The 140923-nt window shown below is 51.3% G+C and overlaps 2 protein-coding genes and 3 long non-coding RNA genes across 10 annotated transcripts in view; 2 read left to right on the top strand and 3 right to left on the bottom strand.

The window, feature by feature from the left end:
- LOC132656788 (uncharacterized) overlaps positions 1 to 2316 on the bottom strand; it is a 4638-nt gene extending 2322 nt beyond the window's left edge. The window contains exons 1-3 of one of the 3 annotated variants that reach the window (XR_009594498.1): positions 1915 to 2316; positions 1439 to 1758; positions 1 to 1301 (exon numbers count right to left, since the gene is read on the bottom strand). The exon at positions 1 to 1301 is cut by the window's left edge and continues 891 nt beyond it. This is a non-coding gene — a long non-coding RNA (uncharacterized LOC132656788). Of the gene's footprint in view, positions 1759 to 1914 lie in introns of all 3 variants that reach the window. The other 2 variants (XR_009594499.1, XR_009594497.1) reach the window with 2 other exon arrangements.
- A 103-nt stretch (positions 2317 to 2419) lies between these two features.
- LOC132656790 (uncharacterized) lies at positions 2420 to 5245 on the top strand. Of its 2 annotated transcripts, XR_009594501.1 has the most exons (3): positions 2420 to 2555; positions 2677 to 3009; positions 5060 to 5245. It is a non-coding gene; the product is annotated as an uncharacterized LOC132656790 (long non-coding RNA). The 2 variants fall into 2 exon arrangements; XR_009594500.1 differs by having other exon boundaries at positions 2426 to 3009.
- A 16985-nt stretch (positions 5246 to 22230) lies between these two features.
- Positions 22231 to 26320, bottom strand: LOC132657009 (uncharacterized). Its single transcript, XR_009594852.1, has 3 exons — positions 26195 to 26320; positions 23936 to 24079; positions 22231 to 22558 (listed from the first exon to the last, which is right to left on the bottom strand). It is a non-coding gene; the product is annotated as an uncharacterized LOC132657009 (long non-coding RNA).
- Positions 26321 to 70447: 44127 nt separating this feature from the next.
- Rab4a (RAB4A, member RAS oncogene family) lies at positions 70448 to 95627 on the top strand. Its single transcript, XM_021650119.2, has 8 exons — positions 70448 to 70636; positions 86920 to 87000; positions 88895 to 89009; positions 90578 to 90640; positions 91963 to 92117; positions 93434 to 93529; positions 94494 to 94626; positions 95104 to 95627. The coding sequence occupies exons 1-7, from the start codon at positions 70606 to 70608 to the stop codon at positions 94607 to 94609; spliced, it is 657 nt and encodes a 218-aa protein (XP_021505794.1). The 5' UTR covers positions 70448 to 70605; the 3' UTR covers positions 94610 to 94626; positions 95104 to 95627.
- A 1195-nt stretch (positions 95628 to 96822) lies between these two features.
- Ccsap (centriole, cilia and spindle associated protein) lies at positions 96823 to 116321 on the bottom strand. 3 transcript variants are annotated; one of them, XR_009594496.1, is made up of 5 exons: positions 116189 to 116321; positions 115546 to 115933; positions 104758 to 105026; positions 101825 to 102637; positions 96823 to 98666 (listed from the first exon to the last, which is right to left on the bottom strand). XR_009594496.1 is itself a non-coding variant. In XM_021650122.2 (4 exons), the coding sequence occupies exons 2-4, from the start codon at positions 115832 to 115834 to the stop codon at positions 102461 to 102463; spliced, it is 735 nt and encodes a 244-aa protein (XP_021505797.1). In that variant the 5' UTR covers positions 115835 to 115933; positions 116189 to 116321; the 3' UTR covers positions 100383 to 102460. The 3 variants fall into 3 exon arrangements, 2 of the variants coding, with proteins under 2 accessions (XP_021505797.1, XP_021505796.1); XM_021650122.2 differs by lacking the exon at positions 96823 to 98666 and having other exon boundaries at positions 100383 to 102637; XM_021650121.2 differs by lacking the exons at positions 96823 to 98666; positions 116189 to 116321 and having other exon boundaries at positions 100383 to 102637; positions 115546 to 115966.
- Positions 116322 to 140923: the final 24602 nt, after the last annotated feature.

Genomic DNA, 140923 nt, shown 5'->3' with positions numbered 1-140923 from the left:
CCAGCCTCACCACTCTTCACTGCTCAGGGCACAGGAGGGCTGCGGCATTCCAGCCTCGAGCCAACCCACTTGACTGTAACAAAACCTACTTCATTCTTCTAACAAGTGTCCGCTGTGGCGGGTCTTACTCTAGGAAAGTCAAAGGAAACTAACGATACGTGTGATTAAATGCAATCCCAGTGCCGTTCTCTGGTGTACTAAAATGTGAGCTCTGGGGCTGGAAGGTGGCATCCGTCCAGCTCGGTGGGAGCCGGGGATGCTGGCAAGCAACTTAATCCTGCGTCTGCCTCTGTCTCCCCATTAGTGAAACGAGGATAATAATAGATACTGACCTAATCCTCTCTGGGAACCAGGCACGGTTCCAACACTTAAGTCCCACACGTTTCATTGTCACGCTTGTCCTCTGGGAAGAGGGGGAAGTCCTTGAAGAGCTGTCGCTGAGTGTGCCGGGTAGGTTGGGGCAGTGACAGGATGGTTGGATATGCTCAGGGCTCCAGGCACAGGGCACTTCCTGCTGGTTGGGTCCCCGTGCTGGCTGATAAGGACAGGTGAGCAACAGCTGGCATGCGACAGGTGGGTAGCAGGATGAGACAGGAGCTGTCCTCCATTGTCAGCAAGACCCAGACGGCAAAGCATGAGAACACAGGAAGTAAGACACCATTAGCCCATCAGGTAACTGGAGAGGTTTTTTGGTTTTGCTTTGTTTTGTTTTTTGCTTTTTTGTCTCTGGTGTCAGGTCTTTGCTGGAATATTGTGGGGATGATTCTAAGTCTGCTTCCCCAAATGAGGCTGACAGGATGTTGCCGAGCTTCTGTGAGACGCAGCTGAAAGTGCAGATGGTGAGGCCCCATCTCAGACACAATGGCCTCTCTGAGAACGGTCTGGAGTGTACACTGGAGCAGTTCCCTGCCTACCTTCCCTCAGATGTGCTGAGAACTGCTGCCCCTCAAGTCTCGTCCTGCCTGGTGATGACGCAGGCACCCTCCCCGCCTGGCTCACCTTAGCGCTGAGGGGACTCGAAAGGATCAGAACACCAAAGGCTTCCTACCTCTGTGATGGTAAAAGGAGGAGAGCTTGACCCAGCTGAAGTCCTGGGAAACCAAGGCAGGAAAGAAAGCACAAGCCACTGAGCGAGGGCAGTGGAAACATTTCAGCAGGGACCACGTCTGCCCCGGCTTCCCCAGCTGTCCTGCCTGCCCACGTCTGAGATTCACGCTAATGCCAAGTTCCAACCTCAGGAAGGCCAGCAGAGCTTTCGATCCTTGAGAAAACTCTCAGTTGGAATCAGCAGTCCTCAGAGCCTGTGGAAGGAAAGAGGAGTATGGCCACTGAGCCAGGCTGGATAAAAGTGTGGGCCACAGGACCCGAGGATTCACGCTGTGCTCTCTGGCCTGGGCACATGCCATTGTGAGGCTGGACACATGGTGTGGGTAGTCACCTGGAGAGAAGTCCGAGGGAGACCAGGGGAGCACGAGCTGAGAGGTTGTCAGTCCCAAATCTGTAGGCCCAGTGGGGCTTTCAGACGGGAGCTCCTTGGGAGGGCTTGCTGTTTATGACAGACGTCTTTAAGAAAGGTGACCCACTGCTTCAAAGATGAAAGCCCCTTTTCTCCTTCAGAGGTCCCAGTGGAGAAACCTGTGTCCATGTGATCTGGAATTAGACTGTCTGCAGGGTTTCTGGATTTTGTCTCTTCTGGGATCCCAAGTGGCTGGTCCTTGTGACTTTGTTACCTCGGGGGGAGGGTCGGGTCTCTGCCATCTGTAACCCAGAGAACAGACCACTGAACCACCTGCTGTGCTTAGCAAGAAGATGCCAAGTGCCCATGAGCCCCCAAACACAGCACTGGCTTTCGCTGTGCCTTGACTTCCCTTCGAAACCTTCAAGGACAGACCATGATAGCTTTGAGACTCGTACCTGGTGCCTTTGAATGGAAGTCCAGCCTGTCGTGGTGTGGAGCACGGGCTGTGATCCCCTGTCCAGCATGTTCTCCTGGCCTGGATAGCCTCATTTCTGGAGGCAGGTCACAAGGTACCTTCCTCGCCTGGTGCTGTAGGGTCTCTAGAAAGCCAAAACAGCAAAAGGCGTCCCATCTCTCTATCCTTTCCCAAGTGGCAGCTTTGAGACAAGACTCCTGGGTCTATGAAAGCAAAATTAGGAAAAGTGGAGGAAAAGGCAGACAGACAGACAGACCTCTGCTACCTCAACAGAACCAGAACATCATGTCAGCCTGCCCAGCTCTCTGCCATCTTAACCCCAAACTTTCGTGCTAAGGTCAGCGTTCAGCTCCGTTTAAGCTCCCCTGCTTCTCTTAAGAACAAACGAGGGCTTTGCTCCGGCTTTTGTTTAGACAGCTGCATGGCTGGACCTGTGAACTGGGTGGCACAGAACAGCACGCTCCTCCCTGGCTGCTGATAAGTACAGTGGGAACCAGCACAGGACAGACTGGTGGAGTAGCTCTGTCGTGCCGGCTTCTGTCCGCTGAGGAGGGAGAGGCAGGGCATGGAGGAGAAAGTCCAGAATCCTGCTTGTTGGGGGAAGGCCACCAGGGAGAGCAGGTGACGGCAAGTCTGGCACCCAAGTCCTCAGATGAGGCCAGGGAGGGTCCAGGGCTGGCTGGGAGAGGAGAGGCATCCGAGATTTTCCCCCTTGTGTGGTGTCTTTTGTCTTTTTCTCCAGTCATTGTCCTTGGAAAAAAGTCACACACACTCATACACACATAAAAGATGCAGCGAGAGTGACAAATGATGGTGAGATTGCTACATGTTTCACGCTCTTCCAAAGATCTACTTCAAGATTTCCTCATGAAAACTTAAAGCTAAGAGACCGAATGGCTCGAAGGAGGACAGCCAGCACCAGGATTGAGCCTGGCAGCTGGCTGGGCCTACCATTCATGCGAGTCCTCTGCCGACATGGCCCTGCGTATTCTTCGCACAGGCTCTGTCTAATTGAACCGGAAACTCTGTGAAGGATGCTGTCTATCTGGACGCTGCAGACTTTGTTCCACAGGAGGTACCACTGTTTGGGCAGGGGCAGCTGAGGGAAATGAGAGCTGAGGGCTGCTGGCATCGGACAGTGTGCTAAGCTGCAGAGCGGGGAGATGCAAAGCCGCTGGCACTGTTCAAAGGAGCGAGGTCCTTCCTCGGGGTCTCGGAGTCACTGTGCGGGAGCAGAGACACAGCTTGGGCAGGGCTTCTCATGCGGTAGTGCCTACCAGCACCAGCCCATGGCGTGCCTGGATTGCTCTCACTTACAGACAGAGTTTTATGATGCTGCTAAGTCAAGGGCAGACTGCACCTGCCAAGTAAATACTGGAATGAGGCGTTCCTCTCCAGCCCGACTGGCACCTACCACGAGGCCACGAGATCCTCCATGCTGAAGGGCTGGGCTTGGAGCAGAGCAGACCAAGAGTCAGTGAGGGCCAGGGGGTGAGGGGGACTCAGTTTTCATCAAATTAAACTGTTTGTCCCTGGGGTAGGATGAAGCAGGGCTAAGGCTGAAAAGGAGGGACTCCTCAAGATGTTCCTGCTGTCTTCCGGGTCTCTCAGCTCCTGAGGCATGGGATGCCTGGGCTGGGAAGGACCCGGGAGAAAGCTGCAGTAGGCCCCTTCGGGATCTCCAGCCTTGGCAGCCACAGTCATGGACCTGGCACCTGGGACTGGAGAGGGTTGGGAGGATCCCCCTCCCCCCAGATTGAGGGGAATGGACCGAGCTTTCTGGTTCCTGGATTTGGGTAGTTTCCTGTCTTTGTGCAGTGGCACATGTCTTGCCAAAACTCACTTGTGGAAATCCTACTCTGAAGCAATAGTGTCAGGAGGTGGGGTGCTGGGGTGAAGAGGTAGGTGACCCCAGAGAGCAGCTACCTCCTCATCAATAGCCAGAACTGACTTTCAGCAGACATTGGTTCACCAGGGCCCTTGCCTCCCGGACCAAAGGCAACATAGTCTGTCTATCAACTACCAAGCCTTGGGCTTCTTGTTGTGGCAGCACCCAATGGTTGAAGGTGGCTTGGCAAGTAGACGCCAGCTTCTCCCTGGGACCCTGAACTATCCCCCTGGTGTGACTGTCTTCCTCATCCTATAAGGGTGTCATAAGGGACAAGAGGGAATCAGCGTTCTTTTTTTTTTTTTAAAGATTTATTTATCTTATTTATATGAGTGTTCTATCTGCATTTACACCTGCCAGAAGAGGGAATCAGTTCACATTATAGATGGTTGTGAGCCACCATGTGGTTTCTGGGAATTGAACTCATGACCTTTGGAAGAGCAAACAGTGCTCTTAACCACTGAGCCATCTCACCAGCCCCGGAATCAGTGTTCTTTACTTGACTTACTTACTTTGAAGGCTCAATCGCTATAAATTGTGTTCCATCCTAAATCCTGGGGTTACCTATACAAGCACGTATGCTGTGGAGAACGCAGCCAACTCACAATAAGCTACCTCTCCAGGCTTGTGTGCTTATCATGGACAAGGGCTCCTACTTTCCCAAAGAACAGTCCCTTGCAGGATGCTCTCCTGTCTGGTGTGGACACGGGGCAGGGGGGGGTGCCTCCCTCCTTCCCTGCAGGCAGGGTGCTCAGGAAGCTCTCTGGAGCTCTTCCCCTCAGAGTCCACAGAACCACCTTGGAGAGGGCTATTGGCCATTTACTTTTCAGTTCTCAGAGGTTTGGTGTCCTGAGTGAGGTGCTCTTCTGGGGGACGATGGCCGCAGGCTGGTCAGGAGAAAACAGAGGTGTCCTTGTCCTGACAAGGCTCTAGCTCTTTCCTCAGTTGTAGCCCCTTTTGAAGCTCACGAGCAGAGGAAAGCAGCGCTGCAGTACTGCAGCACAGAGGGCATGGAAGTGACCGCAGGACAGAGAAAGCCCTCCTTACCCCAGCAGAGCTAAGGAGCGTCCTGTCAGGAGTCACCTGCCACCTCATCCTCCACGTGAGACCATGAGGCCGGGAAGGTGTGCTCTGCCCGGGCTGAGGAGGCAGCATGCTGTCTTTCAAGCATGTTCGTGGCTCTGGAAGGGCTCCGGCAAGCAGACTCTCTTAAATACAGACTATTCTTCCTTTGCAGAACCACTCGATTCCAGACTCCGGGCAGTCCTGCAACCTCCGCCTTCACAAAGGCTGAGATCAGGAACAGAGGACCACACCCATCAGGAAAAAAAAGCCTCAAAGACTGGGAAACAGCTACTGTGTGCAGCTTTTTAAAAAGTTTATTTTTATTTCATTTTTAAAATATATATTTACTTTTCTTTTATGTGTATGTGTGAGTGTCTGCATGCGTGTGTACGTGTGCCGCATTCACAGCTGGTGCCTGATAGGGTCACGAGAAGAACTGGAATTACATAGGCAGTTCTTAGGTCACCTAAGACATCACTCTGAATGACCCTTGGCTCTCAGAGGCTTTGGGGAACCCTCTGTTTAGAGGTGTTGAGTGATGGGGTGTGAAGTTGCAGGGATTCCAGGGGGCTGAGACAGCTGATGTCACTGCCGCTGGACACTCATTTTCGGAGGCGCCCAAAGGGAGGTGGCCTGGTGCTGTGGGGCAAGCTGCTCCGCATTCCAGAACCCTTGCATGATTCCCACTCTGGAATTCCTGCTCGGCTACTGAGCTAAAACAATCGCAGCACAGACCCAGGGGCTATCACCAGTCTGTGCCACAGAGCCCACCCAGGGCTGGAGAGAGCGCAGGCACGAAGCAGGCCAGAGCTACGGACTCGGGCCGTGAGTCCTGAACAGGAATGGTGTTCTCCTTTCAAAGGAGGCCCCACAAGCTGATCTTAGAAGGGTGGTTGGGGTTGGGGGCAGGGGCAGATGACAGACCCTTGTTCCTGGAGCACCTCTATCTATGTCCAAAGGACTTTGCCTTTGAGACCTGCAGAAATCCTACTCACTCTTTTTTAAGTGTGTGGACTCTCTTTTTATAGATTCTGGTGCCAAAAGCCTCTTCACAACCTGCTTTATTTCTTCAGACACAGCAAGAGCTGTTGCTGGATCATCTTTGTCGACACTAATATTTAACCATGCATAGTAGCTCTGGCTGTTTCTGTGGTTGTTGTGTGTGTGTTGCCTTAATTGACTGGTTATTTTCACTCTTTTACATGGGTGCCCTTTGCTCATAGTCGAGTAGTCAAGTAACATTGATTCACAAAGCCATTCGGGGTGGATTCCCTAGGCTCTAGGCCTCACCTGTCTGGGCAATTCAGGACACACCCGCTTCTGGCTTTCCTGTGTTCCCCAGGCCAAGGCGATGTGTTTTGATGGGTGAGTCGGCTGGCAGACACAGCTTCTTAAGGACTGGGGACCACTGTGATGCAGGCGTCTCCGGGGCCCTCGCTTGGGTCAGTGCAGATCCTGACTTCCAGCCTTGGTGCCTGCTGTGCCTAGCCTGGCAGAGGTCTTGGCAGCCAGGCCAGCTCTCTCTGAAGCACCAGTTTCCTTTCTGTGTCTTCAACTTTTTGCTTTTGTGAAGGAGACGTTCTGTGTGTTTAATCTAGAACTTTAACAGTTTTTATGATGATGGCAGGGGCAGGAAGGGGAGGGCAAACAACTCGCCTAAAACTTTCTGAAGGAAAACTCTCACCTTGTCATGACTGACATTCCCCTACCTCATGGAGTGTACTCACAGTTCCCAAGGCCCTCACATGGACAAGAACTGGCAGTGGAGAAAAAGACGGCGCAGAGAACAAGGAGTATGACCTCATACGACAGGCGACAAGACAGGGCTCAGTGATCAGCTGTCCTCACTGACTGGCCTCCTGCTGTCACATGCTGTCCCCTGCTTACGACTTGGGTCCTGTGACACTGGTGTCAATTACAGGCTTGTGTCATTCAACAACAGTGGGAATTTCTGAGATACTCATCACCGCATGACTCCCTGGAGAGCCTCACACACCTGGCAGGCAGGTAGACGGTTAGCCAGGCCTCTGAGTACATCAGGAGGCCTGGGAAGAAGTCCCAGACTGCTCCTGCTGTGGCCCGGCAGCCTGTCTCCAGGAAGCTTGTCTTTCTATGCTGGAGTTTGAGCTCACGATGGCAAGAACAGTACTGCAGAACAGGGCAGCTGTCTGCCCTGGCTGTCAGGGAAAGGTGCCCAGGCTGGTGGGGAGGGTGGTGCCCAGGAGGCAGGCTCGCTCACAGAGGCGTCCCCACCAGTCGAGCAGTGTACGGCTCTGTGATGCTTGCGCGGCAGCTTCACTGAGCTATGGAGACCTGAGCTCCGCCATGACCCCGAGGCCATGACCACACTGTTGAAGGGAGTTTGTTCTCCCACAAAGGCCACTTCTCCCAGAAGACTGCAAAGCTCTTCTCTGGGTAGCATTTGGCCTCTCTGGGACGTGACAGGTTAGCTGAGCACCGTTGCACACTCCCTGTCATATTGATTTCCCAGAGTGTTGCTGTGCTGTCGCACTGATAGCACAGGTAGTACTGTTCGCTTTCCTGTCTCTGACGGTGGGGATTACAGTGGAGCACCAGCCTGTGGGGGACTCCAGGGATGGGGAACCTCGAGGACTTTGCGGACAGACCATCCCACTCTCCCTCCATCTTTGTCTGCTGCCCCGCCCGCTTCTCCCCAAGCAGAGCAGAGTCTGGTCTTCCGGCTGGACTCCCAGGACACAGGCGGCACCCATGCTGCTCCCAGAGGCTTGTGGGTAAAGGGCTAAGTTAGGGTCCCCATGCTGTGGGAAGGGAACACTGGTCTGTGACGATTCTACAAAAACCTGAACAAGTTTGAGAATACAGTAGGCTCCTCGTTCCCTGCTGAGGCCATTGTCCAATTCTGTTTCACCTTTTCAGAGAAAGCCTTTATTCTTATAAGTTTTAGATATATTTATTGTTATTATTAATGTGTGTGTGTGTCATGTGTGTCTGTGTGTGTGTGTGTGTATGTTCAGGCGTGCGGGCATGCAATGCCATGTCCCCAGCCACCTGTGAGAATGAGCAGCAGGAAACACAGCTAGCCAGGACCGATGTCTGGCCGGAGCAGGTCCAGGTGGAAGCAGGGGTCAGCCGGGGTCAGTCAGCTGGGGTCAGCCGGGGAAGCCGAGTGTTTGTTCCCAATCAGCAGAGGGAGGGAAGGACAGGGCAGACAGACATGTCTCATGCATTTAAGATGTCCCAGACGGTACCTGGAGCGGCCTCATCCCCAAGTTCCTCCGGGCACTGTCACCTCCAGACATTCCAAGCATCTCGTTTCAAGCTGTTTTCACCATGTGGAGCCAGCTCCCTCACCTAAAAGGAATGTGGGTCTGCCCTTCTCAGGCTTTCCTTGTGTGGGCTGAGCTGTGGAAGGGGAAGCACACCTCCACGGGCATTGTGTCGGGCTCTGATGGAACCCTCCAAAGGCCACAGCGAGCCAGCGCAAAGGGAAGGAGAGCCAAGGCCCGCATCCTCCCGCACAGCCACCTGGGGCATGACGGGCCAGGCTCCTCGGTGTGTTTGGGGGGGAGAGAGAAAGGATAAGTGGGCGCGCTCTCACCCCAGCCCCCAGCTAGCTGTCAGCCTTGCCGGGCAGCCCCAAGAGCCCACACCAGCATCTGTAGATGCTGAGGCCTGCCAGTGTCCTCCCAGGGCCAGGCCGGGGCAGGGAGTGTGCCCGAAGACAAGGCAGAGACAGACAGCCTGCAGGGAACCCCAGCCTTGAGACAAGACCCTTCCCGTGGCTGCTGAGACCCTGACGGAGCAGAGGAGCGAAGAGGCCTTGCTGGCCCGGGCTACACAGCTCCACATTCAGCTGTGATCTTAAATCATTCACACCGCTCTTGATTGTGTTCGACTCATGTGTAGTGTGTAGGGGGTTAAGACGAAGAATTTGTTAAATGTGAACATTTAAAACACATGATAATTTCCATCAATCTGTCTCGGAAGGGTGTGTGTGCATGCAAGTTTTCGTGTGTGTGTGTGTGTGTGTGTGTGAGTTGGGAGGTCACTGAAAGCATCTGTGTGGCAATCAGAAGACAACCTTCCAAAACAGAACCCTTCCTTCCACCGTGGCGTCCAAGGGCCATATGCAAGCTGCTAGGCTTGCAAGGCAAGAGCCTGTTTACATGGATCCACCTCCCCGGCTCTCCTTCTAAGCGGCAATACCCTTTAGCAGTGTCCACGCATGGCCCGTGCAATGTCCATTCTCCACGGCAAGTGTGTCATTGTTCCACCGTGAGCATGCAGTTCAGTCCTCACACATGTTCCCAGACAGCAGTGCCTGCCTGGCCTGCCCACACCCTGCCCAGGGCCCTGCCCACACCCTGCCCAGGGCCCTGCCCACACCCTGCCCAGGCCCCTTCTTCCTCCGAGTGTGCTTTCAGCCCCGCTTCCACGCCATGAGCCCAGCTTCACGAGGATGAAGCCTTTCGGTGTTCCCACGTGTGGCTGGTACGCTCCGCTCATCTGTGTCTCCATGTTACAACCTGTCCACAACCACGTAGGGACCACTGAGCGAACCTAGCACAGTTCATTCATTTGTTCTGCCTCGGGGGCCATCCAGGCCTTACCTGGGTTTGAGCTACAAAATGTTAACAGGAAGCCGTTTGCTGTGAGCATGAGGCAGGGTAGGCAGATCTGGAAACAGCTGGGGGTGTGAGCGAGTCAGGCTCTTGGCCGTCCAGTGGGGCTGACACAGACACCCCAGCAGTGGCGGGCTGAGTCTTGACCCTGCCACCTCGCTGGCCTGGTTCTTGCTCCTTTCCCCACTGCTGACCAGGCAGCTCGCCGCGACCCTGATCCGGCCGTTCATCAGCGGTTTGAGCAGATGCTTCCAGAGGCCGCAAGGCTGTCTGTCCTTCTGATGTCTGTCTGTGGGAGTTATTTGAGTCCTCTGTTACTGCATCAGACATCTCCCACTCCTGGTGGTGGTGGCTTTAGATGAGCAGAAATTATAAATTTTAATACTGCCTGGTGTGTCCGTCCGCTGAGCCCGCCTCGGCCATGTGGAGTGCTCCCCAGCAGCATGCCCTGTGACCCCGAGTCTCCACCTTCACCTTTGCCCTCCCATCCACGGAGGCTGCACTCTGTGACTGACGAAGGCCTAGACTTTTCGTGTGCGTGAGGAGTGGGAGAGCACCTGTGGTCCCAGCCCCATCACAGAAGACAGGCAAGGTTGGTGCCATCCTGGAGGCCAGGGCTAGCCTCACAGCCCTCTCTGAAACCAGTCTCTTTGAGCCTGGGAGGATTTCTCAGTGATTTAGGAACATGCACTGTTGCTTCAGAAGATCCAAGCTCAGTTCCTCACCCACGCAGGCTCACAGTCACCTGGGATTCCGGCTCCAGGGCCCGGAACTGTTTTCTAGCTTTGGCAGGCACATATACATGACACACAGAGACAACACAGACTGGTAAAATAATAATAAAAATAAACACCTAAAATTATTGTTTTTATTATTTAATTTGGTTGTGAGCGCAGCCTTTGATGGCTGAGCCATCCCTCTAGCCCTCTTTTCATTATTTATAATTTCACTATCTTCTGGATACCCAACAGACTCAGCATTACATCCCTTAAAGAACTCTTTTCCGTCCACATACTCAGCTGTCTGAAAGCCCTGATCGCCCAGTGAAGGTGTTCCAACTTGTCTGTACGCTTTTCTTACCAATTCTTGTTCTATGTTTGTGTATAACGTGTAGAATCAGTGTGTCAGTTCCTACGAGAAACCCTAGTGGGTGACTGCTTAGCGGCTCATTAAACCTGCCCAAATCATTTTGGAGGAAGCAGCAACTGACCCATAAATACATAGGGATTTCTTCTACTTATTTAAGTTTTCAGTATCTCAGGAATGTTTTATAGATTCCTGCTAGATTTTCAACACATCTTGTTTGACTTATTCTTAGCCGTTTGAGCTAAATAAAATTGCTTTGGGGGCAGCAAGATAGCTCAGCAAATAAAAGTGCTTGCCTAAGTGAGTCTAACAACCGGGGTTCAGTCCTGGGAACTCTGGAGGAAGAGGCCCGACGACTGAAAGTCACCCTCTGACCTCCACACACCGCAGACAAAACAATAAAAAAAAATTTAATTGAAAGAGAAATTGCTTTTAACTTCACTTAATAGTTGCTTGTTGATGTTACGTAAAAAAAAAACAGCCATCCTTGTGTCCGTTTTCTTTTAGCTATGAAGACATGGTTTATTCACATCAGAGTCCAGTGGAGATATGTAATGTGAAAATCAGTATGTTTACAAGTGTGGTATGAACTGTGACAGAGAAGGAAAGAGGGACTAGCCATCTCTAGCAGGGGATGGGGAATGGCACACCTGAAGTCATGTCTCTAGAGCCCATGTGGGGTGGCACACACTTTAACCCCATTGCTAGGACAGGCGATAAGACACAGACAGACACAGTACTTTGGCCAGCCAGCCTAACAGAAGTAATGACCTACGGGTTCAAAGAGACCCTGCCTCAGAGACAGCCAGCCCAGGAGCTGTGGAGGTGAGGTGAGGGGGGTGTGGAGTGGGGGTTACAGCAATAAAGAAAGGTGGAGAGCGGGGAGGAAAAGAGCAGTCTGACCCCCAGTCACAGGCACACCTGAATAGGTAGCATCCCAGTGAGCTCATCCTCCTCTGCTTGGAAGCAAAGAGGGAATTTGTAGCTTGCGATTGGGAGAATAAAGAAAAACACTTTATGTCTCCCTCCGTCTCAGAACCCAGCAAAGCCAGTCTTCCTCGCAAATAACTAGTCATCTTACTTTGGAAGTAAATCACTAAACAGACACATTTTATACTTTTTAACTAAACAGATACATTTTATACTTTTTACAAGTATCAGAATTAGTAGCTTTAGTGTATTTATATTTTATTCTGTTCTCCTTAAAGTAGTTCTTTTAAAATGTATACTTCACAATAATTTCATCTGTGTGAAATACAAAATTACCCATTAAAGGCGAGCTGTGGTGATGGAGGCATTTCATCTCATTGCTGTGCAGGCAGAGGCAGGCAGAGCTTTGCCAGTTGGAGGCCAGTCCATTCTATGGAGAGTTCCTGGCCAGCCAGGGCTACACAGTGAGACCCCGTGCCGGCAGGTCCACAGCATTCTCCAGCTGAGACTAGGATTCTGAGTCTCTAAAAGGGGGAGCCTCTCTCATCACTTGGACTTCACAGAGCCTGAGGCAGTTCAGTCTGTTCCATCCAACGGCCTTGGAGGAGGACGCCGGTTCTTGGTAGAGCACACTTCACGAGAGCTCCATCTAGAATCCACAGCTGATCTTTCACTTTCCAGACAGGGAGTATGAGAGACACCTGAAGCATCCGTGCTTATGTCGCGGGTGAGAGTGTCATGGGAGCTGCAGTGTTGAGCTGCTGTCTTCCGTATCTTAACTTTGCAGCTAGAAGCCTTGGTAAATCAATGAATTAATTCCCATAGCTGATCACATTTTGATTGATATGGATTGTGTGTGTGTGTGTGTGTGTGTGTGTGTGTGTGTGTGTAAGAGAGGGAGAGACTTGGGAATTACATTACAGTACTTTCATTCATCCCCTAGTAACTCTTACACAGTTCTATTTTTTTTTTTAATGTGATTTGTTTCAATGGCTAGGAGTTTTTAACAGATCTGTCTCATTCTCAACTTCAGAGAGAAATCACTTTTGAGACTTAAAACGTGGTTTGCTATATATTTAAAGAATCTGTGTGTGTGTGTGTGTGTGTGTGTGTGTGTGTGTGCGCCCACGCATGTGTGCAATGTGATGTGTGTGTGATGGGGGGGGTGGTCATGGAGACAGAAATGGGCAAGAGGTCCCCTGAAGTCACAGGCAGTTGTGAGCCAATTGACACAGGTGCTGGGGAACCGAACTCAGGACCTCTAGAAGAGGATAAAGTGCTCTCAACAGCTTGAGTCACTTCATCCCTGCTGCAGTTTTAACACCATAAAGTTCCGTTGGAGCTTGAGTTCTTCTTAAAATTGAAAGGATTTCATGGAACCCTTGGCTTCTGCTGAGATGATTTTACCATTTATCCCCTCTGATAAGGCCCGGTGTGACGCTATGTTTGCAATTGTCCCGTGGGAAGGTCTGGCCTTATCTTGCTCCCTTCCCCAGCTAGAGCTAGCATCCACCTCCTTGGGTCTGCGGAGAGGTTTGGAATCCTCAGATGTCTGCCATCCTTCCTTCGTACAGCCCGGGAAGGTCGCCTCCACTGCTCAGGGTGAGAAGGTTCAGGGCTAACCTGCCTTGTGTTTGGGATCAACACCCTACCCTTCAACTCAGCTGCTGTGGTTTGGGGCCCAAGATGTGCAAAACTCCTGCACAGAAAACTGAAAACCATTCCTGAGAGAAGGAAAAAAACAAAAAACAAAAAAACAAAAAAAGAGGTAGCTGGGCCCAGTGGCGCATGCCTGTAATGCCAGCACTCTGGGAGACAGGGGCAGGTAGATCTCTGTGAGTTCGAGGCCAGCCTGGTCTACAAAGAGAGTCCAGGAAAAACCAAAACCAAACCAAACCAAACCAACCAACCAACCAAACAAACAACGTAATTAAATAGGAAAGCATGTCATATTCACGAATTTACACAATAATGCTTGTGGTCATCCCTTTCTCCCTAATGGCTAGAACTCGCTGGTCTTTCTCCTAAGAGAAGCACCACTTGGCACTTTCTCCCTCCACAGGTCCCTGACACCAGCCTTTGTGTCCCTGTGTTGAATGAGCCCTGCTGAACACCTGAGCTCAGCACAGCGGGCTAGGTCCTGTGAGAGCTGAGTCCTACGGGAGGGCGTGGCCTGTGGAGGGCGTGGCCTGTGGGAGGTGTGTCTATGGAAGGCTGTGCCCACAAATACAGGCACTCCACTGATTTTCTTTGCCCTCCTGCATATTCTTTCATTGTTGTTTGCTTTTGTTTTTTGAGACAGGGTTTCTCTGTGTAGCCCTGGCTGTCCTGAACTAGCCTTGTAGACCAGGCTGGCCTCGCACTCACAGAGATCCGCCTGCCTCTGCCTCCCCGAGTGCTGGGATCACAGGGGTGCGCCACACCCCGGCTCTCCTGCATATTCTTACTGCGTGGATACTGCTCTTTGCCTCTGATCATGCTTCCTCACCATCCACAGCCGCCCGCCCTCTCTGCAGTGAGGCTTGTTGGCTGTGTGCTGCAGGCTTTGCCTGGAGGCTGGGGCACAGGCGGCAGTTGGAGGTCAGCTGCAGAGGTAGCCTGTGCCTCATGGCTCTGCAACATGGAGCCTGTGGGTGGTGGGGCAGAGGCCTCGTGGGAGGGTCTGAGAGTTGAAAGAGCTAGGGTTAGGGCAAGGCAGCAACTGGCCATTGTTTGAACCCAGATTTCCACTGAAGGGTGAGTTTTAGAATAGAATGAGTACCCATGCCACAGAAGAGGAGGCTTTGGTGGCCAAATGGAGGAGACCAGGGTTTTGCTCTGTTTTTAAATTAATAAACGAATACTTTGAATTTTTAACACAGGTTCTCACATAGCTCAGGATGGCTTGCAACTTGCTGTGTTACCAAAGAAGACTTTGAACTTTTGATCCTCCTGCTTCCGTCTCCTGAGGGCTGAAGTTACAGGCATGCAGCATCATGCCCCAGCAAGAACAGAGCTACAGAAAGAAAAATGAAAACAATGAACAAAAAGCCAAGTGGTCATTTCGAAGGTGCATTCCTCCGAAGGTGCGCTCAGGGAGACCTGACAATAGAAAGCCGAGCAGCATCGGATTTCTTTAGGTTACCTCCTGCGCTCGGCATCAGGAGGAGCCGGCTTGAGCCGCTTGCCAACTGGAGCTGGCCTGCATGTGAAACTTGGCTGCTGTTCCTCATTTCTCCTGTTTTCTTGGAAGGTCCAACCACAGCTCATGTTCTGTTTGGTGACGTGGAACTTTGGCACGGGTGACGCTGTTTTTATCTCAGTCAAAACCCCTGCATGGGCCTGGGAGGGCCACTCCTACAGATCAATGCTCCCAGGGCACTCTACCTAACAGCCTGCTGTGACTCCCAGCAACCTGCAGCTTCATTTGCTAAGCCCTGAACTCCACGGTCTCCTCCCCCCACGTGCCACCTCCCCAGCCATCTTTGCTCTGGTCCTTGAGCTCACAAGGCCACCCACACCACCTGGGTAAGGATAACTATGTCTCACTCCACTGGATAACCTGCAGGGCAGATGTTATGCCCACTTATGCTCAGGGGAGTTGCTCACTGGTTGGGCAACCACCAACCAGTTGGTGGACACCCACCTCTGTGTGCCCAGCAGCATGCGTTGGTACAAATATTCCGGAAATATCACACCTCTTAAGATTAGCTTTTGAAAAACAAAATAATAATAATAAAAAGTGATGTGATATGTTTTTAATTCAAATACCTGTTTGAAAGGATCTGTTTTGGCCATGACGCAGCCTGGACCAGACGTGGTAGGGAGGAGACCGCCTCCTTGTGTCTACACACTGATCTGGGTTCTGGGTTCAGGCAAGCCTCACCTCTGTGGTGAACCACTGGGCTCCAAGATCTAGGAGTGTCGGGTGGAGCTGAGGACCGAGGACACCAGGGAGCTCAAGACAGAGATGACAGGGGAGGTGAAACTGGCCACTCTGGCTCCGCAAGGGTCAGGAGTTCAGCCACTGGGAAACACTTCCATGGTAAGAGGAGAGAAAGGAAAAAACTCTGTCCTCCCACCCTGCCAGGGACAGGCCTCCATCCATGAACTGGGATGGAGAGAACCCCAAGCTCAGTGTGCAAGGACCAGGTACTCAGCACTCAGCCACCAGAGCCATTGTCTGTTCCCGTGTCCTGGACACAGTGCCCTGGGATACATTAGCTCTCTATGGGCACCATAGCTAGACAGAATACAGACACAAGGACACACGTGATCACTGTCAGCCTGGACAGCACGACCCACCAGACACATGGGCACCCATGGAAGAAAGAAAGCCTCGGCCCAACACAGAGCTCATCAGAGAATTCTTACAAGAGGCAGACTGACCTGAGGCGTCTGGCTTGAGATGTCTGAGAGCTGGGTAGGCAGGATGAGCAGAAGCAGGCACCGAGGAGGGCGTCCCTCTCAGCTCCAGACTCAGAGCTTCAGCCTCATCTAAAGCCACAGACAAGTTTTGTGCCTCATGTGGTGGAGGCTGAAGTCAGAGGGAGAGGCATCCCAGCGCTGGCACCTCCCAAGGCCCCTCCTGGGCTTGCAGATGCTGTTCCCTTCACCTCCTGACAAGATGGGCCCCATGTGTGTCTGTGCCCTGGTCCTCTCATATAAGGAACCCAGGTCCATCAGGACAGACACACTAGCAGCATCACTCTAACTTGATCACCTCATCACAGACCTCGATAGTCACACCCTTCTGAGGTGCATGCTGGGGTGCTGAAGCCCCTGTGTTTGGGATCCAGCCAGGTTGGGTCTGGGGGACCCAGCAGGGCCTCTGGACTCTGGCAAGGAGTTGGGATTTTATTGGCTGGTGGAGGATCTCGTACAGGAAATCTGTGCAGTCAGACTTAGACTTTCAAGACCATCTGTAGGATGAGAGACAGAATAAGGACACATTGCAGGTGGGCTGTAAGAGGTAAAGCTGATAGCGTGTGACCGGGGAGCTTGGTGTTCTCTCTCCCCCCTCCCCCTCATCTCCTTCCCCCTCCTCCCCCTCCCCCTCTCCGTCTCCCCCTCTTTCCCTCCCCCTCCTCTCCCTCTCCCTCCTCCCTCTTTTCTCCCCTCTACCCCCATGTGTGTACTTGAGTATGTGAGTATTACCCATCAAGCAATGGACCTATACGTCATTGGATGGCTGCTTTCTGACAGGCCCCTCCATTTTAGCCCGAGACTACTCCTGGGACCTCTCAGTGCCATCCCAAAGCTTGGACACCGGAGCAGGGGACAGTGGTACGCAGAGAGCCTAGCAAAGCCAGATCCACAAAGACATGGCGGCCACACCACAGGTTGGTGGCAAAGCCAGCTGGGGCTTCCTAAACTTTACCAGTCTTCGGGAAAGAAGAAAGCCACAGCTTGCCCCTCGCCCCTCTTCATGGCCTCCCTCATTCACACTCTCTCCACACTTGGCCCAGACCCTGAGGGTTGCAGGATGTGTGGCAGGAAGTGACACCAGCTGTGCTGACAGAAGCAAGAAGAGGGTGCCTTCCAGAAGCATGCCCTGGGCAGGCCTGGCAAGAACACGCCACACAGGGCATAGTTCAAAGAACTTAGACCCTACAAGCCCTGTGGGAACTGTGGCGCTCAAGTCTTCTCGGCAACTATGAGGAACACCCAAGGAGGGAAGAGGCATTGTCAGAACAGGGACAACTTCCTGCCTCCTCATCCCAGGCTGAGGGACAAAGCTCCCGTCCTGGGTGGGGGAGCAGCCGAGCCGCCCCGGTTTGCATTTGCTCCGGTAGGGAAAATTGTATCCTCGGTGCTCCTCGATAAAGGTGTGAGGTGGCTCAGCGACTCCTGCTCCTCAGGAGCTGGATTCCCAACATGGGAAAACTCACGTGTGTGTGTGTGTACATTTGTGAGGGGATGCATACATGTTCACATGTGTGTGGTTACATGAGGGGCACATGTGCACCTGCATGAGGAAGCTGTAGAGTGCCTTTGTGTGTCTTCCTCAAACATTCCCTTTTCATTTTCTGAATCAGGGCATCGTGCTGAACCCAGACTCACTGGCTTGGATAGTCTGGCTAGCCAGTTGTCCTGGGCTTCTGCTTTGGAACATCCTGGTGGTTACACCGTGACTATGCCAACCACCACCAAGTTTGCCCCTGCAATGGGTAGACCTCATAGCAGGTGAGTTATGTCTCATAAAGCTATTTTAAGACATAGGGAGAGGGTCCAATCAAAGTCCAAAGAAAGAAAGGTGGTTCTTCCTTTGGGTTTTGGTTGGTTTTTGTAAACTTCGCACAAACCTATACCTACCTGGGAAGAGAAACCTCAAATGAGAAAATGCCCCAATTACATTGTAGGCAAGTCTGTAGGGCATTTTTTTGATTGGTGTGGGGATGCACAGGCCTCTGTGGGCAGTGCCACCCTGGGCAGCTTTCCTGAGGGGTGTGTGGAAGCGGGCTGAGCGAGCCAATGAGCAGCGTTCCGCCATGGCTTCCTCTTCAGTTCCTGCCTCCGGTTCCTGCCATGGCTTCCCTCAACCGACTGTGCCCGGGGTACATTGGCCGGATATGGCCTTCCTCCACAGGCTGATTTGGGTCAGTGTTTTATGACAGCACTAGACACCTAAGGCAGGTGCGCATGCGCGCACACAAACACAAACACACACACACACACACACACACACACACACACACGCACGTCATGCCTTCCCTCGGAGAGAACTTTACCCCTCTTTGTCACACACTCTGAAACCAACAGAAATTTGCTTGAAGGCGATGACCTTGGGGACCCACGGGGTCATCAGCCAAGCATTAGCCACAGCACGATTCCCCTGGCATTCTTACATGGGCACGCTGAGTTTTCTCTTCAGTTCTCTCTCTCTCTCTCTCTCTCTCTCTCTCTCTCCCACCGCCCTCTTTCTATTTTTATCTCAAGCACATAGTTAACTATTAATTCTCGCTAAGTACTTCCGAACATAAGGCTCCACAGGCTTGCCTTGATGAGCAGAGATTCAATTAAGAGCAGCATTCATGTAAAGGAAATATTTTCTTTTCCTCCTCTAGAACCTGATCAAAAAGAACCTTCCGGAAAACTTCTGCAGTGGTTTTCCTTGGTTAGGCATCTCAACTGCTGTCTTTCCTTCGTCCTCACAACAGCCTTACTCATGTTGTACACTCAGGAGCTGAGTCCTCTTCTCCACCCCAGCCTCCTCCCCAAGGTAATAGCAAGAACTTCTGTGCTCTGCGCTAAGATACTAGCATTTTATTGATTATACTATAGCATAGTTCTGAGCTCAAATTCATTCTGTATCAAAAGAAAATCTTCACGGCCCTTGGTGTACGGCTATAAACTATCCAGCACAAGTTTTATTTCCTGGTTTCGTTAAACCTTCTCATGAGAGTGATTTTCACTTCACTGGGATCATTGATGTCCCTTCCAGTGGTGGCAGGGCTTCGGAACCCACCTGATGTACCAGGGCTTGCTGTGAGGTGCTGTGCCTCAGAGACCAGGGGGCAGGTGCCTCCGGGTGGGACAGAAAAGCCAGCGCTTCGGCCTGCTCTGTAGCCGTCGCAGCGGGAGCTCTGATTTGCGTGGTTGGGCAGGACCTCCTGGAGCCCTGTGATGCTGTGAGGGGCCCTGGAGAGACCCCACAGCAACACACTGAGTAGCAGCTTCAGCATCTCCCCTGTCAACCGCCTGGCACACAGCATCAGAGGGTCTCTGGTCCTGGCACCCAGCCAGTGGAGTTCAAAAGGGAGGTTCAGGCACGCTGAGTCAGAGCCCAGCCATCCTTGCTCTGACCTTCCAAATTCCTGAGGCACATGAACCCATGAGGTCAACAAAGCGGCCATTGTGCTAGCTGCTGAGAATGGAGGGGTTTGCTGGGCAGAAACAGGGCACTGGGTAAGGGCTGCCTCAGTGCAGTGTGGATCAAATGATGCGGGTGACCTTGTTCGCAGGCCAGTGACTGCCCCAGGGGACCATCACGGTCCAAGTGAAAACATGGCCTTCCAAATAGTATTCAGGCTCATGAGTCCCATGAAAAAGACCTTAGCTTCCCCCTGAAGTTAGTTGTGTGTGTGTGTGTGTGAGTGTGTGTGTGTGTGCGCGCGCACGCGAGCCTTTTATCTCACATTACTCACTGAAGCTCTTCCATTTGTTTCTGACTAGATTTTCGGCTCTTGGAAGCCAAAGCACCTCTTAGTTATGGTGTCCTCCAAAGATGGGTGTAGTTCCAGGAGAACCTGGCCCCCTGGCTCCTCCCAGGCCCCCCAGGCTCTGGTCAGTGGGACTCTGGGCCTTGACTACCTAGTTTGGCCACTTCACTCACTCCTTCTGACCTGGGAAACTCTGCCTGGGGGTTCAAGATGTGCTGGACAGAGCCCAAATAGGTCAGGAGACTTATCCCGGGCTCCCAGCTCCCAACAGAGTCTAACCTTCTTTACCTAGGACCAAAGTCACGGAGACTCATTTTAGCCCAAGAACCAGCGCTGGGCCATCCCGGGGCAGCTCCAAGGTTCCAGTTGACGTGACAGCAGAAAAAGCTTTCAAACCGATTCATAGCAAACGAAGGCACAGTGTCCCTACCCGCTGTGAGCTCCTCTGGGGAAAGCGGTAATAACAGTGATTACTTCCTGCCTGGATCGCTGCGATGTCCTCCCTAGCTGGTCCTCCTACTTCTATTTTTGTGCTTTTAAAAGGCAGTCTTCACCCAGCAGCTTGGGCAATCTTTTTAATATGCAAATCAGGCTACGGTCCCTCTGTTTAAAACTCTCTCCAGTGACTTCACCCCATGGTTAAAGCCCTAAACAGCAGCAGCTCACGCCCGCATGGGCCTGTGCCACCCAGCTCAGCCCACCGAGCTGCCCTCTGCCCTTCCCCCTCCTGGCACACAGCTTCCTGTCAGTCCTTCGACCTCACCAAGACCGTCCCATCCCCAAGACACCCAGCCTCAGTTCACCACACTGCTTGTCACCCGCTTCTCATCCCCCCCCACACACAAAGCAGCCACCACAGTAGGCCCTCAGCAAGCATTTGTGGAAGAGTGGATAAATGAATGAGCAGTGCGCCCTCAGAGAAGAGGGTCATGGCAGGGTTCTGTAGGTCTGACACCACGCCGTGTTCCCTGGGCAGGAAGTTCCCCACGGACTGAGACACAGCTGAGTGTCTGTGGCTTTCAGCCCTCTGGGGCCCTTGGCCATGATGTCAAGGAGTACATCATCATTGTGACTGCCTGGCCCAGATCACTGTTTCAAGATGCCTGTCTTCTCTGAGGACGTCAGTAGAGAGAGTCACTAACGGCCCAGGAGGCAATGCTGCAGAGGGCCGATGTTGGGGGCCTCCTGCTGCAGCTGGTCCCAGGCCAACACCACAGCCCGGGATCCCAGAAGTGGCAGAGCCCTGTAAGGAGCTCAGACCCCACAGTTGCTGCAGACACCGCTCCCAGGGCCCCCCTCCCCTCCACCAGCCCGAATGGCAAAAGTGGAGCAGGAGGCCGTGGGCCCTGGCTCTGGTCATCTGCACCCCCTCTGCCCTTCTGTTCTTTGCCGGCTGAGGGGGCTGAGAAAGGTAATGTCCACAAGAGCCTGCAGATACTCAGGACTAGAAGGAGCAGCTGATGGATAGTGAGGTTGAAGGAGCAGTTCTCGTTGTCCTTGTCCCCAAGAGTCTAGACACGGCAGGACCGTGGGTGTTGAAGGGGGAACCAGCCGCAGCACCCTGCTTAGCCTTGTTCCGAAGATCCTTCTGCAGCTCTTTGCTTCCCTACTTGATGCCTTCCCCCCCCCCCCCGCCTCAGATGCTGCAATCAAAGTTTCAGGGGCCTTTCCACAGGAACCCCGGAATCCCTTTTCATGTTTTTATCTAGAGTGGGATGTCAAAACAGGTGGCCACCTGGACACAAATGATAAAAAGAAAAGAAAGAAAGAACTGAGGAGGAAGCAGGAAGCTTTCTGTTTCCTGGAGACTCCAGGAGCCGGAACAAGAAGAGTCGCTTCGTCCACAGCTTCCTTGCCAAACTTGCTCTGCTCAGCCCAACACCGGGCCGGCGGGCGGGTGGGCGGGCGGGCTGGTGAGGGCATGATGTGGCACCCACAGGCTTTCCCACAGCAGGTAAGCTGTGGATTTTTATCTCTGCCCACGCCTGTCAACAAAGTAAGGTTTTAAAAATGAAATGAAAGTGGTGGTGAGTGATTGATGGGGCTATCTGAAAGTAAGCCCTTCTCTTTATAAACACCGAATAAAGCCTAAAGAAATCATGTCTTCCTCCCTGGGGGTTATTAGCCTGCCTGGCTGGCCCCTGTTCTATGTTCTAGAACAGTGATTCTCAACCTCCTGATACTGTGACCCTGTAATGCAGGCCCTCAGGTTGCAGTGACACCACCCCCCCGCAAAACCATAAAGTTATTTCATTGCTGCTTAAGGCTGAGATTTTGCTGCTGTTAACAAATATGATATAAATATCTGAGATGCTGGCTATCTGGTCCACAAAAGGAGTCCCAGCCCACAGGCTGAGAACCACCACTCTAGGTTCTTAGCAAGGTTCCTGGGAGGTGGCCGGTACAGCCTGTGGCTCACCCCTCCCCTCCTTCACCAGGAGAGACCAAACCACTAGGTCCACACTTCCTGGCCGGACTCTGACCCTCATTGGGGTTGGCATATGCTAAAGGGAATAGGAAGCAAGAGGAACCACAGGTCAGATCTCGGGGAAAAAAAGATGAATACTCTCAATTCAGGCACGCTTCTCACTCGTGGTTTAATGCTGTGTGTGCGCTGCGTGTGCTCAGCTGGAGCCCGTTATCCCTCTACGTTTTAAACACCCAGTAGATGGCTTCCTGTGGCAGTCCTCTTATAACCGGCTTCCCAATTAAAATCGCGTCTGGTCACTTAGTTTTGTCAGTGTAGTCTGTCTGTAGAATGACACACATTTAATTCAAAGCTTTCTAAGATCCCGGCCAGTAAGATGGTTCAGCAGCAACAGTTGCCTGAATCCTCTTCCTAAGACTCACACAGTGGAGGGAGAACTGACTCGTGCCGGCTGTGCGCTGATCCTCACACACACGTGCTCACTGAATGAATAAATAAATAAATAAATAAATGTAATTAAAAGTGCAAACCTGTTTTCCTGTGTATACCTCAGGGTACAACCTGATGCTTGACTCGCTTATTTTCATCTTCATTTGTGCAGTAAAGTGACTGCTGGTGTCAGGCAAACCCACTTGTCCTTTACCTGTGAGTGATAAGATCACTAAGGATCGCTCCCATGAGTCTTCGGTCTACAGGATCATTAACTCCAGGCCCAAGGCTGCGCTGAGTCAGCTTATCCTACCTGGCTGCAACTTTGTACGCTTTGAACTACGTCTTCTCCTTTTTCCTCACACTCTAACAAAGTGTGAATGAGATGTTTTATGTTCCTAGTTTTATAGTAAGTCTTCCTGACTTGGTGTGGATATTATTCCTATGGCACATGCCAGTACAGAGCAGCCAATGTTCAAACTCACTGCAGCCTGGTGATCTGGTAGTCTTACACTGGACTCAGTCCTGCAAAGCTTTTCCTTTGATAAATCCACCAGAATTTGTACCAAGGCAAAAAAATATATAAACAGACGGATGGATGGATGGATGGACAGACAGATAAATAAATGAAGTGCCAACATTGAAGAGGTTTCTTTGTTCTTACTACAGAATCTCTGAATGGCATCAGTGAGTGCCCAGGCCAATGTGACAGGCATTGAATGAATATAATAGAAATGAATTATGCTTATAAGCCAGAAAATACACAACAAAATGAAAATAGTTGGACTAAGTGATTGGCTAAGCAATCGTTTTATGCTGTATAAAAGTTTCACAATAATGGAGGGTTCTTTTAAAGATTTATTTTATATATGTGTGCATGTGAGGATGTGTTTTTACGTGTGTAAGAGCCCTCAGATTCCAGAATAAGCAGAGCAGATCCCCTTAGCTGGAGTTTTAGCTGAGTCACCTGACGGTGCTGGGAACCAAGTCCTCTGAATGAGCAATAAGTGCTCTAAAAAGCCATCTCTCCACCTATGAAAGGTAGTTTTAAATTTTCTCACCTCTGAGGAGGGCAATGGATTGGTTCGTTTTATCTTCCAGTAACTCAGCAGAAACCCACTGAGCAGGAGTTCTCCAGCCTGCAAAGGAGGGGTGCTAGGAGAGATGAAGAGTCACCTCACACTCACCAGTTTGGGGGTTTCTAGACTATTGCCTGCTTAGCAACCCTGCACTCCTCCCCAGACCCCTCACTTCTAGAGGATTTTTGTCAGCTAGTCAACTCCTGGACCCAAAGCGGGCCGATTACAGCCAGAACACCATAACTCCCTTGAAGGGAACATTGTCATGGCCTCTCAGCAGGCAGAGGGCAAGTCAGACAACCTCTACTCGCCCCCATCCTCCCCACGCCTCACCCACCCTGCCCCACCTACCAGGAACCTGCTGGGACCTTCTTCTGCATCTGTCCCCAGACCTTGGATCTCCATGGAGCAAGACACTCTCAGCTCCCAAGAGGACCTTTCCATGAGGTGGTCTCACAGCCACGTCGTCCTGTAGCTATCAGCATTCTTGAAAGGCTGAGGGACAGAGGGAGAAGGGACCTGGGGAGGGGGTAGCCAGGCTTGCAGCTTGTCCCATCCTGGAGGATAAGATCACCCCCTAGCTCTCAGCTCTGCCAGAAGGGGAGTTCCCAGCATCAAGGGTAAACCCAGAGAGAGGCCAGGGGCAGACCGGCAGGTACACAGACAGCTCCAGTCATGAGAGGAAGCTCCCCCAGGAGATCTAAAGTGTCGCAGAGACGGGTCTGTAGATGACTGTCCCTCCAGACACAGAAGCGTGTGGTACCAATGACAGCATCAGCTCGGCTCAAGAGAGCCTCACTGTGAGCTTGGCTCTGCGGCTCCCACACAGCTGGGACTTGGGGGACTTTTCAGCCTTGCATGCCTCTTCTCTTCTCTGAGGTGAAGAGACTGTGACAATGTGGAACAGAGAGAAGGCAGGTGGCCTTGATCAGAAAGAGCCATGCTGTGCCACTCCCATCCCCACTGGCACTCTATCTGAGGAGGAGAGACAGGTACAGAAGTGGAAGGCACAGGGCTGATGCAAGCAGCAGTAGCCTGCATGACTGCCCAGGTTTAACTCAGACTGGCTTTGGTCAGGCCTGACCCCTCGTCCTGCAGTGGGGCACACCAACAAGTGTTACCCATGAGCATTCAAGTCTACGCTGAGCTAAATGGAACATGAGGTCAGAGGCAGCTGACAGCATAGCCATGAAGACCCTCACCCTCTGGCGTGCCCACCCTCCCTCCTGGGACTCGGCAATTTGGCCAGAGAAGCGTCAGCCATATATTGCTTTGAGGAGAGTGGGCAACTTTGGCCTATTTTGTTGTCTCTTAGAAGAATCCACAGCTAGATGAGGTGGTGCACGCCTTTAATCCTAGCTCTTGGGAGGCAGAGGCAGGTGGATCTCTGTGAGTTTGAGGATAGATAGGACTACATAGAGAGACCCTGTCTCCAAAACAGGAAAGAAACAAAGAAAGAATTCATTTACCACCTGCAAGCAAATTTACCTTCATGGTGGGGACGTTTATGAGCCAAGCGTAAGGCAGGCTGGTATGGAAAGCATGGTACTTATCTTCAGAACCCAAGAGCTGGGCAGGTGTTGATCCTGCCTTGAGGGATAGTTGCTTTCAAGTGCAAACCCGTCAAAGGAAAGCTGACGGGCCCTAATGAGGACGAGAGGGGTTCTTCTTCAGGCCATTCTCCCAAGGGCAGCCATGTCAGGCACAGTCACACAGCCCCCAAAAAAGCCAAAGCTGGAGCCCCACCCTTGGATTCCAGGCCTTTCCCTCAGCGCCATGTTGTGTAGAAGGCCTTGGCCAAAGCATGCATGGTTCAGATCATCCTGCAGACTGCTGGGGCTTAGAGCGTGCCCAGTGAGGGACTTACGATGGACTCACATGCGTCTGCTCATCCCCCGCCTCATCCCTGAAGCCCCACAGATCCTCCACACACTCACTGAGAGCGCCCAGCACTCTGATCCAACACTCACCCGAAAGGCCCTGCCACTGCCGCCCTGGGGCCCCCAAATAAGGATCCAGAGAGCAAACTGCAGCACGTATCCTCATGGCAAGGTGGCTGGACCCTGCGGACGCTCACAGGATCCAAGAGGCACCTGGACAAGCCAAGCATGGTGGTGCATGTGCCTTTAACCCCAGCAGCTGGGAGGCAGAGGTAGGCCAATCTCCATAAGCTCTAGGCCAGCCTGGTCTACATAGTGAGTTCCAAAACAGCCAGTAGAGGTCCTGTCTCATAGATAGATAGATAGATAGATAGATAGATAGATAGATAGATAGATAGATAGATAAGATTTTAAAGTGCAGAATGAGTGGTGTCACAACACAGCCCAAGTGCAGTATCTACAACTTGTTCTCAAGATTGAGAGTGTCTCAGAGCCCCAAACGCTGCATCCCACGGGCTCCTGCACTGTGGGCTCTCAGGCTTAGGTTCCTTCAGCAGAGACGGGGCACCAGTCAGATGTGCGCCCTGGGTGCGCACAGCCTAGGAGGGCAGACCCCACAGTGGGACAGGCTCGTATCAGTCCTGCTTTGGGTGACCGTATGGCCCGGGCCGGACCTGGGACATGGCTGTGACATCTGCTTGGGTTGGGGGTGGCGTTGGAGATCTGTTACCTTCTCAGCCCAGGTTGCCTCTCCCCAGCTGTCACTGCTGTTGTGTTTGAGCAGAGGAACAGAAGGCAGCAGCCAAGACCTAGGGATGCTAACTAGGACCAGCCGGCGTGGCTGGAGGTCCCCGAGGGAGCTGCCGGAGCCCTAGGCTGGCTGACCGCATCTTTGGCAAGAGTCAAAACTGGGCTTCGCTTCCTCTCTGGTCTGCCAGCTTGTGCTCCTGGCCGGGTCAGCCCTGGAGCCAAGACAAACACTGCATGAGCTCCCAGGCCCAAGGCTGAAGCTCAGATGCGCAATCTGAACTGTGGGTTTCGGATCCTACGGGGGGGGGGGAGAGCGGGGAGCATGAAATTGTGAAACAAAAAACAACGTTAACTGGAACCACTTCAGAGGTTACTTTAAGTTGTTCAGCTCCAAATGTTGCTAATGGTGAAACCGAGGTTTCAATGGGCCCTCAGGGAGAGATAGAGAAGGAAGAGAGGGATTTCCAGAAGAGGATGAGGAGCTTGGGGCTTGCACAGTACATTCACATGTTAAGAAGCCAAAAAAAAAAAAAAAAGAATACATTCCTATAACTCAGCGTTCTTGCTCAGACCTCGAGTAGAAGGTTGACCTTGACCTAGCGCTCAGCCCAGGGGAGGGTGAGCTGTGACCTTGACAGCGCTCTCTCTCGTAGCTGCACGGGACAATTTGAAGGCAGATGCATGCGCTATGGAGGAAGGATGGGAGAGTGTGAAGACACTCGGTAAGCAAGGACAGCAAACCCAGTTGCCCCCAAAGAGGTGGCCCATGAGAGCCAGCAGGCCAGCCGGAGGCACCAGAGTCCCTGACTTCGGGGGGTTGTCATGTCTTTGCTTTACTGTGGGCTTCTCCGACTAGGGAGGCAGTCGCTGTGGTGCAGGCTTTGGGGCCAGAGACAAGCATGAGAGCCAGGGGGCGAATGGGCTGTAGAGCCTGGAGACTGCGTGCCTTCAGCTCTCCAGCTGCTGTAAGCATGCTAACCACACACAGGCAGCCCCTGCCTCCTCTCAGGGACTCAGTGCTTGACAGCTGGGCATCTTCCGAAGCGGCTGCTGCAGTGAACATCATCAGTGAACACTGATGCGCAGAACAGGGCAGACTGCCTTCGGGAAGCCAAACGGAATGATCCTGATTCGGGGAGGAACACGGGCTTGATTCCGGAAACGCTGAGCTTCAACTGTCAAGTGCAGAAAGCACCGGTGGCTCAATCAGCTGCAGCCATCCAGACTCTAGAAAGAGAGACTGGGCATAATGAAATAGTCCCGTCATCCCAGCACTAAGAAAGCTGGGGCAGGGAGGCTTCAAGCTTACCACCAGCCTGGGCTACATAGTAAGACCTCATTCCCAAATACTAATGCTTACTGCTTTGATGAATCACCCACCTGTCCTCATTCCCCTGGTGTGATTATAGATGCCTTCAGAGACCCCGAGTTTACTTAGACAGACACAGGAAGCACCATGACACACTTCTGAGATGCAGGTGGGGCCAGAGAAGGCTGGGAGGGTGCTCACTCTCAGAGAGGTCCGACCACACCACTTGGAGTGAGACTCAGCAGGAGTCTCACCCAGGGGCGTGCTTGGGCCCAGAGATGTCCATGGGAATAACCTTCCTCAAGCAGACAGCTTCTCCAAGTGGGCCTTTCCAGACTGCATTTGAAGTGGATCTTGGCCTGGAAGGGGATCCCCGAGCTCTTCTCTGTGAAAAGCTTGCATGATGCTCTTCCGTGAGCACTTACGCGGATGATGAACTCGTGGACCCTGATGAGCTGTCTGGCGACAGCTCAAGTGTTTCTGCTGAAGACCGTTTGCTCATCCCAGAGTTCTCAGATTAGTCAATTGCATGAGTAGCTACCAGGAAGCAGCTGCTAAGTGCTGCTACCGCCATTCTACGGCACACAGACGGTTTCACCCTTAGGAAACGCATTTCTGGGGCCTGGAGGTGGCTCAGTGGGTAAGGGCGCTTGTTGCTAAGACTATCACCTAAATTTGATCCCTGCAACCCACAGGATGAAAAGTCCTGCAGGATGACCTCTGAACTCCAGACATGCACCATGGAGCAAACACAAAATAGAGAATTTTTTTTAAATTAAGGAATACATTTCTCTAACTCAGCATTCTTGCTCAAATGTCAAGTGGAAGGTTGATGGTGACATGAATTCATTCATTCTACATGTGACCTGTGACCGAGGAGCCCCTGTGTGTGGCAGGGCTGAGGGCTCAACAGTGAATACTCACACAGCCTCTACCCTGGGGAGGAGAGAGGTCCCAGGCCCAGCTTGGTCACAGCCACCTGCGGGCCATAGGTGAGGAGGCCATGCCTGTAAGAGCAGCAGCGCTACCCCACAAATCCCTGCCACGTGTCACATGACCACAGGCAGCACTTACCGGAAACTTAGGAAGGGTTTCAAGCTGGTACGGGCAGGAATGCCCCGGCCTCAGCCCTCCTGTGCCATCTGTCCTCCCTCAGGGCCTGGACACCCTAAGCAGCTTCTTCAGACTCTACCTACAATCAGTGAATGTGGATGAGGAGAGTACCACACAGCAAGGCTGGCCAGGGCTAATGCCCAAGTGAAGCAGAGCCAAGGCAAACATAGGGTCTCCTGCTACCAGGCTCAGCAGTAGGTAGAGCCCCACCGACAGGGTCTGTGGGTGTCATGGGGGGCCCTAAAGATCTTCCTCACAGACTCTTCTTCCTCCTGGTGTTGGTTTTCTAGCCCACACCCCAACCCCATGTCCTGGAAGGTGTTCTGTTCATACCAATGATTTGTCTCTCTTCCAAGAAGAGATCCTCATCCTTCCTCACCTGTTTGCCACGCTGAGGTGGGGGCCTGCTCCCTACTAGAACAGGAGAATGTGGTGAGAAAGAAACTCTGGCCAAGCTACCTCTGGAACCGTGTTGAGCCCACGGAGGCGGGGGATGGGGTGAAATAGGCTGGTCGCCAACAGAGAGATGCTGCAGAAGTGCGGATACACTGTGTCTGCTTCTATTGAGTCTGGCTCCAGTCAGCACACTCCTCCTTTTCCATCATCTGCGCCATCCGAGTGAGTCCCTGCTGGCCTTTGTAAGGATGTGTCCTGCCTGTGGCCTTTCGCTCATCCTGTGACCATCCGATTTATGAAGGGCAGGCTACCCGGTTCCACCTGCTCCTCCTGCTCACACCCCCGCCCCCACCCCGGGGTGGTTCCGAGCACTCTGGCCTGATGTCCTCATTCAGACTCCAGACTCCCCATGGTGTCTCACTGCTCTCTTCCCTCTTCCCCAGGGTCCCTTCCACCAGCTAGTGCTGTGGCCCTGGGACCTCCGAGTCCACATCAGGACAGACCCACAGATGAAAATCTGAAGTATAGTTAAGACAAGGACGGGCTGGAGTTAGTCCCAGATACTGAGAGCTCAAAGCCATAGAAAACCCCTGTGCTCAGCAGAGGGTGTCCGCCCACACCCTGGGAGGAGAGGATTTGAAACAAGGAGCAGAGGGAGGAGCCAGGACAAGTGTGAGCACCAGCGGAACTTGTGGCTTCTATGGAAATATCAGGGGGGCAGGTGGGGTGGTTTCCAGGGCTATCTCCAGACTCCAAGGCAGGTGGCAGGGGCCAGGGCAGAGCCTGAGAAGCTGCTGCTGCTGCTGCTGCTGCTGCTGCTGCTGCTGCTGCTGCTGCTGCTGCTGCTGCTGCTGCTGGTGTGTGTGTGTGTGTGCACGTGTGTGTGCTCTGGACTGGCTGTTTAGGTAAGGAACATGTTGTAAAGCCGTTTGGCTACTGTTGTTCCTTGGGCTCAGTTAGGCCTAGATGAAAACAGTGGAAGACTCGGCTCCTGAGCTTAGGTGCTGCTTCCTCTCAGGGAGCTGTCCCCTTTTCCCCTGCTCTGGGGGCTCAGCGCCTGGGGAGACAAGCTCTGGTGTCTTCAGAGCTCAGGACCCAGCTAGAAAGCCACAGCCTTCCGCAGGCCCTATCTAAGCCAGCCCTCTTCTTTTTCATAGCTTATCCCGGCCCTATTGGTGTTTCTCTGTTGTCCTTGAGAGTCCCATCCTATTCAGCGCTCCTCTTGGTCCATGCTGCTCTTTGGGATCATCTTCCCATTGGCCAAACCCTCTCAGACACAAGAGACCCAGCACTAGACGCCTCTTCACCTCCCCAAACCCTGAACCCCCACACCGCTCTTCACCCCACGTCTCACGTCCATCTATACCCCCAACACACACTGATTCACCATTCACTCCACACCCACTCCACTCCCCCACATCCCTCACACCCTCCGCCTGGTCAGGAAACCCATCCTCACGCCAACCAGGCCCCCACGTTCCACCCAGGAGCAGGAGGAGCAGGGCCTTTGGGGGGCCTTTGAGAGGAAAGGGCTCCCAGTCCCTCAGGCCGTTCAGAGTGTTCTGATCTTTCTCTGGAGAACTGCACCGAGAATAGACCGAAACCAGTTAAAAGAGGAAGGAAGAGCTGCCTTCCATCCAGCCACAGACAGGCAAGGTTTCCTGACTAGAAACCGGCCACGCCCCCCTCTTGCAGGAAGCCAGGGGAAAAGAAGGTGCCTGCTGGCCACCCCCCATCCATACCAGAACTGTCCTGGGTAGATGGGTTACCAGTGGATTCTGTTCTGGGAGCTGGGCTGCAGAAAGAGCCCAACAAAAGTTCACTGAGGCTTTCAGAGCTTGGAAGGAACAACGGGGATGGCTGGGTTGCCCCAGGACAGGCTCCCCTCTGTCTTTTGGTTACCCTCGGCTCCTGGGGAAGCCATTTTAAAATGTATTATGAGTTGCCCAAATGCCAGGTAGTGCCACAGATGTGTGACCTCCATGTACCTGAGAAGCAAACAATCATTAGGATTAGCCTGGCCAGACCTCACAGAGGCCAAAGGGCTAGGATTTCAGAGCTCGTGTGTGAGTGTCTGTGTGTGTGTGTGTGTGTGTGTGTGTGTGTGTGTGTGTGTGTGTATGACATTGAGTTTGGGTCCACAGCCACGGACTAGCAGATTCCTGCTTCCTCCAGAACACGGGCCTTTTCTTCCAAGGCCTTCAGTCAGCTGATGAGCCCTCCCAGCCATCCTACGGGACTCAGGGGGTTCTCTGCACTACCCAAACTCTGCTAATTTCATTGTCAGAGGCAGCTATGTAATAGGGTGTGGCCAAACATCTGGAGTTGGAGACCAGCAAGGGGACACTTGCTTCAGCCTCACCTAGAGCCTCATATGACCATCTAAGTGGGAGCTGGGCCCTGCTGAGGATGTGAAGATCTGGGAGCCAGACCAGAACCACAGAATGCATTCCCAGGTGGTGAGTGACCGCTCAGGCAGCAGCACAGGAGTCTGTTAAGTCACTGATGAAATAGTACTAAACTCACTATATTTTTCTTGTCTCCAGGCACCCAAAAGGGAAAACGTGAAGAAAAGCAACAGGCTCAAGGCTGCAGCCTGGGGTTCAGCATTAGGTGTGGCCTCTGGGCCCCAGGCACCACAAACTCCCCGAGAGGGCAGGATGAAGCTCTTCAGCCCAGATAGGATGAGTCTATTGTCTTCCAAGATGGGCTGTCAGATCAGAGTTGGTGCCTGCAGCTTGAAGTCCTGCTGAAAAATCCTCTGTGTGGGAAAACTGTTCCCACCGTCTCCCTGTGAACCAGAAAGGCGTGGAGTAAGGCACAACCCAGCTGAAGGCCGAAGGAGAGGCCCAGGGTCTAGGACTTTCCTGGCCAAGTCCCAAGGCCCGTGTTGGTCCCCTGCTGATGAATCTCCTCCATCTAGGTGATCCCCTCAAAGACTGTGCTTACCCTGACCCGGGCTTTCTGGCCCGAGGGAGATACAGAAAGTCTGATCCTGGGCCCGTGTCTCTGGCTTCTATGTGAAGACAGAAAGAAGACATGGGGTGGCTGAGGCCCCACAGGGCTCGTTTCCCTGGGAGGACAGTGGGGCAGGCGATCCCAGGAGGCATTGAGAGAGGAGCATTCAGGCACTGATACCTCCTTTGTTGGTAAGGGTGGGTACAGGAGGAAAGCATGGGGCAGATACTGGAAAGAGTGTGGTAGGGCAGACGGATGAGCAGAGGGACAGGAACAGCCAGCGCAGGAGCAGCAAACAGAAGGTGCCAGGGCCCAGGTCCCCTTTGAAGGACTCAGCTCTGCCCTTTTTTTTTCTTTTTCTTTTTCTTTCTTTTCTTTTTTTTTTTTTTGTGCCACTCAAATTTGCAGTGTGTGAAAAGATTTTTGTTTCTTCCCAAATGTTGATTCTAATTTTGAAATCTCTCTAACAAGACATTAAACTACAGAGAAGGAGAACACACAGACCGCTCCCCAAGTAGCAGCTTTCAAAGCAGCCCCCCACATGGTCTGTGGTATGTTGTTCTAAAAGTGGGTGCCGGGTGGATGGGAGCCGCCTCAGCTGTGGAGGGTGACACCCCGCTTCCACTGCCCCCACTCTTTATGCGTTTAGTGTCTTCTCCTGGGCATCTATGTTGTCTGAGACCAGGAGGAAGCCAGACAGCAGTGTCAGACAGCAGGACCAAGTGAGTTCTCTCCTTTGCTGACGCACGTACAAATCCCTGAACCCACACCTGAGCAGCTCGGCAAGGAATCCACCAACTGACCCCGTCACTGTGGGTTACAGCGGCCTTTCTGCAGGGCAGGCGGCGGCCAGGAAGCAGAGCGAGCGCAGCAAAGCGGGGCAGGCCATCGGTGCCTGTCGATTAAGAGCCGCCTTTGGATTTGGCCAGGATTTCTTGGATAAGACACCAAGTGCACAAGCAACAGAAGCAAAAATAGACAAACTTAGCAGCTGTGAAGCTGTCAAGAGCAAAAAGACAGCCTGTGGAGAGAGAGGAAAGATGGCTAACCGCGAAGTTGATAAAGTGTTAATTCTCAAAGCGAATTAGAAACAACCATGCCAAGGGGCCACAGGCCACCTCCAGCGGCCTGGGGAGTTCTGTCCGGGACCCCTGCTGAGCTAGGATCCCCGACTCCACTGCAGAAAAGAAGTTGAGATGCAGAGTTGGAGTTTATGAAGAGGAGTTAACTTAGATTGAAGCTGGGCAGGTGTGGAGTGAGGGTGAGACGGTGAGAGAAAGGGTCACACATACATACCCAAGCAATGGAGTGGCTTCCGAGACCTGAACCTCCAATGGCCACATAAAGGATTTTGGTAGCTTCTGAAGGCGCTTCTCAGAAAGTCGCTAAGGAACTTGAACAGACTGTGGAGCTGCACTGGACAGGATTGCAGGCGAAAAGGTAAAATCCTAGGTCACAGGATTATGTTCTCGTGGGGGCTGAAGGGAGGCTCGGACGTTAAGAGGACTCAAGTTCAGATCCCAGGACCCATGCCAGGGACTGACCACTGCCTGCAACTCCAGGGCAGCTGGCCCAGTGCACACAGACACGCACCCCCGTGCACATAATTGAAAAAATAATTTTAATATAAAAATAAAATTGTATTAAAATAATTTTAATATAAAAATTAAAACATGATCCAGCAACCCTGATTCAAGACATGTGCCCAAAGAATTGCAATCACGGTCTCCAGGGGCATCATCACGTGCCCAGCAGTGAGCATCACAGCGACACCTGCAGCCATAGCCCACACAGTGGGGTGGTACCAGCCTTAAACAAAGGATAATTTGTCACATGCAGCAAGGTGGGGACAAACCTGGAGGCAAGACAGCCACACAAGACAGTTCCTCCGGGTGGAAAGACAGGGCTCGTTGGGTTAAGGTACTAAGCAGAGCCAGAACCCCAGGAGCCACACGGTAGGGCTCTTATATCTATATGCCCACTCCACACTGCCCAGCTTAACCTGGTACCTGCAGAGGCCAGCGAACTGCTTCGGGTCCCCTGGAACTGGAGTTACGGATGGCTGTGGGCCGGTGTGTGGGTGCTGGGAACCCAGCCTGGACCCTCTGCATGAACCACACGTGCTCTTCACCACTGAGCCATCTCTCGAGCTTTTGCTGTCATTTTTTAAACTTGTAGTAAAAACACGTCCAGTAGACGATGGTTTAACAAAAGTCTGGACGACGAATCAGGACCATGTCTTGCCTACCTCCAGATGTGTCTTTCGGAGCACAGACCCGAAAGCCAGCAAGAGAACGGAAACAGAAGTGTGGGTAGGACCTGGACTAGCTGGGGCAAACATTAAGATTCCGCTTAAAAACTGTTCTTTTTATTTTTGTTTCATTCATTTGAAGAACTTGGCAACTTTATTATTTCACTTATGTGTAATCAGTGTAGGTGCATGTGTGTGCATGCAGGTGCCGTGTGCGTGTGTGCGTGTGTGTGTGTGTGTGTGTGTGCACGCATGGAATGCAGAGGTCAGTCTCAGCTGTCATTTTTCAAGTGCTGTTCATAGTTTTGGTTGGTTTGGTTTTTAAAAGACAGGGACTCACTATGTAGACCTTGGCTAGCTGGGAGCTCACTCTATAGTCCAGGTTGACCATGAACTCATAGAGATTCACCTGCCTCAGCCTCCTGAGTGCTGAGATTAAGGGCATCCGCCACTGTGCCTACCTTTTAATTTTTTAATGCAGGTCTGGGGATCAGGCTTTTGTCCTCATGCTTGCATGGCAAACGCACTGGCCTTATGAGCCATTTCCCAAGTTCTCACTGATTTTAAATAAAAGTCCGTGCCACATCTGTGAGGTAAGCATGGCGCAGGGCTCTTCACTCCTGTCTATCTTCATGCTCTGGAAGCCGGCTTGTCTTTGTGATTGTTGGAGTTGGTTCTGGGTTTATTTATGCCATGGGCAAAAATAATTCTGCTAGGAGACACAGCCTAGCTCTGGAATGTCTTGAGAGAAAAGAGCAGACTACAGGCTGGGCCTCGGAAGCCCGAATGGACCCTTCTCCTGCCGGCCTCAGGATGCCAGATCTGAGGGAGAGATAACAGTGGGGTACAGGCTGCCTTTTCTGGAGCCAAGTCTGAGATGACAGTCTGAGCCAGATCAGATCTACCCGACTCTGTGAATTGCAGCTTCCTGAAGAATCTCCTGAGAGAGGTAACCCCAGAGCCTAGGGTACAATTTAGGAGGGAGGGGGGGGGTCCAGGGATCACCAGTCACTGGCCTCTTCTTCCTCCTTGGTACCCCGCAGCAGAGCCCGAATGCAGAACTACTGGCCTATCTGTGTGGGTCAGCCCTGCTGTGACACCTGTGCGCCTGTGATCAGCTCCCTCCACAGATGACCCTGACTCCCGGAATCTGACCCCCACCTTCAGCTTCTGCACTAGACCTTGGCTCAGGAGACCAAACACAGGAAGCCCGATAGCTTGCCCTGGGGACTGGAGAAGCCATGACAGCCGGGTTTCCCCCTTCAGAGGCAAAGAGGGCTGTTCCTTCCTCCATGCCCCTCTGCACACAGGAGGGATCATTCCAATTCTTTTGGCGTCTCTAGTCACAACCCACTGTGCTCCTCAGGCCCCTGCCAGTTGGAGTGGGGACTGGGCACTCCGAAGCATGGAGTGAACAAGCCAGCCCAGGCTTTGTCCTGTGCCTCCTCTAGGAAGAGTAACACAGAGGAACCATTCCTGTCCCAGGACCCCAAACTCAGAAAAGGATCAGAACAGCTAGAGAAGAGTATGGGATGTCAATCAGCACAAAAGCAAAGCAATTAGGAGACGGCTGCTTAGCAAAAATGCACAGTAAGCAAGGTGGGAGAGGTCACGGGGGCATGGCCGTCCTGGCTGGCAGTCACTAGAGGAGAGACCTGAGATAGTTGAAGGGCCAGCTGCAGGGGTCAGGTGTGGCCAGTGATCAGGCCTAGGGCTAGCGGTGCTGCCTCGACGCTCTAGAGAGACACAGAGGTGCAGACGACACAGCCTAGAGGGGAGCCATCACCTCAGACACCAACGAAAAGGTTTATTGGGCCCCGTTGACCTCCTGTGGGGCTGTGGGGGCTGTGGCCGAGCAGGGTGTGGTGGAAGATGCCCCGGCAGCCTCTGCGGTGTTGCGGCTTCTCCCCAGCGGAAAGCCACACGTCCAGTCTGCCGAGGGCTCCTTCCCCCGTGGTGGCTGTCACCTGGCACACGCCAGGCCCCGCTTCCCTTCATTGTCACTGGAACCTCAAGCAGCTGTTTTTCATTACTATCCTTTAATTGGGTTACCCGGAAAGGATCTTTGGCACACCAAGGGCTGCTAAATTTCTACAACCTGTACATTTTCAAGCCTCTATCTTTTCTTCATTAAGTCAGACTTAGAAGTCCTGATGACCACGGAAGCCAGAACCAGTGAGGGCCTGGGATGTCTCCCCACTACAGGCTTGCTCCACTCGGCTCTGCTGCCATTATTGTGTGGTGACGTCAGAGAGCCAGCGCTGATGAGCCCTGACAGCAGCGCTTCCGGAATGGGGCGAATCCTTGCTTTTGGGATGAGCTGTTAAAGCATGGCCTCTCCCCACGTTGGTGAGCCTGGCTCCTTCAGGTGTGCATGGACCTCCACATTGCCTGAGACTCTGAGGCACAGCCCTGGGTCCTTGCCTCTTGGTGGGATGCTGTCGTGTCTGCTCTCTGGTCCACTACAAAAGCTGCCCCTCCCTGGACCAAGCCACAGGGTCCCCCATTTAACCAGACAGACAGGGGTGCTGCATGAATGAGAAGCTTGTCTTGCTTACGTTTCTATTGCTGTGACAAGATCCATGGCCGAGGGAACTGACAGAAGAAAGCGTTTGTTTGGAGCTCATAGTTTCAGAGGGTTAGAGTCCACGTGCTGGAGGGCCCCGCTGCTGAAGGTTGCAGCCTCCATGAGCTCGGTGCAAGATGGAGGGCTCCGTTCCCTGAGCGGGCTTCCCTGCTCTCTCCCTGTCCTTGTTTGGAGGCTGTCCCTGAGCTCGATGCCTGCTTACCATAGGCGGAGCTCTGACACAGCTTCCTGCAGAATGCTCCCTGCCGCTGTACATAGGACAATTAGGTAGTGAATGAAGCACACTGTGTGCCCCTTTCAGAGTTCCTCCCGGCCACTTCCCTTTTCCTGTACACCCCCCACCCCGGAATGAAGTTGATCTGCTTCCCTGCTGCTGGTCCAGATGTCCGCTGCCTTCCAAGCCCTGCTCCCCACCTCCGCTTCTCCTGCCCTCGTGGGCTGGTGGCTAACAGCCCCGAGGGAAGAGGACACTCGCATACATGGTCATCACGGCAGTGAGCATGAAGCAGGGATCGTGACAGCAGGCGGGAGCTGTGCGTGGGCCCTGGGGCAGTAGCTGAGAGCGTATGTACTTTGTTTTCTCCCCCAAGACAGGGTCTCATGTGTAGCCCTGGCTGTCCTGGAACTAACTCTGTTGACCAGACGGGCCTCAGCGTCTCGGAGATCTGCCCGCCTCTGCCTCCCAAGGGCTGAGATTAAAGGTGTGCACCGCCACACCCGGCAAGAGACCTAGCCTTTGAGACAAACCGTGAGGCAGGGAGTGCTAACTGGGAACGGTGGAGTATTTTCAGACCTTAAAGCCCAACCCCCAGGAACACACCTCCTCCAGCAAGGCCACACCCTTAACCTTCCCAAACCGTTCCATCAGCTGGGGACATAAGCTTTCAAACACAGGAGCCTCCAGGAGCCATTCTCATCCAAACCAACACAAACACACACACACACACACACACACACACACACACCCGCACGCACGCACGCACGCACAGAGGTAAGCAAATCAGCTATCCATTTGTCTGTTAGAACAATAGATGACTTTCAAAAATCTTTAAAAAGTGGGACAGCTGGGCTGGAAACATGTCTCAGAGCTTAAGAGCGTGGGCTGCTCTTCCAGAGGTCCTGAGTTCAATTCCCAGCACCCACATGGTGGCTCCCAATCATCTGTAACGAGGTCTGGTGCCCTCTTCTGGAGTGTACATGCAGGCAGAACACTGTATACACAATAAATAAATCTTAAAAAAAAAAAAAGCGGGCTAGCTATGGGATCCCTGTGCTCTCTGCAAAGCCTCTTTGGACAGCCTATTTTCTGGCAGTTTCCATTCTGAGCTCCAGCCACTAGGGGAACCATGATGTCAGCTGCCCACTTGTGGCTTAGACCAAGAAAGCCTTGGAGTTGTTCACAAACAGCTGTGCTACAGGGACCCCAGGTGGTTGGTACCCCCTTTGTAATGGCTGTGTCCCCAGACAGTCATGTCCTGGGGACTAGGATCCTGGAGTGTGAATTCTGGGGGACATGATTCAGCTCAAGCTAGATGTTGCAGCAAGCTGCCCCGGTGATTAGAGCTCACTGCTGTGTGTCAGGAACTGGCCCACACTGCTGCCCACACTCCTGGTGGTGGGCACCGATGCTGGACAAGCAGGCCCGGACTCTGGCTCTGCCTCTTGCTTGGGGTAGATGCTTTGTGAGCCTTGCCCTTCCAGAGCCCCTGCTTCTTTGTGGAGTCACCGCGGCCTTGCCCTGGGGTGGGTTTGCCAGCAGCTGTCCTTGCCCTGGGGTGGTTCTCCATCTGAGATTTTCATCTAAGGCCTCTAAAGGCTGGACCTTTATCTACACCCTGCAGAGCAGCTGCATGGCCTCCAGCCACTGTGACCTTGGGTCCCTCTTGCTCCCCCGGCACAGAACTCTGGCTTCACTCTGCCACCGTCCCGTCACCCCAGGCTTCACCATCCATCGCTGCTGGCTGTGTCCCCCAGGAAAGGACAGATAGCTCGGGGCCTGCTGGTGATCTTGCTGCAGAGCTGGACATCCTGGGTCCATTCCATCTGTGTCCTTGAGCTAAGCACCTCTTAACAGAGGCCTAAGAACACAGGAGGCCCACAAGTCATCTGTGATCACAGGATTCTGGGTCATGCTCTGTGAGGAGCAGGGACCCCCATTTCCCAACACACAAGGAAATCTTTCCACAATCAGGAGAACAGTCTTAGGGTTCCTGTTGCGATAAAACACCATTGACCAAAATCAACTCAGAAACTCAGGGCAGGATGCAGGGGCCTGGAGGAGTGCAGCCTACTGGGTTGCTCTCTGTAGCTTGCTCACTCTGAATTCTTTTTGTTTATTTTGTTTTTAAGATTTCTTTATTATGTATACAATGTTCTGTCTGCATGTACACCTGCAGGCCAAAAGAGGGCACCAGATCTCACTATAGATGGTTATGAGCCACCATGTGGTTGCTGGGGATTGAACTCAGGACCTTTGGAAGAGCAGACAGTGCTCTTAACCTTTGAGCCATCTCTCCAGCCCCCATCCTGAATTCTTATAGCACCTAGGACCAGCAGCCCAGGGGTGGCAGTGCCCTGGGTACCCACAGTGAACTGAGACCTCCCACATCAATCACCAATCAAGAAAATGCATACAAGCTTGCCTTTTCTGGTGGGACCATTTTTCTCAGTTGACTTCCCAAACGACTCTAACTTGGACAGAGAGACAGTTACAGGAGAATGTACCTCAGCCCCCACAGGTACAAAGCTGCACAGAGAGCTTGCTGCACATCTTGGCCCCAGGCCAGAGGCTGGGCCTGTGAGTCCTTTTATCACAGGGCTCTGCCCTACCCCTGTGCATCCCACACTGCTGAAGATCAGCCCGGCTGGAGTTTCCGGCACTGCAGTTACCTCCCACTGCTTCCAGGACAGGCCAGCAGCTGAATCCAGTAAACAGAAACCTAAGAGCTAGCTGGGACAGCCCCGGAGCTGGTGGTAGCCAGTGCCGGGACACAGCAGGCAGGACAGGCTTCCTGGGACAAGGCCAAAGCCCTTCAAAGAGACTCGGTTCTTAGCACATCTGCCTGAGGTGATCGGCCTCCAGGGGCACAGTTGCTCATCTGACTTGGCGTGGAAACTGTTGTTTCTTTTCCCAATTGCGGGAAATCCCAAACCGGATTTGCCCACTCTGTTTGCACAAGACAGAGCCACCTTCTCCAGAAGGGCTGTGGGCTGCATCCATGCAGAGTGAGAACCTGCTGCAGCTGGCACCTGACCCAGCTGCCGTTTCCTTCTGGTTCGGCCACTGAGTCTCTGTGAAGGAGAGCTAAGAAGGGGCTTTCTGAGGAGAAACGCTACAAGGTAGAAGGTGAGGGAGGGACTGAGGACCAAGTTCCAAACTGGAGACCCAGGGACTGCCAGTGAGGGGGTACGGGGGGGGCACTGACCACTCTGGCGTGAAAAACGTGGTACAAACCAAATAGCATCTGTAGACTGGAGGACTCCCCCAGGTGGGGTGTGCCACGGAGCCCTGGCCTGCCACACACCCCAACACACACAGTGTACTCCATCTGCCTCTCCTCACAGTCTGAGCTGCACACACACACACACACACACATACACACACACACACACACACACACGGCATTCATTGTACGCTATGTGGCCTGCAGGTGACCATCAAGGACCTTGTCCCTGGGTCTGCACTGAAGGGCAGGATCCCACATTGACACGGCAGGAAGCGATCAAGCCTCACTGTGCCACACACTGCAGCTTCCGGCCTGCGCTGGGGTGGGGGTGGGGGGAGTCTCTGTCGCTTGGGGGCCACCAGCAGCGATCCCAGCCACACTACCCACTGTGAGTGGCACCATCCAGCATCAGCCACCACTGATGCTGAGGTGTGAGGTGAGTTGCCACAGAATGACGTCAGGAGACACAAGTGTAGCTCACACTGGGGAAGCATCTAACATGGCCACAGTGATTCCCAGATGTTCTGTTAGAGGACACTTTTCTAACAGAGCCACAGGTCACCCGAAGCAGGGAGTCCATCCTTTCTTCCAGAGACGCCGCGTCTGGGGCCGCTCGCAGCTAGGTCATCCCCCAAAGGTCGCCAGCCAGAGGGGACATCGTCTTCCTACCTTGACTGAGGAGGGGTCCTCGTTGTGAGTGTTTCCTGAGCTGTCGACTTTAGAACCTCGTGTTCATGATCAGTGTTTATGTGTCTGTCTGTACACGTGCAGGTGTGTGTGCACGTGTGTGCAGGCGTGAGGTGGGGCCAGGTGTGGGTGCGTGGTGGCCAGAGGACAATGTTCGCTGATCTTCCTCAGCCGTCAAGCACCTTGTTTCCTTCAGAAAGGGTCCCTCACCAGCCTGGAATGTGGCAACTGGTCTAAAATGGCTCACAAGGGAGCCCCCAAATTCTCCTCTCTCCACAGCGCTAGGATTACACACCCATGCCACCACCCCAGCTTTTTTATTTTTTTTAATGTGGATTCTGGGGATTGAATTACTCACTGAGCATTTTCCTCCCTCCCCATTCCCCCTCACCCCAGAATTCCATGCTGGTCACAGTCCACATTTCATTAGTGGGGGGTGTCTCCCAAAATGCCCACTTGCTCCTCACATGACTCCTGAGCAGGCACTGGAAATGCCCAGGCCCAGGAGGCTAAGGGCAGAGAGAGAACCAAGGGCATGCTGAGGCCAGAGCAGGCCGCTGGGTCTTCAGAGCCCCCAGCCCGTGCGGCCCAGCCCTGAAGACGCAGGCAGTGGTCACAGGGAAATGCCAACCCCACAGAGTCCGCTGCCACATTCACTGGTCAGCAGGGTGGCCTCGGCACGTGAGGCCTGCCACGGCCAGAAATGTTCTGAGGACACAGTTCCGAACGATTGCCCAGGAGGCAGACAGGCACAAGAAGGCCTCAGGACAACACGGCCTTGGGGTCTTCAGGCGCGGAGACTGCAGGTTTGGAAGGCGTGAGCCATTGGGAGTGCTCGCATTCTCACAGCAGTGAGACATTCTACGAGGTGAAAATTAGAGGCCTGTCAATCAGACCCTGAGCGGCCTAGGGAATTACCTGCCGGAAGCAGGTGATGAAGAGTGGGTGAAAAGTTCACAGGTCTTCTCATCCCCAGCCCACCCACTGACAGGAGGTGCATAGGGTGTCTGTGCCAAGGGATGCTTCCGTATGTGTGTTAATGTGTGCCAGCGTGCGGTGTGCTCATACACGCGCGTATTTGGTTCATTGGGAGTGTGCTTTCTTCAGAATGTTTCATGAAATGTATGTGTGTCTATGCGTGTGCATTTTATGTGTTCGTGCGTTGGTAGGTGTTGGAGTATGCCTGTGTTTTTATGTAGACACTCATATGTGTGTGATTGTGTTGCTGTGTGTGTATATATGCATGTGTGTATGTGTGTATGTTTGTGTGGCGATAGTGTGAGTTGGCTAGTGTGTGTTCGTTTTGTGTGATGATAGTGTGAGTTGGCTAGTTACCTGAAAGGAGGGAGCCTCAGTCGAGAAAATGCCTCCTGAGTAAGACAGTGTGTATTCACGTGTGGGTGTGGTCCTTGGCCTCCCCTTCTGCTGCAGCCTAGATGATCCGGAGTCATAGGACTGCTAGGCAGGGCAGGCCAGCAGCCTCCTCAGGCCCGGGTGCCCTCACTATCAACCAGGAAGCGGCTTCCTTTAAACTCTGATGCAGCCTGGGAAATGCTTGTGTACACAGGAGGCCAGGCAGGGTCACCCGAGATAGAGTGCTCTGTAGCCGTGGACTCCAGTCCTTCTGCTCCTCAGAGGCAAGCTCCTGGCTCCGGGAGCTTCTGCCCCTACCACACCAGCTCCATTCAGTGCTCCTGCCCTTGGCCCTGGCACTGTACGGTGCCGAGCAGTCTGGCGCTGTGGAGGTCCTGCATCAGCTGCCGGTTTCATCCAGGAGCTGGAGAGGACAGAGCCGCACTGATGGGAGCAGCTTGGTCTGATGCTCACCTGATGGGTGGCTTGGTCTGATGCTCACCCTGCCCTGTGTCTGACACTCTGCTGGGCCGCAGGGCCACCGTTGGTGATGAGGTCGCCCGCCTCCACTGCAGGCGTGGTCGGTGAGCACACTGGAATGGGGCTGTGCTCTATGGCTAAGCTCTTAGGCATGGACTGAATGTCTCTCTTCCATAGCCCTTCTGTCTGTGAGTGTCTCAGGCTGGACCTGGTAACCCAGCACCTGCTTAGTGTGTGCTCACTCCAGCTGCCCCGTGGCAGTTGATTGGCTGGCTGGCCAGACCAAGCTTTGGCTACCCGGAGGGAGGGCTGAGTCAACATGAGGCCTTGGTTCTGTGACGGCAGGAGCCAGTCACTCCTTTTTCCCCCAGCAGCCTCTATCACAACCTCCCGCCACAGGCTCTCTCTGGGACTCGGACTGAGACAGCCCTCGTGTGGCTCCTCTCAGGGAGTGGCTAGCCTGCCCTACACTCAGGATGACCAGCTTCCCAGAACAGGGGACTTTCAGCTAAAACCAGGACAAGCTGATCACCTGCCCACAAGGCCTCATCCCTCCATTAAGGGGCCTCCAGTCTCAGAGATGAAACCCAGAGGTAGAATGCGTGAGGACCAGCCAGGTCTAAGGGAGAAAGCGGAACTTCCAGGCTTCTCTCAGCTATCATAGGCATCAGCCCAGAGCTCAGTCCTTGGGCACAGAGCCTACGCCTCTCCAGAACAGCCAGATCTGTGCCCCATCATACAAACGCCAGGGCTCCCAGAGACGCCTGAAGTGGCCTGTCCTTCTGCTGTCCAGGCAGGAGCCCAGGGATGATGAGGAGACAGGAGTGGTTTGCTATGACCATGTGAACAACCTTCACACTTTTATTCTTGCTGTGTCCTTCAGTCCAACAGGCAGACAGAAGGGCTGGGGTACAGCGCTGCGGAGCCTCGGCTCTTTGGTTTGGTGTGACCAGAGGGCAGGTGAAGTCGTAAACACATCTGAAACTCGGGGGGCTCCTACACACCTCTGGTGGCTCAGTTTCCCCTCCATCCCAGCCCCATGCCAGGAGGCCCCACATCCATGCAGTGAGCCTCCGACACAGGGAATAGATGGGGGTGGGGAGAAGGAGGTACCCAGGTGCCCCAGGGGTGCCTCCCCCACCCTCCCAGTTCTATCAAGCCACATCTGGTGTCATTGTGCTGTGAGCAGGCTGTGACTTCAGCAGAAGGCAGAGTGGGCTCCTTACAAGGTGAGGAGTTCTGGCAGCTGGAAGAAGCTGGAACAGCTGCATCCACGCCAGGCTGCTTTCTGCTTTCTGGCAGCTGGAAGAAGCTGAAGCATCCACGCCAGGCTGCTTTCTGCTGCTTTCAGGTGACCGTTTGCACAGCGCAAAGCCGCCAGCCAGGCGGAGGATGGAGCCCTGTGGAGAACAGCGGCTAGCTCGCGCCCTCTCCTGGCTGCTTCCAGAACGCCGCCGCCACAAAAGCTGTAGCTGCATTCTGCCTCCAAGCTGGAGCAGTGTGATGCAGAGGCCGGAGGGGTGGGGCGGTGGGAGGTGGGGGTGCCTCAAAGCCGGGCTCCTAGAAACCGAATTCCAGCTGCAAGAAATCTCAGCAGCAGGCTGGGTGCCTGAGCTCAAAGTTCACCGAAGAGGCAGGCAATGAGGCCTGTCCTTGACCAAGATGAGAACAGCAGGCTGTGAGTGCATAGAGAATGCTGATAAAGGGGCTGGGAAAACAGCTCCTTAGTAAAGAGCTGGTGAGCTCCAGGTGTCATGAGAGGCTTTCAAAACACAAGATGCAGAGCAATAGAGAAGGACACCGGAAGCTGACACAGTCTGGCCTGCACGCGCAAGTTTCTACATGTGAACATGAGTCTGCACGCACATACTCAAACATGTACACACACCTACCACACACACTCGAAGGAAGGCAATGATAATACTGAAGCAGCCAGCTGTGGTAACGTCCACCCTATGCACTTGGGGGGCGAAGGTAGGTCAATCAAGAATTCAAAATCAGCCTTGGACCTTATCTCAAAACAAAAGGATAATATGTGAGCCGCACAAGATGCAGTGTGGCACCTTTGCTGACTCTTCTGCTCCTTGGAGGAACGCTGAAGTGATATTTAGTTTGTCAGCCACAGAAAATGGGTCTAGACATGTAAAGGGACTTGAACGTGGCAGCACAGCTGGGAAGCGTAGGAGACAGGTTACATAATGTAAGGAGTGACAGGGCATGATCTAAAGAGTGTCCAGGAGGCCCAGGGTCCATCTTTAGCCCTGCTCCCCTGGAAACCAAAACAAACAGCATGAATCAAGAGGTTAAAGCTGCTTCACCTTGCTTCACCACAGGAAGCTAGCTGTTGCCCTCCTTGGTGGAATGTCTATTCCGGCAGCAGGACCACCCTGCCCTGAGCCAAGCCATCATGAGGCATGGCGCAGCGGGATCCTGGGCAGTTTCACATTAACTTGTCTTTCAGGTTTTGAAAGGAATGTGGCCTTTCCAAGGACAAGGAGGGAAGTTGGCAGAGGTGTAGAGACACCTGAGCCATACTCCAGGTCCTGAGACCAAGAGCTCATGTTTCCTCGCTCCATTCTCCCCTGCATGGTGCTCTGCCCTGCCTGTCTGGCCAGAGAGGCATCCAGCCCAGGGTAAAAGCCACCTTGACTGACTTCAGGAGACTGGCTCTTCCCCAAACACACAGGCTGCTCTGGGGAACCAAGGAGACAGAAGTCACCAAGTGAGTCCTGGTGGCTGAGCAGTGCTTGTTGCCCTGTCAAAGAGCATCAAAGACACTCTGGGACCTTGTCTCCACTCCACCCTGAGGGAGAAGCTGATGGATGGGGGTCGCAGCAGAAAGCAGCTGAAGCAAATGAGTTTGAACCTTGAAACTAAAACCCTGGCATGTCGGGCCAGCATACCTACCTTCCAAGGAAGGACCTTGGCTCTGAAAGTACCCAACCAAAGTCAAGAGCCAAGCTAAGCTGGCACAAGCTAGAGCCCAGTATGCCAGGGACATTCTGTTAACAAAGCACAAAGAGCAGAGGAGGAGCAAGCCGTCCCGTCTCTGCGCAGGCCAAGCCTGGCTGTGTTTACCCAGCATGACAGAGTGCGCTCTGTTGAAAGCTCCTTGGTGGCCCCACTGCCAAAGTCAAATCCTCAAACCCTAGTCTCAGATTGCTGTGCAAAGCAAGCGCCCCACAGCATCGCTGGAAGAAGCCTGCAGTGAGATCCTAAAGCTCAGCTCCTGAGCTGAGGTGGCTCAGAAATGGCCACCTCATGGCTCACCTCTTCTCACACTCTGGACCTGTAAGAAGGGTGTTGCAGGGTCCCACTGAGGCTGGCCAAAGAAGGCCTCTTGGGGACAGAATAGCACCAAGCATCTACATCCTCCTACTCAAGCGTTCAGAGCCTCCCATCGTCAGCTGGGTACTCTGCAGCCCTGGGCAGCTACACGAGCACTCAGAGCCTCAGCTTCCCCGGCATTGCCACTTCCTGCTGCTCAGCATGATGGTTTACAGGCTGGTGACTTCCATCAACCTAGAAAACATCCCAGCCAGGCTGAGGCAGGAAGCTTATTTTGAGTTCAAGACAACCTAGGCTGCATAGTAAGTAAGACTTTGTCAAAACTTAAAAAGAGAGAAGGGAGGAAAGGAGTGAGTAAGTGAAGGAAGAAAGTAGCTCAGGGGCAAAGTGCTTGCCTGGCATGCACAAGGCCCTGGGCCCAATCTCTAGCACTGGAAGGAAGGAAAGAAGGAAGAAGGAAGGGATGAAGCTGACACCTGCTTCAGACAGAGTAAATGCAAAGCCACTCAAGAGCCAAATCCATCCATCCATCCATCCATCCATCCATCCATCCATCTATACATCTATACATACATATATACATACATATATCCAATAACATCTTCTAGCTATTTCTATCTATCTATCTATCTATCTACCTACCTATTTTTGTTTTTATTTTTTGAGACAGGGTTTCTCTTCGTAGCCCAGGCTGTTCTTAAACATGCTCTGTAGACCAAGCTGGCCTTGAACTCACAGAGATCCTGAGTGCTGAGATTAAAGGCATGCACCATCACTGCCCTGCTGCCAACTTCCTCAAATGAATTCTGTTCCCACTGAAACCAGCTGGTCAAATCCAGCAGGAATTGTCTAGTGGCCCAGGCCTCTGTGTTCTCTTATTTTTACCCCATCTTTGCATATCAGATCAACCCTTGAATGCTCATGCTAAGAAAAGGAAATAAAAGGCCGCACTCCCAAAAGCTGATTACGCTGAGGAGCAAGGGTGGTTGCAGCCAAGAGTGCAAGAAGCAATACAGGGCAACGCGGAAAACAGACGGCAAACAGAAGCGCAGCCAGTGAGGAACTGAAGGGCTTCAGGATGCGAGTGACAGGTGTAGTGAGAACATTGGGATTTGGTTTCTTTAAAAACACAGAAACGTAAGACCGTATCTTCATTTTAATCCCAGGTGTGGGATATGGGGCTGCTTCACAGCAGCTGACTATGGTTTGCTTGTGCTCTAGCAGAGGCGTGGCTTTGCCAGCTGCAGATAGTTTCCGTGATTGTGTGGCACCTGGAATTCTGGGAACTTTCCAGAGGGTATATAAATGCTAGGCACCCAAGAGGTGGGGTCCATGGTTGTTGGTCATGGGGGGGGGGAGTTGTGGTTTGTTAGTAGTCATGCTCAAAGAAGGAAGAAGAAGAAAATCAGATTCAGGGATCTCTCTCCTCTATCCTTCTTTCTCTCCTATCTAGTGATAGGGTGTGTACTGGGGGGAGAGAGGGTGGGGAAAAAAAGAACCCACAAAGTAGCAGAGACCAGCACAGACAAGGAAGGACTTCAGGTGATTGTTTTCCAAGAAGAGCTGCACCCAGAGTCGAGGTGAGCAAGTTCTGTTTCCATTTACACTCCACTGTGTCTTGGGCTTTGGGATTGTACTGGAAGTCAGCTCTGAGTTATCTTGGCTTTTCTACAGACATGTAAAGTGTCTGGGCCTGCCCTGCATGGCCTTGTCCGTTCTGAGGATGTGACATTTAGCTGTGACAAGAAAGAACAGATACATATGGCACAAGTGAGCTTGGAGTTAGAAGGCAGCAGTAGCTGGGGAGTGGAGCTGCTGCTGCTGCTGCTGCTGCTGCTGCTGATAGCAGTGGTAGGGATGGTGGAGGCGGAGGCGGTGATGATGGTGGAGGTGGTGGAGGTGGAGGTGGTGATGATGGCAGAGGCGGTGATGATAGTGGAGGTGGTGGAGGTGGTGGAGGTGGTGGAGGTGGTGGAGGTGGTGGAGGTGGTGGAGGTGGTGGTTGTGTTGACAGTATGCTGGTGATGCTGGAAGAGAAGTAACAAACTGCATATGGCCTGGCATCCCACAGTTGTAATCCTGAAACAAAGAAGATAATAACAGAGCAAAAGAGATATCTGGGAGGGGATAGCACCAAACATAGATTTTTCTAAGTTTCTAAAAATGCCTCAGAAGTTCAAAGACTGACTCTGAAGAGCAGCACACTGGCACATCTCGAAGTCAATTCTCTACAAACTCAAAAACACAGCAGGAAGTCTTAAAGGCAGCCCAAAATAAGAACAGCTTATGTGGGGTTCAAAGCTTCCGTGACTTGGTTGGCTCCCCAACAGAAGCCAAGGACAGCAGCAGCAGGCAGCATGGGATGAAACACCTGCTGGCCTAGAATCTTATGTCAGGAAATAACACCTGTCAAAGTTGAACGAAAAATAAGGTTTTCAAACAAGCAAGGGCTAAGGCCCGTGCTGCCGGCGCCTGGCTCTACAGGAATGCCGGCCAGTGTCTTGGGGAGAAAGGAAACGGTGAAGAAGGCAGGAAGGCAGGCATGGAGGGGAATGTGTGGGGAGGTTTTGGAAACCTTGTGCTCCAGAAGTGACTTTTAAAAGCAGGGATGGCTGGTCCCTTCTCTGCTTTGAACACAGGAAGGTTTTTGAAGTGTGTGTTTGTTGCTTTGGTGCTCCCACGATGGAAGTGAGTGATTGCGACACACAAACTCTGTGCCCTACCCCCCAAGGTCTGGAATGTCAGGGAACTCACGCCACTGCTGTTCTAAATCAAACTGTGGAGCTCCCGTCACATACGGCAAGTTTTCCAGGCCTCAAATCTGCCTCCACCTCCCAAGTACCGGGATCCTGTGCCTGCACCTTCACGCCAGTTTCTTTGGGATCAAACCCATAGCTTTGCATGCTGGGCACACGCTCTACCAATGGAGTGACCGCCACAGCCCAGAAAGAGAAGCTGGATTTCCAATCGTGTTTCTGCTGTGCAGTTTGGGGTACATTTACATAAAGCTTCCTGTGTTAGCAGAGTTCCAGGGGCTTTGTCTGTTTTACTTGTTTAAACAGAACAAATAGGCCCAGTGAGATGGCCCAGTCCACTCTCTGTCTCTCTCTCCGTGTCCATGTCTGACTCTAGCTCTTTCCCTGCTTTCCCCACCATTTACTAGGCTACAAAAGAAGCTTTAGCAGCGCCATGCATCTGGCAGCTCCGGAAGCCAGACGTCCTCGATGACGTGAAGGCGCAATGCAGACCTTCTGAAGCTCGGGGGGGGGGACCTCCTGACTCCAGGAGCAGCTGGACTCCTCACACCCTTTTGCTTATAGATGCATCATTCCAAGCTCTGACCTGTTGTCTTGGTTTCCCTCACTCTGTGTGCCTCTTCCTAGAGCCCTGGCTGTCCTGGACTCGCTTTGTAGACCAGGCTGGCCTCGAACTCACAGAGATCCGCCTGCCTCTGCCTCCCAGAGTGCTGGGATCACAGGCACACACTACCGCATCTGGCTGTAAGAGGAGAGCCTCTTCTTAAAACACAAGGAACACGGGATTCAAGAGCCACCCTGAGGACCATGCCTTCCTTTCTCTTTACAGTATATGTGTAAGAGTGTGTTCACATGTGCACACATGGTGCATGTGGAAGTTAGAGGAAAATTTGCAGGGCTCAGTGAGGGCCTTCCTGCGGTTGGGTCCCAGGGCTTGAACTCGGGCTGTCAGGCTTGCAGCCAAGCGTATCCCCAAAAAGGGTGAGCTATCCCCAGAGCCCCAGTCTTTTCTCTTGTTCTGCGGTGGTGCATGTGAGCCCTTTGACTGTATGTAGGTATGTGTGGGTTGATGTATGCATGTATTCCTCTGTAACTGAAGTTGAAGTGACAGAGGTTGGAAGCTGCAGTGCAAGTGTTGGGAACAGAACCCGTGTCCTCACCCAGAACAGCAAATGTTCTTAGAGCCATCACTCTAGCTTCTCTTACGAAATAGCATCTGCAAAGATGGTTTTTCCAGGTCAGCCGCATCTTCAAGGTACACAGTTCAACCCACAGCACCTTCAAGACCTCACCCTCCCTTCTGTCAGCAGGTGGCGGCTGCAGCTCGCCCTGGCTCTGCCGGGAGCTAGCCTCTGCGTGTGTCAGCCACCAGGGGGCACTGCAGGACCAGAGCTGATGCCCAGCGCTAAGTTAATTGCCTTTCCACTGCAGGGGAATTGTTCCTAAATGAAGGTCTTTGCAGCTGATGAGGCTGGGAGATGGAGACAGTCCTGGCTTCTCAGCCACAGGTTCTACGCAGCACTACAAGTCACTGATGAGTGTCGCTGCTATGAGAGATAGCCTGGCCCAGAGCTCTCTAGAATTTAAGGGTCGGTGATGGAGGAATTAGGGCTCCCCAGCAGCTCTGAGACTGGGGGATGAGGCGTCCATTTGGCAGTGAGTTATAATAGACAGCCAGTCTGAAGCTGGAGATCCAACCTCATCCCTGGGGGGGGCATCTTCCAGGTAAGCCAGGCTTCAGGAAGGACATCGAGGTGGACAGGCCCCTGACAGTCCCACCACTGGGCTCCTTCCTGGTCCCTCCAGCCTTCCTTTGACATCAACATGCAGCAAGCTTCACAGAGCCTCCAAGTCTTCAAATCTTCCACAAGCCAATTCCCGGACATCTTAGACTCAGTGGGGAACAACATGCCCCCCTTTCCTGGGGGAAATAGAACGTCCTCTCAGTCCTCTCTGTCAGTAGGGGTAGAGGGAAACACACAGATGGGGACAAGCATGGTGGGGAGGGTACACACAGAGACAGAGGCACAGAGAGACTGTGAGTATGTGTGTGTGTGTGTTTCTCTCTCTCTCTCTCTCTCTCTCTCTCTCTCTCTCTGTCTCTTTAACACACACAGGGGGGGCCTCAGACGGGCCTGTTGACTGCCTCAGTGGGAATCTCTGTCCTGAGATTTAACGCTTGGCTGGACTTGAACAAGCCCAGGCTCCTGGGCCAAGCCTCCGTCGTGGTTCACACACCACCTCTCCCTGCTTAGGGCGGTGACCGACCAACCGACCGACCGACCGACCACACTCTCTAGTTTAGCTCATTGATGCCACAAATGCTAGCTTGGGACTTAAGCTGGGCCTGGGGCGTGTGCTAGAGGAGTCAGGAACAAGAACACAGAACAGCCCTGGCCTCGGGGCCTGCACCTAGCTAGGATCAGGCTACAACCTCTCTGACAGAACAGAGCAGGCTTGTCCAGGAGGAGAGAGCTGAAGAGGGGGAGGAGGTGGGGAGATTATGCCTGTGAGGAAATCAGCTATCTCGGTGGCCAAGACAAGGTCAAGAAGAGCTCCCAGCCAAACCCTGGGGACCGCAGGGAGAGCAGAAGGGAGGGTGCTGGATAGTGCACAGCCCTTCTGCCTGCATCCTGCAGCTGCTCTGGGTGAAAGAGGAAGCCGTGAGGAAAGGAATCCCTTCCCTCTCAAGGAGGCTGCCAACACAAAATCCAGAAGGTATAGTTTGAGCATTAGAATGTCTGCATTTCTAATCACGCCTTCTTCTCAGTGACTCACCCGGGACCTCCTTGAGGAGTGTCCTCACTGCAGGGACGCACAGCTGTGGCTGGAGCAGCGCGCATCGGCCCGGCCTCCCGCTCTGCTCTTCACACTGTAAATCAGTGCCCCAGCAGCAGGACCGCTCCCTGGGCCACTCAGGCCTGGCCGGGGGTGCTAGACCTGAACCCAGCAGAGGCCAGGGCTCCCCGGAGATGATCGGCAGCTCAGAACCTCCTGTCGAGGGGACATGGCTGCTCAGCAGCCTGCAGAGACCATCAGACATTCAGCTTCCTGTGGTGTGCCGGTAGCCAACCCTTGAGTTTCCCTAGAAACACATGCCAGGCTTTTCTTCAAAATGACAGCACTGTCAGTGACAGTGGCTCATGCCTGTAATCACAGAACTTGGGCGACTCTAGACCAACCTAGTCTACATGGCAAGATCCTGTCTAAAAGAAACACAAGCAAGGGCTGGAGATAGATCTCGCTGGTAGAGCACTGGTTTAATATGCTCAAGGCCCCATGTTCAGTCCTGGCACCACCAAAACTGACCCAAAGCAAAAGTCATTGCACCGTGTGTAAGCAAGCCATGTAGTACAATTACAGGTGGTCAGTGCAGAAACCTGCATTGTAGTTAAGTTCAAAAATTCAGGTGCGCCTGGTGCGGTGGCACACGCCTGTAATCCAGCACTCAGGAGGCAGAGGCAGGCCTGTGAGTTCCAGGCCAGCCTCGTCTATATAGTGAGTCCAGGACAGCCAAGGCTATGCAGAGAAACCCTGTCTCAAAAACTTAGACGCCATATCCAAGCCATCCAGACACCGTGCCACTGGGTTAGAGGTGGGGCTTCATCTGCAGCAGATGAAAGACATCAGTGTGACGTTGGTGACTAAGTGATAGAGGTGTGTGTGCCAATGGGAGATTTCCCGTCAGTTAGAGGCTGTGTGGAACCCCAGCCTCTTCTGCCTCCCCAAGACGCTCTATCGTGAACTTCTCCATTTCTTTTGAATTCACTCACTCCTACGCACTCAGCCTACTCTGCTATTTTCCCACTAAGATGTGAACGTAACAGTAGCTGCTCTGGGCAGAGCTTACTGAACTGTGTTGTCCAGAAACAAAGACACCCCAGGAATGAGTGCTTCCTGGGTCCTGTCCCGAATAAAGGGGACAGAGAACTGGTGGCATCATCTTTCAGCCTCGGTTTGAGGGACCGTGGGGTCCACTCTGAAGTTCAGATCTGTGATTCAGATCTGCAGAGCATAGCAGTGATGGGAAGCGCTTCTTCACTGTGGTCCTCAGCTCACATCCCGGAGTCCTAACCCCCAGTACCCCAGGCCAGGGCCACCCTGGGAAATGGGGATTTTACAGGTACAATAACTGAGATGAAATTATGATGCTGGGCACTCATCCATATGACTGACATCTGTGCAACAGGGAATGTCAGGAGCTGGGGAGAGAGCCCAGTCCGCTAAATGCTTCAAGCATGACGACCTGAGTTCAAGCCTCAGAACCCATAGGTAAAGGATGGCCATGGAGACCCATGCTTGTCATCCAGCACTGGGAAGGCAGAGACAAAATCCTTGGGGCTCGCTGGCCAGACAGTGTGGCTTACTTGGCAAGTTCAAGACCAGCTGGAGACCCTGTCTCCAACACCAACACACCCCAAGGTAGACAGCATTCTGAGGCTCAATGGCCAGGCCTCCAGGATGGCTCAGCAGGTAAAGGCATCAGCCACTAGGTCTGACAACATGAGTTTGATCCACAGGAGAAAACTGACTTCCTGCAGGTTGTCCTGTGACCTCCACACGAGCACCATAATGTGTGAGCATCCCCACAGATACACACACATGCACACAAATAAATAATGTAACTTAGAGCTGCCAGGCATGGTGGCCAGGCCTTTGCCTCGCACTCAGGACACAGAGGAAGGCGGGTCTCTATGGGTTAAAGGCCAGCCTGGTCCACACAGTTAGTTCCAGGACAGCCAAGGCTACATAGACCCTTTCTCCAACAAAGAAACAACCCCTGAGGAATGACAACCAAAGTTGTCCTCTGGCCGACACGTGAGAGCCCACACACAAGCGTATCCGAGCATACGGGAAGACACGCACTCACAAGGGCTCACCTAGTCACACACAGTAAGCATGTCGTGAGGAAGGGGGCAATTGTCCCCCTGTGGGAAGCGCCGCACGCAGCAGCAATGCCTCAGAATCCAGGAGAGGACGGAGCTCTGGCAGTGCTGGAAAAACAAAACACCGGCCCTGTAATACCTGACCTCGGATCGGGCCCTCACCTCCATATGTGACAATATGATGGTGTATATCTGAAGGCGTGGTGCTCTGCGAGGGCAGCAGAACAGACCAGCACTGAAGAGCACCTCGCTGTTTTTCAGGGTGTCTCAGCTGGCACCCCACTTGTTCAGCGGAGGAGGCGAAATCTGAACGACTCCAACCAGATCCTTCTGCAGTCATGAAGCCCCAGGTTTGACTGAAGGAATTTCATGGTTCTCCATGCTGGTGCATGGAAAAGGCACTGGCTGCTGTCTGCGCCCAAATAAAGATGATCAATGGAACATGCTCAGTTGCTGAGGGAGACAGGGCCCAAGGCCAGAGGAGCCCTCCTGCCAGGCATTTCTGGCAAGACCTTGTATTGAGAGAGAGAGGCCCAGCATGGTGTTAAACATTATACCTCTCCAATACTCAGGAGATAGAAGCTGAAGGGCCAGGAGTTCAGGCCAGCCTGGGCTACATAGTGAGACCCTGTCTCCAATCACAATATATATATAATATATTATATATATTATAATTTATATAATATATAAATATAAATATGTATAAATATATATATTGTAAGACCTGGGGTCTCACAGCTCAGGAGTTCAATCGTGCCCTTCCCAGAAACTCCCCCAGACCAAGACTCGTTGCAAAAGCAAGAGGTTTATTAACCATTGTACAACGGGGTCACCCCTGCCGGTCAGCAAAGAGTGGCACCGGGAGACAAAGGCCTTTAGGTTTTTAAAAGAAAAATTGCGGGAAATTTGAAGTTGCAGTTTTGGCAATTTAGGATTGGATGAGGAAGTTATAAAGTAAGATAATTGGTTACTCTTATGTGCTCAAGCTTGGCCAGTCCTGTCAAGTGTGGATGCAGCTGCAATTGAAGGGGGGGGTGGTTAGCTCATCCTTGAAGATTAGGGGCTACAGACTTTTGGTTGGAGGTCAAAAGCTAATCAGAAGAAGTCTAGGTTCGTTGCTAAGAAACGCTGTCTCAAGGACAGGGGTCTGGTCCTTCTTTTGCTGAGTGAAGGTCATTGCTTGCTTGCCCTTTTTTTATATCTGTCCTCACAGATAGGGTCACATTCCTTCACTCTCTGGAAAGGTACTAAGAAGGCAGCCTGATTTGCTGGGTAGGTCTCTGGGGGGCTCACTGGCTAGCTATCTCACTTAACAGACAAGTCTCAGGCCAGAGAGAAACTCCCAAAGAATGAAAGAGGCTTTAGCTTAACCTGGACCTAAAACTCAAAACTATAGGCTTTAGAAGACATATAGGTTACAAAGTTAGTCTAACCCTTTCAATATATATAAAAGAGCTCAGTATTAGAGTGCATTCAATCCCCAGGACCAAAGGAAGGAGCTCTAGTCCCACTATTTATGTCTCCATACCTCACAAGTCAAGCATGCTGTGCTGAATAGAAGGCTCTCGGAGTGTGGTGGGGCAGGGCATTCTTTCAAAGTGGCTTAGCTGCATTTCAGAAGAGGGCTCAAGTACTTCACATGACCTCTAGGCAAACTGTGTCTGACACTCGGCGACCAATCACCTGCCGTGTGAAGCGGGAGTGGGAGAACACTACCCGCAAGGAAGAGAAATGTCTGCTACAAGGAATGACCTCACAAATCACTCACATGACAAAACTCAGCAGAAAAGATTAGTACCATCCTCGGAACGATGGTCCAGGCTTGGGAGATGGCTCAGGCAGGAAAGCGCCTGCCTGGTGAGTACAAGGACTTGAGGGTGAACACCAGAACCCACAGTAAACAAACAGACAAGCCCAGGCTTGTTGGCACATGCTTGTAATTCTAATTTTGGGGAGAAGGCAGCCTGATTTGCTGGGTAGGTCTCTGGGGGGCTCACTGGCTAGCTATCTCACTTAACAGACAAGTCTCAGGCCAGAGAGAAACTCCCAAAGAATGAAATCTAACATTTCTCTCTGGCCTCTACATGCACAGGAACAGAATTTCACACACACACACGTACAAATACAGACACAAAATAAAGACTGCAGTCAAGAAGCTGGAGAGGTGGGAACTGATGCCATCACCGAGCTGGCAGTGTCACACTCTGGGGACAAGAGCTGCAAGCTCCCCACGTGGGCTGGGGCAGGCGGGCACCAGTGGGGTCCACAGCAAAAGAGAGGCCGCCAAAAGACTCCTGAACTTAGAGTCACATAGATGAGGAAATACACAAGATGAGACAGCGAAAGGATTCAGGTGAGATTTAAATCCAGGCATCCTAACAAGCTGCAAAGGACAGGAAGGGGTGAAAACATCTGAAAAGACAATGGTGGAAAAAATTCCAAGTCAGATTAAGAACTCTGAACGTGAGAACAAAGAAGCCCTAATAAACTGAAGCACAAGAACAGTGGCGGCATCAGGATCAAGTTGCTTAGAAGCCGAGAAAGGGATGAAGTCATGAAAAGCTGAGCTAATCCGTCACTTGGAGTAAAGAAACGAAGGTAAGGGTGGCATGGTCAGCCCACAGGAACCAAATGTGCGGAGAGGTAGGCTATGGGGACCTGCTGGCCTCTCGGTGAGCTGGCGCTTCGGGGCAAGCTGTGCTGGACAGCCTCAGAGCGCCCTGTATTTGTTTTTAGCTAAGCCTGTGTGCTGGCCGAGCGAGCCGGGAGACGGGACTAGGCCACCCCACCCCAGGGTGGGCCTTAGCTGATTAGCATAATGAGCCCTTTCTCTTCTCCTTCTCCATCTTTATCACCCACAACGCTTGCTCAGAAGGCATCTTGGGGGAGTCGGTTCTCTCCGTCCACCAAGCAGGGCGCCTTTACCCACTGAGCCATCACGCTGGCCCACAAATGTCTTTTCTTATTGTAAAAACTATTAAAAAAAAAAAAACAGTCTAAACCTAGTATGGTAAAGAATGCCTACAATCCCAGGACTTGGGAGGTGGAATCTTGAAGAACGAGAGTTCAAGGTCATCCTCAGCTATACAGCAGGTAAGGCCAGGCTGGACTGCCTGAGAACATACATTCATACAGCATGTTGAACACTGGCCAGAGAAAGAAAGTAGACTGGGATGTGGCCTGGCACGCATGGGTCAGCGCTTGGGAGGCAGAAGCGGAAAAAATCAGAAATTCAAGGCCAGTGAGTTTGAGGCCAGCCTGGGCTACGTGGGACCCTGTCTCGAGAAAGAAAAGAAAGGACTTAAGCTCTTTTGTTGTTGCTGTTTTGATTATTTGAACTGTGTCGTTCCGTAGTGTGGGCTGTCCTGGAGCTGCAGTGACCCTGCCTTGGCCTCCTGAGCGCCGGGGGTTAGAGGTGTGCACCACCACACCTGTCTAAGAAATTGCTTTTTTGGAAGCAGGATAGGAAAAGAGCAAAGCTCAGGGGATGTGGGCAGGGAAGCTCCTCATCTTTTAATCTGACTGCACAGTCTGTATGCCCAGAGTTTAAAAAAAAAAAACAACACACAAGACTGCCCACGGTAAGTGAGTCCTGTTCACTTAGGGCCAGAAGTGACCTTTGAACTCAGCCTACCAGCACTCCCCTCTTCTCCCTACACCCAAACAATGGGAGTCCTAAGCCCTTCTCCAGTCAGTCAGCAAAGGGAATCCTTTAAGCAAACAGCTAAGCCAGCTCCTTTGCTCTTACCTAATCTTTAAATGCTACCTAATTTTTAAACCTTGCTTATTTTTTTAACCTAGTTGTACATTATGTCTTGTGAGCAAAGCAACTCTAAATCCACAAGTGCGCATATGTAGATACTGTTAGATACTGTTAAGACTCTCTGGGGACTTTCACAGCGTTTGTACTTGAAACTAAAGCATGTACTGCCTTTTTCTACCTAATAAACTCTCTCAACTCCTTATTCTCCTGCTTGACTGTCTAAAGTGCTAGAATCAAGCCTGGAACTCCTCTGCGTCCAATCCAGGCCTGCTGCATGGGAGTGGAGGCTCAGGCGACGGTTGTCACCCAAGCTGTGTCTCCACCCCAGAGGCCAGTCACCGAAGGACACAAACTGTCCAGTGTCACTTTTGTGAGGCTCCTAGGGTACCCAGGTTTGCTCAACAGAAAGCAATTGATGGTGGCAGACGCTGGAGGACAGGGACAAAGGCTTTGTGAGACAGTTCCAGCATCATGAGTTTAGGTGGTCGAGGCATAACTTTTATAAGTATATTTTGACACACACACAGAGGGAGAGAGAGAGAGAGAGGAGAGGAGGACACACACACACAGAGGGAGAGAGAGGAGAGAAGAGGAGGACACACACACACAGAGGGGGAGAGAGAGGAGAGGAGGACTGGCTGCTTACTGCAGACTTTGATAAGGCAGGAGACACACTACATAGCCAGGACCACAGCGTGCAGATTGAGGTGTAAGACCTGCAGTCTCACTGCTCAGGAGCTCAGGATCGGTGTGATCCCAGGAACACTCACAGACCACAACTCGATGCAAAAGCAAGAGGTTTATTCCAATCACAATGGGGGTCACCCCTCCAAAGACAGGAGATGACCCTGAACATGCAAAGCACAGGGGTTTTGTACCTGAAAATCAGACCACTTTTGCTCTATACATTGATTGGTCAGCAAGAATAGCATGAAGATAGTTTACAGCTGGTTGTAGATTTTTCTCAGAACAGTCCACCCGCCCTTCAAGAGCTCTCTGCACCTGGCTTCAATTCAAATAATCACAGTTGTTTTTCTCATTCTGGGGTGGTCCCTCGGAGGCTGGCTGAGCTGGTGATCGTGTAAGGCTCTTACACCACAGGAAGTGTGTGCAACAGCGCTGGGAGTGGAGGGTGATAGCGAGACCTGTGCTGGCATCCCTAAAGCCGCCAGTCAGTGAACCTCACAAGACATCACCATAGAGAAGCAACAGAAGCCACCCAGCTCACAGGACACAGGTGTGTCAGCCGAGCCCGGTAAAAAGCTGTGCGAGCACAGGCTTACACAAATGCAAACTGTTCAGAGTGTTAATTCCCAGCACCCATCATACTTTAATAAAGTTGTTCTAGAAAAGCAGAATGAAGCCCCTGGTGGGACAGCTCCAGTGTGGCCGGAACCGCTTCCCACGCACCCTCTCTCTCCCCTGGGGACTCAGTATCTCATTTCATGTCTGTCCTCTTAGAGTTAGCTATCCTCACGAGATTGCTCTGGCCCGTTAATTCCGGGGCACATCCTCCCGGTGATACCCACTGAGGAATCTCCTTCGCCTGATGTGGACGTGTGTTCAGGCACACCCGCTCAGCTTGAGGCTACATGGGCCACAGTGAACCACGCTGCACAGAGGCCGAGCAGGAACTGGACTTCTCTGGGGGAAGCACGGATGCCCTGGATGGCTCATCCACCCCGGTTCGGGCCAAGCAGTCTCCGGAGAGCAGGTGTGCCTCAGAGGCTTTGGGCCTTTTTGTGTGTTTGTTTTGGTGCTCAAAGGCTGTCCTCCAAGGTATCTTCCATCTTGATGACATCATTTAATCACTCATTCATTCATTCATTCAGGATCAATTCCACCTGCCTGAGTTTTAGCTAAATTTACATTTCAGCCTTCCACCTGTAGTTGCAAAGTCAGGCTCCTCCTTGAGGTAGCACCCAGAAATGGTTGGCTTGTGCTCAATTCCCGCTATGCCAGGCCACATGCTATGGAAAACCATCACCAGCCCTGGTCCCAAGGACCCATGTCACCAAGTCCTAAGCCTCAAACCATCGTCTTCAAATATGAGATTCTGTCACACAATCTGGCATAGCCTAGAAGCAGAAACAAAGTACCAGTTGTGTGGTGGACATTCAGACCGGTAAAGGAGCAGGATTCTGATTTCCTGGGGAAATCCTTTCCCTCCTCCTTCCCTTAGGTTTCCCCATGCCTGGACCTACTTTTAGTGTGCCACAAACCTCCTCAGACAGGAAAGATGATGATTAAAGAGAAATGTGAGCTAATGTGTTGGTAAAATTCCCCTGCACAACTTGCATGTCTCAGAGTCAGTGTGGCCTCTAGGAGAACCAGGCAAAGTTCTCATCCCACTGCCCCCAAACTGCTGAGAGCCAAAGGCCCCTCTCACTGCACAGGAGTCCGGCTCCACCGAAACTCGGCTGTTTCCTGTCCAGTTCTCAGGCGGATTTAACTGGTGAGAATGAAAGGGTTAGGCTAACTTTATAACCTATATGTCTTCTAAAGCCTATAGTTTTGAGTTTTAGGTCCAGGTTAAGCTAAAGCCTCTTAGTACCTTTCCAGAGAGTGAAGAAATGTGACCCTATCCGTGAGGACAGATATAAAAAAAGGGCAAGCAAGCAATGACCTTCACTCAGCAAAAGAAGGACCAGACCCTTGTCCTTGAGATAGCGTTTCTTAGCAACGAACCTAGACTTCTTCTGATTAGCTTTTGACCTCCAGCCAGGAGCCCGCAGCCCTAATTTTCAAGGATGAGCTAACCACCCCCCCTTCAATTACAGCTGCATCCATACTTGGCAGGACTGGCCAAGCTTGAACACCTAAGACTAACCAATTATCTTACTTTATAGCTTCCTCATCCAATCCTAAATTGCCAAAACTAAAACTTCAAATCTCCCGCAATTTTTCTTTTAAAAACCTAAAGGCCTTTGTCTCCCGGTGCCACTCTTTGCTGACCAGCAGGGGTGACCCCGTTGTACAATGGTTAATAAACCTCTTGCTTTTGCAACGAGTCTTGGTCTGGGGGAGTTTCTGGGAAGGGCGCGATTGAACTCCTGAGCTGTGAGACCCCAGGTCTTACATTTTTGGTGCGTTTGGCCGGGAAAGGGCGTGCCCCTTCCCCAACCCTCATCAGACTGAACTCGGAGGTCGAGCTCGGAACAGGTTAGTCTGTTTCTGTCTTACCAATCTGTTTCTTGTCAGAGATGGCTGCCATGAGGCAGCCTCTCAATTAGATTTCTGTGGTACCAATCTGTTTCAGTTTAGGCGCCTATCTGGACCTGTTTGGTCATCTGATCAGTCATTGCGATTGACAGACGTGTCAGAATATCGCTTGACTGGGAACTGGGGACGCCCCAAGTTTCCATTTGGGAGGTTGGATCTGAGACGGTCCTCCTCCTGTCTGATTTTCGTAGAGAACGACCGCCACCAGGCAGCCGTTCTATCAGAGCACTGTGGTACCACTCACAAGGGCGTCCTTGTTTGATTACTTGCCTGATTCTTTGTGTTTCTGTTGTTGTTGCCTCTCTGACTCTTTTGACAGGGAAATGGTCTAGCTTGAGAGCATCTGTAGAAGGGGTTCGAGTCCCCTGAGTGGTTTGAGGCCACTCGCCTGGAACAGTTTCATTAAGGCAGACAGACATGTCATTAATGCCAAGTCCATGGGACATCCTGTAGGACACTCAGCTTGCCCCTTTCTGTGAACAGGGAGGAGCAGAGAGATTCTGCTCCCCCAGCAATTTAAATCCTGTGTTTCTCATGTATGTATGTATTTTTCTGTGTCTGTTTCTTTGTAGACTTGGACTGATAAAAATTTGGACAGAGGATAATTAAAATTAGAACTTGGCCCAGGAGTGCACATGGCTGCATGGCAGGACACCAAGTAGTGTGCTCTCCCTCCCGAGGGAGCCAAGGAGGGAGTGCTTTCGGGTGGCTGGGGAGACGTGTGGAGCTGGGGCTGGAGCTTGGGCAGGCGGTGCTCAGGCACTTGAGCTTCTGTGGAATAACAATGCACACCCAGCAGGGCATGGGCTTGATGTGGCCCCCTGTTGCGACGGACAGCCAAAGAGCACGGGGGAGGGGAGAGGCCCATCCAGGAAGCAGGTTCAGGACCTGCGGGGGAGGTAAGCTACAGTAGAGCTCACAAGGGAGCCAAGGGAGCAGGCAAGGCTCATGGGCTTGCTGGGTGGAAGTCCTTAGACATGGCTAGGCGGGGATTGGCACCATAGCTGCTCCATGATAGGAGCTGCTCTGGCTGCCGAGAGTGAGGAAAAACTTCTCCCCCTTGCCTTCATGCCAGCTTAGCAGGGAAGTGAGCAGCAAGAGCTCACCACGCCCTCTTGCTCCTCTCTTCCCTCCTCCCACCTAGGGGGCTTGCAACTTACAGATCAAACAGTAATTTAGAAAAAAATAAACTGCACTTGCTGTAATGTTTAGAATTACAGCTGAGTCTGTCTGTTTAAATATATGGCCATTATACCATTGTTTTCAACTGGTCTTCAATGGTAGATATGATAAAAAAAAATAATTGGGTATGTTTTAAGGTTAAATTCAAATTCTTGTTTTAAACACGTATATGTGCCTATGTGTTTGTAGGGTCTATAAATGCATATGTTTAAATAACAACAATGTAAATTGCCACATGGTGTGGCTCAGGAAAAGAACAAAGGTTGCAAAATCTCTGAGTCAAAATGATTTTATTTCCTTTTAGGATAAGAAGAAAGTCTTATTCTAAGTTGATATTGGTTCTGAAGATTGGGTTGTTTTCACTGATAAATTTTGGTCTTAAAATCTGGTTTCGACTTTTAAAATTATGGTTATGCTTTGTAAATTCACTCCTAAAAAAGATACTTTGCTTTGATATTGCAGAGACGAGTTTTAAAAATTGTTTAGATGTTTAAGAGGATAAAACATTTACAGTTTATCAGATTTTTTAAGCAATAACTCTTGGGCAGTCCAACAACGAACTTAAAACAGTTTCCCAACCCTTGGGAAAAAAAAAATTAATGGGAGTTTTTCTGTTGTCTAAAAAGAAAGAGAGAGTGAGCAAGAGATATTAAAAAAAATAGCTTGTCTAAAACAAAAATGTCGGTTAAGCCAGAAAAAGAAAGCTAGGAACCTGAAGGTATATAGGATGTTGCAGAAGGTTAGTGGTTGTATTATATAAAGCCTGAGAGTTAATATGATTTAAAAAAAAAAAAAACAAACTGTATTTAAATATGTTATAATTCATTTAAAAGGCTGGTGATTCTTCATTACAAAATGTTTTTTTATGCTCTTTTAAGGGGAAAAAATTCTGGCTGATAGGTTTGGTATGGCTAAAATAATTCATACAGTTTAAAAGTGTTCTGTACTGTTCTGTTATGTAGTTGGTTCTAAAACTTATTTGATCACTATGTTAAAACTTTTGGTTGTGGGGGATTATGGATGCTCCACAGTGTTTGCTGTATCATCAACAGCACCTAATGGCTATTTTTGGTATTGTCAGTCACAGCCTGTGCTAACACATGGCTAGCTGCCATGATGGTTCAGGAATAGAGAGCACATGAAGCTGTAGTTTTGCTGCCATATTTGTTTAGGACTTCCAGCTGAGTTCAGTTACACGTGGCCAGCCGCCATGCTGGTTCAGAGATAAAGAGGGTAGAGACATGAGTTTACCACCATTTTGTTTAGGTCTCTCAGTTATGTTCAGTCCTCTGATTAGTGTTAAGTGCAAAGCTTTTTACTGTTCAATTTTAATACAAAGTGGTAGGATCAGCAAGATTTGCTAGCCCCTCTATAAACTGTATCTGATTAAAATGTTTGCTTTAATTTTAGTTCAGAAAGAGCAGACTTAAAGCTATGCTAACGACTGCAGTTGGTTAAGATGTTGAGCTCTACCTAGTGTCTTTGTATAGGGTTTTTTTTAAGGTTAAGCCTAGGATGGGTAACTATAAAGTTTGCCTATTTGTTTTAAAATATATAGTTCTAAAACATGCATCTCAAAAATATGCTAAAACTAGATTAAATAGCATTCTGTTTTATAGGACACAGTTTAAAACAGATGATAAAAACAAAGAGTAACTCAGATATGCTGGCCCTCAAGCTTATCAGAGATCTGATGAATATGGCATTTTAACATATGTAAGTTTATTGTGACAGAAAGTCCCAAAATCCTGGCAGTAGCTCCCCAAGGTCTCCGAGAAAATTTGGACAACGACAGATGACTGCAAGTCTGGATTGTGGTATGCTAACCACTGGGCAATACTGCCCCAACTGGCCCACTGCTAGGGCCCAGCCTAAACTGTGGACAAAGCAGGGGACACCTGAAGAGCCATTGTCTCACATTGTGAGAGGCAAGGTGAGGTCAATCTCTCCTGTTCCTCTTTCCACAGCAGCAGTTTCTCATCCTCTATGCCTGATGGCTGGACTGCCTCTGCTCAGAAAGCCAGGAGACCACAGGAGCAAGGGACACTGCCTAGGTGATGAACTAACTAGTCATCTCTGTCATTTTGATCGATACATTTACTTAGCTCATAATTTATCCTTCTCAGGTCTCTGATCACATTGACAGCTAGGCTGAAAGGCTAGGCTTAGTTAACAGTAACTTGGCAGTTAAAGAGCAGACAGTTAGGTTCACTATCAGCTCATTGGACAGTTCATTAGTTAGTTAAAACTACTGGGTACTATATCTTTTGTATAAAAAAAAAACAGGTTTGCCCTGCTCACAGGCTTTACATCAGTTGCCAATGTCTTATATTAATAGTTAAATAAAAAAAATATAAGGTTTATATAGGGTCTGAGGATATAGGAGTTCAGGTTATAAAAATCTAAAAAATGTTGGTCTACATACTGATCAAAGTGTCAATTTAATGGACGTCAGGTTAACACTTAAGTAAAAAAAAAAGTACAAGCAGTTTCTCACGCAGGCAATTTTACTTAGCCAAAATATAGGAGGGTTTACTCAAGGTTGCACAGAGCCTGCTGTCTGGTTACTATGGTTGCACGGAGTTTCTCAGGGTCAGAGCAGTCCATTGTAAGACCACCAAGGTCAGTCTGTGAGAGACTGGACTTTAAAAAATAGCCAAGAAGCTGAGTTCCGCTGCTCAGATGCCGTTAACTCCAAAAAGGCTGCCACATGGACACACTTAAGTTGTTTATAAAAGATATAAAACAAACAGCTGACTGGTACCCATTCTGTTGGATATAGTTTTTATCTGTTACTCTCAAAATGTTGCTGTATTAGATTTGCTGATATGTTACTTTTCTGAGTTTCCTTTTGTGTACCAAAAATTTATATGAGTTTATAAAAATCAAAAGGTCATAAGACCTAGATCTGGCATAGCTCAAATGGATCCCAGAAGAGTTTTTCCCTGGTGTTGGGATTCCTCACTTTTTCCATTTAACAGACAATTCTTTTTTTTTTTAAGATTTTATTTATTTTATGTATATGAGTGTTCTATCTGCATTTACACCTGCCAGAGGAGGGAATCAGTTCACATTATAGATGGTTGTGAGCCACCATGTGGTTGCTGGGAATTGAAATCATGACCTTTGGAAGAGCAGACAGTGCTCTTAACCACTGAGCCATCTCTCCAGCCCCTAACAGACAAATCTTAACTTCTGTCTCTAGTCTGAATTTGTCTCAGCAGATTTTCACCTGGTTGACTCTGGGCTGCAAACTGAAATCTGGACTTGTTGGAAGCTGACATGACTGCTCCCTGTCTCTTCAATTGGATCAACTAACCAGAGACTGTTAAGGACTGCCTCATTGACCAGCCTTTGACTGGCTCCTAGTAATCTTTACCCATGTACTCTCCCCAACTTTTGACCAGCATTTCAGCCTCTTTTAAACTGAGATTTCAACGATCCATCATCAGCATGAAGAAATTCCAGAAGATGGATCATCGGCCCATTGTCCCATTCTACAGGCTGAAATGTTGAGTCAAAAAAAAATTCTTAAGATAAAATTCTCACTCTGCAGCTGCTTCATGATTGAAGCAGTTACAAGGAGAAGGGGGAAATGAAAGGGTTAGGCTAACTTTGTAACCTATATGTCTTCTAAAGCCTATAGTTTTGAGTTTTAGGTCCAGGTTAAGCTAAAGCCTCTTAGTACCTTTCCAGAGAGTGAAGAAATGTGACCCTATATAAAAAAAGGGCAAGCAAGCAATGACCTTCACTCAGCAAAAGAAGGACCAGACCCTTGTCCTTGAGATAGCGTTTCTTAGCAACGAACCTAGACTTCTTCTGATTAGCTTTTGACCTCCAGCCAAGAGCCCGCAGCCCTAATTTTCAAGGATGAGCTAACCACCCCCCCCCTTCAATTGCAGCTGCATCCATACTTGGCAGGACTGGCCAAGCTTGAACACCTAAGACTAACCAATTATCTTACTTTATAGCTTCCTCATCCAATCCTAAATTGCCAAAACCAAAACTTCAAATCTCCCGCAATTTTTCTTTTAAAAACCTAAAGGCCTTTGTCTCCCGGTGCCACTCTTTGCTGACCAGCAGGGGTGACCCCGTTGTACAATGGTTAATAAACCTCTTGCTTTTGCAACGAGTCTTGGTCTGGGGGAGTTTCTGGGAAGGGCGCGATTGAACTCCTGAGCTGTGAGACCCCAGGTCTTACAAGAACAGAGGGCTCTCTCTGGTTTTGCCTTACTTTCCTGCTAAACAACATCCTTTCCCGGAGTCTCTCAGCCTTCACTTTTCCCAAAGCAGAAAAATATGGCTTTTGAGGGGAGCAACCATTTTACAAACACACGTCAAGCGCTGTAGTGAGAACAGGAAAGGTGCAGAACAGTTCTACCTGTGACTGTGGACACTTAGACAACTCACCCTCTGGCCAGCCACAGCATGCTTTTCCCTGCTACCCTGAGTAAGTTTCTAAGATGTCTGTGTCCACTTTCCCTCAGCACACAAATTAGCACCACGACCAGTGACTTCCTCCTGGCCAGCAGCAGTGATGGGAAGGACACTTGGATGTGAAGGAAGGGCTGATGTCAGGTAACACCGGCCTCTTCCTGGTCCGGGAACTAGTTCTTCTGAACCCTTTAATTGGAAGTTGTTGGCTTCACTCCGAGGCTGAAGCCAGCAGAGCAGCAGAAGGCCGAGCAAGCAGGGCCACCTGCCTCGGGGCCAGCAAGAACACCAAGATGCAAGGCTGTTGCCAATTCAAGGCCAGTCTGGACTATAATAGTTTGGGCCCAGCCTCAGCTACAGAGTGAGACTTTGTATCAAAAATAAAGCCAATAACGACAAAAAGAAAACAGGAAAGGAAGTACCTAAGCCCTAACAAAACTAGATACAAAATAAGTCTAGGAAGTTACAGCTCTCAACAGTATTTCAGCAGCAGGTACCACACTCATTTGCAACAGGGAGCAAGAGGCAGCTCTATGCAGCTGCCTGCCGCAGTCTGGGCTCTTTTCGGAGACCTCATCAGCAGAAGCTGCCTTTGTTTTGTTTGTTCTTTAACACAGGGTCCCTCTACCTAGCCCTGGCTGCCCCAGCACTCACTCTGCAGACCACGTTGGCCTTGAACTTGCAGCTAGCCACCTGCCTGTGCCTCTCAGGTGCTGGGATAAAGGCATGAGCCACCATGCCCAGCTAAAACTAGTCAGTATGAAGCAAAGTTGGAGTTTATTAAGAGAAGGGGGTGGGGCTGGAGAGATGATTTAGGACACTTGCTGCTCTTGCAGGACCTGGGTTTGGTTCCCAGAATCCACATCAGGTGGTTCACAACCCTCTGGAACGCTCATGCCAGGGCATCTGATGTTCTCTTCTGGGCTTCAAGGTCACTTGCATGCATGGGGTACATTCAGGCCCACACGCATACACATAAAATTTCAAAATAATAAATCTTTTTAAAGGCTTGTTTAATTTTCTCTTACATGTACTAGTATTTTACTGCATGTGTGTCTGTGAACCATGTGTATATCACACCCATGGAGGCTAGGAGAGGAAATTGGAGTTCCCTGGGACTGGAATTACAGAGGTTGTTAACTGTCGTGTGGGTGCTGGGAATTGAAGTTGTGTCTGCTGGAAGAGCAGCCAGCATTCTTAGTTGCTGAGCCATCTCTCTCTCCTTCTTACACTTTTAATAAAGAATTAATCACAAGAGAAGGAAAGAGAAAACAGAGAAAAGAGAGAAAGGAAAGAAAAAGAACATGGTGTTTCCATTGCTGTGAAGAGACACCAGGACCACAGCAGCTTTTATAAAAGAAAGCATTTAACTGGGGCTGGCCTACAGTTTCAGAGGTTTAGTCCAGCATCATCATGGCTGGAAGGGTGGCGGTGTGCGGCAGACACGGTGCTGGAAAATAGCTGAGAGTTAGTTCTGCATCTTTATCAAAGGCAGCCAGGAGGAGACTGTGTGCCACACTCAGGGTTGGCTTGAGCAGAGGAGACCTCAAAGCCTGCCCCCACAGTGACACACTTCCTCCAACCAGACCACACCCACTCCAACACCCACACCTCCTAGTAGTGCCACTCCCTATGGGCTAAGCATTCACACCCATGGGACTGTGATGGCCGTGCCTATCCAGACCTTCACAGTTTTGGGAGGGGGGCATTCTCAAGAGAGAAGAGTCCTGGCTGAAGATGGGGCTGGCTGGTAAGGTTTGTAACTGAGCACACGTGACACCCAAGTTCAGCCCGCGGAGCTGCACACCTACCAAAGCCCTGGCGAAGCTTTGTAGCCAGTTGGAGACCAGCCTTATAACTGAGAGACAGCTGCGACGTCTCAACAAACGCATGTGTATGACTTTGATTTTAACTGTGCCTGAGTGACCGCTGGGGTCAGAAGATGAGCCTTCTATCATGTAGGTTACAGGTCATCAGGCTTGGTGGCAAGTACCTTTACTTTTTTTTAAGATATATTTATTTATTTTACATATATGAGTGCTCTATCTGGCTCTATGTGCATGTACACCCGCATGCCAGAAGAGGGCATCAGATCCCAGTACAAGTGGTTGTGAGCCACCACGTGGTTGCTGCTGGGAATTGAACTCAGGACCTCTGGATAAGCAGCCAGCTCTCTTAACCCTGAGCCACCTCGCCAACCCCCTTCATTGGGGTTTTCTACTGCCATAATAAAACACCATGACCAAAAGCAACTGGAGGAGGAAAAGATTTGTTTCAGATTACACTTCCACATCAAGGTCCATCATTAAAGAAGTTAAGGCAGAATCTGGGAGCCGGAACTGAAGCAGAAGCCCCGGAGGGGTGCTGCTCACTGGCTTGCTCCTTGTGGCTTGCGCAGCCTGCTTTCCCACAGAACCTAGGCCACCTGCCCATGGTGGTGCCACCCACAGTGTGGTGGGCCACTAATCATGCACCAGCCCCCAGCAGGCCAATCTCAACCGCAGCGAATTCTTCTCAGTTTCTAGCTTGTGTCAAGTTGACAAAAAAGCAGCCAGCACAGGGGCTCATGAAGCTCAGGCTCACTAGACACACAAGTCTGCCTGGCTTGAACTCTCCACTCTCCTTCCTTCATTTCTTAGGAACGCGGTTGTAAACATGCTTCCCCACACACACTCGGCAATGCTATGCCTCCGTTTCCCTTTCCCTTTAAAAAATGAGATACAGAGCTGTTTCTGAGGTACACTGGATAGAATGAGAAGCCAAGATAAAAACCCAGGTCACAAGCGCCAAAAGACTCTTTTTCTGTATTAAGCAACAAAAGACTAACACACATTTTTGTTTGCTCTCTTGCTTGCCTGTTTGCTTGTTTATGAGGCAAGGTCTCACAGTGCAGCCCTGGCTTGCCTACAGCTCACTTCTATACACCAGACTGGCCTCAGACTCGGAAGCCCGTGTGATTCTGCCTCCTGAGTTCTGGAGTCAAAGGCTTGTGCCACCGCGCCCAACTAAGACGTGTGTTTTGAATGTAATCTTTTCCATGATCTACTCAGAATATTACAGATTTACAGCTGGGAAAGAAAGCAAGCTAAGCTCAAAGGTCATACAATCAGGCCTTAGGCATGACTCATGGCTATTTTAACATTCTTAAAGGAAATATCTCTGTATTAAAAGAATTACATAGGCAATCATTTTGTTATTTTAAATTTTATTTACTTATTTATTTTTGAATTGTGTCTCTTTTATCTTTGTTTCCCACTCCTTGCTGTGTAGCCCAGGTGAGCCTTCAACCCAAAACTATCCTCCTGCCTATGCCTCCCGGGTGCTGGGATCACAGGCAAGGAACAGCAGGCACTCTCAACAGCAAATTTTGCATGCTGTGTCAGCAAGAGACTTCAAGATTCCAGGATGAGGGCTCCTTTCTTCCCACGACTCCTTAATTTTCTGTGTCACAGAACACGAGAATGAAATATCGGGGCAGACAGCCCCGAGGCAGGAGAGAGTGTATGATGCTGGACCCGTGGCAGAGCCAGACGTATGAGGTACGCAGTGGCCTTTCCACAGCCCAGGCCCTCGCTGCCACCGTGAAGAAAGCAGGCAGGATCTTAGGCCCTGGTTTGCTCAGGTGGGCCAAATTCCCGGCCCCAATCTGCCTTTCAATAAACGCCCCCCCCCTTTCCTTGGGAGTAGGGGGGGGTTCTGCTGTGCATTGTTTCATACACCGAACACACCTCTGAAATTAGCCTGCAGTGAGGAGCAGACAACGCTGTCCCTGGTGGCCAACGCACAGCCCACGAAAGCGGTGATCAGGAGAGTGCAGGTGACCAAACACACCTGCCCGCGGGAAAGAACTTGGCCTTCTGCTTGTGAACCCTCCTTCCCTCCAAGCAAGCCCTCGGGCGGCCTCCTGTCCGCCTTAGCCTGCTAGGTCCCACTTCAGGATAACTGAGTCTGTAGGGCTGTTCCGTCTAGGAGGACGTACCCGGGGCAGGCGCCCCTTCCCGAGCCCTGCTCCCCCCTCCTTCCTGGTCCCTCCTCCCAGGAGGAGCGCTGAGCTTGTCTCAGGCCATCCCTCCTCCCCTCCTGCGACCCCGCCCCTCCGCCCCGCTCTCCACCCGGCTCCTTTGCGGGACGGCAGTGCGCAGGCGCGGAGTCCAGTCCCTCTGGGCCACAGCCGGTGGCCGGCTCGCCGTGGGCCCGTGCCCGGCCCTCACGCTCGGTTCCCCCCTCTCTCTCTTTCTGCGGAGACTGGAGGACGGACCCCACCAAGCCGTGGTGGCAGGATGGCGCAGACCGCCATGTCCGAGACTTACGGTGAGAAGCTCGGCTTTTTGCGGGTTTGCGCGTACAGAGGGGCAAGGCCTTGGGGTCCTGGAGTGGGGGGGGGGTTGGGGTTAGTGTCTCCAGAGCGGGTGTCCAGAATGTCGAGGGGCCTCGGCTGCACACCTCGCCGTGTCAGGGGCAGGTGGAGATACGGAGCGTCTTGGGGTGTTTAAGGCTGGGCTGTGATCCTGGCTGCCGGGACCCTAAGACTCCTGCGGTGGCAAGGTCGGGCTAGACCTTGAGAACGTCTGGGTGTTTGAGCCGGGGCTGGAATCTTGAGGATCTAGGGGTGTCGGAAGCTGGGCAGGACTCTGGCCAGCAGGCGCCCTCAGCTGTGCAGAGCGGCTGTGATCTTCTCCATCAAGTTCCCTCCTGCGCTGGCCCTGCTTTCACCCTACGCCTTCCTCCTCGGATTATTTAAATAGCTCAAGGTTGGGGGAGCCAGTTTGTCATTGGTTCTCCACTCCCCACTGCAGCTCCCGCCGCCGCCGGGGTGAGGGCTCAGGGCCACGCCTGCATTCAGTGTCTGTGGGTGCACGGCTGGGGGCCTCTCAGGGGTTGGAATTCCTTTCTTTGCATTGAGATTATAATGAGTTTTAAATGGACGAATGCGTCTCTTTCCTCGATCCTGGTCTCAGGATCTTTTCATCCCTTCCACCAGCCTGTGTGTTGCCTTAGAGCCATTTATAAATTCATTTCCTCGCCCTGACCATAAGCCTTGGGTGTGGAGCTGTGTCTTTTCCATCCCGTTTCTCCTGCAGCGTCTAGCCATTCCCAGGGCATGTGCTGGGTGTCACCCCCACCCCCAAATCGTGGTAAGAATAAACAGTTGGTACTATGCCCGCCAGTCCCTAACTGAGACTCAATACCTTGACTTGGTATGTGCAGGTCGCAGGGATGGACTTCTGGTGAAAAAGCGTGGTGATCTGTTAGGTTATCCCAGTATGTGGCTCCTGCCTCCTTCCTGCCACAGGCGGGGCCCAAGGTCCTGCCAGGAAGGCCACACTCATTGTAAAAGTGTCGAGGAAACTTCCCCAGGAGTTTGCGGTCCAGCGAGGAGTAGATTGTTAGTTCCGTTGTGGCCTTAATGGATGAACAAAAGCCAGGCAACAGTTCTGAAGGAGCATGGTCTGGTCAACTGTGTGAGAAAGAGCTGACCCGGACGGTAGACAGGCAGATGGGTTCAGGGCTGGGAACCCTAACTTGAGGAGGTTTGGACTTTGAGAGGGTGGGACCCTGGGAAGGGTGTTATGAGGCACACAGCAGCCTGGCCTACTGTCTCCCCAGCACCAGCACCGCCTGTCTTGTGTCGCTGAGCCATAATTCCTGTCCCCATAAGCTTAGGGCACCAACCAGGGAATGGGCCGCTTTGTCGGGGCCACAGGTGGCCTCTGTGTAGTCTGGTTCTTCTGCCAAGAATCACAGTAAAAACGGTTCCAGCCAAGTCCGCTCGCTAGCTGATTTTCTTGTGGCTTCCGTGCTCCTTTCTTTTTAAATCATCTGAGTCCACATTTCTTTCCTGGGAGTCAGGGGAGGAGCAGAGTCCACAAAGAAAGCCTCATGGGGTCGTGGCCACGTGAGGCAGGAAGGACAGCACTGAGGCGGCTTTGCACCTTGACTCAGGAAATGATTTGAGTAAGGCAGACACACTGCGCGCCCCTGCTTCACCTCAGATGCGGTTAATTATCTGTATTAAAACCGGGGTTTTGTTCATCACAGCCCACTGAACTCCTATCGTGAAGCTGTGGCCATTGGCATTATTTCAGGGGCTGGAGATAGGCATGTGCAAGACACTAGCAACCACACACAAAATGTGTGTGCTTGTTGTGTGTGTATCTTTTCCTTCATTTCAAGGAATTTTCCAAGTATGTCTTTATTTTTTATTTGTTTTGAGAGTCTCTCTCCCTGTAGCTCGGGCTGAGAATTCATCAAGTAGCTCAGGCTGGCCTAAACCTTGCGGCAAGATCCCTGCCTCTGCGTCCGGGTGGTAGGATTTTTATCCTACCACGTATTCCCATGTCCAGGTTAACTCTGAATTTAATCTTTGCTTTCAGTGGAGAAAGCCAATGTGCGTGTGCATATGTGTAAATGAATAGAAACTGATAAGTAGAAGTTTAGCTTTATAAGCTGGCAAGAGTGATCCCTGAAATCACCAGCATAAAAGAAAAATCATCCAAAATTAAGGCAGCAGCTGTCACCTTCTCTCATCATTGGCTGTGTTTACACAGTATTGTTCCCCAGATTAAAACAAGCAGCCCCCCCCCAAAAAAAAAAAAAAAACCAAGCAGGCCCTCTCCATCCCGACGCTTGTTAGCTGGCATAGGAATGTTTGCCTGACCTTTAAGTTCCTTGTGTTCCGGCTGGTTTTCTTTCTTCTGTGAAAGGAGGTTCTGTGCGGCTTGGTGGAGAATTGGTGGAAAACGGAAGCTAGTGCCCTCCGCTGCTCTTCACCTTGCACGGGCTGAGGGGTGGCCAGCACTTTCTTGATCTGAGGCGCCCGGCTCTGTGAACATTGCTTTAGCTCACATAGCGTCGTAATGCAAACTGCGATGGTAGGCCTCTGGCTGACAGGTGCAGCTGTCAGACTCGTCTACTTGATTAGACGGAGACGTGGAGGATTTAGCACACCACCTCCTGGTGATGGGAGGGAGATTCGGGGTTGAGGTTATCAGTTGACATTATTATCAGTTGATGGTATCAGTTGACTGGTGACCAGAAGTTGGAGCTCTAACAGGTTGGAGGACACTGAGGGCGTGTCCCTGGAGTGCTTTCCAGCCCCTCTCTCTCTTCTTGCAGTCCCTTGTCTCCTCTCCGTGGCCTCTGTTGCTGAGACACGTCCCTGTCACATATTCCCAGCCCCATGGGCTGAGCCCTGTGAGACTAAGTGACTCAAATCCTTCCTCCCCTTAGTTCCCCCGGGTGTTTGGGCCCAGTAACACTAAGCTCTAACCTGAGCAGCCCTGAAGGGAGGGGGGAGGTTCTCCTGTCGCTATTGGACACACACCACCCCCCGCCCCGCATCCCATACTGTCTATGTTCAGGGAGCGCTAGGTGGGCCACCCCTAGGACCCGTGTCAGCAGCCTGAGATCCGAGCGCTTGAAAACTATCCCTAAGCAATTCCCGACCCCAGACGGCAAGTTGCAGAAACGGCTAAGTGGTGTGTGTGGTGGGAAAACGCCAGGGAGCTTTTTAAAGCTTCAAGTGCAAGAGAAGACCAGCATTGAAGCAGGGTCTGAGACGGTGTCTACACAGCATAACCTGTGCCTTGTACTGTGCTAGCGACTCCCGAGCCAGAGTCTGTTCTGCTCGCTGGTCTCTGGGTTGCTTCTATGGCAGAAGATTTGGCTAGAAAATAACACACATCCTTTTGGTGCCTACCATCTAAGGCTGAGATCATCGGAGTGTTTTCTGTTACCTACTTATTTGTGGATGCGAGCTTTGAATTGTGTCCCCAAAGACACAATTGAATCCCCGCTCTCGACCCGAGGGTATGACCTTACTTGGAAGAGGATCTTTGCCAGTGATTATTAAAGGTGGAGTCGTGCTGGACTGGTATGTCCCGAAGTCAGCAACTGTGTCCTAACGAGACAGGAAGGCATAGATACAAGCACATGCCAGGAGAGCAAGTGTGGCAGTGAGCCTCAGGGTGGCAGGATCCAGTGCCCAGCCAAGATACCCAGCCCAGCTGGCAACCACCCAAAACAGGAAGAGGCAGGAGGCTCCCATCCCTGACCCTGGAGCTGCCCAGCCCTGCCTCACCTCGCTGTAGCCCCTGGCACTGTCACACAGCCAACGTCTGTCTTGCTAAGCCAGCTGGCTTGGGGGACATTGAGGTGCAAACCTCTGGACGCTAAATCAAAGGGCTTACTGATCAAAAGATGATTCTTGAAGAAATGTAGGCTTGATAAGGCAACATTTTCAAAACCACCTTATTCAAAAAGTAAAATTAATTTGCCGTTAGAAGAATAACCTAAATTACCATTGCCTTACCTCACAATTGACAAAACATTTAAACAGTTCAAGCAGACATCAACAAAACAAAACAAAAAACATTTGTTTGGTACTTTAAAAAATATTTATTTATTTGCTTATTTATTTTATGTAGATGAGTGTTCTAACTGCATATACACCTGTGTGCCAGAAGAGGGCATCTGATCCCAATATAGATGGTTGTGAGCCACCATGTGATCGCTGGGAATTGAACTCAGAACCTCTAGAATTGCAGACAGTGTTTTTAAGCACTGAGCTAGCTCTCCAGACCTGTTTGTCCTGGAATTTACTTTGTAGACCAGGGTGGCCTCAAACTCATATAGATCCCCCTGTCTCTGCCTCCTGAGTCCTGGGATTAAAGGTGTGCCCTGTAGTTTTGTTTATCACATCTACTGAAAACTGGTGAGCATTTCAGGAAGCTGGGGCTGAGGCTGGGGTGGGGAGAATGTCCTTAATCCCAGCACTTAGGAAGTGGAGGCAGGAGGATCAGAAAAGGTCATCCTTTGCTGTACTATATAGGGAGTTAGAGGCCAGCCTGTGCCACATGGGATCCTGTATCAGAAAAGGGGAAGAGGGATATGGAAGAGGAGGAGGAGGAGGAAAAGACAGGCTAAAGATGCCTCAGAGGGTAAAGCCTTCAGCACTCACTGCTCACAGTCTGCCCAGAATCTACAGGGAAGGGAACTCGGAGAACCGATTCTGCAAAGTTGTCCTCTGACCTACACACATACACACACACACACACACACACCACTGCACACTTGTGGCCTTACACAAATTATACACACATACACGGTAATAATAACAGTTACAGAAGAAGGAAATAGAAAGAAAGGAGGGAAGGTCCAGAGTCTAGAGGCACCAAAGTTTCACACACCCAGGTGTCCTGGGTGCCCATTGTTTGTTTGCCCTACAAAAGGGTAGTGCCAGCGTCCAGACCCTCGCCTGAAGCTCCAGATGTGGAGGTGTGTTTGAATGCTGTATCAGGGTATCCGGCCCCTGAACATTACATGACCTTATAGTCTACGAATTCATAGCTTTCCTGAGATACATGTGACCATGGCTATGGGTCAGACACATATTAATGTAGTTGATATACTTTGTAGTATCCCAGCTCATCCAAGAACCTTGGAACCTTGGTTCTTTGACAGGACAAGCTCACTATCCCTCTTCCACCATTAATTCCTGAGGAACTTACACGTCAACACCTTCCCTAACTATTCCACAGGTACCCCAGGGAATCAGTTCACGTCCTAAGTCCATGACCCTCCCCCTCAGACTGCTGCTCCCCATCTGCCTGAGAGAAAGTTAGCACCATTTAAACTGTTCCTCACCCTCAGCTCCTGAGTCCAGCTGTCTGCTAACTCTCCAACATTCCCTTTCCACAGCGTCCGTGTTACTTTTCTCCCTGAAAGAGGCAAAGGGAAATTGAGCCGGGGCTGTTTGGCCTAATCCTAAAGAAACAGAGGTGACTCAGTCCCCATCTCAGTGATTTGGGAGGCATGTGACATCCTTGCTTGCTTCTGTACATCAACCTCAACCTCAGGTAGCTTCTGCAGACTTCTCATAGGACCTGAGCTCCCTGGATTGGGGTGAGAAAAGGGGCCTTGAGAAAGTTATGTTGGAATGCAGCATCACTGGAAAACCGTGATGACTGAGTAAATGAGATTCCCCAAACTCTCCAAAAAGCGATTTCATGCAGACAGGTTTGAAATCTTCTTCTGGCTGTAATAGTGATCGCTTCTCTTCAAGACCGTGTTGGTTTCTTTGAAGAATTCTCCCACTTTGTATAAATTATTCATAACAGACTTTAAAAAAAATTTCAATATTGACTCACTATGTACATCGGGCTGGCCTCAAACTTACAGAGACCCACTTTCCTCTGCCTCCTGAATGCTGGATTCACCCAATTGTGTGTGTGTGTGTGTGTGTGTGTGTGTGTGTGTGTGTGTGTGTGTGAATATGCCACATGTATAAACAGGCGCCCACAAGGCCAAAAGAGGGTATCTGAACCCCTGGATCTGGGTTACAGGCAGTGTGAGCTGGGTGCTGGGATATGACTCCATTCCCTGGAAAGAAGTGTTCTCCTCTATTGAGCCTTCTCTACTACCCTGAACATTTCTCCGAAATGAGAAAAAAAGGTTGGTTTTGTTTCTGGATTTTCTTCCTTCAAACTCTGCTGGGGGCGTGGCCAACCTGAGCTGGTGTGTTTTTACCATTCTAAGTAATCCTGGCAGCATGCTGCCCAGCTAAAGTGACTTGTTGCACGCCTCTGCTGGCCTCTGCTGGCCTCCGCTAGCCTCCGTTCAACCCCTGCTGCTGTGATGAATTTCTGAGATGAGACAATCGTGTTTGTTTGTTTCTAAGACTGTTTGCCTGAGTTATGTAGACACACCTGTGTGTGCCCGGTACACACAGAGGTCAGAAGACAGCACTGGCCCCTGGACCTGGAATTACAGGTGCTTGTGAGCGGATCTGGCCACAGCACTCACCTCAGTGTGTTGTTCTTCCTGTTCCCTGATGGACTGTCTTCTCGTTTGAAGGACAGGTGACATTGCTGCTCTGTGACTGCAGCTGGGGAATAAAGCATAAAGTGACACAGGGCACATACTACAGGGTAGCACTGGGTGTCATGGCCCTTGGCAATAATCCCACCACTTGTGACATAGAGGTAGGAGGGTAACCTGGGCTACATGAAATCCTGTCTTAAAAAAAAAGAAAAGGATTATAGCATAGAACATGCTTTCCTTATACTATTTATTTGTTTGTTTGTTTGTTGCGGCTTGTCTAAGAGTGCTAAGGAGCTGGGCGTGACACAGCCTTTAGTTCTAGAGCTCTCAAGAGGCAGAAGCGAGCAGAGCCATCCTGGTCTACACAGAGAGCTCCAGGCCAGCCAGGGCTACAGAGTGAGACCTTGTTTCAAAACCAAGAGTTCCAAAGGTAGTTTGTGTTGTGACAGACTTGGTCAATACAAATTAATGTTCTAGGACAGCAGCTCTACATCTATATCAAAACAAGTCCTAGCAGGGCGTGGTGGCGCACGTCTGTGATCCCAGGACTCGGGGAGGCAGACGCAGGAGCATCTCTGTAAGTTCAAGGCTAGCTTGGTGTATAAAGTGAGTCCAGGACAGCCAGGGCTACACAGAGAAACTGTGTCTCTGAAACACAAAAACAAGTCCCACCTCCGTTCTATGCTGGCAGAGTCTTGCTCCTGTTGTCTGGTTTTGTTGTTTTGTTGCTTTAAGAAGGGTTTTAGGAGCTGGAGGAATGGCTCAGCTGTTAAAGGATAGGCTCACAACCAAAATATGAGACAGGGTTTCAGGCTAGAGAAATGGTCTGCGGTTAAGAATATTTGCTCTCTTCCAGATGACCCAGTTCAATTCCCAGCAGCCGTATCAGGTAGCTCACAGTCTCCTCAGCTCCAGCTTCGATGACCCAGCACAGCTGGCCTCTGCAGGCACCTGCATTCGTGTGCACCCCCCACACACACACACAACCCCCCCACCCCCAACACACATGATTATTAAAAATAGAAAAGACAGGGTTCCATGTAGCCCAGGCAGGGCCTCACACTTTCTTTGTAGCCCAGGCTAGACTTTATTCTGACGGTTCTGCCTCCACCTCCTGAAATGGATGACAAGGTTGAGTCACTAATGCCTGGAGCCGTCTCCTCACAGGTGCTGTGAGCTCAGGCCTCGAGGAGTCAGCCGTGTTCAGGGGGTGGGGGAAGGGGAAACACTGTTCATAAAGTGCTAATAAATTATGAATGTGAGGTCTATTTTAGAGAGATGTTTATCATTTTCTTTTCAGACATGAAATTTTAATCGCACAGAAAGGCGAGCGGGGGCTTCAGAACACAGGGCTTCTTCAGTGTGTGTCTAGCCGCGCCGCCGTCTTCTGGCGCACCTGCCATAGCAGTTAGGGAAATGCTCACAAAGGGAACACGGGTCTGAGCATGGCCCATGGATCGATCCTTCTGCTCTCCTTGTGATCAAAGCAAAACCTGCTTTCAGTACTAGAAAGTAAACTCTTCGGGAACTGAGGGTCCAGGTGACCTTCTGTCTTGGTCCTCTGCGCAACCCAGGACACAGCCTAAGCAGGCTTTGATGTGAGTCCATTTGAGAAATGATTTTGTTCTCAGAGAAGATGAAACAAAAAGCCAAAATAAATAGAAACTGGAGTCCTGGTTTGTGTGTGTGTGACAAGCCACACAGTTCCATTGTGGTAGTGGAAACGGAATTCTAATAAAACCTGTTCTGTAGATCGAGTTTCCTGGACTAACAAGATCACGTGGGCACCTCACATAGCCTGAAAGCAGGGAAAACAAGCATCCCTGCTGAGGACCCAGATCTGAAGCCAGAACCCTGCCAGGCCTCAGAGCGAGGCGTGGGAGGCCCCGGTTCCGCAGCTGCAGCTTCAAGTGTGCCCCAAAGGGAATGTGGCGGCCAGATGGCAGCTGTGCAGCCAAAGAAGGGACCTGCTGGCCGGTAGGGCCTGGAGGAACTGGTGCGGCACACAGGGCCCTCTACCCAGAACTCAGCTTGGAGCCCCAGCGGGGTGCCCTCCCAGGAGGGTCCACTCCCACCCCCTGCGTTCAGATACCTGGCTTCCTTGTTACTGACTGACTCTGCTTTGTCCCGTCTCGTGACCACTTGGAAGGCCTTCTCATTGACTTTGGTCTCCAACTCCCTGTGGAGACAAGGATGACCTTCAACTCCTGATGCTCCTGCCTCCACCCTCTGAGACTCTGGGTGTATGGAACCCAGTGCCTTGTGAATGTCAGGCAGGCTCTCTACAGTCATGAAAACAGTACAGATGTTCTGGTCGTTTCTTGGGAATACAGTTCATGCTCTTTAGTCACATGTGCCCGGGGACAGACTCTAGCTGTTGCCAGGCCTTGGCTGAACACTGTCTGGTTGAGGCTCTTCTGACATCCGTGCCATATCCACTGCTTCAGTGGGGACCAGCGGACCCGAGGAGCAGGTCTGGGCCTAGTCAGTGGTTAGCGTTGCCTGCAAACGGGAGTGGAGTGAGACAATTCACGCCTAGCATACTGGCTCCCAGAACTCAGACCCGCTATGAGGTGGGTGTAGGTCCCCTGGGCAGGTGGAGATGGCCAAAGCCTAGCCTTCCTCACCCCTGCGATGTGACCAGGTCCTGCGGACTCACCGTGTTCCATACGCAGCTAAATCTGTGGGTCTGGGCTAACTAGGGCTGAAAGGTGGGGCGCACAATAGCACCTCGGACCTAGAGGCCTTGAGAGCACAGACCCTGCCCATCTGAATGGTGCTGTTTGGAGGACCAGTGTTTTCTGTGCGCCTTTGGTGGCCGGATGACACAGTCATGACAGCAGTAGGAGATGATGGGACCAAGAGTCCCCGCCCTCAGTGGGTCAAAGCTGACGTCCATTAAGTAAGCGCTGGGAGCCGGCGGCTGGCTGTCCTCTGCCTAGCATGCTTACCTGCCTGTCCAGCGTGTCACGGCACGTCAGGAAGGCCCTTTGGATTAGCCAAGGACCAAGTTAGTCGTTCATATTGGGTGGGGTCACACACACCTGTGATCCCCGTACTTGGGAGGCAGAGCAAAAGCCTGGACTGCACAGTAGGACCCTGTCTGAAAAAGAAAAGCTAGTCAGCCATTCCCTCTTTCGCTCCTCTCTGTCTCTCTGCCAATTGAAGTATTCTGCACATCATCTTGACAGATTATTTTCCCTTGTTTCTTTGTAGACTGTGGCAGGCTCCATCCTTCCGTTAACCTAATCAGATTCAACAGTCTGTTCTTTAAAACACCCAAAGTTTGTCCTGACTCAGGGCAGCTGTTCTAATCAGCCCTCTTCTGACTTCCCATTCAGGGCTGCTGTTCCCTCAGGAGGGCACCAGGCTGCATTTTCTGATACAACACCCCCACCCCCTTCACGATGAGCCCTGGCAGCTCTTGAGTTTGCTGTCACCACAGTCACTCGGGCTGGCCATCATCAGGGTCATCTGCCAACCAGCCTGCTTTGCCCCCAGCTCCTGACTGACCTGGTGCCTGACGCATCCGTACAAAGACTCTCGGCTCCGCAGGGCCACTTCTGGTCACCTTTTCTTCTGTCCCTGCTATTCAGTTCCCTGGCTTCACCCTGGGCACCGTCTGCCCAGTTCCCTTGAGCAACCATTTCCATCCTGACGCGGAAGGTCCCAGCTCTTTGACGGGTCATGGCCTGCCTCCTTTCCAGAGGGCCTCCCTCCACCCCCAGCTCCCTCCACCCCCAGCGCCCTCCACCCCCAGCTCCCGCGTCTTGGTTTACTCCGCTGCTTCTCTGTGTTGCTGCGGGCCTGTGCTTTGCGACGTCCTGGCCCAGCCCTCTACCACCAGATCTGCTGCTACAGGACGGAGGGCTTTGAGGGGAGACGGGCGAAGGCGTGCAGCTCTCCCGCCCATCACTCCTCTTCCCTTTCCTGTGTGTCGGCTGTCTTGCATACCTCAACCCATTATTTGCCTCAGTGGAGCTCACCAGCAGATGAAGATACCAGCAAAGGATGTGCCCCCCTGTTCAGTCAGCATGCTCACCGGGGCCTTCCCTGTTGTCACAGAAGGAAGTCCCACCATCCGAGACGATGGTGTCCGCTCAGGCTGTCTCCAGCTCTCGGCTGCTTGCTTCTCCTCCCCTCCCCTTCCTCGACTGGCTTGGACCCACCACTCTGCACCCCTTCTGACTCCCTACCTCTTCCATCCCAGCTTCTCAGGAGAGCTGCCAGCATTTCCACCCACAGTCCCACCCATTCTTCTGCTGTGGTCCGGATTCTGCCCTCCTCAGGGGCACAGACTTTACCAGGGGCCTTTATCTTGGTTTCTTTCCCCTGAAGAATGCTTCCTGTGGGCTCATCCTGTTGACTTGCAGGTTTTTGCAGCTGAATCTGTCACTCAGTATCACTCCTTGCACCCTTATGCTGGTCTTCACATCACAGACTCTTTCTTATATTTGTGGTTGGGAGCCTAGCCTTTAACGGCTGAGCCAGCTCTCCAGCCCCACACCCCAAACTCTAAGCCGGAAAGCAAGGAATCCCCAAATGTGTCCATTCTACCTTTCCAGATCTGAATGCCGTCCTAAACCCTTTCTGCCAGGAAGAGGGACCCCTGCAGGAGGCCCTGCAGTTCAGGGGCCTCCATTCCCCTATGGCCCGTGGAAATCTCAACATCCAAGTGGCTGCATAAAGGGAAAACTAAGAAGGCAGTACAGAACTTGTCTTCAAAAGCTCTCCACTGTGAGAGTGGTGGTGTGAGTGGGGGTGAGTGTCCCAGAAGGAGGCCGTCAAGTTTGTGTCTCACATACTGCTTTCTCCTTCCATGGGAAGTGAGCAGGATGCCTGGGAGGACCAGGCTGGTGTGCCCTGAAATCTGGTGCTGGCAGACTGCCCCCAACTCCACCTCTGGCATCCTCTCATCTTGAGGACTGGACACCCCAGTTTTAGATCAGTTTTATCTTAACAGTCAATTCCCTAATGAGCTCAGAAAAACAGCAGGGTTCCATGATACAGAGTGGGGGCCATGGTCTGAGTCAGAGCAAAATGGGGTCGCTGCAGATCTGCGAAAGCAGGGCACTGTTGGCTGGCCAAGCCACGGGCTGTTGAGCAGAGTGTGCAGGGCTGTCTGCCTGTAACCTGCTTCTGCACTTTCTCACAGTCCTGTGGCTCCACTGGGGTCTGGGGAGGAGGAAGGGCACTGAGTGAGTGCATGTCCTCTGGTCCTCCCGCTGCCGAGACTGTTCCTGTTCTGTAACGGCTCCGTGGAAGGGCAGCTGACGTCTACCCGCTGACTGCTGATTGCCTGATGGCGTTCCCATCACCCCATCTGACATTTATCATAGGGAAAGTTAAAAGCGCGCTGGTATAATATCCCATTTTAGTGTTCCTATTTCGGGATGCAGACTTTTCCCTGCCTTCAAGCTGATCTGTCCCTGAAGAAACCATTACCTTGCGAGTGTGATGACCATGGAATTTTCAGGAGGATGCTGGGAAGGGAAATTCATTCCACCATGATTTGGTTGGAACAGAGGACACACGGACACACATTTGTGCTGTTCCTTCCCTCCCCTCCCCTTCCAGGTCAGGTCATGATAGCTAACTGCTCTCCCCCTCCTTTCCATTGGTTGGTGGATGGGTTGGGGGAGTTATTTATTATTGTTGAGATAGGGTCTCACAGATCCCCGTTGGCTGTCACCATCTTACCAGATGAAGTAATGGGTTGAGCCCTTGCCTTCCTTTGTACCTACCTTCCCCTGCTTTAAAATTCTTATGTATACGAGCGTTTTGCCGGCACATCCATCTGTGCAGCACATACGGGCAGTGCCCTTGCAGGCCAGAAGAGAGCTTCAGGCTCCCCGGAACTGGCGTTATGAATCGCTACATGCCAAGAGTTCCAGAACTGAACACTGGTCCTCTAGAGGAGCAAGTGCTCTTAACCTCCGAGCCACCTCTCCAGGCTCCACTCTCTGTGTCCTTACCATCCCCATTCCCCAGCGAATTACGAAAGTAATTCTAGTACAGACTTCTACAGTCACGGAGAGGGTCGCCATGTTTCTAAAGCAGACATACATGCTTTAGAACCAGGAGAAGGAAGGCCTCTTGCACTGGCTGGTAACTGTGGTCTCAGAGCCTTACAACTTCCTGACTTTTGACGGGAGAGGAACACTGAGGCAAGTGGCTGCTGCGCCCACCACTCTGACCTTGTAGTTGGGTTATCCCTTCTCCTGGAGGGGCCTTCCTTCCTGCTCAGTGCTCCACACTCTGCCCACTTCATGTTTAGCTGTGTGTGCACGTGCTTGCTATGGTTCAAAGATGTTTTTATTGTGACATTTCCTTTGTTGCTGCTGATGTTATCATTGTGTGTGTGTGTGTGTGTGTGTGTGTGTGTGTGTGTGTGTGCGCGCACATGTACGTGTGCACATGTGCACACATGGGAGGGCACATACCATGCTTGCACCTCTGCCTGGCTCCGGGGATTGGACTCAGGTCCTCGGGCTTGCCCTGGTAGCACCTTTCCCTTCGGAGCTTCCTCACCAGCCCTGGTTTTGAAACAGGGTCTCACATGGCCGAAGAGATTTCAACAAAATGTTTTCCGTTTATAATCTTTACCTTTCTCGGCTTCAGCGTTTCTGTGCAGAGACAGTGGTACTTTCATTTCTCCATCACAGCATGCTAACATGCCACCCTTTGGCCAGGCGTGGCAAAGGGGCAGGCAGCAGTTAGTATGGACAACCGGTCAGCAAATCTGAGCCAAGGTCCAAGGTTCAGAATCGGGGATGTGTGTTCTGTGAGTCTGTCCCCCTTTGCCTGCACACTGCCAGCCTCTGCACCTTCTCCCTCTCCCACCAAGGCAACAAGAGGCGCATTTGATTCCCTTTTTTTTTTTTTAATCTTCTCTTTACAATTTATAAACTTTATTTCCTAACAGAAGAGAATACTGAACAAGGCTGAGAAATCCATATCCCTTTAGCTTGGCAAGCTTAACCATCTCACCTTCCGTTTCTTGGGTTGAAAAAGCTGTTTGGTAAGAATGATTAGGCTTGGCTTTCCTTGGTTTTCCCGTGGATGGAGATACACCTGCACGCACACTCTCTCTTCCTCCCTGTCCCTCTGCCTCTGCCTCTCCCTCTCCAGGAGAACCTGAATGATTCCTCTGAGTGAATGTAAAAGCTCAGTGTAGTAGCTTGCGATTGCAATCCTGCTGAGGAGGTGGAGAGATTCAGCAGCCCTCAGGCTGGCTTAGCCTGGCACACCCAGGGAGCAGCCCCTGTCTCAAACAAAATGAAATGCAAAAGGCAACAGCTGAGATGGTCCTGTGGCCTCCAGCAGTGTGGCACAGGCACATCTCCGCTCGCACACGCCACATACTTCACGTGAGTACTGTGACAACTGAGAATCTGAATGTACATTCCAGCAGTATTAAAGTACAGTCAGGTTTCTTAACACGGTGCTCACCACCACACACCTCCAGAATTCTCATATTGCCAAACCGATGCCCATGTACGGAACGACAATTCTCCATTTCAGCCCCAGGCCCTGGCAACTGTCACTCTACTTTCAGGACCTCATATCAGTGGAATCATCAGTATTTGTTATTTTATGACTGGTTTGTGTCACTAATGTCCTTAAAGGTCATCAGTTATAGCAAGTATTAGAAACTTTTGTTTGTTTTCAAGACAGGGTTTCTCCATGTAGCCTTGGCTGTCCTGGACTCACTTTGTAGACCAGGTTGGCCTTGAACTCACAGAATGCAGAATGCCAGGATTAACACAGGCGTGCACCACCGCACCTGGCCAGGAACTCTTTCCTGTTTAGGGCTAAGTCCTGTTTCATTGCACAGATATACCACATTTTGTTTATCTGTTTCTCCACTGATGCACACTTGAGTTGCTTCCCTGTTCTACTACTGTGAATAGTGGTTATACAAACATGAATATTTAAAGCTTTCACTGTTTTTATGCGTTTTGTCTGTGTGTCCTAAGTGCACTGTGTGTGCACCTGATGTCTCAGAGGCCAGAAGAGGGTTCTGGATCTCCTGGAACTGGAGTTAAGGTTGTGAGCTGCCATGTGCATGCTGGGAAACAAACCCAGGTCCTCGGCGAAAGCAGCCAGTGCTCTCAACTGTTAAGTCATTTTCCCGTCCTTCCTATAACTTGGTTTTGAACCAGAAATATATTTTATTGAAGTTTATTAAAATATTTTAATATAGATTCTTTAATACGATTAAGAGGAAGAGAAGCACACAGGAAGAAAGTTGGACAATTGCAATAACATGGCACCTCAAAAGAGTGGGGCCAGGGACCGGGCCCTGTCAAAAACCAGCAGCTGTCTCGGTTGAAGGGAGAAGAGCAGGGCGTGGCTAGGGTCACCAGCACTTGGTCCCATCTGGAAGAGGGTGTGGTCTGGAGAGAGGAACACAGAGCGTGAGTGCTGGGCAGGGCTTACAGCAGATCAAGGTTTAGACAAGGCCAGGCCAGGCAGATCCATTTGGGCACCAATGGTGTATGCCTCCCAGCCTTGCAGGACTAGAGTTGTTACTAAAGAGAAAGCACTTGGTTGGTTACACGCCTTTAACCCCAGCTGTCTCCTGGGCGGGCAGTCCTCTGAGTTGAAGCCAACCTGGTCCAGGCCAGCTAGAACTACATAGTAAGATTCTGTACCAAAACCAGAAGGCAAGCTAGGTAGTACGCCTTTAAAGTCGGCACTTAGGAGGCGGAGGCAGGCAGTTCTCTAGGACTTTGAGGCCAGCCTGATCTAATGGTAAAGTTCTGTCTCAGAGAGGGAGGGAGCAGCTGAAGTGCTGGCTATGATGGTAGCAGCACTTAGGAGGCAGACACCGGAGGATCAGGAGTTCAAGGCCAGCCTCTGCTACATTGAAAGTTCCCCCCTGACTTTCTGAAGCTACATCACATCTCTTGGCAATCTCTTACTCTGATACTGTATAAAGGGATACCCCGGAGCCAGAGGGACGCCCATTCAGGGTCAGCGACCCTTTCTCAGGGGTCTCCCACCTGATGTTTACATTATGAGTTGCAACAGTAGCAAATAGAGTTAGGAAATAGCAACAGAAATGATTTTATGGTTGGGGGGTCAGCACAACAGGAGGAACTGTACTGCTGGGTTGCGGAGAACCATGTCTCAGAGGTTTAGAGCGCTGGCTGCTCTTCCAGAGGACTCGGGTCTGATTCCCAGCTTCCACGTAGCTGCTCACGACCACCGGTAGCCCCAGCTTTGGAGGGATCTGATGCCCTCTTCTGGCCTCTGCAGGCACTGCACACCTGGTGCACAGACACATCCAGGCAAAACACCAACACATATAAAAAGGAATATTCAATTAAACAACCCTCTCTGCACTGAGTCAGGCCATACAGCCTGAACTTGGCCTCAGCTGCCTTCTAGGAACTACGTCCAGCAGCTAAGAAGTGAGGCACAGAGCTACATGCCTGGGACCTCACCTGTTTTGAAAGCTTCCCTTTCAATTTTGCTTGCAACTGAGTATGTGTATATTTGTAGTGACAAGCAGTGACCAGCTTTATTAACTGCAGCAGTTCATTTTCCATGCTCAGATGCCTGAAGAAGGAGCAGTTTGGGGAAGCCCTGAGCATATCGGAAACACAAAAACGTGAACTGTGTATGGAGAGGCAAGGCAGCCGTGTCTCCAGACCCAGCTACCTCTTCCATCAGCAGCGAACATGGCACTGGGTTTATGACTGCAGTCAGAGGATGCGTTCACAGCTCCCTTTAAAGTCATTTCTTATTCTTTCTCTGCCTTTCAGATTTCTTGTTTAAATTCTTGGTCATTGGAAATGCGGGAACCGGCAAATCTTGCTTGCTTCATCAGTTCATTGAAAAAAAATGTGAGTGACACTGGGGCATCTGTGTAATGTCTGTCAGCACCCCTGGGCATGCGAATGCCTGTGGGTGGGAGGGCTGAGCTTTCACAGGGGGAAGACCGTAGCTTCAAAGGACTTTCGAAAATTATTTGAAAATGTCATACATGCATATATTTTGATCCCCTCCTCCCCCCTCTGGAACTCTTCTTCCTAACATGTCCCCGCCCTCTCCTTGCTTTCATGTCACATCCCTGAGTTTGTTTAAGGTTGCTGGTGAGCATATGTGTGTGGAGTTGTTTATTGGATCACAGACAACAGGCAGCTTGCCAGTGGCTACACCCCTGAATTAAGATGACCCCCGCTACCAGCTGGGCAGTGGTGGTGCACACATTTAACCCCAGCCCTTGAGGCAGAGGCAAGTGGATATCTGTGAGTTAGAGGGCGGCCTAATCCAGGACAGTGAAGGCTACACGGAGAAACCCTGTCTCAAAAACAACAAACAAACAAACGTCTCTCCCTCCCCTAGCAGCCATTAAATGCTCACATACCCTGGGCTGGGGTGGGGCCCATAGGCCCTTCCGTGCTGGGAGGTGACGGACCTCCAGGGAGTTCATGACTGCAGTGGCCAGGTCTTGGCCAGAAGACATTTCACAGCGCTCCTCCCCACCCCCTGGCTCTGACAGTTTCATCTGTGCCCCCCCCACCTTCCTGAGCAGTCAGCACTTATTCTCTGCATTAACTTCTGCCCGCTCTGGAAGGGAGCTTCTCTGACCAAGGCTGGCGGCAGCGCTGACCTAAGGGCATAAACACACATGGTTAGCAGGTCTTCTGACAACATGCCCACTTGGCAAAACTGTGGCCTGTGGCCTCTCCAAACCCAGTGTGGGAGTGGCTGGTTCCTCCTGTAAGGTTCATGCTACTGCTGTACCACTGGGCACTTCTTCCCAGAGGTCTGCAAACGGCACGGCAGCCAGGCAGGTTGTGTATCATTCCTGCCTGTTCCCAGAGCCTCCGAGGGAGTGTGCTCTCCCCTTCACAGGTCACAACAGCATGCCCCAACCCGGGTTACTGCCAGGGTCACCTGCAATTTGCCTGGGGGTGGGGGTGGGGTATCATACCTGATCGCACACTTGAATCTGCCTCTGGCACAGGCTGGGTTATCTTTCAACCTCTCATCCCCAGGGCAGGGAGGGGAGGAATGTATTACCAAGTGGGATCCCTGATTCTGAGGCTGTGTCCAGGTCAGGAGATGAGAGCCAGCAGGTGACAGAGGCAGCATTTGTTCCAGCTCATTGCGTTGCCACGGCTGTCTTATACTGATGGCATGTCCCCACTGGGCTTAGAAGAGAAGGGACTAGTTTCTCCAATACTCATTCACACTTTTGCTGTGCGTTGCCAGAACAAATGAACACTTGTTACCAGTAAAAACACATAAGAACCAAAAGAAAAAAAAAAAAAAGGTTTCTCCAAACAGACTCAGAGTCAGAGTTCCACAGTCAGGAGATCTTGGGGCTCCCTTGTGCTCTGGAATAACGGTTGCTGCTGCCCAGCTGGTTACCAGGCACACGCCCGACCACAGGGCAGGCTGGTTATTGTCAGGAGGCTGTGGTGTGAGTCTTCGGGGCAGGCAGTCTCTTCCAGTAACTATACCGGGGGTGGGGGTGGGGGGCAGAACGGACGGGCACTTTCTTGTCTCTGTGATAACAGGAATCACTTGATTTATTTCAAGTCTGACTGTGAGAGAATGGATGACTGAAGCAAGCTGCCTTTCCACCTGCAGAGCCCCTGGTCCACCCCCCACCCCGCCCACGTCTCTTTTTTTTTTACTATTTTTGTTTTTAACGTTTACTGTTTAAGTCTGTGAACTGTTGCCTTCATGTTCTAAGATGTAATTATTTGTTCCTTGTTTTCTTTTTAGTCAAAGATGACTCGAATCACACCATAGGAGTGGAATTTGGCTCAAAGATAATAAATGTCGGTGGTAAATATGTAAAGTTACAGATATGGGACACGGCCGGACAGGAGCGATTCAGGTAGCCTTCTGACTTCCTAAGCGTACTGGAACGTGGCTTTTTAACTAGACTCCCTCACTGTGTCTGACACACTTACTTCAAAAGCTCTGTCTGGAAGCTCTCAGGACTGAGCGAGCACAGGCTGGACCCCAGGCACCAAAACAAGCCAACCAAAGATCCCTAGGCAAATGGCATCCCAGAGGCGGCAACCCTTCAGGGGGAAGTGACGCACCGTGCAGCTGGTTTTGGGGTTCTGCCTGTCTTTCGTGTTTTGAGACAGGGTCTGGCTGTGCCGTCTGGGTAAACGTCAAGCCCAAGACCTTGTATCAGGCTCCTGAGTGCCAGGACCAGCCAGCCATAGCATGCCTTTAGATTCAAATCAACAGGACAAAAGCAACAGGCAAAGCATAGGACAAATGGCTTTTCCCACATTACACTTCTGTGAGGAAGTCGTAAACACCCATGGTGGGTTTTCGTTCCTTTACACTAACGGAACATGCTGTGACAGCTGCAGTGAGTCCTGCAAGACACTCTTGCCCAACTGGTACCCAGAATGACTGACTGCAGGTCCCTGCTAATCAGGTTGTGCAGTTTAGCATCCCGTGACAGTGCACGCAACCAACAGTGTGCGGACATTTTAGTCATGCTTTCCGCATGGCACAGAGTCAAGGCTCAGGGTAGAATAGTGACCCCACCGCAGACTTTCCACTTTTTAATTAAAACTGGGGCTACAGGGTGGCCATGCCCATAGTCTCAGCTACTTTGGAGGTTTAGGCAGGAGGTCACCAGGGATCAAGGCCAGCCTGGGCAATACAGCGTGAGGCCATAGGAGATGCCAGAGAAAATGTTATTTTGCTAGTATGAAAAACAAAATGACGGTTTGGCACAGCAGGTAAAGGTTCTTTGCTGGGCAAGCCTGACAGTCTGAATTCCATGCCTGGGAACCCATGCAAAGGTAGAAGTGAAGAAAGGATTGTACCTACATGGCACCCAACATCATATCCACAGCAATAAAGCTGAAGAAAAAAAAAAAACTAGCAGGGAGAAGTTGGTATTACAAAGGAGAAAATGTATTACTGAGAAAGAAATCATTGAGAATTTGAGGTGGAGCCGAGCTTGGTGGTGCACGCCTTTAATCCCTGCACTTGGGAGGCAGAGGCAGGCGGATCTCTGTGAGTTCAAGGCCAGCTTGGTCTACAGAGCAAGTCTGGGACAGCCAAGGGTACACAGAGAAACCCTATCTCTAAAAAAAAAAAAAAAAAAAAAAAACAAAACAAAACAAAGAGAGAGAGATGTGACAAAGAGCCAGTCCTCAGTAGAACAGGAGGTAAAAGGACATTGCATGGGGCCCCTGGCAGGAATCCAGGGGCTTTCCTGGGAATAAGGGAGGACTAGCACAGGGCACCCAGAGCTGTGAGGGTCCCCGGGTGCTTGCTGCCCACACAGAGCTAAGGACACCCAGGCCACCTGCAGACCCGACCCTCCTGAGCCTTCCAGCAGAAAGCACGCTGCTGGTCCTGGAAGCACTGTTTCTATGGGGAGAAGCAAAGGGCCTTGATCGTCAGTCAGAAGCCCCTGTCATCCCTCAGGTCTGTGACCAGGAGCTACTACAGAGGAGCTGCTGGGGCCCTCCTCGTCTACGACATCACCAGGTAAGGTCCGCTCCCCACCACACGGGCTGTCCAGTGCTCTGCGTCTCCGTGTTGGTGAAATGGAGGATTTACTTCAGTCTGGAGACTGTGTGTACCCAGGAAGCCTCTGGGCCCTTTCCTGGGGTATCAAAAGGCCTTCAGTGTCTGTTCTGCCTTGTGCTTCTTCCCCACACGTGGGATGCGCTCCTCAAAGGCTGCAGGGCTCTGTGCACTCTCAGGATTGAATTATGAGGCTAAAGATACAGATTCAGGCTCAGATCACCTGGGTTCAGGGCCCAGCTCCAGCCAGCAGCCTTGGGCCTCCCTGTTCTGGTCTTGGTTTCCTCTTCCATAAAACGAGGGTGACATTCTTTTTTTGTTTCTGTTTTAAGATTTTTATATATATATATATACAGTATTCTGCTTGCCTGTTTGACTACGCTCCAGAAGAGGGCGCCAGATCTCTCTATAGATGGTTGTGAGCCACCGTGTGGCTGCTGGGAACTGAACTCAAGACCTCTGGAAGAGCAGCCAGTGCTCTTAGCCTCTGAGCCATCTCTCCAGCCCAAGGGTGACATTCTTAAATCCTCAAACAGCTATGGAGACGGGCAGGTTAAGTCAACTAATAAAACACTGTTCTAATTACTGGCTACATGTAACAACTTGGCTTCATTCCTGGGTTGCTCTGGCCACATTTCAAATGTTCCATGCCACATGCAGCCAGTTGTAGCATATTCTTGTTCTTGAGGATAATCAAGCTCTAATCAATGCACTGACCTCAGAGCCAGCAGCATTGCCCTGGAAATACAGTATCCAAAGGGGCCCTTCCTGGGAGGAGCCTAACCCAGAAGAGAACAGAACAGAACTGCCTTCCTCTGCTCAGGACTCTGCCCTCCTCACCCTGCCAGGGTGTGACAGCGCCTGTACCACTCCTTCAGTGTGAGCGCTAACATGTAGATCTGAGTTTGTCCTGGATAGACAAAGCCAGGAAGTCCTACAGAACGTCCCTGAGCCCCAGCTCCTGGTGGCAGGGGGTCCTTGCACAGCTGTGGATCAAGGTAGATCCACCGCGATTAGTGTTGCAAGCCAGGCCTTGCCCGTGCTCAGCTGCATTTGTGAAGTGGGTACAAAGCCCCCTTCTCACTTCTGAACCCCAGAGTGTGTGTGTGCTCACGGATTCCGGGGGAATGATGTGTCACCAGGCGTTTGGGTTTCCCGGTCACCCTGAGGTGCTGTTGCCCTCGCTGAGATGTTGGCAAGCAGTGTGCATGGTGAGGATGACCGAAGAGAGTCGCTGGCTTTATAAAATACATGTATCATTTCCACAATCTTGTGTCACACAGCCGAGAAACCTACAATGCGCTTACTAATTGGTTGACAGATGCCAGGCTGCTGGCGAGTCAGAGCATTGTCATCATCCTCTGCGGGAACAAGAAGGACCTGGACGCTGACCGCGAAGTCACCTTCCTCGAAGCCTCCAGGTTCGCACAGGAGAATGGCAAGTGACTCTTTCCTCTTACAGCGGCTCCCAGGGTGGGTCTGGGCACACCGACACGTCTCTGGGTTTAAAACGCCTGGGGGAGTTTCGAGGTTAAACTGTGCAAGCTGCTAGTTCAGCACAGCTTTGGATGTGCGGTTCTGCCGACACAGGCCGGCGCACCTCTAGGTCCCTGGGTGTCCGCCCCCTCAGGGTGGCAGCTTTCCTGGGTGACTTGAAACAGTTGGTGAAATAGTCACCTACGCAGGAGGAAGCAGACCAGCTAGGCCTCATTCTTCCTCACTGAGTCATCTGCTTAATGGTGACAAATTTCTTGTTTGTTTAATTTTTTTAAAGATATATTTATTTTTTTATGTATATGAGTGTTCTATCTGCATTTACATCTGCCAGAAGAAGGAATCAGTTCACATTATAGATGGTTGTGAGCCACCATGTGGTTGCTGGTAATTGAACTCATGACCATTGGAAGAGCAGACAGTGCTCTTAACCACTGAGCCATCTCTCCAGCCCCTGTTTAATTTTTTTTTAAGAGTCTTTGTAAGTAATCCTGGCTGTCCCGGAGCTCACTATATAGACCAGGCTAGGCAACAAAACTGCATTGCAAGATAGCAATTGTTACTAGCAATAACAGCATTATGAACACGCAGGGAGAGCCGTGGTTCTGACAGCCAGCTCAGGCTACCTTATGTCCACGTCTGGTTGAACTCAAGAACAGAAAGTTGTTTTCCAGCTGGATGTAGGGAACACGAGCCAGCATGGCACTGTAGGTCCGCAGTCCTTGTGCTCAGGGGCAGGAGGATGACTGAAAGCTTGGAGCTAGCCAGGACTGTAAGTGACGCTCTGTTCCAAAATGAAGGGTGGGGAAAAGCGGAAGGTAGAAAGGAAAAGGAGAGCAAACGCAGTGAATTCTACACGCACGGGGTGACATGCCCTCTACCGTGTAAAGCCTTAACACACAGCCCTCTGCTGACTCCTAACCATAACAGAGTAATTTTATATAAAGGGAGATTTAGGTACTGGCCCGAGTTCTGTATGTTGCAGTATGAGAATCCTGAACAGGCAGTCGGAAGCCACTGTCATTGGGCCAGCAAGATGTCACAGTGGACAAAGGCACCCCACGCCGGCAGTCCTGAGCCCCATCCCCGTGACCCACATAGTGGAAGGAGAATTAAATTTGACCTACAAACTGTCCTCTTACCACCAAACACACACTATAGAATGCACTCTGTCCAAAACGAAACTGTAATAAAAAAAAAAAAAAAGGAAAGGTCACTATCTCATAAATGCGGTTCCCTGTCTTCTTGACACTGTTTCAGAGCTCATGTTCCTGGAAACGAGTGCGCTGACTGGTGAGAATGTAGAAGAGGCTTTCATGCAGTGTGCCAGGAAAATACTTAACAAAATTGAATCAGGTATCAGCCCTTCCCCAACCCTTCCCCAGCCCCGGCTGTGCATTTTGCGCTGAAGCTCAACAGGCCCGCTGCCGGCTGTTCCGAGTGAAGCTCTGCTTTATAGCACACAGGTCCCGCTTGAGGGGTCAGGGGCAGGTGTGCACAGGGTGCAGTCAGAACTGGGTTATTACATACTAATAAGTGAATATTGCTATTGCTTAATTTTAAATTAATTTACTCTTTTATGCATGATACTGTCACATAGCTCCACTGAAACGTCCAGAGTTCAGGTTCAGGGGGCGCCGAGGAGAAGAGCACACACTGCTCTTGCGGAGGAGCCACGTCTGGTTCCTAACACCAACACTAGGCACTTCATTACTGTCTCTAATTCCAAGGGATCTGATGCCTCCTTGGGGCACCTGCACACACTTTAAATAAACCTTTTTTGAAAAATCCAAAAGTCCTTGAAGTCAGCCATTGTTATGCGCTCTTGGTCCTCCCGGGAGTATTTAATGCCATGTACTCGAATGAACAGACTTTTTCCAGACGGGCCTGAGTCTCATCCCTGACACCCATGGAATGATCTGGGTGTGTGGGCAGACGCTGGTGCCCCAGCACGGTGAAGGCGGAGTCGGGAGGGTGTTCGCTAACAGCCCCAGGTCTCAGTGAGAGCCCATGCCTCAGAGACGAGGAACCAACTCACCGCTGGCCTCCTTGCGCATACACATCTGCATACAGATGTCACACACAAAGTTTACAATTTCCTTCCCAGCCGGGTGTGGTGGCACATCGCAGAGGCAGAGGCAGGCAACTCTCTGAGTTCAAGGCCAGCCTCGTCTACCTAGGAAGTAAAAGGCCGGCCACAGCTACATAGCAAGACCCCGTTTCAAGAAACAAAAACCTAAAATATATTTTTTGGTGAATATAGTGACTGTACGCATAATGGGGCATCTCACACTGCCCTTTCCACTTTCCTGGTCCTCAGGTGAACTGGACCCAGAGAGAATGGGCTCTGGCATCCAGTATGGAGACGCCGCCCTGAGGCAGCTTCGCTCACCACGGCGCACACAGGCCCCGAGTGCACAGGAGTGTGGCTGCTGAGCACCCCGGCGACACAGGTGGGTGCCGGAGGCCCTGCACACCGCACAGAAAAGGGAGAGTGTAAGACTGCAGGGGGAGGCCGGGAGGAGGGAGACCCATGAGGACGCTCAGAGGTGTGCCCACCGGACTGACAGGGCAGAGATGCCTGCCCACCGCTCAGAAGCGAGGGCAAGCAGACAGACACACAGACAGACAGAGCCCAGAGGTCCTGCTGCACCTGGTCCCTTCCCCTCAACCACCGGGGCCGCCACAGCCCACTCTCCACTAACCTCTGATCACTTCCATTTACCACAGTGGACTCCTGTTGGGGAAGCTGAGGTAGGAGCCTTCTCCGTAGCTCAGGTGTCCACCCCATGGCAATCCTCCTGCCTCAGCCTCCCAAGTACTGGGATGACAAGCGTGTGCCATCGTGCTCAGCTCACAGTGGCGCTGCCTAGCAGTGTGTCGGGCTGAGCCGTTTCGCACTTACACGGGAATGTACTCCCACTTCTCAGGTTCGGCGGCGGTCTCTGGAGCACAGCTGCCCGAGCCTGAGGTCTTCACGTCTTTCCTACTGCGCACGGACCTTCACGGGAAACGGCAGCGCACGCTGGCACAGGGGGCTCGGCGGCCGTGCTGCAAACCCACTCAGCGGAAGACGCCTTTAGACGCCACACGTATGCGAAGATCCCCTGCCCACATCTACTCCTTCCTGTTCCGCCAGATCAAGCTTGTGCCACACACGGCCTGGCACGTTCCCACAGCACACAGCCAGCGTCACACGACAAAACCCCGCACTCAAGGCCACTTTTTTTTTTTTTAACTCATAGAACTGCAGTTTGTGACTACGAGCGTGGTTTCTCTTTGGGTTGGTTTCACGTACGACTCGGTACGAAAGGGCTGGCTTCCAGCCAGTGGCGTTTCTGAGTTGACCCCTCCTACCCTTTTTACACTGTTTCTGTGATCCACACCTGAAATGCTAAGCCTCCGGGACTCGCTAACATCTGGAAATAAAGTGGAACCCAGTGTCTCCCGCACAGTGCACTCTCCTGCTCTGTGGACTGACTGTAAGGTCTCAGCTGAGGTCGCTGCATGAGCCGCTGTGGGCCCGGGTCGTCCTGCCTGGCTGCCCTGGCACCCTCAGGCTCCTCAGGCTAGTGCATGCCTGTCTGTAATCCCAGCACTCAGGAGGTGGATCTCTGAGTTCGAGGCCAGCCTGGTCTACAAAGAGAGTCCAGGACAGCTAGGGCTATGCAGAGAAACCCTGTCTGGAAAACAAAAGCAAAAAAGAGAAAGAGATCTTGGGCTCAGGAGTAAAGCACTCACTTTGCGTGTGCCAGGGTGGTGGCACGCACCACAACATCATCCTAACACTCCGTAAACACACTGCAGGAGGTTGTGGTGACTTCAGGACCAGCCTGAGCGGGAGCCGAGTGAGCAGAGGTGAATCACACAGTATCTGGAAGCTCTTCCTAAATTCGTGAATGCCTTACCGTACACGATTATCAAGTTGATGGAGGCTTGCTCGCTTGCTTTGAGGCAGGGTCTCACTATGTAGCCCTGGAACTTGCTGTGTAGACCAGGATGACCTAAAAACTCAGAGATCCACCTGCCTCTGCCTTAAGAACCGTAGGATTACAGGCGTGGTGGTCACCACACCCAGCAAAACCCATTCCCGTAAAGATATTTCCTGAGCACTGCCTTTCTTGTGCAAATCTTAATATGCCCAAAGTTTCTCTGATATTTAAAATGTTTTCCAATTCTGAGGCTTTTTCTCTTTGGCAATTTGTTTTATGTGCGTGCTGTTTAATTCCCACCTGACTTAAGATCTTCACTAATTTGTTTGATTCTACCATAGTCAAAAACCCATGATGCATCACCTTAACTGTTTCGACTGGCAAGATCTGTTTCTACAGTAGGATCGGTGTCTTGGTAATGCCCTGCATCCCCGATGAGTTTGCACGGCTACGGCTGGAGGGCTGGGGCCTCTGCCCATCGGTCCTCATCGGGCTCTCCTGACCCCCGGGCTACCGCTAGCGCTCATGGGAGACGCAAGTCTCCAGTTCTCACTCTGAACCTGTCCATCCCATCAGACGATCTGCAGCTGACTCTTGCAGCTCTGTAGCACACCCCCCCCCCAACCAGACTTCCACACAGCCTCTACCTCAGTCCCAATGCAGCAGCTGTCCACGGAGTGTCTGCACATACCTGGGTCACAGGGCGGCTGCACTTACCTGCGTCACTCCCTGGGCGGGGCGCTCACACTTTCCGCAGAGTCGGGTGGTCCCAGGAAGCCTCGGCGTCTTCGAGTCACGGCTGCCATGGAAATGCCAAGGCAGCACAGTACTCATGGATACGGTTTGCTGCTTTTGCATTTTTAATGCTTCTCAGCCTCTCTGAGCCAGCCCTCTTTCAGCTTAGACATTTTTAGTGTTACATATCTCACTGTAAGATTTGAGACAGGGTCTCACTACAGCCTAGCCGGGCCCCATAGTCATGGCAGTCCTAACTCCATCTCCCTCATGTTGGGATTACAGTGCGTGCCAACGTGCCCAGCCCTGGATACAGGGCTCCCAGTGGACACTTTCCTTTCACTCCGATGACCCACTTCCTCTGGCTTCCATGGTCTGTGAAGAATCTGCCCTCACTCAAACCGTCAGTGCGACAGGGCTTCCTTAGAGCACTCCGTGGCGTCTTGGCTCTGGGCAGCTTGAGGATGTGGCCTAATGGGTGTCTGTGGGACTGAGCACCCGACATAACCTGAAATGGTCTCAGTCCCCCTGCCTCAGCCTCTCAGCACTGGGTGGGCCCGCGCTTGCTCAGCGCACTTCTTTGGGTCCCTCTCACGCGGGGTTCACTCCTTTCATTAGTTTGGGGGTTCCCAGCCTTGCTCATTCTGACCTTTCGAAGCCTTCGCTGTTTGTCTTTCCCGTCTTCCACACCCCACGAGGCTCTGCTTCTTTCCGTCTTTCTGCTGCTCAGACTGGTGGATCTCTCTCCTCTCCCTTCACTGAGATTCTCCAGCTGTGCTCAGCCACGGTTCCATTTTCATTTCAGATTTGTTTGTCCAGGCTTGCTCTGTCACCCTGACTGACCTGAAATGCCCTGTAGCCCAGGCTGGCTTCAATGGTGCAGTTCTCCTGCCTCTGCCTCCCCAGGTCTGGGATTAAGATGTGCACCCACACACTTGCCCATTCGCTTGGTTCTCCATGGCATCTGTTTCCTTCCTGACCATTCACAGTCTAATCTTTTCAGCGTTTTCATTGCTTATTAGGGCTACATTAGTGCCTGTATCGGAATCTTCTGTCTTTCCTCCTGAGCCCCCAGTCTGGATGCTGAGTGGCAGGACCTCACCCCTGCACTGGGGCTGCCTCATGACCTCGTCCCTGCACCACTGTGGCTGTCACATTTAGTTAGCCCTGTGGAATTGTTTGAACCCACTTCCTGTCACTATGACCCCAGTTTGGCATCAATTCCTGAAGTCCTGGCTGTGCTGTTTGGACCTGCCCTACCTGTGACCCTGAGGTCCCCTGTTGCCTCAGTTTCCTTTGGTATACAAGTTAAGGACAGGTGAGCCAAGTGAGCAGCAGCACGCTGGGCCCCTGAAGTGAATGTGGCACTCAGAATAAGCTAAAGCAATGGATGAAACTTTCCCTAAATACAGGAAGCTTTGTTACTATTTAGGAAACCCAGGATGAGCTATAGAGCGGGAATGAGGATTCATAAACTCTCCGTCTCCTGCTGCCTACAGACCCCAACCAAAAGTCCGTGAAGCTAAAAAATGCCTGGAGATGACCAGAAACTGCTTCTTGTAGAGGCTTTTAAAAATCTTCAGAAAATATCAATTATTTAAAAGCTCTTGTGAATAAAGGGTCTTCAGCTTTGCATACAAGAAGAAGTATTAAGGATCAGTAATCACTGCATTCCCGGGACACCATCCATGGTGCTGGCCCAGGTGCCTTAGAAGGCCTGGGTGAAGGGCAGCTGGTCCTCATGCTGTCATATTCGAAATGTTCTTGCTGGGATGTGCCCCAGGAGCGGATCCACCTCATGATATGGGGCTGTGTCTTGCACAAGTCTAGATAAAGAAGAAAGGGGGAAGAAGATCATAAAGATGTACAAGTGACAGATGGCCAGTACACAGAGGGCTTATATACTGCCAACACCAGTGACGGGGCCAGTACACAGAGGCTTTAATATAGCACTAACTCGTCTCTTTGTATATGCAGCTGCTGCCAATCTAAAGCCTATTCTGAAGACTTCGAATATAACACAATTGGCAGAGCAATTGCCTACCATGCATGAAGCCTTGGGTTCTTACATCCTCAGAGCCTCTTTAACTAGGCATGGCATACATCGATAATCCCAGCAGTTCAGAAGCAGAGACAGGAAGAGCAGGAGGCTCAAGCATAGCTACTTAGTTCCAAAGCCAGCCTGGGCTACATGAGACCCTGTCATATGAGGAGAAGAGGGAAGGAAGGAAGGAAGAAGAAAGTGTCATCATCAGGCATGGTGGCAGATGCACTTAGGAGGCTGAAGGAGGTGGATTTACATAGTGGGTCCAAGAGATTCAGCGCTACGTAGACTCTGCCTCCCACCCAAATCCCCGTCAAATTCAGATGCGAGCATCTTGAGATGGCCGGATCAAGTTTAAAGGGCTGCACTTATCCCGGCCACAGTGTAAACAGCCCTTACCTGGCCAGGCACTGCGGAGTCGGCCGTGGCATAGCACCAGTTTACCCATGAAGCAGGCCATGCAGCTCTTTCTTGAGCAGCGAGCTGAAAGCGCGCCTCACTGTCCCCCTGTGTCGGCCTCTCCCGCTCTTCTCCGGCAATGCTCTGGCATCCTAAGGGTCACGGAGTCTCATTCCACTTGCCAAGTTTTCCAAGGACACTTAAAAGTTGTGCAGAATCTCTGGTCGCTGCTTTGTCTCTTGCCACACAGGGACCCCAGTGCCTCCTGCATGCCAGGCAAACACCCCATGACTGAGGTGCATTCCCAGCATGGTGGAATTCTTTTAGGAATAACGGCTTCAACAGCAGCCCTTTGCCCACTCTCTTCCATTGCAATCTAGCCCAGCTGCTGTGACACGAGCACACAGGCCTTTGGGTTAGCAGCCCACCCTCCGTGAAGCAGCAAAGGCGTCGCACAGCAGCTGACAGCTTGGGCTGCTGCTCCATGAGCAGGTAAGACTGCCTAAGACACCAGAAAGTCCATGGGGTGGAGAGGCCGAGCAGACACACAACCAAGCCACACGATCAGATGTCTTCTAAACACATAGTTTAGGAATACTTTTCTAGGGGACTGGAGAGATGACTCAGAGGTTAAGAGATGGCTCAGGTGAAGAGCACTGGCTGCTCTTCCAGAGGTCCTGAGTTCAATTCCCAGCAACCACAAGGTGGCTCACAGCCATCTGTAAAGAAAGCTGGTGCCCTCTTCTGGCCTAGAGTTGTACATGCAGGCAGGATACTGTATAGATAATAAATCTTTTTTTTAAAAAAACAAAAGAATACATTTCTAACCTGGCGTGGTGGCACATGCCTGTAATCCCAGCATTCTGGTGGCAGAGGCAGGAGGATCTCTGTGAATTCAAGTCCAGCTCGTCTACAAAGCGAGCCCAGGACAGCCAGGGCCACACAGAGAAACCCTGTCTCAAAACAACCACCTCCCCCCCCAAAAAAAAAAAATTTCTAATTTCTTCTCATTCTCCTCACTCCAGCAGAGCTGGTGTTCTTACTTCAATATTCTATTATTAACTCTAAAGTAAGAATAATAAAAAAAACCACAAAAGGCTTATGGAAAAATGTTTTAATTAAGACCTTACAATCAAATCTTTAAAAAGACTTGTGTATTGTTTATTTTAAATATGACTGGATTCTCAAGCATTTTCAGAGGTTTCCAGCATGGAAGTTAATTCTAAATTAGCTCCCTGCCTTACAGCTTGCCCCATATTAGCTCCTAGGATAGGAAAAAGTTAAGATCAATGTGTTAAAAATTTAATAGATTCAAAAAGTATTCACCATCTTTTTAAAAGGAGAAAAATTGAACCCTAAACATTAGGGATTCAGGGTAGGGGGGTCACAGCCCAGCCATACTGCCGTGTGTCATGTACGAACATTGAATGTTCTCCAAAGTCCTGGTCATTTGTGCTCTGTGTAAAAAAGAACGCCACAACATACCCAGCGCAGCCTTTCACCGACTCAGCCCGCACTTCTGCACGGGTGAAAAAGGATGCCTGTCTGTCTTCTAAGCCAGTCTGAAGGCCAGGGTGTGCCCTCGCCACACACACCTGTCTTTCTGATTATGTCAGCCTGGGTGGGGAACTCGGGCCTTCAAGGCTCACCCTGGGCCACTGTCCCAGTCGCCCCGACTCTGTGACATCTGGGGACTGTATGGTTAACATGCTATCGCTAGCACTGCAGCATTAAGACAGCACGTAGACCTTACTCTTTAGTTAAATACACACCTCAGGGAGGGCTCTGTACACGGGGGCTGTACAAAACTAGGCAAATATTTTTAGTTTTTTTAAAAAACACTCCTGATTCCTCAGTATGCCTTTTGAAAGCTTAATGCAGTTTTCAGATGACCCTGTAAGGACAATTTTATATGGAACGGGATCAGTCTGCATTCTAGAAACTATCATACTCAGAAACCCAGAGTAAAAATATGGAAATGCTCATCCGCACACACGGCACTGGGTTTTACCCAACAAACTCAGATGCTGAGTAGGGCGGACAAAAGATGCCCGTCCATCAGGAAGGATGGGGGGGGGGAGCTCTTCCTTCTCGGAGCCTCTTCTGCAGGTGGGGAAGGCACCCATCTCATGGAAACCCGTTTTTCAAACCTTTTCTTTTTTTACCCTGACAGTGGTTCCCTAGAGCCAGGCCAGCCCTGTTCTCCCAGTTTGGCAGCAAAGATCATTAGGCTGGACATCAAGCAGCCACATTTCCAACCCCAGCTATCAGCACTGTGCATCGTGAAACCTTCACTGTGCTCCCTAGAAGAGCAGAATGGAGGTGCTGACACCCCGATGGTGACGGCAGGTCCCACCTGCACAGGCCGAACAAACTCAGTTCATTAGCTGTCATTTCAGATGACAAGTTCTTATCAGCATCGTCCGCTCTCTTAGGAGAGGGAGTCAGTCTTAGCGGCCAACTGTGCCTACCCGTGTAAAAGGGATGGTGACCCTGGCTCTGAGGCATGTCGTCATTGCCCTAAACATGCACGTCACTCACCGGGTGTACCAGAACGAGTCAACTACATAGGAATGAAATGCCTAGGTGGTGATTTAAGGAGAAAGGGTGACCCTTGCTCTGGCCAGAAACTTCTTCAGTCTCACAGTCTACGTGAAGATGCAGTGAAACACACCAGCGTAGCCTCCGCAGCTGCCGGTGTGCCCGGAGCAGCTCTGATCCACGCGATGCCCTCGCTTTCCTGGGCGCTCCCTGCAAGGCGGACTGCACAGATGGGCCGCTGAGTCCTGCACTGGGGGATGCCCTGCCAGCTGTGGAGTGGGGTCAGAAAGGACAGCAGGAGGGCGGGGACAGGAAGCGCCTAGAGCCAGTTAAAGGCATTCGGTGTGGGGGTCTCCTTAGACTAAAATCGCTGAAATAAAACTCCTGCGAGAACGTCAGGCCTTGGGGACTTGTCTTCATAAGCAAGCCAACACATATGGCTTCCATGGTCGGCCCCACTTAGGGCGGGCGGCCGACCACCAGGAAAGCGGAGCCGCCTCTCCGAGGGGCCCTGCAGGGCGGTTTCTTCCAGCCGTGAGCGGCCTCGCTTGGCCGCGCATGGAGAGGAGGTCGGGACCGCGTGAGCACGGAGAGGAGGTTGGGACCGCGTGAACGCACGGAGAGGAGGTCGGGCAGCTACGCCCGGGCCGAGTAGCAGCGCATGTACTCCGTGAGCCAGGGGTTCTCCGCGGGAGGCGGCTTTGCGCTCTGGCCCTTCTCCTCGTCCGCAGAGTGCGCCCGCTGCCTCTGGGCAGCCAGCCTCCTTCTCTCCACCTGTCTTCTGTTCTTGGCTCGAAGTGCTGACTCGTGAATCTAAAGAAAGTTCAGAAATAAAGGTAGTAGCCTAAGTAGGTCGGGCCAACTTCTACGAATATCAACTACAAGTCTGGGGCTACCGCTCTGCGCGGCCTGGCACACGGGAAGCCCTGGCCTCTGGCCGCTATCCCCAGGCACGGAGCTACCCCGGCTCATGGGGGTAGAAGCACGAGGATCCTAAGTTCAAAGCCATCCGTGGCTACACAGAAAGCTCAGTGCCAGCCTGGGATGCCTGCTGTTACTAGTCTGGTATCCTGAAGCGAGGAGTCAAGCTCTGCCAGTCTATAGCACCAACGCTTCGCAGAGTAAATTATCCTTTCACCACAATTCACCCTGTTTGCAATGACGGCAAAGCTGAGCAACAGAAAATTAAACTTTAGAGCTGGAGAGATGGCTCATGGACAAGAACAAGTACTGCTCTTGCCAAGAACCCGAGTTCAAGTCCTGGAACCCAAGCTAGGCAGCTCACAACCATCTTTAACTCTAGCTCCAAAGGGATCTGATGTCTCTGGCCTTGGAGACACCAGCACTCACATGCAGACAGACAGACAGACACACAAACTAAAAATAATATTTTAAAAATAGACATTTAGGGGCTAAAGAGATTAAGAGGTTAAGAGCACTGGCTGCTCTTCCAGGGGCCCTGAGTGCAGTTCCCAGCAGCCACTGGTGGCTCTCAACCATCTGGCGCCCTCTTCTGGCACACTGGTGCACATGCAGACATAATACTGCACACATAATAAATCTTAATCAATCAATCAATCAATCAATAAACCTTTAGGTAGAAATGGCAAGCAGCTAACTTGCATCAATCTGGGACCAGCCTGGGAGAGCATGGTTTGTTTGTTTACTGAACAGGATGATCTGGCTTTGAAGTTCTCTGGCCTGCAACTCCCTACATCCTCCTGGCTCTGCCTCCCAAGTACTGAGATTGCAGGTACACCACTACAGCAAGCTCTGGAAAACTGCGGGGACTCTGCCACAGTAAGCATGTAAAAGAGTCTGGTTGTCTGTAACGCTTTAAAACACTGCACCAGGAAATGTGGAGGGCAGCAGGTGCAGGCACACAGGCCTGTAATCCCAGGACTTGAGAAGAGGATCAGAAGTTCAAGGTCATCCTTGGCTACACCATGAGTTTCAGGCCTAGTTTGGGCTCCCTGAGATCCTGTCTCAAAAATGTACATAGAGTAATAAAGCAAAACAAAATGTGAGGGAGTTTAATCCTGTGACAGATACACACTGCGAAACTGTCCCAGAAACTGTCAGAACCCTGTTAGTGACAGCTTGTCTCACCATCCACGTCACACGCACAGCATCTGGACGCTGGTCTGGGAACTCGCCTGACATTACAGGGGAAACTGAGCCTGCGGTTTCTCTTCCTGCCTGTTCCTAAGGCATCCCTGGCACTCAGCTGGTGCTAGCACACTAGTTACACATGAACCCGTAGGAACATAGCGACAACTGAGGGTCCTCATGTCTAATGTCTCAGGTCTTGACGGGGTGACAAGCCAAGGCTGAGCCAGATGCCTGGAGCTCAGGGGACCAAAACACTATTGCAGGGGCTGGAGAGGTGGCCCAGTGGTTAGAGCACTGGCCGCTCTTCCAGAGGACCTGGGTTCAAGTCCCAGCACCCACATGTCAGCCCACAGCTGTCTGTAACTCCAACTCCAGAGGATGAGACACCCTCACACAGACATACATGCAAGCCACACCAATGCACATAAAATGAAAAACATACGTAATTAAAACCAACAACAACAACACTATTGCGGACAAATAGGAAATCAATGAGCTGAGTCTCATCAGAAGGGAAAACTGAGGTCCCTAGTAGATTCCAAGCAGTCGGACGTACCAAGGAGAAAGCCTTTGGCCAAGGACAGCAGCTTACCAAACCTGAGAGCTCTCCAGGTGGCCCAGACCACAGAAGCCACAAAGACATGGACCCCCCTGTCAGCAGACCCGAGCCCGGCTGTACCCCAGGCTACCAAAGTCTGCTCCATCTTCCTAGGACCAGAGCCCCCTTCTTTTGGCTTCCATGGACCCCACACCACCCAAGGAGCTCCCACGGCCCAGCGCATGGACAGCCTCGGGAGCAGCGGCCCGAGGTCAGGGCGCACCTCATGGACAGAGGCTGAGGCGCAGACGTTGTGTGTCTTCTGGTTCCCCGTGTCCGTCCGTTTCTCTCCCCAGCCGTAAAGGGCAAATGGGTGCTTCTTCTCTTTTGTTTTGCTGGTTGACCTTTGGGGGCTTCCAGGGGCTTTCTTACTTCCTTTGGCAAATAAGACACCAGGATGCTGTCGGGGCTCCGGGCCGCTGGCCGCCCTGTCAGCCTCTTTTGTCCCGGCTTGCTGTTCAGGTTTCTCGTCTATGCCTTTTACTGGCGATGCTTTTGAAAAAAGGGGATGAGACAAGATAGAAATGCTTTGAATCAAGTTTTTATACAATTAATTTAATTAAAAAATAAAAATCTTATCGGGTCAGTTACATGTTAACTATGGCTTCATCTTGCATGCTTTACTTAAATCAAGTGATAGAAACAATTTTTGGTTTTTTGTTTTATTTTGTTTTGTGTTTTTTGTTTGTTTGTTTTCTGTATTTTGAGACAGGGTTTCTCTGTGTAACTCTGGCTGTCCTGGACTCGCTTTGTAGACCAGGCTGGTCTTGAACTCACAGTGATCTGCCTGCCTAGGCCTCCTGAGTGCTAGGACTAAAGGCATGCACCACCATGCCCAGCTTAGAAAAAAAAAACTGTAAAATAACTGTTAAAGCATTTATCCTGTTTTTAAAAACTGATGACAAAGGTATCAACATTAAACCAAAACAATTCCAAAACAACCTCGACGGCCACCCTTAGGATTCACTGTCACCCCGACAAGTGAGTGTGTGCACCTTGGCAGCTCAGGCCACAGGCCCATCTGTGCATGTCCTCTGGGGGTGGGTGAGGCCAACCTTGGAGTCCCACTCTTCTTCCTTTCTGATGCACATTGATTGTGGAAAACCTCCTTGAAGAGGTGGCCATCCACCTGGGTGGAAGGGCCCTTGTCACAGCAAGATACGGCCACCACCGCCCCTTGCCTGAAGGCAGCCCTCTCCAGCGTAGGCCCAGCGCTGAATGGCGAGAGGTGTTGGAGGAAGTGACCTCCTGAGTCAGGTTGTGCTTGGACGGGTAAGGCCATCATCTGACCCAGCAGGGGTGTGGTTTTGGGGGTTTGTGTGGTCTTGATCGAGGAGGCGAGTCACCACCGAATGAGTATATTACAGGTTAGAGCTTGAGCCCAGTTTTGACCTGGTTTCTGTTTCCTGCACCATCAAGATGGAAGCAAGCAGCCTCACCTTAGGTGCCATAACCTCTGCCGTACCTTCCCCATCATGATGGACCCTGTCCAGACAGTCAAGAGAAACCTTCCCCATCACGATGGACCCTGTCCAGACAGTCAAGAGAAACCTTCCTGCCTTCGGTGGCTACTTATCAGGTATCTGGTCACAGCGATGGGAAAGGTGACAGGCATGGCCTGAGGGGGCCCGAGTGGTGTCAGCAGACTTGGGAAAATGCTGTTTCCAAACCTGTTCAAGGATGAAGGAACACTCCAGAACGTCTCCATTTCCCTTACCCAGCTTTTGGGATGTTTGACATTTTAATACCACCATCTTTTTTTTTTCTTTTGCATAAATCCTTCCTGAGCCCACTTCCTTCCACCTACACACACTGGAATATGAGCTCCGCATGAATCAGCCATTGCTCAGGCATCACACCCCCTCCTTCAGCTGCTCCAACTCGGCTCTTCCTGACAACGTCACAGACTGCTGTTGCAAAGCTGCGCCCCCCTCAGAGGACAGACCCTCGGCCCTGCTGCCCTCGAGGGGCATCTGTTTCATCTTCATGCATGTGATCCTGCCAGGGTGCGGCGGATTGCAGAAAACCTTTACTTACCTCTGCCCTAGATGTCTTAGCTCTGACAACTCATTCATTTTACTGAGCATCTATACACCGCACGACTGAAGCCAAGCCCTAGAACCCAGGCTGCGATCCCAGCAGGGACCTTCACGGTGAAGGGACGCTGGCTTCAGCCCAGGAACTTGAGTCTGCTCACCCAAGTGCCTTTCTGCATGCTGTACCCAGACCCTGCCTCGCCTTAGTGTAGGAGGAGGGAGAGCAGAAACCTCAGAGGCGAAGAGAAAGAGTGGCCTGTGGCAGGGCCTGTGCAGAGACTGAGGTTTGGATCCCTTCGCCTCCAGCTCTCCCAGGGCAGCCCATCCAGACAGGACAATAACACCCTTCTTAGGACCAGAGGGGGAATGTTCACTGAAGGGGAAGAGGGAATAATAAACAGTTCTGAGGACATGGTCTCCAGGCCGGGAGCAGGTGGCACTAGGGAAATAGAGCTTTCTGTGCCAAACTTGGATTGGAGGTGGGGGTGATTATAGCCTAGGAATCACAGGGAATTGTGGACTTGAAGCTTAGAAATAATGTGGCCCTGTCTATATTTTAAGATGGGTTGGATAAGAGAACAGGACCAAGGGCCTGGCAGGAAAGGCTGACAGCAGACGAGGGTAAACAGACACACTGGCACCATGCTGGCACCGAGGGATGGAGGTGGGGGGCAGAAGAACCTGATTGGTCTCCACAGATGCTCTAAACAGATGGCCCTCCTACCCACAGCCCAGGCAGCCCAGGCAGCCCAGGCAGGAAGGAGGGAACTGTAGAGGAGGGAGCCACCGGGCAGGTTGACAGGGGACATCCACAGGCGCCCTGAGAGGGAAGGCAGAGCAGGGACCAGGGTCTGAGTGCGCAGCTCCGCCCAGGAGAAGCATGGAAAGCTACAGCCCTGGGACAGAGAATGAACCCAAGAGTGGGCCAAAGGGGGGATGTCTGGAAAAGCAAAACCTACGGAAGAGCCACACTCCACAGAAGACTGAAACCAAGCAACTTATCAGAGAGGCGGGGGCAGGACGGGTGCTAGGGGCAGGACCTGAGGGTCAGGGATCAAACCAAGCAGCAGAGACAGCTAGGCTGAGCTGCTGGAGCCAAAACAGCACAGTGAGGTACAAAGGTCATGGCCCACAGGACCTATGCAGGACCCCGGAGTCCAAATAACTCCTGCAAATAATTTTCACACACACCACAGTGTCACATAGCCCAGCACCAGCTGGAGCACGAGACAAGACACTTAAGCGATCATCTACAGCCTGTGAAATAACGGTGCTTACACCCTGTGCTTAAGAAGATAATGCTTGAAAATTATGCCCCGCAGGAGACAAAAGACGGACAGAACAGAAGAGACAGAACATAGCACTGTAATTTTAATATTTATAAAACACTCAAAATCATGCCTGCCATGTGGTAATTAGATATAAGTATATGCTTTTAAGATCCTATTTGAAAGAATGATGTTCAAAATAAGGGCATTTTTAGGCAAACAAAAACTTCATTTCCCACAAGGGACAGGAAGATTCCAATGTTTTTCTCTCACCAACCAAGAGAACAGCCAAATTCAGATAAATCCAGTCTTTAGGATGGAGCTGACCAATGCAATAGCCTGCGGTCTCGTGTGGTTACTAAAAACAAATTCAAGTAAATAAAATGAGATGACTGTGCTCCTCTGCTGGGCAGTCACAGCCAACCATTCAGTAACACCCCGGCAGGTGCTAGAGAGAATGCATCTACTACCGCGGAGCTGTTTTCAAGAGCCTGGTGAGAGGGGGAAAAGCAGACCACAAGTAATGCAGGACAGATGACCCGGCGGGGGGAGCTGGTGCAAGAGCTGCGGAACACGCGCAAGCTTTCCACATCCAAAGTCTAAGGGGGATCTTCACAGTCTACAGAGACTGAAGCTACACAGATCACGCTCTCTCGACCACTGGGAAAGTGAGGCTACGTACACTAACTTTGGGTTCTCTTTCATTTTGAGCTCAGGGCGGTGGCCAGCACTCGGAGGCCCAGCACTAGGCAGGCGGAGATAAGAGCATTGCTGTAAGTGTCAGATCACTCTGAGTTCAAGAACACACTGAGTTCTTGGGACATGCTAATTACATGCAGGCATCTGCTTTTAAATCCTGTTTGAACAAAATGTTTACAGAGTGAAGCCCAGTCTCAAAATGCCAACAACAGGAATTTCCATTTTTGAAATTTACAAACACACAGAGGGACTGAAATGGCTACGGGGTACGAGTACTCAGGATGTAAGCCTGAGTCCGTGAGTTCAGATCCCAGCACACGCAGAGTCCATGTCACACCATGCACCCGTGACCTCAGCGCTGGGGCTCGGGTCAGGTGGTGAAGAAGGGGACCGCTGCTGCAGCTCACTGGGCACCAGCCCGCGCCACATTCACTGGGAGAGCCTGTCTCGGGGAATAAGTAGACGGTGGGAAAGCAGGACACTGAGACACACACACAGACAGAAAACACATGTTTAAACAAGCCTGTATGGAAACTAAAACCTGCGGTGGTAAAGCACATGCAGCGCTTAGTGCCAGGGATTGGGCGTCTCTAAGAAGGTCACAATGGGAAACTTTGTGTTCTATACATTTCACCACAAGTTAAAGTTGTTGTAATCACAGCTGGGAGATATAAGCAGAGCAACAGAGGAGTTCAAGGTCACCTCTGCCATCTACTAACTCTGAGGCCAACCTGGGTTACGAGGTAGCAGGAGCCTGTAATCCCAGGGTGGAGGTCATAAATGGAGAACACCAGATCAAGGTCAGCTTGGGCTATGTATGTGGTAAGATTCTCTCTCCTCATTCTCGGTTTTCAAAGACAAGGTTTCTCTGACAGCAGCTCTGGCTGTCCTGGACTTACTTTGTAGACCAGGCTGGCCTCGAACTCAAAGAGGTCTGCCTGCTTTGCCTCCGAAGTGCTGGGATTAAAGGCATGTGCCACCATGCCTAGCTGTAAAAATCCTCTCTGAAAAACAAAACTGGAGGAAGGTAGCTTTAATCCCAGCACTCAGGAATCAGAGGCAGGGGGATCCCTGTGAGTTCGAGGCCAGCCTGGTCTACAAAGCAAATCCAGGACAGCCAGGGCTACACAGAGAAACCCTGTCTGAAAAAAACAAAACAAACAAAAACCCCCAAAACAAAAAACAAACAAACAAAAAAGGAACAACAAAAACAGATCTGGGCGTGGTGGTCCATGAGGTGCAGAGTTCTCACATGGCCAGGGAGGTGGACTTCCTTAGCAAAGGCTCACCACCACCAGCCCCCACACCACACCCTTCTGAAAAGCAATGGACACATCTCCACTAAGAACCGCGTTAGGGTACCCCCAACTCCAGGCTTGAGCAGACTTCTGTAACTTCTTTTTTGTTGCTGTTTTGGTTTTTTGAGACAGGGTTTTCTATGCAGTCTTGGCTGCCCTGGAACTCACTGTGTAGAGCAACCAGGCTGGCTTTGAACTCACAGAGATCCTCCAGCCTCTGCACCACCGCCACCCAGCCGACTTCTGTAACTTCTAAGGAAGGCAGGGTAAGAGGGAAAGACAGTGATCCAAAGGTCAGGCCCCACCCAGCGCAGCTGCATTTTGCGCTGTCCCAAAGACCACCTGCACAGGCTGAGGCGGGCCCAGCCAGGGAGGAAGCCTTGCAAGTGTTGACCTAGCAACAGCTCGGCTGACCTCTCGGCAGAGGCCGAGGATAATACTGATCAGAAGGTGTGTGGCCTTGGAAAGGGGCCTGTGTCTAGCCCAACACAGCCTACAATTCAGGAGTGCCTATGGTTTCCACTGAGTTTAGGGGGCTGTTTCTGCAGCAATGCATAATCCGCTCATACTCTTTTGTTCTTTCCTTTCTTTTTCTTTTTTCTGTGATTGTTCAGGAACTCACACCCCAGCACAGCAGGAGCCAGGGTGCAGCCTCGGACCAGGACAGCAGGCCTCAGCACAGACAGCCCTCCTCTATAGCCTTCCTCCTGGGCTCCACACATGTGACAGACTGGCAGGTTCCCCTGGGGCAAGATTGGAGGCACCATCTGGGAAGGGCACACAGGAGACTCCCAGAGGGTAATATTTAAATGTCCCAGAGAAACACCTGTGTCTTTCTCTTATACAGCCAATGAACCACCCCAAGACTCCACATCTGGGTCCCTGAAAGCACGTTCAGCCTCATCCTTAAATATAAGCAGATAGGTCTAGAGCAGACACCTGGTTATGCCTCCTCTCCAGTGACATTTGTGTGTGAGTGAGTGTATATGTATGTAGGCGTGTGTGTGTGTGTAGGCGTGTGTGTGTGTGTGTGTAGGCGTGTGTGTGTGTGTGTGTGTGTGTAGGTGTGTGTGTGTGTGTAGGAGTGTGTATGTGTAGAGGTTAGAGCACAGCTTGCAGAAGTTGGTTCCTTCCTTCCACCATGTGGGTCCCAGGGAAGCAAACTCAGGTTGTCGGGCTTGGCAGTTTACCCACTGAGCCATGTCACTAGCCCACAGTACATACTTTAACAAAAAAGACAGAGATCGGTACAGTATTTCACACCTGTGACCAGATAACCGGGTTAAAGCAGAAGGTGGAGAGTTCAAGACCAATATGAGACTCTGCATGGATGGCTTGGCAGTTAAGAGCACTGGCTGCTCTTCCAGAAGACCCAGGTTCCATCCCAGCAGCAGATGGTGGCTCACAACTGTAACTCCAGCCCTAGGAGATCTGTTCCCCTCTGCAGGCCTCTCTAGGGACCATATCCATGCAGGCAAAACACTCATATACAAAACATAAATTTTTTTTTCTACAGACAGGTCTCATATGCAGCACTGGCTGTCCTGGAACTCACCCTGTAGACCAGGTTGACATGGAACTCACAGAGGTCCACCTACCTTGCCACCTGAGTGCTAGAATTAAAGGCTTGGACCACCACACCCAGCACTAAAATAAAATCCTTAATTTCAAAATGTTAAAAGTTTGATTTAAGAGGTTATCAGCCAATGAAGGAGAAAGAAAGAAAGAAAGAAAGAAAGAAAGAAAGAAAGAAAGAAAGAAAGAAAGAGAGAGAGAGAAAGGAAGGAAGGAAGGAAGGAAGGAAGGAAGGAAGGAAGGAAAGAAGGAAATCTGGGCATGATGGGACAGATCTACAATCCTAGTGCTTAGAAGTCTGAGGCAGGAAAATCAGTATGAAATCGGTCTGGGCTATAATGTGAAACCCTGTCTCAAAGAAGAGAAAAAAAAGGGAGGGGAGGGATTCAATACGAGGAAGAGAGAGAAGAAAAAGATAGTGAAACTCCAAACAGAGGAAATGATTGTATTATGAAATCCTGAACTGCAAGAAAGCTTCCATATCAAAAAGTCCAATACAGTGGAAGAATGCATACAGAAAGGCACACCACTGAATTTGAGAACACCTTGAAGAGAGAGAGGATCTTCTGAAATGTTCTGCCTCCCACCAAAAAATGCTAAGAGGCGAGAGGTGGAACGAGCGAGGAGGGCTAAGTAGCATGCAGTTGAAAACGGTGGCTGTGGAATAACAGGCTGGCAGCCTGGCATTCTGTAGGCTGGCGGTGACACACTTGCCTGGCACGGAGAAGCCCTGTGTTGAATCTCCAGTATCACAAAAATAAATCTGGAGGCGGTCTTCACCACTGTTCAAAGCAGGACGGCTAGAAAGGTCCAGAATTCCCACAGCCCAAGCACTGGCACCTCCAACAGGGCACGTGGAACTTACAAAGAACTTTTCACAGCCATTTCTCAAATAAGAAAGAGAAGCCATCAAATCCCATTCATTTGGGGGAAAAAGAAAAAGGCTTCCAGAGAGCAGTAGAGATTTTGAAACAAAAAGAAACAAAACAAAAAGGGGAGGAGATGACTGCTAAACACACAAAGAGAAACAAAACCCTGTAATAAAGCCTTTTCCAAAAGATACAATGTAACTGCGAGAGAACCTGAATTTGGAAGCAGGGGTCGTACCCTCCTGCGAGCCCAGCAGCTGCATCTGCTGGTGCCTGGGATCGAACCCCGGGGCTTTACATATGCAAACAAGCACTTTATCAACTGAGCTGCCAAGCGTTTGAGATGATGCACACGCTAAACTTGATTCCAGCATTAACACTTTGTACCCTTGTGGAAACATCACAAGGTGAACTGTAAACTGTATAATTTTTATTTAACAAGTTTTTAATTTCTAAAAAATTAAAAAAGAATGAACAGAGGATCAGCTGCTCAGTGCTTTCCTGGTTCATACAGTATAGAGTTCCATTTCCAGCACCACAAAACAAACTCACACCACCAAAAGAGGGGAAACGAGTGAAATACAATAATTCAAGAAGACTCCCCAGAATTAAGGAGGGTTTCGGGGCTGGAGAGATGGTGCATTGTTAGGAGTACTGGCTGCTCTTCCAGAGGACCCGGGTTCTATTCCAACACCCACAGGGAGGCTCGCAACCTCCATCCCAGGGGACACATCGCCCTCTCCTGGCCCCCAGAGGTACTGCATGCACACGGTGCACAGACATAAGCAAAAACCGGTAAAATAGAAATATTTAAGAGAGTTGCAGGTGACCTCCATCAGCTCAGAGAGTCGAGACAGACAAAAGAGTCTAACAGCCCCCTGGGGCCATTACAGGCATGCTTCAAGACTCGGGAGCACTGGAGCAATGCCTCCAGATGTCTTAGCTACAGTAAGCCATCACGAACTCAAAAATTACGAGTTGTTTTTTTTCCTCAGAAATTCAACTTCTCACTCGTCCTTTCTTAAGCTGATAGATGACCTCCACCAATGAGGGGTGGAATTCAAAATGCGACAGTGACTCCCGCCTGCGGGAGGGAAGCTAGGAGTGCCTGAGGCAATGCCAAGGTCCCTCTCCAGACTGCACGCGCCGGCCGGAGCCTGCCACGAGGGCCGCAGGCAGGCCAGACAGAAGTAGGTCAGTGGCCCCGAGGGATGAGTTAGGTGAGCGTGATGATGAACTGGCTACATTGTGTGTGAGAGAAAAAGGACCCAGAGAAGCAAAGTGGGTCAGCTTTGAGCACCCGTCCACTCCCCTGCGCCCAAAATCACACAGACTGTGGCTGTGGAGAATGTGTGCGTTAGCAGAGCAGAAATAAAGTTACAAGCCAAGGTAAAAACCGGGTGTGTGGGTGGGGGCTATCAATTACTGTCAATAAAGGCATATAAATATCAGCCAGGTGTGAGGGTGCTCCCCTTGGGCTGAGCTACCCAGGAAACCGGGACGGGGGAATGGCTGAAGCCCAGGAGTGTGAGGCCAACCCGGGCAACACAGCAAGACCTGGTCCCGAAACAAGAATACAAATAAAAAGTGGCTGGGCTTGGCAGCACAGGCCTGTGACACCAGGAGACTGAACAACCCTACATCCGAGCCAGCCTGAGCTACAGAGACCGTGCGAGGCCATGCGCTTAGCGAAACCTGTCTCAAAACAAGATACAAAGGATGTAGGAACGGAGTTTAGTGGTAGAGCATTTGCCTCCCGTACCCACGGTCCTGACTCCAATCTTCGGTACCACAAAAAGAAACAAGGGGAAAGTCAGAGGAGCCAGAAGCAGGTTCCCTGACAAGTAGGCAGCTTCGGGAAGGCAGCATGGCCTTGTAATTCGCTTCCCGAAGCTACAAGATTCTGTATGTAAAAGCTGCAGCTGGGACACTTTAATCCCAGCACTCGGCAGGCAGAGGCAGGTGGAGCTCTGAGTTCAGGGCCAGCCTGGTCTACAGAGCGAGTTCCAGAAGCATCCGCCAGGAACCCTTCCCATACCGACACTGTCGCGCAGGGACCATGCAAACGAGCCTGTGACGGAGAATCCCGAAAGCAGGTCACATCTATTTCCCTTAATGCCTACACACCAAAAATTTAGCAAGGGTTTTGCGAATCTCTGGGGACGGCTCAGCATCTCTATGGAAACCCAAATGATCACGACCTCAGGGCACTCAATAAGAGGCAAACACGGGCCTCTACCAACAGCTTTCAGACAGCACACGCCAGAGCAGGGAACCTCGTCAAATCACGGAGAGAGAAGAAAAGCCTGGTACTCGTCACAGTAAAATAAGCCTCACCATTAGCAAGGGCTCCGTTTGCTCCGTGACAACCGGGAGGCGTGCTCCCAGCCCCCACCACACGCCGCCCTGATTTCTAACCTCATCAGTGAGGCATCGGGATGGTCGTCACAAGCGACCGGATGACGAGAAGGCGGCCCAGCCGGGCCGGGAACTGAGGAGAGCCAAACAGGGGATCAAGAGCAAAGCAACCAGACCCTTTCAGAGTCTGACCCCGGATCCCAAGCGCCCGGGTCTTTGTTTACAAAACTGGGATTAAAAGCAAAGGCCCCATCCTACGACAATCTGAGGGTCGGGGTGGCCGAGCAGTAACTTCTATCACTCGGCTCCGGTGAGCCGTCGAGGAGGTGGCTGGCACCATGGAGATGTCCGGGTGTGCCGAAGCGAGGCCCTGAGCCCGGCGGGCACCCCGGGCCTCCCTGCTGGCGGCCCTACTCCGGGCAGCGCGGCTCGCAGCCTGACAGGGTGTGGGTTCGTCCAGTCTTCAGAGCCAGCGCGGCCAGGCCAGGGCGCTGACACAGACAACCGTGACCCCCCCCCCCCGTGACAGCCCGGGGGTCCCCAGCTTCCTGGGCCATCCCTGGGTGGAAGGCTCCTCTCTCCGAGAGGAACGCGCGGACAGACAGACGCCCCTTCGGGGGGACCCAGGGCTCCCGAGACGGCCACTGCCGGACCAGGGACCCCCGAGCCGGGGGAGAGGCGCTTGGAGGTCAGAGAGGCTCCGCCAAGGGTCAGCAAACGAGGGGAGCCCGGGCGGGGGGACGGAATCGCGGCTCCCCCGGCCCCCTCCCGCGGTTGGCTCAGCGAGCGGATCCTGCCAACCCCGACCAAAGCAACCCGAACCCACACAGGAAGCGCCCGCCGGGGAGGGCGCAGCGCGCGGCCCGGCCGAGCGGCGCCGGTACCCGACCTCGCCGCGGTGCCCGTACCTGGCCGCGCCGCGCTCGGCTCCTCGGCGTCCCGCAGCTCCGCGCCGCGCTCCCCCGCCGGCCGGCCGTCCTCCGCGGACGCGGCCCTGGGCGCCGGGCTGGGCGAGGGCTCGGCGTCCGAGCCGTCCGGGCCCCAGGCGTCCCACAGCCAGGGCGCGTGCGCCTGCTCCAGCAGCCGGCGGCCCAGGCGGTAGCGCAGCAGCTCCCGGTAGCACGGCGCGTACTCGTCCCAGCGCGGCTCCCGGTAGCGCTTCATGTACTCGCTCTGCACCCCGCTGCCCGGGGACATGGTGCCGCCGCCGCCGCCGCCGCCTACGGGCCCCGACTCCCAGGCGCGGCCCGCCGCGCCGTTCAAACCCGGAGCCCCGCCCGGACCGGCGGGCGGACGCTGGGGCGAGGAGGGGCGGAGAGGGGGCGGGTCTGTGACGGGGTGTTCCGGGCCGAGGGGCGGAGTCCGGGCCGGGAGGGCGCAGTGGCTTGGGGCCGGCGGGGGCGGGGTTCCGGGAGGGACGTGGGCGGGGACCCGGGGTCGGCTCCACCGGCGGGGACGGGGGCGGGGCGGGGCGGGGCGGGGCGAGGGGGGATCCGGGCCCGCGGGCAGCCCCCTGCGCGGGGAGTGGGGCCCCGGGAGCAGCGGCCTTACCTCCCGCGCGTCCCGAGGTCAGCGGAGATCGCGGCGCCGCGGCTCCGGCGCGAGCGGCCTTTTCCCCGCCGCGCGTCCTCCACCAAGATGTCGCCGACGGAGCGGCGGCCCCGCGGTCCTACGGCAGCCGGAGGCGAAGGCGCCGCCCAGCCCGGAGCCTGCACCTCCCCGCGCTCCAGGCGGGCCCCCGCCCGCTACCGCGCCCGCAGAGCTGCTCCGAACCCCCAGCTCGCTCGCCCACTCCCTCCTGGCGCCCTCCGGAGCAGGCTTCAGCTCTGGGTGCAGCCCGCGCCTGTGAGCCACCAGCGCCGGGGCCAGGCCCAAAGCATGTGTCCTTCCTCCCTGCTCACAACGCCCGGGCACGCAGGCCTTGACGACTTGTTTTTCCGTGTTTTAACACATTTTCCTCCCCGCCTCTCCCTCCCCGGTCCCCCTTTTGAGACAAATCTCATGTAGCCTAGAACTCATTCCAGAGCCCAAGCTTATCTTGAACTCCTGATCCTCCCGCTTCAACCTCCCAAGTGCTGGAAGGACAAGTGTGAGCTGCCTCCCCTGCCCTTGCCCCGTCTTACCTACAGGCCAACTTTTGTCAATCTAACTAATGAGAACCCTAGGCCTGCTCAAGGAGCTGGGGCAAATGTTTGGCTTGTTACCGGGTTGTTACTGTTGCAATCCTGCTCTGCAAACTGCTTTCATAAAAAGGAGCCTTGGTGCGGCAGCTGCAGGAAGATTTGACAAGAAAGGCGTTCAAGAAAGATAACGTTGCTAATATATATATATAGTCCCAAGCCAGGATGTGTTACCATGGTAAGCAGGTTACTCTGCGCCTGCAGTTCAGATGAGCTATTCCCATGTGACTATTCCTGCCAGGACTCTTTCTTAGCTTATAAACCGTGGACATAAGACACCAAGGCTGCGGCGTGGTTCAAAGGGCAGGAACATTGTTGTGGGATTGGCCAGAGTCGTTTTGTGGGGGGAGACAGAAGTGATGGAAGCCTCTGCTGAGATTCCCACAGAGGCCAGACTCCTCCCTCCACCCCTCAGCAAGCTTCGGGAACTCCTCCTTGCATTCCCCTTTTACTGAAGCTGGTTGGGTTGAGCCATGGTGTTAGCAGCAAAAAGAAGCTTATATTTAATCAGCAGGCATGGCGGCACACCTGTAATCCTGGCCCTTGAGAGACTGCCTAAGACCTTGTCTCAAAAGCCAGGTAAATACATTTTGATAGTGTGGAAGAAAGGGTGACATTCTGTGACCTGAGAAATCAGGACTAGGCTTCGAATGTCTCAGCTTTTGCTTCCTGATTGCAAAATTTAGTGGACTGGACTGTATGTGGTGCGTGCCTATAACCCAGATCTCTAGGTCTGGGGAAGACAGTGAGATCCAAGCCAGCCTGAGTTACATACTGGGGCCCTGTGTGGAGGAGGAGGAGGAGGAGGAGGAGGAGGAGGAGGAGGAGGAGGAGGAGGAGGAGGAAGAGGAGGGAGAAAAAAACAAAAACAAAAAACAAAAACAAAACACCACGATGTAGGATCACGGAAGAGCACTTGCTTAGTGTGTGCAAAGCCTTGAGTTTCATCACTGAGAGAAAACAGAGTGAAATAATGACAACAAAGGGGTTTAAAAGCAACCAACATGAATTCTTTTGATGGCAGCATAAAGGCGAGCTGGGCAGACCCTGAGAGCTAGGCGCCATAGAATGGTTCAGAGGGATGTGGCTGCCTTGGTCATGGCTAGTGGGCCAGACTGGGCCTCTTAAAAATCAAGACACGTGTTCTCCATATTATTCTAATGTGGCGTAAGTTCCCATGTGATGATTCAAGGGAGAAAAAGTCCTATCTGCCTCTGTATCGGACTATCACAGGAAAAGGACCACAGCCTGCTGACAAAAGTGACTAAAGGTTACAGTATCCAACAAATATATATGCACTCCCAAGAGGCTTTAAGGCTTAGTATCAAAATTTATATAAACAAAAATAAGAATTGTTATTTCTGTTCTTACTAGTGTCCATTCTCCATCCTTGAGATGTATTACTCCTGGCACTTAGGAGGAAGAGGCCCATGAACTTGAACCCAGCCTGGCATACCTAGTAAGACCCTGTCTCAAAGTATTAACAACAAACAATATGATTTTTATTTTTTAGAGGAATCGCTTTGATTTTTTTCAAATGGTTCCTGGTCTGGCTTGGAACTCACTGTGTAGACAAGGCTGGCCTTAACTGGTGGGCAAGCCTCCTGTCCCCTAAGCGCTAGGATTATAGGTGTGCACACCATGCCTGGTTCATGTGTTGCTAAGAATTGATTCTACGTGCTCACAAATACTAGGCAAGTGTTGCAGGATATTTCATCACAATGTGAACCCTGACTTATTGTTCACTGGAAAAACCTGTTTCTAGTTGTGGTATGGCTCAGCCCTAGCACACACCTTTAATCCAAGAGCTTTCTGCTTGAGCATTATAACCAGGATTAAATAAAGTTAGTTAACACTAGGTCAAAAGGCGTAACAAACAACCAGTTGATAGGAAACGAACATAGAAAAAAACCCAGAGAGAGTAAAAGGAAGGGAGGAGGGCAGATTGGGAGATGCACAGGAAATAGAAGGGAGGAGCATTCAGCTTTGAGTGATTTGGGGACACGTGGAGAAGAAGGCTTCAATTTCTTTTTGAGACGTTGGCTGAGGAGGAAGGTCGCCTGGGTGTGTTCTCTGCCTCCTGAGGTAGCAGGCTTTCCCCCAGGACCTGGCTCCTGAGTCTTTATTGGTAAAACTAAACAACTGAGATTTTGCTAAAAACAACAGGCGAGCGCCTTACCATCTAAGCTGCATTTTTAGGGGGCTGGAGAGATGGCTCAGGGGTTAAGAGCATTGGCTGTTCTCCCAAAGGTCCTGAGTTCAATTCCCAGCAACTATAAGGTGGCTCACAACCATCTATAGTGAGATCTGGTGCCCTCTGCTGGCGTGCAGTAACACATGCTGGCAGAATACTGCATACATAATAAATAACACATCTTTGATCCCAGCACTTGAGAGGCAGAAGCAAGCGGAGCTGTGTGAATTTAAGACCAACCTGCTCTACATAATGAGTTCTAGGACAGTCAGGCCTATGTAGGCAGACCCTGTCGTGTGTGTGTGTGTGTGTGTGTGTGTGTGTGTGTGATTTTTTAATGTAGAAAGTTTAATGTGCATAGGTATTGCCTGTATAAATGTCTGTATACCTCATGGATGCTGCAGAGGCCAAAAGTGGACATTAGGTCCCCTGAAACTGGAGCCATGAAAGATCATGAGCCACCATATGCATGCTAGGTACAGAGCCTGAAGCCTCTAGAAGAGCAAGCAATGCTCTCAACCACTAAGCCCTGTCTGTTACAGAGAGAGAATCAGCCCCAGCAGGAAGGACGTCTTTTGCTCACAAGTTCAGATTGGCTCCGTTGTTTCTGGGTGTGTGACAAGGCAGAGTATTGTTGCGGGGAGTGTGTGGCAGAGTGAAGCCATCTACCTCCTGGTAGATTGCTGGCAGAGGCAGCAAGAGCAGAATACCCCCGTTAAGGTCACACCTCCAGGGTCCAGCCTCCTCCAACCACATTCCCTCTCCCTGAGTGTCCATCCTCCCAGTAACCTGTCAAGCTGTGTATGAATTCATCTATAAACCCAGAGCATCTGGGATGCATTCACCGCCCAGAACTCCATTTCTAAATGCTGCAACACGGCAGCCAAAGCCTGAAAGACTTTGGGAACAGCCTATCCAACCAAAGCTTTCTGGTTCATCTGGTTCATCTGATTCAGTGAGAGCTCAACCTAGGATTTCAGTGTTGTTGGGTTGCTGTTTCCCTGTCAAGAGCTTTGCTCTGTCTATTTTGTGCAAATGGGCTTCCTTCACTCACTTGTAGGGCAAGCCTGACTATAAGACAATGTCCCATTATCTGTCTCCCCCAGCCCTCCATCATCGCCTTGGTTGGTGCTCATGAGCCAAGCTGAGACAGCATCCACAAATCTCTTCTTGGTCCAGCAGATCCAAAGGAAGGGCTTGAAATCAGGCTGGGCCCAACTGAGCTGTTGCAGCCTCAGGGTCACCTCACCTCCGGAACCTGAGGTCCAGAGAGGAGTTGGCAGAGCTTTCAGATGGACCCAGCAGCTGAATGAGAGCAAAGGTTCTTAAAAGTCCCTGGGGCTGGAGAGTTAGGTCAGCAGGTAAGGACACTTACGTTGCTCCTGCAGAGACCCTGTGGTTGGATTCCCAGCACCCAGGAGCTCACAGCTGTCTGTAACTCCAGTCCTAGGAGTTTGAAGACCTGCTCCTGACCTCCTCCAACACCAGGCATCCGTGTGACGCACATACACACATGCAAACAAAACTCATACACACAATAAATGAATCTAAAAAATATAAGAGTTGTTGAAGTCCTCAATGACAACCCAGTGATGGCTTGCTGGCCCCTTTCTTGGCTATCTGCAGTGGACACAAGGGAAGCACTGGAAGGTCCAGAACAGTGTGTTCCTCTGGGCTGTCCCGATGGCCACACCTTAATCCTCCAGGAAAAATCAAGGATGTGCTTTGAAATTGAAGCACGTCGGAAGTCACACTAGGACTCTTGCCCCTCCAGCAGGTGACCTGGACCCCCTGGACAACCACAGATCCAGAGGACAGTGTCTGAAGAGCAGCTGCCCCCAATAGGGGCCTCTGAGGCTCAAAGGGAAAACAGCCAGCAACCTTCACTCCCTGAGGAGAGCCACAGATGTTCTACATGGAACCTGAGAACCACGGGCCCTGATTAGACTCTGGCCCAGCTTCTTCTTCCCTGAGAAGCCTCATTTGGGACTGATGGCCCCAGAGATCCCAAGGCTCTGCCTTTCTATATCCTCTGATCTTTTCCTGTTATCGGCCATGATTCCACCTTCCATGTTATCTTCCTTTCTTCTCCGTCCTGCTTCCTCTCTTCTTTCCTTGTGTCTGCCCTCCTTCCCTCGGTCTCCCCTCTCTTTTTCCTTCTCCCTCTCCATCTCTACTTCTCTCTTTGCCTCTTCTTCCAAGCCTTGAAGCATGATGCTTCTGTCTCCCTCCAGCCCTTTGCCTGTTATTCCCACAGTTAGAACCATGTAACAAAGAAACATTTCCCCAATTACTTTGACTGTTAGATAATAAGCTGTCAAGTGAAGAAGAACAGTGTGATTACCATGGCAATTTATCAGAACACAAAATTCTATGTGCAGCCTCATTTGGCTGTGTTGGAAACACCTGCTTTGAGAATGTGCCCAGATCAAGTTTCACTGCCTTCTGCTAAAATGTAGACTGATACTACTGCTGCTACTGATTGAAGTGATGATGCTGATACCACTGCTGAGGATGCTGGTGCCGATGCTGAGGATGCTGGTGCTGATGCTGGGGATGCTGGTGTTGATGCTGATATTAAATCAGCTGGTGCTGCTACTGCTGCTGTTGCTGCTGCTGCTGCTGATGATGATAATGATGATACCGATGAACATGATGATACTAATACTAATGCTGATGATACTGGTACCAGTACTGGTATTGATACAATTGATGTTTAGCTTGGGGGTCCTGTTTCCTACATTTCTTTTTTGTTTGTTTGTTTAATTTTCTTAGCTGTGTGGTGCTGAAGCATGCCTTTAATCCCAGCCCTCAGGAGGCAGAGACAGACTGATCTCTGTGAGTTTGAGGCCAGCCTGGTCTACAGAGTGAGTTCCAGGATAGCCAGGGCTATACAGAGAAGCCCTGTCTCAAAAACTTTTTTTAAAGTTCTTTATTATTTTTAACTGAAAATTGTTTTTCATACAACATATTTTGATTATGTTCTCTCTCTCAAAAAAAAAAAAACAAAGACAGAAAACAAGAAACAAAACTTCAAAAACAGAAAATTTAAAAAAATATTTAAAAATAAGCAAAAGACAAATAAGGGAAAAAAAAGTCAAAACAAAGCAAAATGAAACAAAGGTCCACAAAAATGCCATTGAGTTTGGTTTTTGTAGGCAACTACCCCTGGGCATGGGGACCCCCTGGGGTGTGGTTGACAGACGCTATTACACTTGGGCAGAGAAAACTGATTGCTTCCTTGCATGGCTGAGGAAGTTACTCCACTCACCCATTACTGTGCACATCTTTCCATGAGGCTTCACACTTTCCCATGCCCACTTTCTGCCCACAGCTCAGTGTTTCTGTACCCCAACCCCTCTGCCCCTGGGAAAGGTGGGCTTCCTGTTCTACTGGGAGCAGGAGAATAATTTTCAGGGATTGCTGGTGAACACTCAGGCTCTGCTGCTGCAGGTTTTGCAAAATCTAAAGTTTCCCTTGAACCTTAGCCAATCCGCTGGAAAGCTGGCGGTCTGGGGAGACTGCTCCAGCAGCATTGTCGTTGGTGTGGAGCCCAGGGTCCCCAAGAATAGCCAGCCAGCAACCATCACTCTTGGCCCACTGTCTCCTTTGAGAGGACCTTGGAAGACATTTATATTCTTTCTTGATTAGTAAACTGACTTCCTTTTTACCTCCCAGGGAAAGCAAACTCTTTGTCTGTCTGTCTGTCTGCCTGTCTGTCTGTCTGTTTATTTTGGTTAATGGGGTACTCAAGATCTACACCTCCCTTTCTGCCCCCCCAAGTCACAACTATTGTTGTTTCTTGTGTGTGTTTGCTTATATTTTGAGACAGAGCCTCAAATTCACTGTGTTGCTGAACTTGACATTTAATTTCTAAATCTCCTGATTCTTCTTTTGTTTTTGTTTTTGTTTTCAAGCATAAAGGCAGGTTTATTGGGGGCAGCTCTTGGGTAGGTTCATGAGTCCCAAGGCCCAGGGCTAGGAATGATGCCATGCAGACAGAGAGACCAAGAGGCAGGGAGGAAGAAAAGGAGTGTATGCATGCAGAGAGAGAGGAGAGAGAGTGCCATCCTGCTTCTGCCTCTTCATGCTGGACTACAGGCAGGCATGACCACTGCCAATCTGTGTGCTGCTGCTGGGGACTCGGACGTGGGGGCTGGTGGACTCTAGGCAAGAACTGATGAAGCTCAGCCCTTTACACTTTCCTCTTATTTGAGACAGGGTCTCACTGGGCTGTTCTGACCTTAGATTCACACTCAGCATGGGCCAGCCATGGGCTTGTGACCTGTCCTGAGCCCCTGGAAGAACGGGCATGTGCCACCATTCCCAGCTGCGTTGGTGTCTTTTTCTTGCTCTTCTCCGGTCCCAACCACAACTAGAACCTGCAGATTGTTCAACAGAAACAGCTGTTTTCTCTTCCCCAGCAGCCAGTGCCAGAGGTGGGAGCCTGCATAAGGCCATCGCTCTCTCTGCTGGTATCCGGTAGGTGAGGCATACTTTCCCATGGCTTTTCTCGCCTTTCTTTCTTTTTAAATTTATGTATATAAGCACTTTGTCTGCAAAGATCTCTGCATATCAGAAGAGGACACTGAACAGTGAGCTGCCATGGGGTTGCTGGGAATTGAACTCTGGACCTCTAAAAGAGCAACCAAAAGCTCTCAACCACTGAACCATCCTCCTCTAGCCCTATTCATTGCTTTTCAACTGAAGATTCAATCAGTATAAAATTTCCCCAGGAACCTCAGAGCACATCATTCCAAAAGCTGGCCCACGCACTAGTTAAACAAGTCTTTGACCTATTGATTTACTTTAATAAACTAACAGTCTAACAGAAAACTGGCATTTTTTTTTTTTTTTTGGCCAAACAAAAATATTTATCAGAGAAAGAAACAGCCGTGAGGGTAGCTCAACGACAGAGCACTAATCCAGCGTGACCAAGAGCCTGGGGGCCATCCACCTTCCACCAGTAAAAACAGAATCGGGGAGGGGGAGGGGCTCAGCGCAAAGAGCACTGGCTGCTGAGTCCTTTTCCGGAGGACCCAGACTCCATTCCCAGCACCACATGTTAGTTAGCAACTCTCTGTGTCATCAGGCGTGGGGGTGGCACACAGACACACATACAGGCGAAACACCCAGACGCGTAAAATAGAACTAGACAAATTCATTAAAAATTTGTTCTAATCTGCTCTAATTTGTGGAAGGAAAATAATCTAGGGAGAAAAAAATGCGCTAATATCAGGATATCAAGACAAAAATACAGAATTCTAGCGCTCCATGTAGTCCAAAGCTCAGTCTGAAATCAACAGCCTGACAGCGAGAGCACAGGTGAGAGGGAAGGCTCTGGCTAGCAGCCCAAGTGTGTAAGAGCAGGCCCACCCAGAGGTTCATGTGCACACTCACACACACACATGCTCTCTCTCTGTCTGTGTGTACGTGTGTGATCACATGTATCTGTATGTGCATATACATATATGTATATGCATATTCAAGCTTACTTTGGCAAACTTATCCAGAAGAAAATGTTCCAGACCTTAGACAAGGATTTAGCCTTGTCCAAGGCAGGTCCATCTTCACAAGCATTCCTGAGGGAGAGCTGCCAACCTTCCGAATGTTCCCTGTCATGACTGGAAAACAGCCTGCGGGTAGCTGTTGATCCTCCGTCAGTAGGCAGCACCTTACTCCAACCCTCCTGTGAAACACACTTCTTTTAATTATTTTTAATTTTATTTTTAAGTGTGTGTGTGTGTGTGTGTGTGTGTGTGTGCGCATGCGCGTGCACAAACACGTGTATGAGTGCAGTTGCCGAAGGGGTCTAGCAGAGGGTGCTGGATCCCCTGGAGGTACAGCAGTTGTGATCTGCCTGGTGTGAGTGCAGGGAACTGAATCCAGCCCTCTGTGAGGCCGTTCACTCTTAACGTCTGAGGCCCTCCCCTCCCCCACGCCTTCTTCACCTCGCTGTGTAGGATAGTCTAGTTTAGAATGCTGGGGAGGTGGCTCAGGGGTCCTGAGTTCAATTCCCAGCAACCACTTGGTGGCTCACAACCATCTATAGTGAGACCTGGTGCCCTCGTCTGGCATGCAGGTGTACATGCAGGCAGAACACTGTATAATAAATGATTTTTTTTAACGCGTGACAATCCTCCTGCCTCCCTCCACTGCCTCCCAAGTTCTGCGATATGAGCATGAGTCACTATACTAGGCTAATAAACATTCTTTCATGGTCGTTGCTGTGGGCGGCTGCCCTGGACCTGCTTTGGAAACTTCGCGGGAGACAGCCCGTTAGCCCTTTCCTCTCTCTGTACAGCTCATTTGTCGACTTAAAATGGAAGCGCACATCTACAATAGAGGTGCAGAGGGGGACGAGGGGGGAGCAGCTGCGGAACGGAGCCCTGTCCTGCAGCTGTGGCGGGCTGTCAAGGTCCCTCTGGGACTCAGGCTGACCCCAAAGTGGAGTGCGGGACCAGGGAGGTGGCTGGCCGTGACTTGGTTTGCCAGCTGCCCCTCACCTGGCGAGCCACGGTCTTTCCACCTGGGGAGCCGCCGGAAACAGTTCATTCTTCCCGACCTCGAAGCCTTCCCACTGCCTCCAGTTTGGAGACAGATGCATCGTTTGCAAACCGTTTTCCTCACGCCCAGGTAGGCTACAGGACGGGGAAATGAAGTCCCACTCCTGGGAGCTGAGGGAACGGCTTTGGAGCCATGCCAGTTCGGCTTTACCCTCTCCACAGCAAAGACCACCCACACGGGCTTCAGGGTATGTTCCCAGTCACTGCGCACTTGTTCTGTGTTCCGTTCTGTTTGAGACGGGGTCAAACAGTTGCTGGCTTGGAACTGGACCGGGATGCCTTGGAACTCACAGAGATCTGCCTGTCTCTATCTCTAGAGCGCTGAGGTCAAAGGGATGTGGCATCATACCCCAGTGCATTTGGGGTTTTTTGTTTGTTTATTTGTTTTTGTTTTTGTTTTAAGATTTATTTATTATGTATACAATTTTCTGCCTGCACACCAGAAGAGGGCACCAGATCTCATTATAGATGGTTGCGAGCCACCATGTGGTTGCTGGGAATTGAACTCAGGACCTCTGGAAGAGCAGTGCTCTTAACCGCTGAGCCACCTCTCCAGCCCTTGTTTTTGTTTTCTTGAGACAGGTTTTCTCTGTGTAGTTTTGGCTGTCCTGGACTCACTTTGTAGACCAGGCTGGCCTCAAAGTCACAGAGATCCACCTGCCTCTGTTCCCCTCCCCCCACCCCCCAGTGCTGGGATTATAGGCATCTGCCACTGCACCTGGCTATTATTTTTTTAATTAAAAAAACTAAAGTCATGTATATGCACTGAACATTGCCGTTTAGCCTGCTTAGAGTGGGGTGTTGAAGGCCCCTCCCTGTTCTTCTGCTCTCCCCCTCCCTCCTTATCCCTGGGCTGGCCTCTGTTCCTGGATCTTCAAATGCAGGTGGCTCGGCCAAGGCACGGAGGAGACTTTCTTCTACAGCGACCTGTGGGGATCCACTTGGTGCCCCAGGAAAGAAGGACAGGCCTGGGGCAACCTTGAGCAGCCATGACACACTGGTCTGTCAGACTCTCTAATGCTCTTTAACAGAACTTTCCGAGAAATCTCTCCATCATGAACAGTCATCCCAATGGCTCGATCAGCATTTCACTCACTGGCCCGAGCCCACAGTTGCAGGCTGTTAAATTCAGGAAACGGGTTTGGTCATTGTCTAGAAATTTCCAGACAAGCCTTGTGCTAGCCACAGCCTTGGCAAGTTTTCTGCTTCCAAACATGAGGGAGCAAGAACACAATGTTGGCAGTATCGTTTACAATGTTCAATAACCTGATCTGTGACTGACAAATTTTGCTAGCACACAGGGTTATACACAGGGTTAATGTGGCGTGCCTTGTGGAGTTCTCGTTTTTAGCCTTATTTATTTATTTACTTATTATTAGTGGGGGGTGTGCATACATAAAAAGCAGAGGACAACTTTGTGGATTTAGCCCTTCCCTCCCACCTTCCCATGGATCCTGGGTTTTAAATTCATGTCATGAGGTTTGGAAACAAGTATCTTCACTACTGAAGGTAACTATATCATCAAGAGCAACTTGTAGATGTGTGTGTGTGTGTGTGTGTGTGTGTGTGTGTGGTTTATTGTGACAGGTTTCCTCTGTGTGGCCCCGGCTGTCCTGGAACTCACTCTGTAGACTAGACTGGCCTCAAACTCAGAGATCCACCTGCCCCCATCTCCAGAGTGCAGGGATTAAAGTTGCAGCAGCTAATTTACAGGCTTCTTTGATGCTCTCCGCCAGGTTCCTGTGAGGTAGCAGCTGAGCACTGACTTGCAGAGAGTGGCATGTATTTAATGTGATGTATTCTTTGGGAATGGTGCCCATAGGTTCATAGGTTTGAGTGCTCGGTCCCCAGTTAACGGATCTGTTTGTGAAGGATTAAGAGGCGTGGCCTTGTTGGAGGTTTTGAAGGCCCCCAGCAGGCTCATGCTCTCTCTCTGCCTGCAGATCTGGATAAACTACAGCATCGTGCCTGTCTGTGTCCCAATGCCATGGTCACAGGCTAGCCAATAAAGCTGCAAGCAATGCTCCCAATTACAAGCTTTCTTTACACGCGTTGCCTGGGTGGCGGTGCCTTTTCACACAACACTAATGAAGACACACAGAGTCCTGGTAGTCTTCACTGTTGTTACTGGTGGTCACTGACCACGTATTCTCCAATCAGCCCTTGGCAGCAGTCTCTTGGAGTCAGCTGCATCCTCCTTTTCACTGGATTTTAGCCAAAGGCCAAGAAACAAGACATCTTTCTTTAAAAAAAAAAAAAAAAAAAAAAGTTTAAGGTTCTTCTGCAGCCATCCTATCATTGTGATTTTTAATTTTTTTATTTACTTACTTCATTCTGAGACAGGATCTCGCACAATATGTAGCTCCGAATAGGCTGGAACTTGATACATAGATCAGGCAGACCCCAAGCTTGCAGTAATCCTCCCTTTTTTCTGCTCCTGTAATTCAGAGATTACAGGCTTGAGCCGCCAAACATGGCTTCTCTCCGATACTTGTACAATTCTTCATGGTGCCTTAAAAATCATCCTCCAACTAGCCTGAGCCCAGTGTGGTGGCCTACATCTTCAATCCAAGCACTGGGCATGCAGAAGCAAAGTCTCTGAGTTTGAGGCCAGCCAGAGCTACACGGTCTCAAATAAATAAATAAATGTGTCTACGAATAAATAACTAGCCTCCTCCTAAAACATTTCCAGTTGTGCCTGGGATGGTGGAGCGTGCTCAGAAGGCTGCATCCTAGGTCCCAGGGTCAGAGGCTACAGCATCTCAGCATGCCTGAGTGTGCCGTCCTTTATGAGAAATGAAACTTCCTCAGTGGCACAAACCAACACAGAAATTCAGACTGCTTCCTTTTCCACAACCAGCACACTTGGCAGGCCCAGACTTCTCCAAAGCCACCAGCTGGGGTCCTCAAGGGACCATGCCTTCTGCCTGGGCAGCAGGCACTGTGGATTAGGAGGTAAATGATACCATGGGCAGGTCCGCATGCCCAGACAGCCAGCCCAGGCGGGCGCTCATCAAAGCCTGCACAGCATGTCAGGCTATAAATAGCACCCAGCCTCTGCTCTGGGCTCAAGGTGTTCCCGAGAGTAAAGGGCACTGCTGAGAAAAAAGAACGGTTTTTTATGATTTCAAGCATCAAGTGAAGCCTCTATAGAATCCAGGATTTTCAGGTTAATTTTCTTTGGATTTAGATGGTGTTTATGACAGCAAAGACCAGACAGAACAAATCCAGAAACCTTAGAGGCTGGGGCACTGGTGTGTGTGTGTGTGTGTGTGTGTGTGTGTGTGCAGGGGGAGACGAGGGCCAGAGGACACTCAAGACTTAGTTTCCAAATACCTTAATGATCCCACTTACTGAGAAACAGAGAAATGCCTTCCAGAGGGACCCTCAGCAAACCATTCCTCCCAAGATGCCTAGCTTGGAAGCTGCACCTTCCCAGGTCACTGTGGAGGTCAAGGCTCAGCTTCCAGGAATCAGGATGGGTTTATCCATGACTGTCCACCCAGCCTGATTCACGGAAGAGGAGGTGCTCAGATCCTGCCTGCCATGCGCTGGTGTTTGAGGCCTATGCACAGCTTCACGGAGTCTCAGAAGCTGACCTCTGCTTCAAAGCACGACGTTGGGGCTGAGTCCAGCAGGATGGGTTCCAGGCGCCGACTTTAATGTAAAGGACACACTTCTCTGTCATCTTTAGAACTATCTCCCTCTCACTGCAGCCTGGAGCCACTGGACCAGAACCTGCTCCCTGACACAGGGTGCAGGGGAACACGGGCAGGTCAGCAGTCAGGAGCCGGTGTGGACTGCTCCCCTGAGGCTTTGGGGGAGGCACAGCTGGGCCTGGAGCCTGTGAGGAAGGGCACATAGGCTGAGCCTATCCACTGGCTGGAGGTCTCAGGGTGGGCGCCATAAACTCGCCTCTGCCTGTGGAGTGATGAGGAGGTGGGCAGGGCTGGGCAGGAAGGGCCTGAGGGAAGGGTACTGAGGGTGTTAACAATCCAAGATTTGGTACTCAGAGGACAGCCTAACCCAAAGAGAACACTCTTAAGAGGAAGTGCATGGAGCTGGAGGGATGGCTCTGAGGTTAAGAGCGCTGGCTGTTCTTCCAAATGGTCCTGAGTTCAATTCCCAGCAACCATATGGTGGCTCACAACCATTATAATGAGATCTGATGCCCTCTTCTGGTGAGCAGGTACACATGCAGGCAGAACACTGCATACATAATAAATAAATAAATCTTAAAAAAATTAAAATGGGGGAAGGAAGGGAGGGGTTGGGACTGGAGGAGGGAGGGAACAACAGGGGGGATACAAAGTGAATAAAGTGTAATTAATAATGAAAAAATAAAAATAAAAAGTGGTGTCTCTCATAAAAAAAAAAAGGGAAGTGCATGCATTCAGAGCTCCTTTGTTCGGTTGTTTGGCTGGGTGGTTTTGGTTTGGTTTGGTTTTGAGGCAACGTCCAGGCTGGCCTCAAGCTGTTGAAGCTCTTGCCTCTACGTCCGGAGCGATGGAATTCCAGGCCTGTGCCACCATGCCCAGCTAGGACGGTGGATTCTGAAGAACTGCCTGCATCTACTCTCTAGCTGAGTGGCTCAGACAAGCCAGCGTCACAGACACACCTACAAGTGTTCTGCCAGGGCCAGTGTGGGCACACAGGCCAGCAATCTGTGGTGAGCGGGCTGTGCTCTGCAGGCCAGCACCAGCTTGCACACTCCATCCTCTGCTCACACCAGGGCCTTTGTGAAGACCCCTCCTCTGTGCCTACCATATCTCCACCCAACCCAGAGCCCAGGAAGCCACCTCTGAACACACCGGTCACCTCTCCATTTCCCTCACATTGTCACATACCCCAGAAAAGGGAATTACCCACCCACTATCCGTGACAGCCCCTGCCACAGTCTCAGAACCAACGTGAAGACACCGTTTGTGAGCATGGGTCAGAGACCAGGGCTCGCTCCCAACACAAAGCCGCTCTCAAACCCTCTCCGGCTCTGCAGTCCATTCCAGACCTTCCTTCTCGGCCAGCCTCTGGTAGACTCAGCCCTTGCTTTGGCTTTGTCTGTCTGTCTGTCTTGAGGACTTGCTGTGAAGCCCTGTCTGGGCTGCTACTTAGTAATTCGATGGATATTCCAGCTAGGCCTCACGTGTGTCCTCCTGCCTCAGCTTCTCACTTGATGGGGTTGACAAGCCTACACCATCACACCTGGCTCTGTATCTTAAATAGGATTAGACACATAGCTCAGGCTGGGCTGGAATGGAGGAAGTCTCCTGCCTTCCCTTCCCACTGCTGGGGTTCTAGAGGTGTACCTTAACCTACATCCACCTTTCCTGCTACAAACTACGGACTCCTCTCAAAATATCATCCAGAATGCCAGTCACCCACCAGTCACCAGCCCTGTGGTTTGGGGATGGCTTATTCCCGCTAGAGAATAAGGCTCACAGGAAATGCTCACAATTTTGCTTCCGGAAGGCCCACACTAGACAGAGCAACTGCTATTTTTTTTGTTTTATAAAGGTGCAAACTGTTCTCTCTGACTCTTGGAAACCATCTTCCTTCGCACAGACGGTGGGCCGAATGGCTCTGAGGTGAATCATCGGCAGCGCTGTTACCCATATTACTCCTCACCACAGCCTCATTTCAAGGCCTTCGAGTCGTCAGACTCAGCACCATTCCTGAAAGACGGGCTTTTCCATCCGGAGCAGAGCTCATAGGGATACGGGGACACAGTGACGGGACTTCACCCTGCGGGTGGGAGGCCACGGTGGGAGGCCAAGTCTGGTGAGTGCCCTTCCTATGCTTGTGTGAGTGTGCACGTGTGAATGTGGGCATGCACACTCACGCCTCTGCTCCACGTCTGTGCAGCTCAGAGAACAGGTTGTGGAAGTCGGTCCTCTCCTCCCATCACGTGGGACTCCAGGGATCAGACATGGTGTCAGGCATGGTGGCAAATGCTGCTACCTGCTGATACATCTCATCAGCCCCTAGCTCTGGTCCGCATCCTTCTCCCTGAATCCCTTTTAAGGCGCACGCGTCATGACATCTTCTGGTCTTGAAGCAGGAAAGGACTTGGGGGCACCATTAGTCTCTACATGACTTTCAGGACAGTGGAAGCTGGGCCCAGCACAGCAAAACCTTGGCTTCAGCTTCTGAGCTGGGTCTTGAGACCCACACCAAAAGCTGCCACTCTTATGGGCATGCTCCTGCCTTTCTGAGAATGTTGTGCGTGGTATCGTCTGAGCCAGGCAACATCTGTCTTCGGGAGTTCAGCTGTGCAAAAAAAAATCCTTGCAAAAAGATTACCAAAGTTGAGCTGTTGGCTGTTAAGGTCCCCTCATGGAGAAGAGGGGAACATCACCCAGCCCTTACCTGTGGATCCTGCCACTCAGCACTGTAGAGGAATTTTAGTTCAGAACATGGCAGCTCTGGCAAGAGATCACATCCAAAGACCTTCCAGGTCTGTGAGACCCAGCTGGAATACAAACAGGCCTTTAATCCAGGAGACAGAAACAATCAGATCTGAATTCAAGGCCAGCCTGGGATAGAGCAAGTTTCAGGTAAAGAAAAGCTTAGATTCAGGCGTACATGCCTTTAATCCCAAACAATGAAGGTAAAGTTAGTCTGTAGAAGGAAACAGCCATGTTTGAAAGTGATGTCTAATTGATTGGCAGACAAGGTAACAAATCAGAGAAGATTTGAGAGAATAAGATATGCCCAACTCTCATATAGAAAAGAAAAGAAAAGAAAAGAAAAGAAAAGAAAAGAAAAGGAAGCTACTTAAGAAACAACAGGAGAGGGAAGAGGCAATTTAACCGGGACTGTAACAGAGAGACAGGTTCCAGAGACAGAACTCAAGTGAAGACCAAGTGAGCCAGAGAATGGGAAGGAGCCAGGAGATTAGGGCAGATTGCTGGAGTTAGTTTGAGGCCAACCAGAGTAATTCAGGGGCTGAGAGAAAAGCCAGACTGAGTAAGCCAGCTGGGTAAGGAGGTTGAGCCAGAACAGCTGAGTTGAACCAGCCAGCAAAGGGCTCAGAAAGAACAAGAAAGGGTGAGCTTATTCAGCAGTAAGTCTCAGAGGCTGAAAATGTTCTAGGCCTAGGTTAGATTGTATGGAGGCCGGAAGCTTCCAGAACTAGGCCTAGGTTAGCACAAGAAGACCTCCCAGACAAGTAGACAAATGAAAGTTGCTTTTACAGCAGACATCTATGGTAGGCTCCCATCCTGTTCACCCTCTTCAACTGGTTCTAGTGTGTCTTCTATTTGCCCTTTAGAATGTGAATTAAGCATCCTTCATAGGGTCCTCCTTAATACTTAGCTTATTTAGGCCTGTCGATTGTAGTATGATTATCCTGTATTGTAGGGCTAATACCCGCTTATGAGTGAGTACATACCATGTGTGTCTTTCTGGGTCTGGGTTACCTCACTCAGCATGATCTTTTCCAGATCCATCCATTTGCCTGAAATTTCATGATGCATCAACCAAGGACCATGCATGGAGAGGACCTAGACCCCTTGCCCAGATGTAGCCAATAGGTAGCTCAGTCTCCATGTGGGTCCCAGAGTGAATGGAGCAGGCACTGTCTCTGACATGGACTCTGGTGTCTGCTTCTAGATCATTTCCCCTGGGCGGGGCAGCCTTGCTAGGCCACAGAGGAAGAGGATGCTGGCAATCCTGAAAAGACGTGAGATTCTGTGGCCAGCTGGTAAGGAAGGAGGGCTCCCCTTTTCTGAGGACTAGGGAAAGGAGATGGGGGTGGGGGGAGGTGGAGGGAAGGTGAGACTGAGAGGAGATGAGGGGGTAGATACAACTGGGATGTAAAGTTAATTTTTTTATAATTTTTATAATTATATATAAATTTATATAATTATAAATTTTATATTTTATAATATAAACTTTATTTATTTTTTTATATTAATCACAGGTTATTTACTTTCCATCCCAGCTGTAGCCCCCTCCCTCATTCCCTCCCAATCCCACTCTCCCTCCTTCCCTCATCTCCTCCCTGCCCCTTTCCAAGTCCACTGATAGGGGAGGTCCTCCTCTCCTCCCATCTGACCCTAGCTTATCAGGTCTCTTCAGGACTAGCTGCAATGTCCTCCTCTGTGGCCTAGCAAGGCTGCTCTTCCCTCTGGGGGTGGAGGGGAGGTCAAAGAGCCAGCCATTGAGTTCATGTCAGAAATATCCCTTGTTCCCCTTACTAGGGAACCCACTTGGATACTGAGCTGCCATGGGCTCCATCCAAGCAGGGGTTCTAGGTTATATCCATACATGGTCCTTGGTTGGAGAAACAGTCTTGTAGAAGACCCCTGTAAAGTGAATTTTTAAGAAGTTACTTTTACACAGTACCACCCACCTGTTTTATGCAACCTTGCCTTAATTGCAGTGTGGCCCAGGCAGAGAGTGTAGGCCAGAGAAGAGTAGGTTTCCATCCGTGTGCCTCTGGGAAGCCCTCATCCCTGTCAGGTAAGGGCTGTCCTGGCAGAGTTTGGGGAAAGAACACCCATACCATTGCATGTAACCTGTCACCCATGCTCCGTAAGCAAGTCCAGCAAACTCATCGCTTCCCCAGAGTAATCTGTGAAATCACACCTTGGTTGTCATGGGGACCTTAGCAGGAGGGGTAAGCATTGCTATGACCCCCTGGGGAAGGAATTCAAGAAACAGAGACCGATGAAGGTGTTGAATGCCACTAAGACCCAGAGCAACAGGGACTGTGTACACACATGAACAGGCACATGAGTGCACACTGGTACACAGGTTCACATACGTTCTCGCACACACACTTACAGAAATGTGGACTGATGAGAGGTCTGGCAGGGCTCCTCAACTCCCTCCCACTCTGAAAGAAGAGGCCTTCTCAGGAGGGAGCTGGGCCTCCTCCATGCAGACAGACCCTCGTTCCTGTCCCTTTCCTCCTACGACTCTGCCTTTGCCTGCATCCACTGGACAAGCATCTGCCCACAGCTGCTCATCCCTTCTGACTGGCTTTGTATTCCCTGCCCACGAGAGTGCTCCAGACAGAGCCTGGGTTGACCTGTGTGAATACCTTCTCTGCACTATTTCTTTTTCATTGTTGTGACTCAGTCTAGCAGGAAGCTACACACAGAAAGAGAGGTTTGTTTTGCTTGTGAGTCGAGGGCAGGATGGCCCGTGGTGGGAGTGACGGTTTGTGGTGGCAAGAAGCTGCTGGCTTACATCTGAGCAGATCAAGAAGCAGAGATGGGCAGAAAGGGGGCCTGGAAACCGCCTGGCTACTGGTGACCCGCTTTCTGCACCAAGGCCCCCAGCTCGGAAAGGTTCCACAGCTGCTAAAACAGTACCCATGCCAGGAGCCTGCGGAAGGTGAATTTTACCTTGGACTATGGCAGCATCCATCGGGCCAGCGGTCAGGAGGGGATCACAGGAGGGAGTTTTTGGCTGCCCAGGGCTCCTCTAAACCAGTCCTAAGCCTGGATCTCAGAAGGTGACCTTATTTGGAAAGGGTGTAATAAAAGGAAGTTGTTAGGGAAAGGCCTAATTTATTGTGTCCTGTGTTCTTACAAAGAATGGAATTGGAAATAGATACTTGCTTAAGGAGGACACCAGTACAAAAGAGGAAAGGGTTGAAAAGAACCCCCTCCACCATTTTTAAGGCTTGCACCTATTTGCCATAGGGGGAAAAAATTGTCTCCAGTAAGTACTAGTCCTGGCAGCACAGGCCTGTAATCCCAATACTCAGGAGAGTTAGGCAAGCTTTGGCTACATGGTGAGAAGTTATACTAAAGGTTGTTGGTCTAATGTTTTTTTTAAATGTATAGACTTTACCCTTGTTCATTCAAATGCTGATTCCCCCCCCCCACACACACACACACTCTCTCTCTCTCTGGTTTCAATCTGGATATTGCATTGTGACACTCATTCTAAGCATCCTGTCTCAACTCTTGTGTAAACAGGACAACATAAAGCAACTAGACATAATGTTGAGCTGGGAGGAGCCAGAGGACAGGAAAGAGGGGAGAAGAAAGGGCAAGGAGAGTTAGGAGAACAGAGCTGGAGGAGAGATCTTGGAACTACTGTGGAGATGGACTGGACATAATATTTCACAAAAAGCAAGTATAATGTGGGAAATCTAAATGTTAGGAAACTATGAGGGGTTGGAGGTTTAGGATGGAGTAAATATTGCCCAGCATTGTGTTCTAAGTTAACTAAATAAACCCAGTGTCTGTGTGGTGATTTGGTTATACAGCTGCTTAAGATTAACAGCAAAATTACCAGAAGATATTTCAATGGTAAATATTAATTACCTATTACAACAAAAGGTTATTAAAGATGCATCAAAATCAGACTTCTCAATAATTTTTATTTTTTTACTCAATATTCTTCTTTATAATCAACAACAAAAATACTATGTTTACCTATCTCAAGAAAAAAAAAAGAAAACTGTATTTAAGTAGGGGCTTGTGGGATGCACTTGTATTTCCAGCACTCAGAAGGCCAGGCAGGAGAGTTGCCACAGCTTTGAAACAGGTCTGGGCTATCTAGTAGGTACCAGGCCAGCCAGGGTTACATAGCAAAATCCTAGATCAAAAAATAATCGAGAAAAACAAGCAGTGATGGCTCACGCCCTTAATCCCAGCACTCAGGAGGCAGAGGCAGGCGGATCTCTATGAGTTCAAGGCCAGTGTGGCCTATGAAGTGAATTCCAGCACAGCCAGAGCTACATAGTAGAGATACCCTGTCTCAAAAACCAAAATGATGATGATGATGATGGAGAAGAAAAAGAAAGAAGAAGAGGAGGAGATGGAGGAGAAGTTAGGAAAAGAAGTGTCCAGATTTCCTTTTTTTTTTTCTTTTTTTAAAGATTTATTTATTTGTAATGTGCATAGCATTCTGCTTGCATGTGTGCCTGCTCACCAGAAGAGGGCACCAGATCTCATTATAGATGGTTGTGAGCCACTATGTGGTTGCTGGGAATTGAACTCAGGACCTCTGGAAGAGCAAGCAGTGCTCTTAACCTCTGAGCCATCTCTCTAGTCCTGTGAACCCAGATTTTTAAAAATTTATATTTATTTATTTATTATGTGTACAGTGCTCTGCCTGCATGTGTGACTCTGGTGCTAAAAGAGGGCACCAAATCTCACTATAGATGGTTGTGAGCCACATGTGGTTGCTGGGAATTGAACTCAGGACCTCTGGAAGAGCAAGCAGTGCTCTTAACCTCTGAGCCATCTCTCCAGCCCCCAAATCTAGATTTCTAATGACTGAAAAGTGTCAACAACCCCTCACATGCTCATCAACCCCTTATTTTAACGCTTCTATTTTTCTGCAGCCAACTGTTGGCGGTCCATCCGGGTTCTGGCCCTATTTTTTTTCTGGTCCCAGAGTCACTTGTGGTTCCACAGATGAGAATTCATCTACGTTTGGGGGAATGCCAGGGACACATTAGACCTCTTTGGAGAATTACATGGGCAGAGGTTGATTCTACAAGAATTAGCAAGAGCATCATTTCCCAGGAGAGAGCTGGTCCAGAACACCCACAGTCAGCACACCCTCTGGTGAAAGCACAACCTTCCCTCTGTTGATTCCTTCAGAGCAAAATACACCAATTGAGAAAGAAGAAGAGGTAGAGCAGGAGGAGGAAGTAGAGGAGGAGGAGAAGGAGGAAGAGGAAAAGGAAAGCATAGTTATGTTTACCACTTGGCCCCAGCGCCCTGGGAGTTGGCAGTGTCTTCTTAGGGTCTGTGACTCACGGGAGTTGCCATGTAGACCCACACAGAATGTGATCCTTGCTCTCCAGGGGCCGCTGTGAGGTTTTTACAGTGCCACAGCTATGGGGTATCCCTGGGGGATATTGCAGGAACTCACCCCATGCTCTGACCTCCTGACCTCGGGGGATGTGCAGGCTGAGAGCATGTGGTAACACTGGCATTGGAGTCTCTCCAAGTAGAAATCCTCTTGCCTCTGTCCTCCGGGAAAAAAGCCCCTCAAATCTCCCACCTGCTGTGCTCTTCATTAGGTAGGACTCGCAGCAGAGAAGCCTGAAGCCTTGGCCACAATGTGGCCATGATGTGGGCATCAGGGCTCCCCTGGTTCAAATGGTGGAACCAAGAACCAAGACAGGGTCTTCCTCTCCCTGCCGCATACGGTTGGCATTCAGGACCTCAAGAACGCCTCCTGGCCTCCACGGGAGTTGCCCGGATGTGATGCTCATAGACAGACAAAATGCCACACATAAAATTGTATTAAAAAGCAAACAAAGCCAGCCTGGGCTATAAGTTCAAGGACAGCCTGGTAACCAGATAACTAGGAGCTGGTGATATGGCTCAGTGGCTGGGAACTTGTTTAGCAAGCATGAGGTCCTGGGTTCCATGCCCCAGTGCCACGGAAAAGTCCAGTTTCACTCTTCTGCATGTGGAGACCCAGCTACACTCAAGTCAGTCATTGAAAAGGCTGTTCTTCCTTTCCCTGGGTATCAGTTGACCATCAGGAGGTGAGAGTGTGTGTGTGTGTGTGTGTGTGTGTGTGTGTGTGTGTGTGTGTTCCAGACCTGCTGCATAGTGAGACCCTATATAGAGAGCTCAGCCTATATAGAGAGCCCGAGGGCAGCTTGGGATACACGTGAGCCCGCTCGCGTGCAGAAGGAGACAGGGCGAGGGAAGGAGATCCTCCTTCCCTGTTGTTTGTGAACCGAACCAGGACTCCCGCCCAGCAGGTCAGCCACTCCCAGGGTTGCCTGGGCCACTCCAGAGGCAACATCCCAGGCTCCCGGGAGCCCAGCTCCGCCTGTAGGGTTCACCATGGTGATGGCCTGCTCTTGGCCATGGCTGTAGGCTCCAGGCTCTCCTGCTCTGGAGGGCAAGAGGGACTGTTTCAAAGACTATTTCTGTCTGAATCTTGAACAAACCACAGTGCCTTAAAAATGCTAAGGCCATGGGTTTGTTTTTTGGTTGTGTCTGAGGTTTCTTTTCTTTTCTTTTTTAGGGGAGAGAGGTTTGGTTTTCTCAGCTCTTCTGAAGATTCAGCTGCCTATTTCTGGAGAGCTTTGGAACACATGGAGTGCACACGCTCACAGACACGTGCACACGAGAGCTGGACTGCAGCCCAGCTCTGGAGAAGCTGCTTCCCTGGAGACCGACATTCAGAAAGGGAAAGCCCACGTAGGAGAGCAAATCATCAGACTGCCTAGAATCCGCCCATCGCAGGGTGCTGTAGCCATCTGAGATGCTGGAAGTGAGGATGTTCCAAACGCCAAGACGGGGAGGGTCTTCCTTCAAAGGAGAGCTCACAGGCACCCCGGAGAAAGGAGTCCTACGGCTTCCCCCCAAAGGGGCCAGGAGGCCCACGCTTGACCTTGACAGGCAAGTGTTGGAAGCCCACAGTGCCTCGGGGTGATATGTGTCTGTTATCCCAACCCCAAGAAAATGTGCCCCTCCCTGCAGGTCCCTGTTGCTTTGCAGATCTGGTCCATGCCAAAAAGGGGGATCAGGCCAGAGAGAGGTCACCTTCCAACAGCAAATAAATATGTGTACGTCTGCACTATATAAACTATGAGTGGCTAAGGGAGTCAGTGGGGGAGAGGGCAGCCCCGTCCAAGGTTCTGAGTGACTCGGGTGACTGTGTCCCCCTCCAGCAGGTGGAGCCTGTTCCCAGAAAGCCTGGGCTGCGGAGGAGGCTGCAGGCTGATTTCGCGGGAGAGCCCCCGCAGACACCGAGCCCACGCGGCGCCTGGCAGGGTGACTTTCCCAGCCGTGCCCATGCCATTCAGCGGGAAGTCGCTTTGTCGCTTCCACGTGCGCCCTGAAACTCCAGGCGGAAGATCCTGTCAGGGAACTGAAGAACGTTCTGCGAACCACGACCAGGAGCCTGGCGCACGGCTCAGGCGTGATCCCAGCCCTGAGAGGCAACAGTGGGAGGAGCAGTACGGAGAGCCTCGGCTACGCGCTGGGCTGGACGCTAGCCCGGGCAATGCGAGACCCTGTCTTAAAAATAAATCAAACCAAACCAAGATGAAAATGGTTGACCAGGGACTTCCGCGTTGTCAAAACTGCGGATAACCGAGGAAAGGGTAGGACTCCGCCACAGCGCAGAGCAGCGCCGGCACGGCTTTGGTGGAGGCCTGGAGCGTCGGGGCCATGCGCGACCGGGCTTTCATAAAGCGTCCTCTGCCCGCCCCGCTCCTCCCTCCGCCCCAGCCCAGACCCTGGCAACCCTCCCACCCAGGGCTCAACAGAGGTCTGTTTTGATTGCCTCCTGTCCAGCCCACGGCAGGTGAATGGTTTCCATAGTGACTCTAGTGCAGTGTGTGTCCACGGCTGGACGCTGGAGTTTCCCCACCGTCAACCACGCGGGAGCAACCCCAGCTGCAAAAGCAAGCACCTCCCGCGTGTTTTCGCATCTGCCAAGACCAGCCAGGGAGGGAGCAGACGGTGGAAGTGCTGGGTGGACAGGAGACTGTCAGGACAGATGAGAGCGTCTTGGACTGGACAGTGCTTGCTGCCTAGTGCGCAGATGAGCTGCGGGCCGGGGCTCTGGAGAGCACAGAGAACACCTGCGAGGCTGCCTAACAGCAGCGGGCAACTCCAACTCTCCGTGAAGAGCACCGTGGCCCCGCCAGAGGCTACAAACCCTTGCCAGGCTCCCCAGGATAGGCAGCACCTCCGCAAAGACCAGCTGCGTTATGCCAGCTGAGCCAAGGACCACAGACCCAGCCGACACTCAAGGCGGTGAGGGCTGCCCACTCTCCCTCAGCACCAGTTCTGAGGAGCCCTGTCATGGAGCTGCGTCTGGAGCCCAGGACCGCAGTGGGCTCTTGCCCGCTGGGATGAGTGAAGGGAGGCAGGTGCACTGGGGAGATGTGTGTCCTTTTCACCCCTCCGCATTCCTCCAAACAGGAGAGTAGAATATAGCACGCATTCCTCCCAGCCCAAACTCAGGCAGCAAACCCTTGGCACGACTGAGGTGGGCCCTGCCTGGCACCAGCCCCACTGTTTCTCTGGGAGCATCACCTCCCATTCCAAAGTCAGCCCCTCTTGTTGAGTTACATTAACTACCCTGGTAAACACACTCACAAAACCATGTAGGGAAAGCAAGCCTGGTCAGGCTCCCGCCAAGTTCATTTAAGAACGGAAAGAGTCACCAGGCGTTAGGGACAGTCCGCTAAGCAAGGCAGTCTTATGAAAAGTCTAGAAACATCAAGAAAAGTCAGGTGTCCCCTCTGTCTGGAGGCCTTGGGCCTGGCTTCCCGCAGTACTTGAGGACCCTGGGCAAGCTTGGGTTCAGAGACAGGGCCCTTCCAAAATGACCATCCCACCCCAACCTCCCCCCATGTCTCTGGGCTGCAGAATTCCTGAGACCTAATAATACAGAC

This window comes from Meriones unguiculatus, chromosome 10, assembly GCF_030254825.1.
Source record: "Meriones unguiculatus strain TT.TT164.6M chromosome 10, Bangor_MerUng_6.1, whole genome shotgun sequence".
In the NCBI taxonomy this organism is placed as follows: Eukaryota; Metazoa; Chordata; class Mammalia; order Rodentia; family Muridae; genus Meriones; species Meriones unguiculatus.
Note: the sequence above shows the minus strand (reverse complement) of the source record. Positions and strands in the feature narration are given on the sequence as shown.

Bases quoted from the DNA above. Each gene is read 5' to 3' on its own strand.
- Rab4a (XM_021650119.2), top strand. From the start codon at position 70,606: ATGGCGCAGACCGCCATGTCCGAGACTTACG. The intron at 70,637-86,919 runs GTGAGAAGCTCG...TCTGCCTTTCAG, and splicing joins CGCCATGTCCGAGACTTACG to ATTTCTTGTTTAAATTCTTG. The intron at 87,001-88,894 runs GTGAGTGACACT...TTTTCTTTTTAG, and splicing joins TCAGTTCATTGAAAAAAAAT to TCAAAGATGACTCGAATCAC.
- Ccsap (XM_021650122.2), bottom strand. From the start codon at position 115,834: ATGTCCCCGGGCAGCGGGGTGCAGAGCGAGTACATGAAGCGCTACCGG. The intron at 105,027-115,545 runs GTACGGGCACCG...TTTTTTCAAAAG, and splicing joins GCCGAGCGCGGCGCGGCCAG to CATCGCCAGTAAAAGGCATA. The intron at 102,638-104,757 runs GTGCGCCCTGAC...AACTTTCTTTAG, and splicing joins CCTCAGCCTCTGTCCATGAG to ATTCACGAGTCAGCACTTCG.